The sequence below is a fragment of the Haemaphysalis longicornis genome, unplaced genomic scaffold, assembly GCF_048455015.1.
Source record: "Haemaphysalis longicornis isolate Haplotype H1 unplaced genomic scaffold, Haemaphysalis longicornis Haplotype H1 scaffold_14, whole genome shotgun sequence".
Taxonomy (NCBI): Eukaryota; Metazoa; Arthropoda; class Arachnida; order Ixodida; family Ixodidae; genus Haemaphysalis; species Haemaphysalis longicornis.
The window spans coordinates 29282613-29426791 of record NW_027526245.1 but is presented as its reverse complement, the minus strand read 5'-3'; the positions used below and the strand labels follow the sequence as shown (position 1 = coordinate 29426791).

Below are 144179 nucleotides of genomic sequence, written 5' to 3'. Positions count from 1 at the left end.
TGGCCAGAGGGGGGAAATGGGAATAGCAGGGAGGGAGGATTAACACTACTTGAATCTTCAAGGGCCGTAGAGGATCTAACTGTCCATTGAGGATCCAATTGTCCAGTTTGAGGGACCAAATAGGTTGTAGGCCCCGGCTCACACTACTCGAGCCAGACCGCTCTCAAGGGAAAAAGTGCCTAGCACGGCAAGGAATTGGGGGTCATGGTGTGGGGGATTAGCTGGTGAAGAACCATTTGGAAGTGCATTTTCGATAATATATCGATGGTCTGAGAATGCAGTGCAGTGCCAGATTAAATGGTTCAGGTCCGCGATAGAAGTCGCTGAACAGTGCGGACAACGTGGGGTAGTGACGTCCCAGGGTGAATCCATTTGTATATTATGTGAGGAGTGACAGCAGCGTTCGCAAGAGTCTTATTAATGAAAATATCGGCTGGGCGTGGTAGAGAAGGGACACCGTGTAGGTAGCCAAGCGGAGTGCTTGATGCTAGGCGGCATCGGCGCGCGTGGCGAGCGTGGTCCAGCTGCAGGCGAAAGGAGGTGGGCGAGACAGCAGCAGGGGATTGGTCATCCAGCGGAGGGGTTACGAGAAGGCTCTCCCTAGCCGCAGAGTGCGCGGTCTGGTTGCCGTGTCCCTGCATCATGTGTCCCGGTATCCATGCTATCCATGCCAGGCGAGTTTTAGTGCCATTCTGAGCGAGTATGTTGACCATAGCTTGAATCTGGTGGACAGTAGGATGGTCAGAGAAAGCCTTGTTGAACTCGTCAATAGCATTTTTGGAGTCAGCGAGAGTACGAATGCGGGCAGGTAGTGGAGCAGGACGACCGTTCGTCGCAAGGCAAAACCAGATTCTATTTTTGTCAGCACCAGTGCGACCCCCGTGTCCTCGTGCGCTCGCCCGGCCACGCAGCCTGTGTCCATTCCATCGGGCTGCTGCGCAAGGAACGGCGCTCGATCCAGCGATGTCGCTGGAGCTGCCGCTACAGGGCTCCCCCCCAAGAGAGGAGCGGAAGTGACGAGCGAAGAAGTCATGTAGGTTTCCAGTGGACACGCCGAGGTCGTCTTGTTAAAGGGGGCAGAGCAGGTTCCAACGAAGTGACTTCGGGTGGCTCAAAGTACGCGGGCTTCAGGCGTTCGGTTGCCACGGTGTCTGGAGAGTCGTTGATGTCCAGTACGAAAGTAGTCGAGTGACGTTGAACGAGTGGATAGGGGCCGAGGTAATGTGGGCGCAGTGGTCCTTGGACGGGTCCGTAGCGCACGAACACATGCGTGTCAGTTTTGAGGTCAGGGTGCGTGTAAGTCGTCGAGTTCTTTGCAAGGCGTGTGGGCTGAGGCCGAAGGTGTCGAAAAAAACAAACTTGTATTTTGTCTTCATGGCCCCTTCAAGGAGCCACTTCTCCGCGTGAGAAAGTGTAGTTCGTTTCACAAGCTGGGTGCTGAACTGCTGAGGCCAGCGTATTTAGTGACGCTAGTTGAGGCTACACGTTTCTCTGCTTCTCCGCGTCTATCTCACCGTGGCATTCTACATAGGCCAAGTGAAGAAGTGCGGTAAAGAATGACAAACATCCCCCTCGCGAGGGGCACGATCAAATGCAGAGCATTTCCGCGGGGGGCGCGCCGGCAAGTCGTATGGATTACGTATTGGTTGTTGTTATTGTTGTCTTCCAGCGTAGACATTGTCGATGAAGTCGATGGTGAAACGTGAAACGTGCCGTGAAGCCCCTGCCGCGGCTATGACGCAACGTGGAGCGGCTATGACGCAACACAATCCAACACAATCCACTTTTATCCAATCCAATCCAAATCCAAACCAAGCCAAGCCAAGCCAATGCAAGCCAATCCAATCGAATCCAATCTAATGCCCCTCGCAAGAGAGTGTTATGGCGCCGAAATTGCGCCACCACACGAACGCGTGATGTTGACGTCACGATCACGCCACACATGGAGGAAGTAAAAGTTAGGAGACGGCATGACGTCACGCAGCTAGCCTTCGCAAGCCCAGCTCCGTTGAAGCCGCTCCCTCCGCCGTTTCTCTTTCTCAAGCCGCCGAAGTCGGCCCAGCACGTGACCACCATGGTCGGGTGGGCCGGCGGCGGCGGCGGCGTCTCCGACTCCGGCGCTTCTGTCGTGTTTGGTTGGCGGTAGCTTTTCCCTGTCCTTCCTGCATTTGTCTGCTCGGTGATCTCATGCCCGCGTGCGGGCAGGAGTGCCGCGTATGTGTAAGAGACAAAAGCCGTAGGGAAAAAACCAACATATAGCAGGCTTCGCGACAACGGGCAAGCAGAGTAGTTTCGAGCAGACGAAATTGAAGAGCTCGCGGCGGCGGCGCGATGGGGTCACGTGGTGCAGTGACGCCTGGGCCGACTTCGATTTTACTTTTTATGTATAGGCTTCACGTTTATCCGGTAGCGCCGTCTCCTAACTTTTTCTTCCTCCATGACGCCACAGATGTTAGCGACCGGAGCGCCCACGAACGACATATGTGGTTTAAGCGCGAAGCGACCGCGGCGAGAGAGCGCGATGCGAGCGCCCCCACCGGTTCTTGCGCGCGAACCCGCTGTTGCTCAGCGCGAACCCAACGCGGCGAGAGAGGGTGTTGCGCACGTCCCCACCTATTGTGCGCCCGAACTGAACGCGGCGAGAGAGGATGTTTCGAGCGGAGAGAAGGCGAGGAGGACGCTGCGGAGAGGGCGCACCTGTGGCCGACGATTGAATGAGTCAAGGATATAAGGCGCGTTCATAACCTTCCATTCTGTGTCGGCTTTGTGGCGCAGTGGGTAGAGAACCATGTACCTTGCGTTCCGCACGCAGAGTCGTGGGATCGAAACCTGACGCCGGTAAGTATTATTTTTTATAGTGTAGGGGGAGCGATGCGGACTACGGACGTCAACGCGGGTGACATCGTGAGTTACTGAAATGCTCTGCATTTAGAAAATAGTGTATAAAATAACGAAAACGCGCAGGAAGGTGCCGGCGCCACTCACTACACCGCGGTACTTGCTCCGGAAGCGCTTAAATTGTCTGTCGTGCGCGAAGTCTTTCCTGGCTGCCGCTCGATGGCAGTACTCGTGTATACTTGGGGCGGCAGTACCGCCTTTCAAGAAAGCGTGCAATCTAAGCGCAAGCGGTTGGTTTGACCGACGTTCGCACGGCCTCAAGAGGAGAATATGTTTTTCTTTACTAAAGCATTAGTGCTGATCAAGGGTCCCATGAAAGAACATTTTGTTTAGTGTTCCGTAGCTGCAAAGGACGAGGGGGTTTGGGAAATAACGACGTATTTGACTGAAACTGACCAAGCCGCTCGGTACGTGGTAGCGTCTTATTGGGTTCTTTCTATACCGCTATATATGAGCGCTGCCGCGCTTGCTTCCGGTTTATCGGGACGCAGAGACTGCAGTCGCTGTTTGCATCACGTTGTATGAGCGCTTGAATAACAACTTCTCAGAAATTAGGGCGTTTTTAGGCACTGAATCAACGCTAAAACGGCTATTGGAAGGCGAGACTTTCTTTTGAAACCAAGTTTCTGGTTGCCTTCCGTGTGCCGTTAAGGCAGTCAAAACAAGCTGAGTATCTTCTTGCGTCATCTCGAAAGTAAAGGAGGATCTGGAAACATGAAGGTGGTCGAAGTAGACGACACCGGGTTAACTTGGCTTCAGGGGATAAATGAAAAACATACACATTTACACTGGGGAAACCACACGTGAAATGTTCATTTATCCGAAAATAAAACCATGAAAAGACTCCTCAAAGCATCAAAATACAGCTTCACTGGCTTAAGCGGTAAATGAAAGGTGTTGAACAGGCAAGAAAAACATCGGAAACATCGATTTATTTATTTATTTATTTATTTAACCAGGCCAATGTGCAGGCCAATGTGCTGGCCCAAGCAGGAGTGGATACATCGAAACATAATTGTAAAAAAACAGACAGCAACACAAAAGAAACAAAAATTAAGAAAGAAGGTGACGCTCAAAGTCACCAAGAAACCTATTAGAATGAAAGATGTCACACGGCAAACAATTCGAGTCCTCCACAGTTCTAGGGAAAAAAACTATATTTAAAAGCATTTGATCGGGCAAAAATTGGGGTTAGAGCATGTTCATGACCATGACGAGTACGGCGTGCTGATAGCAGTTTAACACAGACAGGGAGATCAATTTATACATTAACACACAAACGATTGTAAAGAAAGGAAAGACGACTGAATTTTCTCAGAGCTTCTAAAGTAGAAATGTCGTTTAATTGCATTAAGGTGGTCGGGGAATCAAACCTACGATATTTGCCAAAAATAAACCCTACAGCCGTTCTGTTAATACGTTCCAAATTGATATCTTTCTTGGTATGCGGATCCCAGATAATGGAAGCATACTCAAGCTTAGAACGAACACAGGCATTATAGGCTAGAATTTTAGTGCGCGAGGGTGCAGATGCTAGTTTTCTTTTTAGAAACCATAGCTTACGTAATGCGGAAGTGGTAATGTCAGATATGTGGGTTGACCAAGTTAATTTGGTTGTGAGAGTGACCCCCAAGTACCTATATTTGTCTACATTATTTATGTTAGTGCCTATTAGAGTATAGTGGAATTGACTAGGACTCAGCTTCCTGGTGATACGCAGTAGCAAATTTTTTGTGTGTTTAACTGCATGCCCCTGTTCTGACACCAGTTGTCAATAGCGATAAGTTGATCTTGTAAAGCCACATGATCACACGGTGAGGAAATTTGTTTAAAAATGACACAGTCATCCGCGAACAAACGCACAGACACATTTTCAGGAATAACAGGAGCTAAATCATACATAAATAAAAACAAAAGTGGCCCTAACACACTTCCTTGTGAAACTCGTGAAGATACACGAAGAACAGTCGATGAAAAATTATTAATCACTACATAGTGACGTCTATCTTGAAGAAAAGCCTGAATTCACTGAACAATTTTTGCAGGTAATCCTATACGCTGTAATTTGTGTAACCACTTCCCGTGTGGCACTTTATCAAAGGCTTTACAAAGATCTACAAACAGTACATCAGTTTGCCCAGAAACATCAAGCACACGGGAAAATTCATGGACAGTTGTAACTAACTGAGTAACAGTAGATAACCCCCTTCTGAAGCCATGCTGATGCTCTGATAGTACATTGTGTTCAATGAGAAATTCATACACGTAATTAGCAATAACGTGCTCAAGAAGTTTGCAAGAACTGCTTGTAATAAAAATGGGGCGGTAATCTCAAACAATAAAGGGTCACCTTTTTTATGAATTGGTTTCACACGTGCTCTAACGCAATCAGCCGCTAATTCCCCTGTAGCAATTGAAAGATTAAAAAGTGCAGTTAGGAATTCCGATAAGTATTCTGCGTAGCGGTTAAAAAAAGCATTAGGAATGCCGTCAGGCCCCGCAGGTTTTCTGGCATCAAGTTTTAATAGCATGTGCAATACGCCCTCTTGCGTCACTAGTAGGTCATTGTCTGAGTCAACGAATGAATTCTCGAGTTCATAATCATCGGTTTGAGAAAACACGCTCTGGAAGTATTAATTAAAATGTTCAGCAATAGTACGAGCATCCGTTGTTATTACACCATTAACCTTCATTTTGCTAATTCCTGCCTTAGACTCGCTTAAATACCGCCAAAATTTTTGAGGGCTATTCTGAAGAACGTTAGCCAGCGTATTACTATAAAATTGTTTCTTGCTTCTGTCAAGCTTGTTTGTAGTTTGCCTTTCAGTACGTTGAGCTGGGGTGTCATTAGTAAATGCTTCTTGCGAAGCCTTTTAATTTTACGCTTCATGTGGATTATTTCCCGGCTAATCCAAGGGTTTGCACCATGCTTGTAAGTTTTTCGATACGCCCCAAATTCTACATAGCTGCGCGGCATGCGGGGTGGATATCAGTACTCCTGGTCTGCTACAATGGAGGGGGCGCTAACGAATCAAAAACACCACCTCCTATCTAAATGGTCTGTAGAAAGTCTAGTGGTCTTGTCCCGACGCACTTGATAAAACTTACGTTTAAAAGATGGGTGAATAGGCAAGCGTTGAGCAATACCATGGTGAGTAGGAGCGTTTCTTTGACCCTACTGATCTTCGACGTCTTTACAATAGTGTAAAGTAGAAGACGTGAAAACGAAAACGAAGGCATTAGCGCGAGGCTTACCTTGGCTATTAACAAGACCGTGTACGAAAAAATGTGCAAGTAAAACATGGTTCCCTGAAAAATAAAAAAAAGGCATGTTGCGGGAAGCCACCAACGGTTAGCGCAGAGAAACCTTCGCAAGCAAACACAAAATACGAGACACAGAACCATCCGTCTACACAGCTCCGGAAGGGAATGCGTGGCTCGGCAATTTTAATCATACCCTTAAAATAGTACAAAGACTAGTAATCAGCTTTGGAGGCATCGATGTAATGTTGCGCCGAGAAAAGGCGAAAACATTTCGAAGTCCCCTTCGACAGTTAACGAGAGTGTAAAGTTGGGCTTGTTGGTGACGCCTGTCCTTGTCCCATCTCTTCTCTCGTCCTGTGCCTGCCTCGCGCTTTGCTTACAAACTCGACATTTCGTTATTCAATTTCAAATTTCAAGCTTTTGCTCGGTTTTATTTGTTATGTTTCACCCAGCGCTACCCAGCTCTACTTGTGTTCCTTGTCGCCGTCATTTTGAGCGTTGCTCTTCTCTTAGGGTCAGGTGTGAATTTAAGCCTTCGTGAAGCAGTCCGGAAATTCCATGTATGCATTCGTCATCACCCGTGAACAAGTGTGTCATTTTTTGTACAACTGACAAATAAAGTGAAGTGTGCGTACTGTCGTGTAGGCAGAAAAATGTGGAAGGCGACATGTTTTGCAATCGAGTAGCAAAAGAAGACTCTGCGGTCAAGCGGTGGTCAGTTCCATCGAATTACAAAAAATAATGGCGACCCGAAGCACTCTAAACAATAGGATCTCATATCAACTTGGGGTTTTAACTTCTTTGTACACGTATACAGACAACTAAGCCTATCAAATTGAAAAAGCCTTAATTTCTAACAGAGAAAATTTTGGAGATACATTTGTTCCTGATCGCTAATAGCAAGGATTGGTCTCGTTCGTCAGACTTTTTTTTCGTTTATAAAGGACTACAAAGGGGGGGGGGTCTATAAAAACAGTTCATGCTTTCCAAACTTGGCGAAACTTTGCAAACTTTGCTTTGCAAAAAACTTTACGCAGGAATGAACATAAATGTGAACTCACAGGACATGGATTTGGATCGAACGGTTTTGGGGGGTGTGCTATTTCGTATATGATTACTTGATTTGATTGCATTGTGTTGCATCTGTGTTGCATTATACAATTGTTTTAAACCATATATCCTTTTATGCCGTGTAACCCACCTGCTAAAATCACTATCAGGGATTCCAGTGTTTAAAAATATATAAAAACGAGTGATTTCGCGAGAAACATGGTTGATACCTTGAAGTGCTGCAGGAAAAGAGGACAGTGGTTGGATTTCACTTGCGAAGTTCCTGTGATCAGGCAAATTCAATTCTTTGGATTCGTCCTTCTCGTTCAGAGAAGACCACGTGTGCTGAAAGTTCACTTCCAGGTCAAAGAAACCCTTGCTGAGTTTTTCGCTGATGATTTTAAGACTGTGAAATCAAGCATCAGTGTCTTTTTTCTGCAATATTCAAGTCTTGGAAGCACGAGATAGCTTCCATCTTTGAATGTCAAGTTCAATGTTTCAAAAATGCAGCCTTTTCTAATAACCCCCGTGTTTCAATCTCACAAAACGACCTCAACAGATTGATGCGCGGGAAACAACCCCACAGATAAATAGAGTGGAAGCGTAACAGGCTCGCGGTGATGCCGCACGTCCATCGCGTTTCCAATCGCTTAAGAGAATTGAAAATAAATGAAACGTTGATGTCATCTTTGCGGCCAAAACAAGCTGCGAAACCTTTCTGCTAGCATTTAAAACAAGTCACGAGGGTCGGGTTTCTGCATGATTCGTGTGTACACTGTAAAACGCCACCAGCTTGTTCTGTGTAAAAGCAATGTGCGGTACTCAAATACCGTTGCCATGGGGTAAAGTGTATCTCAGGCAGACGGGGCGCTGCCCCAATGTCCATCTACAGGAGCATAAAAAGTGGTTAAAAGGAGTGCCTTGTGCACATTGGCCGGCCCATTGTGGACCCTGTGGCTGCAGTCCTGAATTCGGTCGCACGACCGTCGATTTTGTGCACAGTGATTCCCGCACAAGGGAAATTGCCGATGCCTTTGCAATCCATGAGCATCTTGACGTATGCGTAGGCACGCCGTCGCTTGCACTGTTTGATCAGTAGGTTAATTTTCGGGAGAGAAGGTAATTCCTGTTGGCCTTTTTCTTCTTTCTTCATGTTTATGATGCGAGCGTATCTCGGTGTATCCTTGTGTTGTTTTTCTGTCCGAATAAATAGTCATGTGTTATTCAGCACTCGTCCTGTGTTTTTTTGTGTTACTCGTCTTGTCCCCACCGCTGTTAAATCCCCATAATTACATTTAACATGCAAAAAAAATTGACCAAGCTTTGGCTAGATCTGTTTATGCGACGATTACGCTATTATATTTAGCAGAAAACGAAAACTGGCTGCTGCATCCAATATGCTTCTGCCTTTATGCAAACCACCTCGCCGTTACCTTTATAGCTGCCGCCTGCTTGACGCTGAGTATTAGCGCGCAGAAACTGACGTGCAGAATAGTCTTAAGAACACGACGTGCCTTACTGTTCTTAGGGTTGGTTGGACCAACAAACGCGGAGAGTCAAACGTGAACTTCGTAGTTGCTACACCAAAGCCTCTGTGCCACAAATTGGTCGACAGAGGCACAATGAAGACTTCTTTGAGGTAATGTTATCGAGAATTTAAGGAACCTAAAGACTCCTGACGTGTGTTAAGGTTTCATTTCTATATCTGTATTTGACGCTCTATGTACCTCGATATCAACCAGCCATGGACGTGCTCATCTTAGGTGGGCAAAAGACAGAGTAGGTATGTCAGAAGCGTTGGCGTGTATGCTGACGTCACAGCCAACGGAAATTGGTTAAGCGATGGTTAGCATCTTACACCAGGTGTAATCTCTTCATCCCACTGGTTAATACACCTGACTGAGTGGCGATGATTGTATTGCAATTATGCTGATTAAAATCAGACACAGCGTCACTCAATAAGCTAAAAGAAGACATGAAATATTGCATTCTACTCTTATGATAACAGTAATGTTTTATAGTTGTCAATGTTATCGTAAACAATATTTAAATGATAGTGAAACGATTACGACGGGGCAGTGGCTAGGCCAAGACTAAGTGTTTATTGCCATAGCGCGGGATGATGTAGCGTTGTGCGAGAGGGGTTAAGAAGTAGGAAAGGAGAAGAAGCAGTGGTGATAGCTGCGGCTTCGGCTGGCGTGACGTCACGAATACATAAGTTAGGCACCAGAGCGTTCCTAATACGCATCCATTATTTCGCTCTAGTTTGGCGGTATTAGGCGCATCGCTAAGAAGAATATTAAGATCTAATGCTCATATCCGTATCATCGGAAAGGAAATTATTTAGTACCGACGGCTTATTTTTGCACGGTTTTCAAACTTTTCTTGCACGGTTAAGGAAGTTGAAAGCTCTCTAGTGCCACAATCACACGCAGAAATCTTACTGCAGAACAAAGTAAATTTGCGCTGCGCGTAGGTGCATGACGTAACACTTCATTACGCTTTAAATGTGCAGCACGAGTAAAGGCAGAATACAGAGCGAAGCACTGGTTATACTTACACGAAGTTGACCTTCATCGACATCCTGAAATTCGTTTTTATCCAGTGGAAACTGAAAAAAGCATATAGAAGTGGTTTTTCAAATGTAGGCAATACCGACGTAGCTGCGAGGAGTGAGAGTGCAAGGAATATTTTTTCGAGCAATGTATCATCAATGTAGGAAGTTGTTTCGCACTCCGAAAGGCATTTGAAAGCAGGCGGGTAGGGGTGATTGAAGTCTTTGGCGGATTTCACCTTGAAAATTGTTCACATCAACATGTGGGCTGGTACAATGCCGTGCCACCCTATTTGTTCTTGCAGCGGCACTTTACGCTTGCAGCCGCTATTTGAGAATAGGTGCGCTTGCAGCGGCACAAATTCTCAAAAAGCATCTCAGTGCGCACAGAAACCTCCGAGATCCTCGCGTGGCAATTCCGAGACAACTGGACGCGGTGTGATACCAACGTATGTGCCATTTTATCTGCGCAATCTAGGTTTGGAAAGAGCGCAATCTCATCACGAAACTGCGTACTCTCCCTGGCGCCGGTTCCCTGTCATGCGCATGCACACTGCAGCTATACCTGGTGGCGTAGGTAGGACGGCGGAAGGAGGAGTCCTGATTTCAAGAACATGATACTAGTTTCTTTGTGTGTATCTATGTGTGTTTGTGCATGCGTGTGCGTGTGCATGCGTACGGAAGTGTCTATGTGTGTGTCTGTACGCGCATGCCTGTGTTTTGTATAAGCTATTGCTTTTATACCATGAGGGCAGCTCAATTGGTCATTGTCGAAGACACCGAGCCTACATAAAAAGCAGTCTGCGTTGCTGAAGGAGTGCATCTGGGACGAACAATACAGGAAAACAAAGCCCCAGCCATCGCAAAACAAGATGACAGCTTTCACATCACTGATTTGATTGCTTGCGTGTTATTGTGCTTAACGAAAAAATCAAGGGGCCACGCCGCATTCCGGTAGGAGGCAGGCGGCGATAGTTTTAAAACTGATTAGTAATCGCATCTACCTTTGAACACGTTCGGTCGCCTCACTTCAGACCCCTATAGTAACGCTTCGAGTATATGCGGTCGTCCGGCATGCGCACGGTTCACCACGTCGTTGAACGAACGTGTGGTTTAGTTGCCCCATATGACCCCTTCATGTCGCGGCACCATGTGACGTGTACGCATCCGTCACCACAGTGCCCAATGTACCGTCAATCGTGTCTCGTACCCGCAGAATAGAGAGGTATTTTCTCTCGTTTGCACTGGCACACCTTCAGTGTGTAGGGTAAGGTCGATGGCGTCACTTACGATACGCCAGTACAGCGGCTTTCCCAGATTAAATGGCCGACACAGCTTTGAAGAACTTCTTGCATATCACAATCTTTGTTCTGTCGTGCTTCTGTTGCTTCTGTGTTCGCTGCTTCTGCTTTAGCTAGTCCTTGCTGCTGCATGTTATGCGTCATCCCGGAAAATACGACGCCACATCTGAAAGCACTCGGACGAACTACACGCCGTGGACTCATTGCCAAACTCTCGTCGTCTGAATGTTTGAAATAATGGCCTAGTTTTTCAACTATACAGGTCCCCGGGCGCATGAATTGACAGTGACTAGTTGGGACAAGCTGGAAAGTTTCACAGACTCAATTGCAGCGATTAGAGATTTACGTCGCGTTGCGCGTTGTACCGGGCTGCATATATTCACGCGACTATAGACAACTGCCCACGCCCTGGCCATGTGTTGTGGATTCGCCAGGACATGCATCCTGCCCACCCAGCGGCAGATCGCAACTGCCATCGATGAGACTTTCCATGGCTATTACCACTTCTTCCAATATCTAACGTGGAATACTGCTGCTGGAGAACAAGACCTTTCCCCGTGTCAAGTGACCTCTACTTCCAGGGTCTGCAATTCACCTCCCCTCGCGGTTTCGATTCCCGGCCACGGCGGCCGCTTTTCTGATGGAGGCGAAAAGCAAAAGCGCCCGTGTGTACGAGATTTAGGCGCAGATTAAAGATGATGATAATGATGATGATGAAGTTGAGGCACGTTAAAGATCCCCAGGTTGTCAAAATTACTACGGAGCCCCACACTACCGCGCGCCTCATCGCCTGCGTTGAGTCGACGCGTTAAACCGTAAGATCAATGAATGAATGAATCAATCAATTAATCAATCAATCAATCAATCAATCAATCGAAATTCACCTCCCCAGTGGGCTTGCTTGTTGGGAGGAGGTCCTTCTGTGGAGGCTTCGAGTTTGGTAGGAGTTATCCCTAGGAGTTACTCAAGCTTGGTCTGCCCGATATCCCGCCCCCTTTGCGGACACCTGCCCCTTCTCTATGACGCCTGAGCCAGAAGCTGACCTTGAACACCTGTTGTGGACTTGTTCAGGTCTTAGAAACGCCAGAATCCAACACCTCAGAGGTACAGGGCTCCATCGTACGAGACCCCCAGATCTTAAGTGTTCCATAAGGGGACCCCAGCACCCGTCTGTTCTTCGATTTTGTGTGAAACTAGTGCAACATTGTACCTTTAAAACTTCCTGTTATACCGTAGGGCAATCTCGCAAAATAAAAAAAAACGTTTCTGCTAAATCACCTTGAAGTTGTTCTTCCAGCTTCTTCACCGTAACATGTCATTCATGGCTTCTCTCATTTCTGCAGTAGCTGAGCCCCTTTAATGTTTTCCGGTAATAAAACGAAGATTCGCAATCAACAGAATCGCCGTTTGGAAGCTCAGTGTCTTTGTGAAATGGCTGTAAGCCGCTTTCGTGGTCTAATTTAGTGCTATAAACAAGGTGAGTGGCCCACAAGGAGTACGGTGGGGCGACCCTACTAAGGAGACTTAACGATACTCGCAGTTGTTTAGGCATGAGAGTCATATCACTTTGTAGTAATGCTTTATTTGGTCGTCTCCCAAACCCCAGCACTACAGAAGAAACAGCCCTGGATATCGCCATGACCACGACGCCAACACCGAGCATCGTCCTATTGCCACGGTATTTTCGTCATCGCCAAACAGACCCAGCGGTCCACAGCCAATACGGGAAGTGAAGAATTTGAAGTGAACAGCTGAGGGAAGGCAAAGAGAAAGGCGAGGGAGCGGTTTTGTGGACGCCGTAGCTAGCGGGGACAGCGGACTTACGAGAACAAGTTCTCCCTGTAAATAGTCAGTGCTTTTCCCTTCGCTACAAACCCCAGCGCTTACTTTCACCTTTACACTATCAGACTCACAGCGGGCGCTACACAACTATGAGAAGGGCAACGTCTCAGCCGCAGCACTAAAAAATCTCCTAAGAAGACCTCCCGACCAGCCTGTGATGCTGCTGTGCACCCCGGATCACACTGGCGTGGGAACCAACGAGGTGGCTAATCAGCGGGCCCGAGCATTAATACCCCGGGCGAACACTTCTATTGGTCCTGTATACGCATGGAGCACTCGAGGTCACTGGGTGCGCCCTCTCCAGATTCTGAGACATCACGCAACACTACCGCCTCATCCTCATATCACTAACCCCCCCCATCCCCACCCTACCCTACGCCGAACTTGAGATGGAGGAAGGACAGATGCGGCGCACTCTACAAACCCACTCCTTCCTACTTCGCACGCAATTACAGCACTCCCACCCACACCCCTTTGACTTCGCAAAGTGTCGGAGATGTCGCAACCTCGACTCCTTGTGCGAGTGCCCCGCGGACCCACATACCCGTACCCCACCCCCACCCACCGGGAGCAGGCCTTGGGTAGCTCTTGCCTCGTGGATCGTCGGACTCTGCCGGAACATGCGCTGCCGGTCGCTTCCGTCATCTGGGCTGAGTCCTCTTCCAAAATAAAGTGTTTCTCTCTCTCTCTCTCTCTCTCTCTCTCTCTCTCTCTCTCTCTCTCTCTCTCTCTCTCTCTCTCTCTCTCTCTCTCTCTCTCAAAATGAGCAGTTTTATATACAGAAAATAACTACGAGCATACGTTTTCTGCTGATCTCATATCAAAACCAAACTTAGCTCTTCACATCGTTTTGTCTTAACCTGAAAATTTCACTTCGGGTTTAGACGATTAGGGGATATATGCTATTCTTGTCTACCAAATTTTCAGAAAGAAGTAAAGGCAACATTGTTATTAATAATTTCATTCAAGTGGAAAGAATGAGGCAGTATAGAACTTCAACCGAAAACAAACGCCCCTTGTTATATTTGGGTACTCGGGTGGTCGGTATGAAACAATCAGTTTCAGTGCATGCCTTCCTTGGATGCGTGTTTCGACGATCCTAGTGGAATATCGCTTAGAAGTTGCTTGATGCGTTGCACTCACAGGGAGCACTCCTGCACTACCTTCCACGCGGTAGACTCGCGTGAAAACGCCCCGCAGGTTGAACGCAGTAAGACAATATTAGGCAGCCCCCGGCTGCACGGCATGACTCAACACGCCCCCCCCCCCTTCCCCCACCCCCCGCTCATCTACTTGTCACTTTCTACCTATAGGCCTACCTGACAGTTTTGGCATTCCAGTTTCTATTTCATGATTACAATTTTATTGTGGCTATTTTTATTGCTGTTCGGTACGTCATTTCCATTTGCAGAATTTTTTTTCCTCCTCCCCCCCTCGTACTTGCCATCAGGCCCGCGCCGTGTCGGCTTCATCAACTTGGCCTTCCAACTCACAAGGTTGCGGACTAGCGTGCTAGAGTGTTTAAAAGCCCCGCACGCCTAAACATGGAAAAGTAACCCGTTAGTGACAACGAGAGCGAGCCAGCTTGTAAGATATTTGCTACCGACAAAGTCGCTTCAAACATCCAAAGTCACCACTTACGTTCGCGCTAAGGAACCGTGCGGCGAATAGCGAGGCGCCGTAACAGAAGATGGTAGTCCCGCTGTTCCAAACCAGGAATAGAATGAGCTTGTTTTTTGTTGCACTCAGCTTCTGCAAGTAGGCGGAACAAACGCGCTAAAAATTCACCGTTAGCACGCTGAAAACCTGTTTCATTGATACTTGTGCTGCTGAGCCCAAAGACACGGGTTCGACACTTGCAGCGGTGGCTGCTTCTCAGAAAGTAAAGAGAAATCTCCCAGGTGTAGAAATTTTGGGGAAGCTAGAGATTCGCAGGTGGTCAAAGTTAATCTGGGGCTGTCCATTAGAGCAGGTCAAAGAGCATGGACATGTTAAACCCCTAACCGAATCAATCATTATTCCAATAATGGGGATACCTGCGCAGTAAGTTGGTTTTGTGGTCACCTGTCTTTATGGGAGAACGTACGTGAGCAAAATAGCTTGTTCAGAAAGTGAAGCGTACTCGAACAGCAGGAAGATTTTCTTTTAAGCTTCCTCCTCGCTCCAGAATTTCTGCTTTTAGGCTGCCTCATCTCCTCACGGTTTCCTGGATCACTGCCATGTTGTACACAGAGGCATCGTTCGTTTTACCGTACCTGACAGCGTCATGCTCTTACGTTTCGCAATAAGTTACTTCCTTCTCATATTTTCGTTCAAACAAATAGCGGTTAGAATCCCTTATTTGTTGTTCCGGAAAGATAATGTTTTCTACGCACCGCGAGCGATAAAGAAAACTTTCGCAGAGAGAAGTTTTCCAAGTAGACTTTAGGCTCTTTTGGCACGCGATTGTGAAAGTGCGCTTTCGTGTGCTTGCAAATTTGTGCTAGCGCTCAGAAACACTGGTGCGGAATGCAACACAGACAAGGGTGTCTATGATCAAGCATAGCACACGAACGGCATAGTTCCTATCCTTCAGCTCAGCTTCACGGCATACCAGCGAGGTCCTCACTTATCTTTAACAGCGCTCAAACAGTCTTCTTGTTGCAGTTCATCGTCGTGTTCTTGGCGTCCCTTTATCGGCACCGTAATGTCCGAGGGAGCACACGCGGGCAATCTCCCCCAACATTAGACGCGCTTCGTCCTCGCCGTGCGGCAGCTGCAGCGTTGGTGACCGTTTTCGCGCATGCGCATCGGCTGTCGAGCCGGGGAGTAGCGGATAGAAACATTTGACCGCGTATATGCTCCTGTCCTTGCAAATGTCGGCGAAATGCGATAGTCCACTGGTTCCCTTGCCAAGTAAATGCCTGCCTTCGCTTTGGCGCTCACCTATCATTCTGTTCCTCTTCCGTCCCTCTCCTCCCAAGATAAACACGCTAGAGGTTTGCTCAAGCCAATCTGAATTTACCGCGTTGCACTGCTCCAGGCCGCGTGCCTCGATGCCAGCGCTGCCGTACGGCGGAGACGTGCGGGAAGCGAGGCACCCTACGACAACGTTTATAAAACCATGTTACCCTGCTCCACGTGCGTTCCAAGTGGAACGTGGAAACTAGCTTGTGGAACCTTTTGTTACTGCTACCGTTGATTTCCTAAAATTCCTCCTGTAGCTATAGTGGTTCGGGCAACAGCAGGTGGAAGAGTTAATTTTTTTCTGCACTGAATGCATCGCAAAAATCAAGCATCCATTAATTTCAAATAAAGGAACACTGCACATGTTAGTTATGTATTCGTTTTTATTTAATATCTGCGTAATGCTTTGTACTTGTTCAACAATGTTGACAAGAATGAGCATTGCCACCGGATTTAAACGTTTAGATTCGGCGGTTGGTATATAAACCTATAGTGCTCATCCTGTATCTCTTCGGCCGGGCGGCTGAATCGAGTGACAGACAGACAGAGAGCCCAAAATGTTTGTGTTTAAGTAGCCCAAGAAAGACTATCGTCTTTAAAAATGACAGGAGGGGTCCTTCCCCAGCACCGCTACCTCTAGGGGCACAAAAATAGAACAGAAACTTCGCACAGTCTTCGAAAACACATGTCACGTTTGCGCTGTGTACAGCGAAGCGTTTGGAGACACACATGCGGGTCCCCTGCCAGTCATGGGGAACTTTCAGCGGTAAGTTCGGAAACCCACGTGAGGGGCAAGAGCAGGGTCCCCAACGAAGGGAGCGGGGCCGCCAGCTCTGCTCTTCCTCCAGCCATGCATCACTAGTGCAGGCTGCTCCATTTTTTTTTCGGGGGGCGGGGGCGATAGTCGTACTGCCAAGTCTATTAAACAACGGTAGCTGAGGGTTTTCCTTCAGCCTGAATATGAAAATGCCGCCGGTTGAAGAAAGGGTGGCAATGTCCATGTTGAATGTACGCCTACATTCAACAAGGACACCGGCTCGCGAATTTTACAAGGCAAAAATGCACAACTTGTAGAGTGCAGCCTCACTATGATGTCACTACCGGATACTAAACCTATCGGTCGTGTATATTTTTGCATGACAGCATGGCAATCTGGACACCCGTGTTCGATGCAGTTATGCACTGAAATTGTGAATTCAGCGTTGGTACATTTTAAATGTTCATTTCGTAGCTATTGCTGAAACCAGATGCTTTTATCTGACACTAGCCACCCGTAGTAAGAGTTTGCACTCTACGTCTGGGATACGCGGATTCGAGCCCTTTGTGCCCTATCAGCCATAGTTGGCTGCTTCCCTTAACGTATGTACGTTTATGCAGCGGCGGTCAAGCCAGAGGTGAAACCTTTCATTCTCCGGCGGTGCTTTTGTATTGTCCTCGGTATGCAGTCGTACGGAACCTTTGGGATGTGTTTCTATTGTTATACACCAATCAAAATTATAACATTGGAAACACTCACCCCTTAACAACACAACTAAGAGTGCTTTCTTGGTTTCTGCGTAACGCATTAGTAGTGCGTGGCGGCTTCCGAAATGTATGCGATTGGTCTGCCTTCGTGCCGCTGTTCCAGTCCCACGCCGTATTCTCTGGCGTTTCTTGAAAATATAATCCGGTTAAACTGATAGAAGCACTGCAATACATCTGCTGCTGCGAGTTTCTCGAAGTGTAGCTCCATGCTTCACCACGAAGGGCATCAAAGATCAAGCAATGATTTGCCTCCCCTGATTTCTTCGTGGGCACAGAAATTCCTTGCAACAGAGTGGAACAACCCCCCCCCCCACACACACACACACCTCCTGTGGCTGCACAGCGATATTTATGAGTAAATCTCATTTCTGTCAGGAACACGCCCATGTACCGCTCATGGTAAATATTACTTTGTATTGGTTTGGAAATTCTCGGATTTCACAAGGTACGCCGGGCGCGCAATCGACCACACGGCGATCCTTGCGCTAAGAACCCCGGGCAAGGCTGGGTGATTTTTCGAGCATGTACATACATCGGCCTTTCTTACGTGTTTACATAAAAACATAACATATTGTTCATCTTCTGAAGCTTCGTTGAGGAAGTTCGTAAGGTACCATTTCCTGAATATTTCTACTATTTGTCTCGTGAACGAAAACTAATTGACACGGCGAGATACTCTTGATACAGCGGTACAGTCATTCAATTTTTTGTATTTTTTATGCACACAGAAAAAGTTTACCAGAAGGCTAAACCTTGCACAGAGGTTTTGGTGATAACAGTGTTCTTACTGAGTCGGAATACACCGTGAAGGCCTGGCCATATCAGTTCATGGGGTGAATGTTCTGCAGCGACAATGAGACTGAAAGTTAAGCTTGCTAGTGACAATTCAAGACTGTAACATTAGCGCACAAAAAGAACGAGGACTGAACGAACAAGACATGAAGACTAGCGAAGACTAACAACTTGATTTTCATTCATCACACAACTAGATATATACCCTCTATGACAACACCCGCACATGATGAAATGTGTAAATTTGTATCACGTAATACACACAAACAAAAGAAAAAGGCACTTTAAAACCCCTACAAGAGGTACAAGCGGTACAACCCCTGACGTCGAGATGTCCAGTGTCCCCCAGGTGATCTTGTATGTGTTTTTCACCAATTTGACGATGTGGATTAAGTGATAAACGGCTGCTGTAGTATTTTGGACTCTAAATAATTCAACGATATGTTTGCGAGCTTACCTGCGAGGTTACGCGAAGTAACTCCGGCTGATCACGAAGACGCACGCGGCCTGAAGTCTATTCCACGTGGTTCACGTAAGATTTTCTGCGCCCGAGGGCGGATTTTTTATTCTCGGGACTACTGTTTTAATTTCGCATAGGGTCGACACACTCGTAGAGGGAGTAATGCTGTGAACCGTCCTTTCTTTTTTGTATACCTTGGTGTTTTGTGGCCTGCACCAGGCCGCACCCTGCGGTATTAACTGTTCTCTAAGCGAAGCGAGTTCCCTTGCCGCGCGGGCCATGGTATTTTGTAAGTGAGTGGTTAGACCTGTGATCACTAGACTACACCCACTAGACAAGACTAGATCACTAGATCTTATGTGATCTCCAGTGTTCTCGGTGTAATTCGAAGTTTTCAGAAACAATCACGCCTAAGGATAAATGCTCGCAGGGCCGTCACCGCGACATTCAATTCGCCGCAGACATTCTGCGCACGTCACTTTTGTGACTGCTCCATCGCTGCCTTTGTATTCTTTGAGTTCTTAGTGTAACACAGCTCGCTCAATAAACATTGTTCATTTAAGAATGCTGTGCCGTCTTTGGCTAGGTGAAAACATGTCTTTGGTTCACCTCAGCTACCGTGCAATCCAAACTATTTGAGTACGTACGTTCTCGTGTAAAGTTGTTGCTTGGGAAAATTAGAACATTCAAACCGAGCTGCCGCAAAGCCTGAAAGCGCTCTACTTCACTGATGTTCAACTAAAACCTCTCTGACGGCGACAGAGTGCTTAGCGAAGGTACGGACATTACCTCAGTCGTGCACTTTCGACTACGGAGAAGCACCAGTTAGTCTGGGTAATCACAGGAATACCTGCTAACAGCAGTCGTCACTCACGCTCGCTCCCGGCTAAAATGTCTACACAGTGCAAGGCAGTAGTGAACCAATTTACGTGCAGTGTTAAATCTTAGGCTGCGCCCTAAATGGATGAGTGTTCTCACTGAGCAGAAAACTACGTCGTCCATCCACCTCTGGCGACCTAATTGTGTTGACGATGTCACCCTGTGCTGCAAGCAGCATTCATCCACCAGTAGCGAACCAATACTTAATGCCGTGAAGAGTTTGTAGGTTTTTATTCTGATTGTTGTGATTTTATTATTTTGCAGTTGTCGAATAAAATTGATTGGTTGATTGATTAATTGATTGATTGATTGGTAATTGATTGATTGATTCATTGATTGATTGATTGATTGATTGATTGATTGATTGATTGATTTATTGATTGATTGATTGATAATATTTACAGAATAAAGGCTGAAATGCAGACAGACGCCGCCGGTGTAGGCTTGAGTGCCGTCCACGTTCAAAAGCAAAGCGGGCAGGCAAAAGCTATTTAATTACCCTGGCATCAGTGCGCAGTCGAAGGAAGAGAAATAACTACTGAGCCTCCGAGAAGGAGTGTCTCGCTCTGATATGGGCTATCTACGTAAACGGCCGATCGTTCAAGGTTGATAAAAGATCACCCTACTCTGTTTTTGCTCGCCAATTTCCAGTACACCTCTCGGGCGATGGAGTTTGAACCTAAGACGACGAGAAATTCGACGGTACGATCGTCTAAAAACCCTGGAAATAAAATTTACGTAACCTCAGTGAGGTCTAGAACGAAGGATAATAGGGCTAATGTTCGCGGACGGGAAACGATCCTCCTGGATCGGGTGGCAAAGTCCAGTGGAAGATAGAATAGTTCATATTGAAAAAAGAAATGGTCCGGTTCTGGCCACTTGCACGGATGGAAAATAACAACCGGTGAACCACAGTGATAACAGAGCGGCTACAGAACTACAGGTCTTAAAAAAATGAAATAGAAGAAATAAGAACATTTGGCAGCAAGGAATCAACAAGGGCAGCGCAGAACAGCGGGTGGAGGTCAATGGTAGATGCCTACGTCTTGCAATTGACCTCATAGGCTGATAATGATGATGATGCTGATACCATGCTGCAGTGAAAGTGTCTTAAATCGCCTTCAGCAATGCATCCCCCCGTTACGCCATATCGTACCCCTCATTTGGAAAATTGTGAAGGTAATGGTACGCTTTTGTCGCGGCAGATATTTTCTCATGGCGAATGTTTTCATTAACAAAATACACATGTTCAAAATACTGAGAACTCTTCGAGGTAAGCTGAAGAAATCAACAAGCCAAAAGAGGGCCCTCACGCGCAGAAGCAAAAGCTTCACTTTGCAAAGCGAGGTTTTTAAGGCAGTGGATTGTTTATACCATCTAGGGCTCGTCCACGTCCTCCAAAATGTTCACACGCGAGCGGTTGTGCTCTTTGCATCGATAAGAACCCCCTGTTGGGCTACAAATCAGACCTTCCGTCAAGTTGTCCTCACACCACCACACTTCGCGGCCACCGAGACACCGTATATTGCAAAATATATCTCCATATTTTTATTGCGTTTTCTGGGGTTTATTTCCAAAGCTCAACACACGAAGCGTAACAATTTGGAGTGCACGCTTTCCCATACAGTAGACATTGTTCAGTTGTACTGGCCTGCAGAGCTCAGTCACCTTTGTTTTTCTATGCTCGATACCTCCCAAAGTGCGCGTCGAAACATCTAAGCGTCTCGATTTATGTAGCACTAAGCGCCACCTTTGCTGAGTGTTGAATGTTTTCAATACTCACGACATGTAAAGTTTTCCTACAGAGGCATTTAAGTGCGGTTACTAATTTTCCAAATGATTTGATATAAAATCTGTCGAAGGTCTAATCCCTGACTTCGTGCCCAAAACATTATTAGGTTAACAAAGCCTTCTTGCATTTAAAAAGGTTGGGACACTTCTGAGGATTCTCGGGTAGCATACTGAATTACCAATAACCACTATTTTAATTTATACAAAACTATCAGGTTTACTTTCCACATTACAAAAACACTTGCATGCCTACGCACCCATGTATTTAGCGCTTTGAATAAGACCACGTCACTGATGAGGTTGAGCAACGTTTCGATGCCGAAAATGACATCGAAGACAAGTCCGCCACCTGGGTAAAAGAAACGTTGGATTTTTCTGGAGCAATACCATAAACAAACACACCTGTGTTTTGTTTTACATCCGAAACTTCAGCGATATTTTATTGACTGCTGAGCCTTCGGATGGTAGCTGTTTTATTTGCAGACAACGTTTCATTGATGTCCTAGATTATTATAATAAAATATTGGATAAGAACTAATTTTATCTTTAGCAAGAAGGTATAGATATGCGTGCTCTTTTTTCATGCCTATCACGTGCGCCTCTTCTGTCTTAAGGTAGCAATACCTAATGGATCAGCGCGTCTCGTGTACAAGGGCTTTAAGATGCACAATAGCGCATAGTCACCAAAGAAGATGTGCGGCCTGGGCCTGTTGAGCATTCAGCAGTGTCCAGCAAAAAAATAAGGCGTTGCTTCCATGCCTGAAATACTGCCCACAAGAAATGGCGTTGGGCGATGGAATAGTTTACTTTCAGCGTCCCGAACTGAAGATGCAGTTGTATGCGTTAAGCGCGGAGACATATTTGCATTAAATAGTCATGCGGCTGTACAGAAGTAGCGCACTTACTTTGTATATTCCTGTACGAGCCAGCGATGTAACTGAGAATCCTGTAGGCGTTGCTCCCCTAAAATACAAAAATGAGCCGTCGGAGTACACACTCACACAAAAAACCTGTACGTTATATCGCAATATTTTTTTAATCAAAAGCAACAACAGAAAGCTTCAGGCCCTTAGCTTATCCCGTAAGGCGTCTGCCTTGAGAATAAATAAATAGTAAACGTTCCAAAAGTCACTGGCAACGCTACCGTAAATAAAACGTTACCATATTCTCTGGGTCCCACGCGTTTGCGGTGGTTCAGTTTATTTCGGGCAAATACAGCTAATAGTAGTCTGGAATTGTCGATGGCATTGAAACCCTCTCTGGTGGGAGACTTAAAGTCAGCATAGTTTATAGCCCTGGATACCACCAATGCTATTGCGATGCAGTCGGCTGCACGCAAGCTTTCCGTGCTCAACATATAGACCACATCAGTACGCGCTATTGTTGTGTTAATTTATTTGTTCAGTGCGACGGACAATAATTTCGCCCACCGTCAACACTTATTTCATCACAGGGATAATGCATTTTGGTGGGGGTATTCAGAGGACTTGTATTGTTCTTGTTCATTAACCTTGCGTGAATTAAAAACATTTCAAAACAAATGACGCCGTCAAAGGGTTTTTAACATTTTTTATAAATAAAAAAGGAAAATATTTTTCCGCATATAATAACGTTGGTCGGAGCGCGCTATCCCGAGAAACCGGCTGTGACTCCGCAAAAGGACCCCTCTTTAGCATTTAGCTGGTGCATGTCAAATAAGTACAACGACGATAATTCACAGAGCCTGTTTGTTTGAAAACTTGCGAAGATATACAAGGCTAAATCAACAAGTCAGCGCACGTGCACTACCCAAGAATGCATTATCGCCTGAAGAACACTACTTTAATTCTGTTCTCCATATATTCATGTTGAAATGGAACGCAAGTGTAGCCTGAAAATTGTAAGGCGAAACAATAACTTGCGTAGTGCAAAGAAAGAAATAACAAGTAATCCTTACAGGAACGAGAAAAAGCAAATGCCACGGTGCACACATGGTCATAGGGCGGCAAGCTCGCTCACGAGTGCGCTCACACACCACGCACTCACCACTCATGAGTGAGTGGTGATTGAGCATCGCCATCGTTTTGGACTGGCGAGTGTGAGTGCGAGTGAGTGAGTGAGAGTCCCACGCGCAGTGAGCCCCACTCACCACTCGCGAGTGCACAGGCGCTACTCGCGCCAATTTACGGGGCTTACCGCGGTGAGCGCCAGTATTGCGCTTGTACTCGCTGTGGGCTATTCGTCGCAGGAACCGCTCGCTGTGATGGTTGGTAACGGCGGGATTGCTTTTAGCTTTTGGAAAGATGTCGTCACTGAGCCCCTGCTATGGGGCACCATAGAATTATTTCTCCGGTGGCGTGTTGATTTAAGAATTTGATGTGGATGGCATTCTGACGCCGTGTAATGATATACCTAATACTGTTGGGTTTCATGGCTGATGGAGGGTCTGCTGAACACACGCGCGTCCGAGGGGGGACGACGAGTGGTGAGCGCAAGCGCGAGTGAGTGCGAATGGTTACAGCGAATGGTGCGCGTAATCAGTAGTGAGTGCGAGTCGTGAGCGTGAGTGCGAGTAGCAGAGGGTGCATAGTGAGCGTGAGTGAGACTGGTGAGGGCGACTGGTGAGCGTGAGTGTGAGAGAGTGAGTGAAGAAAAATATTTTTTTCTGTGTTTCTGTGTGATTGTCTGTAAGTGGCGCCCAGTTTTGCCGAGGTATGCACACGGTACTCTAGATGTGCAGTGAATGTGAACTTATCGCGCAGTACAGAGGGTTTCTGGTAGCATCGCAGGATGATGAACGTGGACGAAGGACATAGATAAGGAAAGTTTGGCTGGTGTGAAACACCAATCGCACCCTAGAAACGTGTCTCCGCCATAGTGTCACCAACACCTGAACCAAGGAGGCGCTATTAAGAATGTGAACGGAAATGTGAACTTTACCTCGCGCTATTATATTGACAGAAGCACCTGTAAACATGCTCACAAAATAACAGTTACCTAATTGTCCCAGCTAATGCTAAAATTTTTAGGGCTGAAGAAATTTGCACTGTGGTGAAGTGGCCACCAACTATGAAATTGAGACATGTTTTTGTGTTTTACAAGTTTTTTGCCATCAGCAGAGAAATCGTTTTTATCGAACGCCTGAATAAGAATGTAGGAACACTGGATACTTCGTTTTCTAGCGGTTTAATCAATTCCTTTGGCTCCAGTTTTATTATTCGGGAGATATCCGAAAAATATTTTAATTCCTCACTGTCACTTCTAACATGAATGAAAACTAAACCACAGCACTGACTGAAAATTAATGGTGTAACCACGACACCTTTGAAAATTTAATAAAATGTTGTGGAGTATGTAAGGCTATGCACATCCAGTACTGCCACCGCTCTTCAAAGTAAAGTTCAAGCTCCATAAAAGAGCATATCTTCTGCTATAGCTTAGACGATTACTTGTAACTGCGAACACATTTAAAAAAATCATTACGTTCGGGGATGCATGTTAGGTCAGGAGACAGTTCGCAAACTTTGCTTGCGAAAAGCTTATGCCATTTTGTTGGACAATTGGATACTCAGCTGCCGCGTACAAATCAGCGCCAAGGTAGACAAAGCCTAAGAGAGAACAGCACTTGTCCCAATTTCTGTCTTAGTCCTCGTGCTTGCGTGCTAGTTCAATGCTAATAACTGGAAAGGGAACTAAAAAAATTTTAGGATAGGATGGTTTAACCGTAAATCACCTGGAGAAGAAAGAAAAGCTACATTATACTAAAAAAGCTTTCAGAAGAGTGCAGAGAAAGCTTCAGGAGCTTCATGGTGTACAACACTGGAAAAAGTCTAACATGATTGTTATTCACAAGGAAGATGATGTCAAATAACGAAGAAATTCCAGATCCATTAGCCCACTGTCGATTGTTTACAAGCTGTTTGTGAAAATAATATTTAGGGACAGTGAGGCAGTGCTCACTGAGGGAGACAAAAGGTAAACTGCGTCTTCCTTAAAATTGGAACCCTTTATTTAAAGGTGTAAATCATTCAGTTTGGTTTTGTGACACAATACAGTTAAAAATTCAGATGGTTAACAAGAAACGTGCGTACGATGGCGCTGTCCCTTCTGCAGCACTGCACCAGGACGAACTAAAATTTAGTTATCAGCAGTGCCGCTCAAGTGCCGCAATGTGTCACATGCAAATATCACAGACGATTTAGTTATCAGCAGTGCCGCTAAAGTGCCGCAATGTGTCACATGCAAATATCACAGACGAGCCGTATGAGAGTGGACTGTGTGCGCTAACTAGCAGATGCATTAGAATCGAGAGAACAACGCTCTCTTTGATAAGGTCACCTCCTAGTAAACACGGCACTGGTAACATTATATCAAGCCTGAAAAAAGCAATACGGGAAGTCTGCGAGACCGGCCGCGTATGTAAGAAAACTGGGGTCACCTTTTGAGCACGAGTAACGCGTTGCTAGCTGGCGCGTAATAATATATTACAAGCAGATATTCTGGATGGGTTTTTAAATTTCTACATAACCATGTTATTATGACTAAATTCGAAAAGTCTGTTCCCAGTATGTAACAGCAGAACCGGACGTTTGTAGATACGTGTAAGGTTATGCCAACATTTCCTAAGCCGCCACTGCCAAGAAAACACGGTGAAGGGCACCACTTTTTGACCATAACGATATCAGTTATGGTTAGCCTTTTGGTGCAGCTATTGAAGACGCAGTTGCTACCCCACTTTCAAGAGTATTTTGCAGCGCTCTCCCCATGCAACTTCAGTAGTTTGGAAGGGCAAACTGAGACATATTGAGAGATGTACTTACAGCGCAAGAGTACACGACGTTTTTGATAAAGCGTACATTCGGCATACCGGCAGTAGATGGTCGTCGTTCTTCTCTTTCTTCGTTTCCCTCTTCGTTCAGTAAATGCCCACTCAGAAGAGCTGAAAAAAATTGATGGATTCACTCGTCTTCTTAGGGGCTTTGAAAACGAGAGCTTTAGGACGCTTATTAATAGCTTATTTGCTACAACACCGCATTCGTATTGCTTTCTTCGCTTTCTTTTCTTTCTTCCTAGGCGCGAATAACTCGATCCGCCTTCTTTTACCTTACAATGTGTATGCTTTTTTGTTGCAAACGTGAATGGAAACGAAGGCCTGTTGTGCATGCATCGATTTTATAGCTTTGGTTTCGTCGTCTTACGACCAGAATTTCGTCATCAAGCAGAGTAGCACACGGCACATTCAGAAGCACACGGCACAATCAGAACCTTACAATCACGGTTGTGCCCGACGGCTGTGCAGCGTTTTACTTATGTTCTTCACGTTCAGATGTTACTCTGCACGCATTATTCTAGAACGTTTGCGATTTAATGTCATAGTTCTATTATTTTGTAAAGCGCGCCCATTGCCCTAGAAGCTCCCTATTATTGTCCAATCCCGTAGGCGTGCATGTGCCAGTAAAATGAGAAAAAAACTCTAGGAGCTTTCGTTCTGCGCTGGTAACGTGCGGAGAAAGGCCAATCACCAGAGCAAGGCGCTGCTGCTGCTTTTTATACCTGGATTGATATCCAAGAGGATCGCACGTGCGTTATAACAGCAGAGCTCTTTGAGCTCTTCGTTGCGCCGTCAATGAACAGGAAAAATACAAAAAACGAATGCCTAGCGCACGCGTCAAGTGATGTTCCTCGTAACAAGGCACGCATCCACGTGGGGTATTCGGCAGTAATCGGCCGCAAGGAGGGCAATGCGTCAGCTACAACAAACCTGTACATTAGAAACTTAAGCATTTCAATGAAGAAGGAGCACATAATTACAAGCGATGATTAGTTGCACCGTCACTGAACTGAAACGAGCGTGCCGCCTGTCGTCTCCTCCTGACGTCATATGCCACACTTATAATGCCGAGACATCGCTAGTTGGTACCGCTGCCAAACAGATCTCTCTGATTAAAATGCGAGTGGGCCGGCCTCCTTAGCTGTGTAGGTTCTTTCTTCCTTCTGGCTCGCCGACGTGCAGCTTCTGTTTTAAACAAGCCAGTTCAACAAGGAAATGCCTCTTTCTTGTGTCATTTGGCGGTGGTAGACCTCTCCCCGACGCTGTTCCGCGCACATGCGGGATGGGGCCACCAAAGAAGATGCGGACGCCCGAAGGAGAGGCGGCCTATCAAGAAGCGCGCCGCGCTACCAGGCGAGAATGTAATCGTTGAGGAGGTTCCGAATACCCCGAGCGGTTGCGTGCAAATGTGCGTTTGAGCAAACAGCGTCAACGAAAAAACTACCCTGCCTACCCAGTCATAGAGAACTCAGCATCACGTCCATCGATCCCTGGCTGGCGCCAACGGCCGGTTTCAACGAAGGTTCCTGCTCATCAAGTACAGGCACAGCTCCCGCGTCTGTGACTGGCTTTGGTTCGACGTGAAATTGTCTACAAAAACCGCCCCGCGCAACGCGGAACAAAAGGAGGTTGCCTAGCAAGTTTTACGCGAAGCCTTCCCGTCCGTGGAGAATCACTATCGGGTAAAGGTGTGCCATGATCGAGTAAAGGTAACAGAGTGGATCCCTAGAGAAGGCAAGCGTTGCAGGGGGCGGCAGAAAGGTAGATGGGCAGATGAGATCAAGAAGTTCGCGGGGAGAAATTGGTCGCTGTTAGCCCATGACTGGGATAATTGGAGAATAATGGGAGAGGCTTTTGCCCTGCAGTGGGAGTAGATAGGCTGGTGATGATATATATGTATATATATATATATATATATATATATATATATATATATATATATATATACTTGAGAAAATGAAGACTGGTCCCGCAGTCGAAACGTCAGTAAACCACTGTTTTTGTTTTTAATAGTGCGTCTACCATTTTCTCAAGTATTTTTTCTGGCTCCTCGAGAAGTTTTCTTTTACTGCTTATATATATATATATATATATATATATATATATATATATATATATATATATATATATACAGAAAGATAGGTCGGCAGTCTACAACACCAAAGGAGGCGTTGGTTTGGTGTTGTAGACTGCCGACCTATCTTTCTGTATTTCCTCAACGAGCCCCTCATTTTCCTTAATATATTCTGCAAAAGCCTAGCGAGGGTCTCGGTTCTGGCAGCCTTGATGCCTAGGTAGCAGAAGAGGGCTTCCCGCCAGTTACCCGCTCATGACAGGCTGTAGACGTTCTAGTCACGCCCCGGGGGTTGAAAAGAAGGTCCCCTTCTCCCCGTGCAGTCAGAGTGGCGCTGGCTACCACCCTCAAGCGCGCTACTGTCGGAACCGCTGGTCCTCCAGGAATACCTTTTGGGACGACTCCCGCCGCAACGATGGATACCGCCCAACCTACTGTCGCTCGCAGCCCCGCCTTGAGACCCAATTACCAGCAGATGCTCCACCGGAGACTACAACCTCCAAACGGCGTCGCCCGTCTCGCTCTCCGGAACCACGTCGACTTTCGCCGCACTACTCTCGCCGTTCATCTCCGGGAAACTAGCTGATGCAGCTCCCGGAGGTGACGCTGCATCAACGACCGACCCCGCAAACCCTCTCTTGATGTTGCCGACTGAAGACAATTTGCTAGCAGTTGAAATTGACGGAGTCCCTGTTAATGCCCTAATCGACACTGGTGCCCACATCTCCGTCATGAGTGCACAGCTGCGCTCTCGCCTCCGCAAGGTACTCACCCCTGCCCTTTCGCACGTTCGCGTTGCTGACGGAGGAACTTCGGCTGTCGCGGGTATGTGCACCGCCTGAGTGAGCATAGCTGGACACCCCGTCACTGTTATGTTCTTTGTTCTGGACAAATGCCCTCATGACGTCATTCTCGGCCGTGATTTCCTCTCAGACCATTCTGCCCTAATCGACTGTTCGGCGGGTCTGCTTCGACTTGAGCTCCCACTTTCCTCCGACGACCACGCCCCACCTTTCCTCCACTTACGCTCTGATGAGCACGTTCGCCTGCCGCCTCAAGCCGCTACTTATGTCCCTCTCTCTTCAAGCATGCCCGTCCCCGATGGAGACTACGTCGTTGCGCCCGTCCTTGACGTTCTACTCACCCGAAACGTCGCCCTTCCCCATACTATTGCCTCCATACAGCAGAACCACGTCTCCTTACCTTTCCTGAACTTCGCATTCCACACCCAGGTTCTTCCGCAAGGAATGACTGTCGCTACTGTTTGTCGGGTCTCCGATTTCCATATTTCCACTTTTACCGTAAACCCCATATCCCATCCGCCCACTTCGTCCGCTACACCTCCGCCCACCACTCAATTCGACGCTATGATTAGCCCTGACCTTTCCCCAGATCAGATACACCTTCTGCGTCAGCTCTTGGCTTCGTATGGTGACATCTTGGACTTGGACAATCCAGTGCTGGGTCGAACTAGCCTCGTGACTCATCGAATCGACACTGGTGACGCCATCCCCATCCACAGGCGCCCGTATCGGGTATCTCGCGCTAAACGGGACGTCATCCAAGCCGAAGTTGACAAGATGCTCTCCAAGGATATTGTCGAGCCTCCGTGCAGCCCCTGGGCCTCACCAGTGGTGCTGGTAAAAAAGGAAGACGGCACCTGGCGATTCTGCGTTGATTACCGGCACCTTAATCATATTACATAAAAAGACGTCTACCCCCTACCCAGGATTGACGATGCTCTCGACTCTTTACACGGTGCTAAATATTTCTCTTCTATTGACCTTCGATCTGGTTACTGACAGCTGTTGATGAGTTGGACCTAGAGAAGACCGCTTTCGTCACACCAGACGGCCTTTACCAGTTCAAAGTAATGCCGTTTGGACTATGCAATGCTCCCGCAACGTTCGAGCGAATGATGGACTCTCTTCTTTGCGGTTTCAAATGGTCAACATGCTTATGCTACCTGGACGATGTGATAGTGTTTTCGCCCTCTTTTGAAACGCATCTTCAGCACCTTTCAGACATCCTCATAATATTTCGACATGCGGGCCTCCAGCTGAACTCAAAAAAATGTCGCTTTGGCCGCCGCCAGATACCCAACCTTGGCCATCTTGTTGGCAATAACGGGGTTCAACCCGACCCTGACAAAGTGCGCGCAGTCAAGCAATTCCCCGAGCCTCGCTCATCGAAGGACGTCCGCAGTTTTATTGGCCTATGCTCGTACTTCCGGCGTTTTATACGGGGGTTTGCTGACATTGGGCGCCCTCTGACAGACCTTCTTAAAAAGTACGCTGAGTTCCATTGGGGTGCATCTCAAGCAGAAGCGTTTTCTAAATTGATATCCGCTCTCACCACTTCACCTATCCTGGCCCACTTCGATCCCACTGCCGCCACCGAAGTACGGACTGACGCTAGCGGACATGGCATTGGCGCCATCCTTGCCCAGCGATAGAACGGTAGAGACCGTGTTATTGCATACGCCAGCCGCCTCCTGACGTCCGCTGAGAAAAACTACTCAATCACGGAGAGGGAGTGCTTGGCACTGGTGTGGGCTGTAGCAAAATTTCGCCCGTATCTGTATGGACGCCCCTTTTCGGTGATAACCGACCACCACGCGCTCTGTTGGCTTTCTTCTCTGAAAGATCCTACAGGACGCCTAGGTCGCTGGGCTCTGCGTCTGCAGGAGTATTCGTACACCATAGTTTATAAGTCCGGCCGCTTGCATCAAGACGCCGATTGCCTGTCCCGTTACCCGGTTGACAACCCCGACGTTGCTGTTTCGAGAAACCCAAGTAGTGTGCTCGCAATAACGGATTTGTTACGCCTTGGGGACGAGCAGCGCCGCGATCCATCCATCAGCGCAATTATGAACCGTCTCAACTCTGGCTCCCATGACCCTTCACTGCGCCTCTTTAAGTTACGCAATGGGGTCCTCTATCGCTACAACATCCGCCCCGAGGGTCCAGAGTTGCTTCCGGTCCTTCCTGAACGTCTGCGCTCGGACGTTCTCCAGCAACTCCATGAAGTACCCACTGCAGGCCACCTCGGAGTTTCCCGCACCTACGACTGTGTGCGTCGTCGCTACTTCTGGCCAGGCCTTTATCGCTCTGTACGGCGTTATGTGGCCTCTTTCGACCTCTGCCAACGCCGTAAAAAGCCTACCACATCCCCAGCAGGCCTTCTCCAACCGGTGGACATACCCACCGAACCATTTTTTCGTGTAGGCGTCGATGTCTTCGGTCCTTTCCCGGTATCCAGTTCGGGCACCAAATGGATCGGGGTCGCCACTGATTAAGCCACGCGTTATGCAATTACACGCGCCCCCCCCCCAACAGCTGTGCCTCTAACGTTGCTGATTTTCTTCTCCAAGACGTCATCCTTCATCATGGCGCTCCTCGTCAGCTCCTTACTGATCGGGGCCGCTATTTCTTGTCTCGCGTTGTCGCCGATATTCTTCGTGCTTCCTCAACGCAACTCAAGATCGCGACTTCTTACCACCCTCAGACGAATGGTCTCACTGAGAGACTCAATACAACACTTACCGACATGCTCTCAATGTATGTCTCCGACGACCATCGTGATTGGGACGTGGCGTTACCGTACGTTACATCTGCGTACAATTCGTCCCGTCACGACACCGCTGGATATTCTCCCTTTTACCTGCTCTACGGCCGCGAGCCTGTTTTGCCACTGGACACTCTCTTGCCGCCGTCAGTTCCAACTTCGGAATATGCTCGAGCCGCAGTTGACCATGCCGACCATGCTCGACAAGTTGCCCACTCTCGCCTCTGCTCATCCCAGTTTTCCCAAAAGAAGCTTTACGATTCCCGCCACCGCGACCTGCAGTTCTCACCTGGGTCTCTTGTTCTTCTGTGGTCGCAGTCCCGCCGCGTGGGGCTCTCTGAAAAACTGCTGTTCCCTTACACGGGACCCTACCATGTGGTCCGTCAAGTGACCCCAGTCACCTACGAAATCTCCCAAGCCGCCCCTTCGCCAACCTACCACCTTGGAAGCGGCAAAACAGACATCGTCCACGTTTCCCGCCTCAAGCCGTACCATCGCCCTCCCACAACATTGCCCTAGGAAGCACCGAGACGGCGCTTTTTGCCGCGGGGGTTATGTTACAGTGTGTTAGTAGTTAAAGAAGGAAATGCTAGAACATAGCCCCAAGCATTGCGGACATGTGCTAGGGCTCAGCTGTGAGGAAGAAGGGGTTCGGGCTAGGTCCAACGCGGTGCTCGCTTCTTTGTGTGTGTGAAATACACCTTCATTTTCACGTATTCCTCTACGTAACAATATATATATATATATATATATATATATATACGCACAAAGTAGAAGTACGCTCTTCGGAGACTTTATTTCCAACGTTTCGACCTGAGACAGGTCTTCCTCAGGAATCAATATATATATATATATATATATATATAAGCAGGAAAAGAAACTTCTCGAGGAACCAGAAGAAATAGTTGAAAAAATGGTAGACGGACGATTAAAAACAAAAACAGTGGTTTACTGACGTTTCGACTGGAGGACCAGTCTTCATCTTGAGTAACAAGATGAAGACTGGTCCTCTAGTCGAAACATCAGTAAAGTGGTTTTTGTTTTTAATCGTGCGTCTACCATTTTTTCAAATATATATATATATATATATATATATATATATATATATATATATATATATATATATATATACACGAGAGAGCAGAGACACGTATGAAAACTATGATTGAAATAACGTTTCGACCGGGGTCTGGTCTTCGTCAGAGTAAAGTTAGGTAGTTGAGCGCGCGAAATATATAGGCACGAAATGATAAAATGATAATAGTCTTGCCACTTTGCCGATACAAATCAACACACACACACACCAGAAAAGAAAGAAAAAGAAGAAAAAAAGGGAAGAGCACACGTGGTGTTTGTACACGTGTGAATTAACATGAAGTTTTCAAATACAGAACTTGTACCGAACATCGGATCGGGTGAAGGGGGGTCAACACTTGCCCTTTTGAAACAAATTGGTAACGTTCGAGGATTGCAGCTTAGCACTTTATATGCAAACACATCAGAAGCAGTATAGAGATATAAAAAAGCAAAGATGCCATTGTTACTGAAAACACTTCATATCGGTTTCGTAAGCGCAATCAAAGAAATCGGTAAAGCCGTAGTAAAATTGGTGGCTCTGCTTCTACGGTTTCCATATAGATACTGTAATGACGCAGGCATATCAGGGCAAGAGGCACGTTAACTTTCCTACACTTTCCCGGATCTTATTCTTCGCAATATATATATATATATATATATATATATATATATATATATATATATATATATATATATATAGAGAGAGAGAGAGAGAGAGAGAGAGAGAGAGAGAGAAACAAAATTTTCCTTGACGCCGGTAGAATATACACAAAAATTGTTTCGGCCACGGTAAAAAAAGAGAACAGATTTAATAACGTTTCGGCCGAGTGACGAAGGCCGGTCCCTCGGCCGAAACGTTATTAAATCTGTTCTCTTTTTTTACCGTGGTCGGAACAATGTTGTATATATATATATATATATATATATATAGACTGAAAAAATAAAAACTCACACAGAGCGCGAAAAAAAATAAGGTTAGTAGAGACAGAGACAAACGAGAAAGACTTAGAAAATAAAAATAAGTTTACTGACGTTTCAGGGAGAGGACTCCCTTTCTTCAGAGTACTCTGAAGAAAGGGAGTCCTCTCCCTGAAACGTCAGTAAACTTATTTTTATTTTCTAAGTCTTTCTCGGTTGTCTCTGTCTCTACTAACCTTATATATATATATATATATATATATCTACAAAAAGAAAGGCTGGGCAAAGGGGATTGGTTAGGCTTTTTTGTTACTACTGTTAGTGAAAGGAACATTTTAAATTTACGTATAAAGAAATGGAGAAAAACCTGCGTCCGTAGTGGGGACCGAACCCACGCCTTCCTAATGCCGTACCTATTCAGCCGAATTGGTAAAGCATCCCTGGCACTGCCACTATATCCGTGGCACCGGCACTATGTCACTATAAGGCTGGTGGTACTATAAAACACCAAATTATTCGAATATGCCTTGTGCAAAAATAAAAGCTCTTAAAAAAAGCAAAGCTTTCTACCTCTACCAGCCAACGGTTCTTTCGTGTAGTGCGGACAAGAAACTCCCAACGCGGCTGGGAAGGCAGAGGCAGCTTTTCACGCATGGAACACAGTGTAGAGGCGCGGCGATAGTGCTCTGTTACCCAGTGTTCCCTGTTATTACCGCGGCGGAGGCGTCGGCGGGACCCTTCCGTCGGCTTTATGGACTGCTTTAGCGACGGTGTTGGGTCTGTTTTGGCGCAGCTTCGGGTCGATTCCCGCTTACTTCGACAGCACCTTCTGGGTAACCCGGACCTGAGCGAAGTAAGTGGTCGTGCCGCAAACATCCGTGAAAAATTAGTTACAGGGCGGGAAAAAAAGTAGAGACCACTTACAGACATGTGGCCTCTAGAGAAACACTCCCTTTTGCTCAATTCTTGTCCCGAACGAGACTGCGTTTTCTCTATTTCTGAATGCCTATTCGGTTGTGTTGTAACAGGTATTACGAAAGATGAATGGGCAACTGGCTCTGATGAAGAGCGATTAGAAAAATTTCGTGAGCTTTCTTGCAATTATCAAACTTAAAAAAACGATGTAGTTTAAATATGTATAAATGGTAATGCCTAAGCTCACCTGCCGGATTGTTTCGCTGTCGGCGCTTGTCTCGCGCAGTGGTGATGCCGCGAGCTAGGACATCACCCTTCGGAACACGCTCCTCTCCATTTCTTTCTTCCGACGCACGACTGAACTACAGCGGCCGCTTCCGCCTCTCTATCGCGTCCGTGGCCGACGCTGCTGCGTTCCGGACGGAGCCGCCGGGAATCCCAGGTAACGGGTGGCTGAATCTCTTGTTTCCTACTTTCTAGAGCCTCGTGTGTGAATTCAGGTGACGTCGCATGTGGAATTGTTGTGGTGGTCATTCACAGCTTTTCTTTCCAACTACTTTCACCGGGTGGATTGGAGCCAATTCCTTTTTTTTCTTCGCGACCCGTTTAATTATACCCAACGCCCTCGAAATCCTTGTGTTTGCAAACAGAGCGCGCGAATTAGAAAATAAGCTGTCACTCTCCGTCACATCTCTTCGTCGTCATGGCAACACCCATAAGCAATATGCACCTAACTGCGTACCTTGGACTCCTTTCTCATTTATATTTGGCAACATGATTGACCTCGCAGAGAGCTTAACCACGAAAAGCACCCGCGTTCTGCTCGCTCTGATGCGGTTATTATTCCCGAAAAGGAGAAATACATTTCGCTTGCATCTCAAAGCACCGTCGACGCCGCTCCGACCTAAGGCAACCTCGGAGCGGCTTGACGCAAAAGCATTTGACAACTTTGGCCGTCAAGCTAGGCGTCGAAGGAAAGTGAAATAGCGACGCTCTCTCATCGTTTCTTGTGTAGACGGAAGGCCGTTCACATAACACTGTTGAGCGCTCATAAAAATATTGGCCGCGTATCTACTTCTGTCTTTGCAAATGCCGACAAAAGACTGTAGTCTTTGTCGACATTTTCCAAGTAAATGCCTCCCTTTGCTTTCCCGCTCACCTATAATGTTGTTCCTCTTGCGTGGCGGTCTTCCCAAGGTAAACACGCTTAAGGTTTGCTCAAATCAATATAGATTTATCGCGTTCCACTGCTCCAGGCCGGATGTCTCGATGCCGGCGCTTCCGTATCTGACACGCGCGTGAACGCGTCCTACTTCATCGTTAATAGAACCTAGTACTCTAGTCCACGTGTGTTGAAGCAGAACGTGGAACTTATCTAGTTTAAACTATCGTAACTGTTGTCGCTTGATTTCCTCAGACGCCGCCAGAAGCTACATTGGGGCGGGCGACAGCAGGCGACAGTGTAATTTTTTTCTGCAGTGGATGTAGTACTTCATTTTGCAAAAATCAGACATCTATGAATTTTTATATTAAAAAAACTCTAAATATCCCTTGTGTATTCACTTTCTGTCTGATGTTTGCGTATTGTCTTGTTCTTGTTCAACAATGTTGACAAGTATGTACTGTGAGCAGGTCCATGGCTGAGGGTTAGATAAAGCGTTTAATACTTGTTGAAGCAAGTTATACGTCTTCTCTCATCGGAGCCATTGTGAACCCCCGGCCACAGGAGCTGCTCAATTTAAAGGGTAGGGGGGGAGAAGGGGGAGGCCTTGGCGTACGTGACTTGAGGCTCGTTCGCATGGCGCGAAGCAGTTCGAGTATCCGTGAACATGAGACCGCAAATGCATTACGCGCACATGGAGTGGCAGGCACGAGTTCTCACATCACTACACGGACACATACACTTCACACCTGTCTGGCCTACGTGACTCGATGCACGTAGGGATGACCGCGAGTGTTCTGAGGCACAGAAATATGTGACTGCGTTGTATCACACACATGGAGTGGCAGTCACGAGTTCGCACATCACTGTACACGGAGATGCAGGCGCGACTTCTCACAGTACATATAAACCGGACTTACACGTTTAGGTTTGGCTGTGAGTCACAGCCAAACGAGTCACAGACAGACAGACATACAGACAGACCAATATATCTGGGTTTAAGTAGTCCAAGAAAGACCATCATCTTTAATAATCGGTCCACTGCACTGGTGTACGATAGGCCAGGCGAATCAACCCTGCTTATACCGCCGTACTCCCCTTCGATCAGTTTTCCCGCAAGCGACGCCAGACCCAAATTTTTTTTGGCTGGGGGGGGGGGGAAGGGCGAAGGGTGAAGCGAAAATTTATTTTGAGAAATTTTGAACCTACTGCAAAATATTGTAGCGTGTGGATAAAACTAGAAGACACTTTAATTACTGAGCACCCTGAGAGTCAAAGTGGCGACACAGCTGGAGCAAGAGCACCGTCAAGAGGCCTTCGTCCTTCTCTTCGTCCAGTCCACTCTAGCGCTAACGCTAGTGGGATTGACACCGTCACCACTGTATACTAGACACCTTTACACTCTACCCCCTCTTCGGCGAGCCATGTATGTTACCAGGCGAGGATGGCTTCGGATCCGGATGACGACGTTGCGGCGCCTGACCGTCCAAGAACATTGAGTCGTCAGCGAAGAGGTCAGCTTCCACACTTGCCTTGGCATGGGGTAGGGGTAGGGGTTGTGGCACACGGCACAGGCGCAAGTTCATCAACTGCGCAGAGGGTATTGTATACAAGGTCCCCCTCTGCTGTGGTATGTCTTACGTGTGACAATCAGGCGGCTGTCTCAACGACAGATTACGGGAACACCAAAGTGCTTGCGCACAACTGGCGGTAAATGGAAACTTGGCCGCGCATGTTAAGAGTTGCGATAAGAGTTGTTCGCCCGATTTTGAGGGGGCAACCATCTTGTTCAGATCCAAAGACAAGATTACCGGCGAGATCTACGAAGAATATGCAATGTTATCAGGAGTGAAGCGAGATTACGCTAGCGCCCGTTCAATCCGGCTTTCTATGCGTGAAATAGGTTACCTGAGTGAGGAATAGATATCATGTCACGTGTTGCGTTTTATTGTTAGTTTTTTGTGTATGCTTTTTATGGCCATCATATACAAGCACCCCCCTTCACTTGCTAATATACAGTTGATAGTTTGTGCCTCACCTCGTCTGTTTTGTGTAATTCACCCTGTTCTACGTTTTCCTGTCAAGCAGCGCATTTCTGCACTTCAAGATGCCTATGTGTACTTCGGTATCCGCATGTTCGTCAAATTGAGCAAGAACCGCAGATGTTTGTAGCCGGTTTCTCAGGTCGTTGAAAGCGACGTCTTGCGGTTTTTTCTACACAAATGGTTCATCGCCCTTTGTCAGCCGTGTCAAGGGTTCTTCTATGTCCGAATAAGTCTAAACAACGCGTCTGTAATAAGCAAAGTGTCCCAGCAAACGCCAAACAGCTTTTTTGTCACTTTTTTGTCACCTGGTTTTGGGAAGCCTGTGACAGCTGCCCTCTTCCCAGGGTCTGGGGACACTCCTTCTGCGCTCATAATGTGGCCAAGAAAACATAGCTGTTTGTACGCAAACTGGCACTTTTACGGATTCATAGTTAACCCAGGCGAAATAATAGCCCCCAGGACCAGCCGTAGTCTATGTCGGTGTTCTTCAAAGGATGCGGAGAAAACAACAATATCGTCGAGATATGACTGCCATTTTAACCGAACTAAGACAGTATCCACCTGATGCGTCGCCAGAAGACGACAACGATGATGTGCGCGCGAGAAAGGCACTGGGTTCTGTGGCAGGAGCGCGCCTCACGCATCGAACGCTGGCCACTGCTCTCGCCGACGCCCGGGCTACTGGCCATGTTCCTACCTCTTGAGTTTTAATAAATCGTCGGCAGCCATCCACGGCTATGCAGACGCAACAATTTGGCGACGAGAAAGACTGCGGGCTTACCGGCACTTCAGCGGCAGTTCACCGACGTCAAGAAACGGAACGACATGGCGAGGTGCGACATCGTTCGGCTACCCGAATTCAGCGGCAGCTCCTGCTCCTGGAGATCCTGGTATGGAAGGCTACAATTCTTAGAAGCCAACGACATCAAGGACGCTTCCAGGAAACGCGCTCACCTGATAACGCTGTGTGGGGAACAGACATACAACATCGTCTGCCCCACGTTCAACCCAAGCAGCCCAGCGAAGTCGACTACGATAACATCGTTGAGGTGCTCAAGGCTCACCTTGATCCGCAAAATTATGAAGTCTTCTGCCGGGCACGTTTCCAACGACGGGACCAATGGCACGACGAAACAGTCAGTGATTACGTGGCAGTGCTCAAGAAACTAGCAGCGGATTTTAATTTTGGCAACAGTATAGATACAGCTGCGAATCCCTCAATGGACGTCATGTGGCGTGATCGTTTTGTCTCTGGCCTTCTGAACGAGCAGGTCCAACAACGGCTATTTTCAGAATTTGAGGACTTTCAGAACTTGACGTTCAAGAAAGCTTTTCACTTTGCATTGAGAGCTCAAAATGCCGTTCAAGACCACAAAAACGTGAAGGTGCAACGGAGAGAGATCCACAAAGCCAGCACAAATACCTGAAATACGGGACGGATAGGTCCTTACAGTAGGTACGTCGAGAAGAAGAACGAACGTTGTTGGCGTTGTGACGCACAACATAGTCCGGACACTTGCAAGTTCAAGACGGCATCCTGCAACTACAGCAAGAAACGCGGCCACACCGTAAAAACGTGTATGAAAACGCGGAAAGCGGCAAGAACGAAGGGAAACAACAGTATCGAATATCCGCGTGAAGGAATTTCGACAACAGCCTCAGCCCAGGGCACGATGTCTCAGGAGTCACCAAACAAGGCGCTTTCTAAGCTCAACACCTTAGTGGACGCATCCAGCACCCAGGAGGTCATGATGCAGCTATGCGTACACGGCAAATCGTTGAATTTTGAAGTCGACTCAGGTGCAGCCTCCACTCTTATCAGCGAGGCAACGTTCAGAGCCACGTGGACGAATGACCCACCTCGGCTTCAGAAGGACAACATTATCCTACGCATATGGTCACCTGAGTCTCTTCGAGTGCTCGGCTGTGCAACAGTAGAAGTAACGCACAAGGACAAGACTTTGACATAACCACTTGTGATAATCGAGGGATCTCCTCGGACCAAACTGGTTTCCTCATTTGGGCATACAGCTAACCGGCATCAATGACGTAACAGACGACCAACTTGTTTCCAAGCTCCTGAACAAGTACTAGTCTGTCTTCAATGAGGAAATCTCAGGACACATCGGTCCTGCCGTGCAACTCGGACTTGTTGAAGGAGCGAAGCCGAAGTTTCTAAAGGCAGGGCCAGTTTCTTTCGCGCTGCGTTCGCCTGTAGGGGCTGAACTGGATCGACTTCAACCTCAAGGCATAATCGAGCCTACGCCACATTCAAACTGGGCAACGCCTCTCGTGCTCGTGCGGACGAAAGACGGCTCATTGCGAATATGCGGCGACTACCGCTGTACAGTGAATCTGGCATCGATGAAGGCAGATTACCCGCTTCCCACAACAGATGAGGTCCTCAGCCACTTGAGGGTAGGCAATGTTTCCAGCGGACTGGATTTAGCACAGGCTTACCAGCAACTTCACGCAACGCCAGAGACAGCCGAGCTGTTGACCCTGAACACGCCGAAAAGACTTTACAAAGTGGAACGGTTGCCTTTTGGAATCTCAGCAGCTCCAGCCATTTTTCAGCGCTTCAAGGATGCTATGGTGTCTGGGATCACAGGCGTTGGTGCGTACTTAGATGTTGTCATCATCAGTGGAAAATAACGCCGAGGAACATGTCGCCAGACTGGAAGTTGTCAAAAGGCTGCGCAAATACAACCTTCGCCTCGGCAAAATGAAGTGCTCTGTTGCTGTGAGGCAGGTTTCTATTCTGGGACACCGAACCGACACAAATGGCGTTCACACCAGCGAAGACAAAGTTTGAGCCATCACTGAGGCACCAGCGCGAGACTGCAAGTGCAAGCAAGCGCTTCAGTCATTTCTCCGGATTCTGGCGTTCTACGACAGATTCTTGAAGAACCGAGTTGAAGAGCCAGTTGTTTCTACCAGATCCTCCAAAAGGACGCTACGTGGAGATGGGAGACTCAGCACCAAGAAGCACTTGATCAACTTAAGAAATTGCTTCTCATGCACACCGTACTGGCACTACGATGAACAGAAAGAGCTTCTTGTCTCATGCGACGTTTCGCCATACGGCATAGGAGCTGTTATGTCTCAACGTGATGACCGGGATATAGAGGCACCAATCGTTATTGCATTTAGGACACTAGGGCCGGCAGTACAAAATTAGGCTCGGTTGGACAGAGAAGGTCTCGCTATAGTGTTTGCTGCTCACAAGTTCAACAAATATATTGCAGGAAGAAGGGTAACTTTCGTCATGGATCATCAACCGCTGCTTGGCATACTGGGACCAGGGAAACCAACGGCTCAAGTCCTTTCCCCACGCATGTCCAGATGGTGCATCAAATTAGCGGCACATGACAACGATATTGTGTACAGGCATGGCAAGAACCACCAGAACGCAGACGCGTTGAAGCGACTACCACTGCCGGAATGCATCGATGAACCATGGCCACCAGGCGATATGCTGTTGTTTGAAGCGTTGTCGCGACCTTCGTTTACTACTACAGAGATAGCCCGTGTGACGCAGCAAGAAAACAAGGCTGTACAAGTCACGGCTGTACAAGCAAGGCTGTACAAGTAAGTGCAGGATGGCACAGTGGAAAGACTCATTGGAGATCAGTTCGATCCTTACCGGCGAAGAGCGACCACACTGGCATCTCATCGCGAGTGTCTGACACTCGGATCATGGGTGATCATACCAAGGTCTGCACGATCTCACGTTCTGGCACTTCTGCAAGCTGGTCATCGAGCGGGATGGACCGCGTCGCTAGCGCGATTCACCGCGTCGCCACTGTAATATTAGACACATTTGCAATATTTAAGCCAATTGCACCCGAGTTTTGCTGAGTAGTAAAACACGAGTCATGTATTAAACATGCGATAAAATGTTACACTCTGGTACTTTTTTCGGACTGCTTTAATTTTCGAACTGCGTTAGCGGGTCCAGTACGTTTGTAGTTAAACGTGTATGAGTGACAGATTTTCTAGTACTAAAAGAGCAAGACGAAACAGGCCTGCCGAACTAATAATTGTAGAGAACAGTATATACCGCAGTGAGCACTGTGTGCCGGTCCGGTAGCAGGGCCTGTCGCCGTCGTGCCTTTTGAGCAAAAAGAATGTGCAGATTGGAACGAGGTGAAATGGCCTATTTATAACGTGCATACAAGTCAGCGAGACAATAAAGTTGCGAACACACTGGGCGAGGCGCAGCGCACCCTTTCTATGTAGCCGTCATTTCGTGGTTGCCTACGTCCACTCAAGTTAAAATAAGAAGTGACCCAGGGATCGGTCGTCTCATGCGGGAGAGATGATCAGATAAAGTTATGGCTGTCGAAGGCACATAGCGAACGTTGAGCTGCTCGAAGCAGTGGTGCAGTACGTACCACCTATTTACACAAAGTATTTACAACTCTCAACGTCACGATCGCAAAAACGAGAATGGGCAAGTGCTGCATCAAGCGGGAGACCCCTCTCTCCAAAAAACATCAAACTCCTCAGTTTTATTGCCAACCCCGCCCACAAAGGAAGGTCACAATTTGAGAGAGAGGATGGCCTGTCAATTTTCCCACAGAAGGTCACTGATTAGCCGCAGTGGCCAACCGACTTAGGTTAGTACAAAACAGTCATGTGACCACCTGTCGCACATGGGCACACGCGCACGCAGGCACACACCCGCACGCACACGGACGCATGCACGCACACACACGGACGCACACACACGCACGCACACACGCGCGTACGCACACGGACGCACGCATGCAGGCAAACACACACGCATACACACGCACACATTTACGCACTCACGCACGCACATGGACGCACTCACGCACGCACATGAACACACGTACGCTCACACACGCGTGCACACACACACGCACACACACACACACGCACGCACGCACGCAGACACGCCCACGCGCACACACGCGCACAGACGCTCGCACGCCCACACACGCACGCACGCAAACACACGCACACACACAGATGCACGCACGCACAAACACGTACACACGCAGCACGCGCACACACCCGTGCGCAAACACACACATATACAGACACATGCACGCACGCACTCACAAACATGCACGCACACACGCACGCACACACGCCCACACACACGCGCACAAGCGCACACGCGCACACGCACACACACGGACACACGCACGCACGCCCGCACTCACGCACAAACACGCACACGCGCGCACGCACACACACTCACGCACGCGCGCACATGGACGCACGCACGCACACATGCACGCACACACGCACGCACACACGCACGCACGCACGAGCGCGCGCTCTCACACACATACACGCATGCACACACGCACGCCCGCACTCACGCACAAACACGCACACGCGCGCACGCACACACACTCACGCACGCGCGCACATGGACGCACGCACGCACACACGCACGCACACACGCACGCACGCACGAGCACGCGCGCGCTAACACACATACACGCATGCACACACGCACGCACGTAACCGGACGCACGAACGCACGCACACGCACGCACTCACATGGACACACATACGCACGCACACACGCCCGGACGCCCGCAGGCACATACGCACGCACACACACACGCCAGGACGCACACCCAAACTCACTCACGCGCACAAACACGCCTACACACACAAACACTTACACACACACAAACATGAAAGCACGCCCTCACACACGCGCACATAAACACTAAAAACATTAACAAACATAACAAACAAAAAACATTTAAAAATAAACATAAAAAAACGGGCGCCCCGGGTGCGGTACCATACCACACCTTTCATCGTCAAAATGAACTTAAAAAGAACCGCTACCCAGTATTTTATACGCTGTCTACGTAGATGATATCCGAATCAGCTATCAATCCTGTAACCTCTGTACAGGTGAGCGGAAGGTCTAACTGGGTGTGAACGAGCGGGCCAAGTGAGCTCATGAGAATGGCTTTAAGGTGGAACCCGGAAGGAGCACCTGGGTTCTGTTCTCCAGGCTTCGTGTCATGAGGCAGAATCCTATTTTTCTGCGTGGTGTGACCTTTCGGGTAAAAAGCAGCATAACTTTATTCGTGTTGTCCTAGACGATAAGCTTACGTTCATTCCGTATATAAAACAACTGAAAAATAAATAAATCAAGGCAATAGACATACAGAAACTCCACACCCAACAGTTATACGTAGTACATAAAACGTGTTTTCTGCGTCTCTTCAACAGCTTGGTGAGTTCGCTCTGAAAGTATAGAAGTGTTGTATATAGATTCTCCACTGAACAGTCTTAAAATTATTAGATCCACTTGTGCAGTTTGGGCTGCGCCTTGCGTCCGCAGACTTTCGAACAAACCCCATCGAAAGGTTCAGTTGAGTGTGATCAGCGGTGCTTAGAGCACGAGCGCTCATATACAGCAATAATGTATGCCCTCAAGATAGCATCATTCAGTAATCATCCATCTTATTCTATCAAGACGGACGCGTCGTCCGGGAATCTCTTTAGGCATTCACCCTTGTGAATGAGCGCACAGGCACAGAAACTCGGTGTCTCAGAGAACGGCTAATATAGAACTGCCCCCCCCCCCCCCGACCTCCTTGCTCCTCGGGACCTGTTTTCAGTGTCTCGTGATGTATCTTCTAGATAAATCGACAAACGAAATACACTGGGAGAACTTCATTTACAGCACTTTCTAAACTTAAAACACACGTATTCCCACAGCCGTTTACAGAGACGCCTCAAAGACTTCTTTTGTTAGCTCACGCGCCGCACATGGTTTCAACGAAGGAATGTTTGACATCCACCTCAATGCAGCCGTACGGCTACAAAGGAAACCGCAACAGCTTTCTCAGAAGCTTCGCAGTTGAAGACAAATTCGTCCTGGTCCAGGATTCGAATCCCTGACCACCGCTTGTCGATTAACACCTGCCCATCACTTCGAGTTGTTGATCAATTCGCTCTCGCGGAACAAACTGCTAGACTCCTGGTTAGCTCACTCGGTAGACCGACTACTCCGGTTAATCTGTGGTCGCGGGTTCGAATCCTGGTCCAGCACGAACTTTTCTACGCCTGCAAAGTCTCTGGCAAAGCTGTACAGGTTTCCATAGTAGCGGTACGGCTTCATTGAGGTGGATTTCAAACCTTCATTCGTAGAAACTTACTCAATTTTGGGGATTTTCCCCAAATCTGGTTGATTAACACATGGTTTCAACTTCACTGGTACAAACACACCGAACGCAAAAACTAGAACGTCTGCAGGAGAAACGTACGTAATTTTAGTTCCAGCAGAGCACACCACAGGAAGGAAAATACGAGACTCTTAGTGTTGTGGTGGTATTACACTTGGGAAAACCAAGTAAACGCTGTCTTAAATGGACTCATCTGGAAGATAATGTCAGCCGATGCTTTAAATATGCCGCTAATAAATATGCCGGTAAATATGCCGCTGTGTGCCAGGGTAGAGCAGCATATGGGGAAACGAAGTCGCCGACCAGTATGCTGGGGCGCCTGCTATGTGCACTGGTGCGTATGAACCTCTAGTCTCACATCTGGACATAAAACGTACAATGGATGCTCTGCAAACTATTGCAGTAAGAATGAAACAAAGTATCATACTACAAAATACACTAATAAAAACATACATAGGTAAATAACTCACTGGAAAACAAGAAAGATTCCCACAGTACCCATTCACAGACTACGAATAGACCGCACTCACGGCACGAACGGGTATACTTTGAACGGCACACTTTCACCACTTTGCGACAAGTATCGGGAGAATGGTCTTCGTTTTCCACGTGTTATTTCATTGTACATTATTGAATAATGCCAGAAAAAGACACGTCCCTAAAATCTGTGCATACAACATTCGACTGCACCTTTCACTGTTCTGATGAGAAGCAATGTTAACAAACTAATGTCTTAACTAATAATTTATACTAATATTTCCGACATAACTAATATTCCAGAAATAAAATTCTTAAAAAGCATTTCGTAGTTGGCGTGAACTCCGACGCCCTGAGCCAGGGAGGTTTTTATGGCTGTTTTGTGCACACAGGGAGCACGGCGAGCGCCGCACGCTCTGAGGTTCCAGGCGTCGCCACATCTTAACCGTAGTCCCCTTCATCCGACAACACGAGAATCTTCATGTTCTAGACTACGGGGACTCCACACCCATATATACAGCATTTACCAAACTCATCCCATTAAAGTTTTAAGTACAAACCTAGCATATCCAAGGACCACCTAATATTGTCTTGTCCGTTTTTTGCTCATAGGTGCCCTTGTGTCAATCAATATTAACACACTACTATTATTACCCAGTTAATTGTTGTGGTGCAACGCAGAATGGTGGTGAGAATACCGGCCGTGTTTTTGTCGAAATTCGCTGATCTATAAGCCTGAGCGTGGTCGCCTGGTCCACCGCCACTTCCAATGAAGGTAAAACACTGAATAACAAAGACAGCCTAAGCACAGCAAGCGCTCAACAGCACTTTTATCGGAAAGACCATGCGGCTTAGCGGGAAAATGTCGGTGTAGTATGCAAACACGCAGGAACGAATTGTGCCTCACAGCTTGCAACAGCAAATGCGGACCAGAAACGAAAAAAAATAAATGTTGTTTGAATAAAATAAAGAAGCCAGCGCGACGTAGCGTTTGCCCTTGCGCCTTTTATGCATGGCTAACCCTGGAATAACCCAGCACAAGAGCACTTGTTTTTCTACTGTGGCGTGGGACACATGTGAGGCCAGTTTTCCCGCTAGGAGCCCCAATAACAGGCGGCTGGAGAGCCGTGTTCTCCGCTCTATTTCGGAAAACGTGAGTGCAGTGTCTTCTTGAGTGGAACGTGACTATCGTTAAAAGGTCTTTAATGCACGTGAAGGCCTTTGCATTCGGTATTTACATACCGGCCGGTAAATGCAAGGTTCGGAGGCAAACGTCAGAATGAAAGCACGAGTCAAGTAGGCTGCACTCATTTCTTGAAAAAGGTCTGATGTCTGTATGGCAGTTTCAAAAGGGCATAGCAGCTTATACCTATATTCCGTAAGGATGTAGGATTTTACAGGTGGCCAGTGGACTCGGGTCTCCTTTATGGCAGGCTGTATAGCATCGGAAGAAACTTACGGCATTTTCAGTAAGGCTGTTCTCGGCACGAACATTCAACAATTTTGGTGCGATGATGCGCACTAGCCTTTGCGCGTTGTTTTCTTTGCCGGATGTGTAGTTGCTCACCAGCACGGCTGTCACAAGGGCAGATAAGCTGGCAGAAAACGAGTGATAAAAGTGTTTTTCGTTTTTCGCACATGGGTGATTGTTTGATTGATTGTAGGGTTTAACGCGCCGACGCAACGCAGGCGATGAGGCGCGCCGTAGTAGAGGGCTCCGGATTAATTTTGACCACATAGGGATCTTTAACGTGCACCGAAATCTCGTACACACGGGCGTTTTTGCTTTTCGCCTTCATCAGAAAAGCGGCCGCCGTGGCCGGGAATCGAACCCGCGACCTTGGGCTCAGCAGCTCAATGCCTTACCCACTTAGCCACCGCGGCTGGTCGCACATGGCTGAACTCCGTTTTAAAATATTTCTACAGTTGGTTATTTCTTTCAAGGGCCAGTATTTTTAGTTGTTTGGAATTTGACACCGGGTATGCCTGGATCAAGCTCCACTCTTCCGTAACGCGCTTCGCAACTTGCGTACCAAGTTGCGAAGCAGGCTGGTGTGTAAGTACCAGTAACATTGAATGTTATTACCGGCAGTATGCACTGATTGTATATTTTCCTTTTGAGTGCCAGAGGTAGCTAAACTACAAGAATGCAAACGTAGGTGTGCTCAACGGGCATTGGAACGAATAATGTTAGGAATGGCACTCAGGGGCAAGAAACGAAGTATCTGGATCAGAGAAGAAACTAGAGTTGACGATGCCATATTTGAAATAAAGAAAAAAAATGGACTTGGCCTGGCCATGTAGTGAGACTGACCGACAGCAGGTGGACAATTATGGTGACAGAGTCGATACCAAGAAATGGGTCTAGAAGAAGGGGAAGGCCGACTGCACGATGGAGGGAATATTTCATCCCGGAATTTCGGGGGTCAGCTAGATCAGCTCAGGACCGGAGCGGCTGGAGGTCAATGGGAGAGGCCTTTGTCCTGCAGTGAACCTGAGCAGGCTGGTGATGATGATGAACATAGAATGTTGTTGGCGGTTGCAAATGAATCACTCGCCCTTATTCCTGTATTCAATAGGTCAGCTGGTTGTCAGGCGTCCCTTCGAATATGTCCTTTTTAGAAAAAAAAACGGAAGCGCGAGCAAAACAGCACCCAGGAATAGAAACACGCAGAACACGAACGGGTGCTGTTTGCCTTCTACGTGTATCTATTCCTCGATGGTGTTTTTTTCCGCGCTGTTCGGTTTTTTTTTCATGAACATAAACCAACAAACTCGCACCAGAGTCATGATAAGTATATTTTACAGTTTTTGGGTGAATAGTGTTCGTTAAGAAATACTATATCAGGAACATGTGACGTTTTTTTTTTCTCGTACGCATCGGTCCTTGATTACCTGCTGCATGTTACAATGTATCTACAATCTGCCTCTTATATCATGAACTGGATTAGAAGCGGTCTTGGAGGTTTATTGCGGGGGAGATCACGACTGCGGATATTTGAACATAAATTCGACGACGTATTAAGGGCACTTTTTAAAGGGACACTGAAGTGATTTCTAAACATTGCGGGGTTACTATACTCGGTTACAACTTAAGAACGGCAACGGAAGTTGCCGCTGTGCGTCGTCACCGCAGCCGGAGGTTACTCCGTCCGGCGCAAGTAGGTCGTTACTTGGAATATTTTAAACATGGCACGTACTGTTTTAGTGATTTTTTGGACTTTATATACTTATAAACTACTGCAGCGACGACAAACGAACTACATGAAAAAGGGCAGACGATATCACGCATTCATAGCGGTCTCCTATCAAAACGCGCGCGCCCGTTGACATCCGGGTGCATCGCTTAGGCGGAGTGATACCGTGCATGAGCTATTGCCATTCTTAAATTGTTGCCGAGTGTTCCGGAGTCCAAAGGCCATGTTTTGACCACTCTGATTGCGTTTACGCGAATTTATTTAGTATAAAAATCAACTCGGAAATCCTCTCCTCCTCTCTGCATCCTCGGCCAATTTCTGTGGTGTTTTCTTGTGACGTCAGGAGGAGATTACTTAGCTTGACTGCGCTCTTGCTCCGGTCGCCGATCTTCCCGCAGAGTCAGTCGGGCCAGCGTTTATTCTGCCGGCCGCCGACGGGTCGTCGCAGTTCGTTCGCTCAGTTGAAACTAAGCCACGACAAGTTTGTAAATTGAAGAATTCGCGTTTCTTTAGTTCATTAGTTTGTAGACTGTATCAAGCTCCAAATCCAGGTCGCTCCACACAAGCGCAGCGCAAGCTCACATGCAACGCTTTGCTGACTGGTACGCTAGTAGGAAAATCAAGTCCACTTGAGGGCGGGAGAAGTCAGGGAATTCAATATAGTTATTAAGGAAATAAAATTAACTGAAACGTTTATTGTATAGCGTAAAACTAGGGAGCAGGAAGCACATTTTTTGCGCTGGGTGAAATAGTACAGCGGTCAGCAGCACGACCACGCATCTGCGAACGCTTTTCATCTAAGAAATAAAATTGCTAGACCTGAGATATTAGATGCAGAGCATCTCATTCAGTCGCCTTGTCCCTCCGGCGCCGTCGTCGGCATTGTCCGCCCCTCCCCCATTCTCCTCGCCGCACCAGCTGCGCTGTCCGCCGCTCACCCCCTCTCCTCTCCGATAGCGAACACTCTCTCGCGAGGGGCATTGGATTGGATTGGATTGGCTTGGATTGGATTGGCCTGGCTTGGATTGGCTTGGCTTGAATTGTCTTGGATTGGATTTGGATTGGATTGGATTAAAGTGGATTGTGTTGGATTGTGTTGCGTCAGACGCGCTCATAGCCGCGTCTGACGCGCTGGAGCCGGCGCATGTGCAGTACTCTCTTCCGCGGTTTCCTCTCCTTCGGGCGGACTGCGCATATAACCGGTGTGCGGTTCTCCGGCGAAGCAACATCCACGCTTGGCTCAAACACCCTGAGTCCACGCCGCTTTACAAGTACGCCAACGTCGCCATCGACTGGGACCGGTTTACGCAGCCCCCTCAACGTTATGCGCGCTATAAAACGCGGTCCCTTCGCCGCTCCGCCTATGCGTCGCATCTACACAGGTGTTCCCGGGAGGGGAGGTGGGAGTTTTTGCGGAAATTTGGGGAACGCTTGCTACACGAGCTATATACAAGAAATAGTCACCTAATCTGCTTCAGATGCTAAATATAAATAAAAGTTTAAGCTGATTATACATTATATACCTCATATTCCCGTTGCAGGCAGCGCTGTGCCGTGGCCAAGTGGTCTAGAGCGCTAGGCATATTGTTTTGCAACTTGAAAGTTTAATCCCCGAGGATACATTCTTTTTTTTGTAAGTTGACTTCTTCGTTTTCGGCCGATGTTTTCTATACTGAGTCCACCATTTCTGGGCCGTAACGTTCACTGCTCCACGAACGAGTTCGCCGAACGCCCGCAGACTGACATTACGCGCAAGCGGGTTCCCGTTGGCGTTCTGTTGCCATGAGTACCGACTGTTTGCTGGCAGTGGGCACGGCCCAGAATCAGGAGACCCTTGGCCTGGTGCGAACACGCTTTTTACGATACAGGCACGAGTGAGGCAATCTCCAAATATAGGGAGAAAGCGCATGGCGTTTGAGCGTCTGCGGTGACGCGGAGGGCGTTCATCCACTGCGTAGGCCTCGGCTGGTGATTGCTACGATTCCAAGCCGTCCTGGGAGGCTTATCTTAGACATTTTACAGCCGACAAGGTGGCGGAAGCGTGGTATGACGATTATTCAGATATCGAGAATACCCATCCAACGGTAAAGTCAGATGTCGAGCATGTTGTTTTACAAAACCGGAACCGAAACTTGTTTGAATGCTAATCTTGGACATCGTCCAATCACGGTGCATCTCCTCCCGACGTCGCAGCGTTTAGTTGGTGCGGCCGCCTCATATCGCGCATGGTAGTTTTTCTTCTTTCGGGCTTTATAAAATAATTACCGACCTATGAACCACACAAAAGATGAAAAGTGTGTTAAGAGCTGTAACTAGTTGTTGTGATAAATGGAAAATGTCATTGAATATAAAGAAGTGCTACCATATAAAATATACAAATGAGATAAATAATTTAGTAACTTCATACCGCATAAATGAAACCGCCTTGCAAATGTGCGATGAAGTTAGATATCTGGGGGTCCCATTTTCTTCGACTATGAATCGGTCTGCGCACGTTGACACAGTTGCGGCGAAAGCGTCCCGGTTGTTGTATGTTTTTTCAGAGGAACTTTAAGCACGCCCCTACAGGTTCGAAGGAAACGTTGTACGTCACTAACGTTAGGCCTTTGCTAGAATACGCTTGCCAATGATGGGATCCATTTACTAATAAGAATATTGATAAGTTAGAGCGCGTCCAAAAACGAGCAGCACGATTTGTCAAAGCCAATTACGATTTCGCTGTCAGAAGCTTGAGTAATGTTGATGAACTTAGTTGGAAAACTTTAGCAGCACGTAGGAAATTATTGAGGTTAAAATTTTTTATTTAACATTCTAAGCGATAGGACAGAAATTAACAAAACATTTATATAAAAGAACCTCATTACATTATTACTAGACGAGATAACCCAAGAAAAATTAGACCGTATCAGCGCCGCATTGATATCTTTAAATACTCATTTTTTCCTAAAACGATTGAAGATTGGAATGCTCTACTCAGTGAAGTCGTTACCGCATCTGCTTTTCACACTGCCATCGATGATTTTGCGATGTAATATGTAACAGTTGTGTATTATGCTCCGCCATTGTATTTCTAAGTGATGTTGCCCTTTTGTGTATTGCCCTTTCCTGTGATTGCTGTATGCATCAAGATTGTAACCCCCCTACAATAATGCCATATCGGCACTTTAGGTATATGTAATAAATAAATAAATAAATAAATAAATAAATAAATAAATAAATAAATAAATAAATAAATAAATAAATAAATAAATAAATAAATAAATAAATAAATAAATAAATAAATAAATAAATAAATAAATAAATAATAAATTGAGCCAGTCTACGCAGTGCAAGCGAACACGGGAGCTTGACAAAGTCACTTCACTGTTCCTTTAAAAGTCAACAAAGTAATAAACGATGCGAGGATCGGTTTACTGACATTCTTCCTTTTCGCTCCACAACTCCTATAATTTCCTGCTTCTATTAAAGATTCTATTTTTCTTTTGTGGCTAAAATTACAACTAGACATTACCCGAAAAAGGGAACATTCCCTGCAACGAACATTACTAAGTCACGGCAGTATCACTGGAATGGGGAGAAATATTCAATTCACGCTCGTCATGTAGGTGAGAAAACGTTATGGCAAATGCATCCGATCCAATAAGGTGAGCGTGATCGTGCTGTCGTCCCCACACCTGCGGTGTTCCTTATTGTGTGATATGGCTGCGCAGGCCAAAATACTCTTGTGACGTGGAGGTGAGGTAGAGACAAACCCGGGCCACGATTTCACGTCTCTTTCGAAGAAGTTTGAGCCAATTGGTTTTGACGCGAAAGAGATAAGGCACTACGAACAACTTATAAAGTGAGCTTAAAGGACATCACACCTTGCTAGGCTACAAGGAAATGAAACGGCACGGACTGCTGCCCTCAAATTCACTACCCAGAGACTCCTAGAAAGCAGAAAAGAATCACCAGATTCCTTCACCGACCTGTAAGTCCAAAGCCATTAAAGCCATTCTACAGATGCCTACAAACCCACAGATGCTACAACATAACACTTCATATTACGCAACAGGAGACCCTTCGAATGTCCAGCCTGTAAAGAAAGGAAGAAGATCGTTCACGGAAGAAAGGGAGCTTAACCATCCAATCAGCTCCATCCAATCAACAAGTGATTTTAAATAAATGCGTCAAACCTACATAATGAACACCTTAAAAGGCATTTTTAACTGGAAGTATTTGTATGAATTTATTAGACACTTAAACTGAAGTGACCAGGCAGTATATTTGAAGGTGTGTGACATTCGCAACTTCCAATACCTTACAAGTAGTGTTTGGTATTCGGATTGCAGTGCTGTTGCAAATATTTGAATTTCACAAATAGCAGAGCAACAAATGTTTGCTCTCCCGCAAGACTTGTAAACTTTCAAGCTTCGCTGCATGGTAAGACCTTACAGGATGGTTTTTTCGCATGAAACCAAGAGCGTGCCAAAAGATTTATTAGCAGACGCCTTGCCCCAAATAAGTGTTTGCTAACTGTGGTGTATGTAGGTCAAGTGTAACGCTGCGAGAGTAAAATTTATTACCTAAAAATAGGTGTCCTGTAAATTTTATGGAACCAGTGAGAAATCAGGCGCCATTATTGGTTTGTTGGTAACGTGTTACCAGCAACTAGTATGCCCAGCCTCCTTTCAATGATGGGGTGACTGGTGCCCGTCATATTAAACGTACCTTAACATACTTTCTGTGTACACAGTATTCTGAGGACACCCATTTCTCTATGACAACATATGGAAAATTCTTGTTTAACTTCTTTGACATGTCTTTTTTTATGTTATGTGCTACATTAAATATTTTGCATATCAAGCACTAGCACCTGAACAGAGCTCTTTCTACTACAGACTGCCTAAGCTGTCTTTTTTATGCAGTTATGTTTTATGCTCTTTATAAACACGAAAACAAAGACAGTCTGATTTGAAAACATTTCATTCGCAGCCAGTTTTCATTATTCGGTTTCAAAAATATTTTATTCAATTCACAGCAAAGTTTAATTTTCACAGACACAAAGTTGATAATCGAACACTTCTAAATCTATATATACAAAAGGTAAGTAGCCCTCGTACCGACATAAAACACTCAGCTGCCAATGTCATCACTGCTGGGGAGACAACACTGAAAGGCGAAACCTCATCCCTGACTAATTTGAGTTTTATGTTGTAGTGGTACACTTGAGCTGTTTGTCAAGCAATAACTTATTTGCTGTAAGATTGCTGCAAACAAGTCCTCAATCACGCTAAGCACAGAAAAAAATGGAATTGAAAGCATTGCACATCTTCTGATTTGTTGCTAAAAGGGCCTGATGGAGTACAATATTGTTCTGTGGCGTGTGACAGAACACGTCAAGGACATATTGGGTGAACTGTTCAGCATCTGTTAAGTGCATGCCATTATACCAGCTTGAACGTGCCCCCAGAAGGGATAATAATTTTAAAAGCGGTAACTTATTTTTAACTTTTATTCTTACTTTTTCGGTTGTCTTTATGACTGTGTGTTTTCTTTTGTCGCGATGCTGCTGTTGAGCAAAAAGGGGGCTGCGGCCTCGTCAAGCTGTCTGTGACAGCTTTTGTCCGCGGTTCCGTTTTCTGTATCTGTGTTCATGTATCTGTATCTGTGATTATGCAACAGAAATTAAGTTTCATTCTTAAAAAAAACTTGAGAGGACACATATACAAACAGATGCTTGGCACCAGGCCTAAACGCTAATATTTAGCATTTTTTATTCACTACTTCAGGCCCGAATTCGAATGGTTAGAGCTTGGTTCTTACCGCTGGTAACAACAACAAAAAACCTTTGCCCTGTATGCAGCCTTCCCTCCCACCGGGCTGCGTGTCCTATTATCGGCTTGCTTAAGGTTACGGGCCAACGAAGTGATTAGCAGAGAGATTATTCAAACATGGTAGTTACTAAATTGATTGGTTGATTGTAGGGTTTAACGCGCCGACGCAACGCGGCCGATCAGGCGCGCCGCAGTGGAAGGCTCCGGGGGAGGCGTTGTTTCGACCGCCCCGCCGCCGGAGCTGGTGTCCAGCCTTGACCTCGCAGGTTGGAAAGCACATCGTCTAGGTACGCAGGCAGTCAGCCGAAAATCTTTCCAAATGGCGCCGAGTATAATCGTTGGTAGACGAGCTTGATCGACATTTCAACCATCGCGAAGACGATTCGTGGTGTTGATTGGCTACACCATGGCGGCAGAGCTGGCGTGTTTGTTTAGGGGGCATATGAGGAGCTTTTATTTCATGTTTGCGGCAAACGCTGATGCCAGAACATTTCGATTGGGCCTCAAAAAGGGAAACCCTGTTTATTGTGGTTGAATCACGAATGGAATGCTAGCAGGCCGATACCTACATCTTGCTAGAAATACAACCCGATTGATTACTTCAGCTGCACCAACACCCCAAGCTGCCCCTTGTTTCAGTTGCTCAACGGCGGTCTTCTTTATTGCTGATTAGTCTTTTACGTCTAGTAAGGCAGTAACCTCTGATAGCTTAGACGTTGCACGGTGGTTTCGCCGCTTCGCCACGTAGTGCGAATGTGCATGACTTGTTCTACAAAGTTCATCCGAATCATCACCATCCTTGCTTCGTTATAAACCCATAGCGTAGAACATACTGTGAGGAATAACTATAAGAACGTTTTAATAACCAGAAGATCAGCCAGCGGTGAGAGAAGTTGACGCTGTTACGCGACCTTGCTCTCTCTCCGTCAACGGAGGGGCACTGCATAGGGGGCGTGCGTCGTTGTATTAATATAGTTCCTTTCTTAGCAGGAATATGTGCCGTTACGCAACATACTTTGTCTATGAGGCAGGGACCATTTAACCTGCCCAATATTATGCTGCGAGTCACTCGCCTATTAAAGCGTGGCTGGCGGCGCTGACCTTATTTTCCTTGTGTCTGCCAGAATGGACGCACAGAAAGTGCTACTTTCGTGCAGAATTCTGCCTCTGTTGTTCACACCGTTAATTTACGATCAGCTTCTTAGCGTTTGTGCAATTAAGGAAGTGCATGAAGCACAGCACCTTAAGTCCGGTGGTTTAAGAAAGTAATAACCATATGCACCCCCACAGCGCCACCTTGGCGTTCTCAATTTAAACTCACTCACACGTTGTTGTCGCCGTCCACATCAGTTCAACGTTTGCGGCGTTTCCATTGCCAACTTGTTCTATAATATTTTATGGTGTTCTAATCTGCTTCTATGACAGCTTTTTTGAGTACCTATTTATTTTTGAAAGGTATTTTGAACACTCTACGAGTGGAAGCGGGCCTAGAAGTGTGTTACGAAACACGCATTTTAATTTGCTTTTTTTATCACTTCAGGTGAACTACCCAGCTCCCGAGTTTTTGTTCCTGCGGCCACATTCGAAGCAAACCCAGGATGGTGTTTCCAGACCGAATAGATGGACGCTGGGATATTGCGATCGCGGCGAGCCTGGCCGCCTTCTTTGGAAACGCCACCAGCCGCTGCTCGGGCTGGTTCTACGTGGCCTTCATGGAATACTTTGGCGTAGACCGACAGGCCGCTTCCTGGCCCAACAGCGTGCTCACCATCATGTTTCGCTCATCAGGTAAGCCACTATCACTAACAAAATACGATTAAGAATATGCATTTGTACGCAATGGTCGGAGCCATCTGTTATTAATTTGAGGGACAGCTTGTCTATCAGGAAAGCTGCGAACTCGAACATGCTACGAACTCTAATTGGCGGGAAAATCTCTTGCCTCCAACCGTTGTTACTTGTTCTCTCGACCCTTGTTTCAGGCTCCGCGTGATCTTTTTGTCTTCGCGTTGTTCTCTTGCAACGTAATACACACGGAAAGGCACGAAAAGGTAAAAACGACTGCCTAATAAGAAAGGCTCCCCGTTTCGTTTAGAATGCAAGTATACGCCTAGAAGAAAGCAGCACGCCTATCACTATGACAGCCTGAAGTTTGCACAGGGAGTGCGCAAGATTTGCTTATCCCTATTGTAAACGGCTCGGCGTGGCTTGCCCTTGCGTCGCGAAAACAAAAGCCTAAGAAAATTTCCGTCTAATTATACAGCTGTTTACATATGTGGAGATTTTAACGTAAGGAATGATGATATTTTAAAAGTAGAACATGGTGTTTTAATTCGTTTTAAACAGATGCATTTTCCATACGGATGAATTAGCCGAAGGCATAAAATTTAGGCGTTGACGTCAGCACTCTAAGAAAAAAAGGGGTGGTAGTTTCTCCCTTAAGGGTGGAACAGGAATGTATCATATATTTCTCCCTAAGAGGTAGAAAGATTCTCCCTTTAAGAGGGAGGAGCGCGTTTCTACCCCTAGGAGTGGAGGAAGATTTCCCCCTTTCGTGAGCTAATGGAGAAGTGTTCCTCCCCTGGCAGCGTCACCCAAGCAAGGCTTGTCATGCGAGAAAGGCCTAGCGAGCTGATCGGTTTGAGGATCGAGGAAGTACAAATACGTAGGTTACCGTGGTTGCGTGCGCTTAAAATGCGCTAAAATAACAAAGAAATTACCTACCGAGCACCAGAACTGCGGTTAGCAAGCGATGTCACCAATCGTATTGGCCGCGAGGACCACCACTGGAGAGGCCGGCGCTGCGATCGTTTTGACGTCACTTGTAGGATCACCGTTCCTATCTTGCTGCGAAGTTGGCTCGCAGCGCGTGACTCTTCGCTTAGGAAGCGCGTTCTAAAAGTATTTTCGTGTTAATTTCCTTCGTTTGAAGTTAATTCTCAGTGCGTCAAGCGCAGTTCGACCTCATGGGGACTTTATAACCGTATCAACTGTGGTAGATTATCCGCGAACACCATGAGCGTGGTGGTGTATTACGTATACGACCGAAGCGTAAGCAGTGGCTTGTTCCCCCGAACACCAATGCGGACTACGACGATCGCCGAGTGAAGTTTATAGCTTTCCCTTGTTTGCAAGAAATGTATAAAGCAGGAAATCGTGAAGCGTGAACTGCTCGCAGAAGCACACGCACCCGCCGTGCCTGCCCGCACAGCCGACGGTGCGGCTCGAGCCGACGCAGGTCGCGGCAGCAACAACTTGTCGCCGCTTTTTAAAATCACACAAGTCGTGGAAAAGAAGTCCAGATTGGTAAAAGTGGATGTTAGTGTGATGAAAAATTCTGATAGGTAGTGTCATCAGATGTGGTTTTGAAAGCGATGCTCAAATATCTGCCGCGATTTACGCCGACCGGCCGCGGAGGTCGGTCCCGGCAGCGCCGGCCCGTTCACGCACGCTGCGGCGAGCGGCCGAAGGATGGCTATGCTTGCGCGCAAGAATCAGCCGAGGCCGTGCAGGTATCTTGATCGTCGATAGCTTAAACGGAAATCACCGCGCTTACAGAGTTCCCAGCACGGTGAAACGTTCTGTTACTGTCATTCGCAACTCTAACGGCGATGAAATCTGCTGCGACGCCAAGCCTGAAGTTCCCAACATACGATTACGTGCATCCGAAGCCGGCTGCGAGCTGTTGGAGAAGGCCCTCCCGTCGCGCACGCGCGTGTTGCGTTTGGGTTCCTCTTAACTTCTTGGGGGCCCCCAACGCTCGGTTCTCCTATTCTAAATCTCCCCATTACCCGAAATCATTAACGACGTGTTTCGCCTCGTACGCAGCCTCGCCTTCTGTGAGCAGTCGTGAGTTTCGAAATTGATGCTTGAGAAAGGCCGGCTCACTGTAAACATACAAAACACGCTGCAATTATAAATAACCACGCCAAGCACCTAATGAAAACTAAATATAGCCTTGTCCAAACCCGCTCGAAGGCGTTAAAAACTCGCGTTCATACCGTTCATACATTGCGGACAAGTTGTCGCGAAAAGTAAACATCAGCCGTGCAGAGTAGAGGTTACGGCAGTGATCGTTAATCAAATCCGGGCATGCCTATAAAAACATCGTAGGGGAAATAGGCACTGATTACGCCAAACTGCAGACCATAAAATACTTTCAAACATGTGCGGCGAAGCAATCTGATCACCGTTCTCGCGTAGTCATTCATTTACCAGGCAATACGAGCAGTTCCCGCACTGAGATCATAAGTGAGCGACGCGTTTCCGTCGCTGTTACAAGTGTTTCCTTGCACACACATGTACCGTCACAAGTATTTCAGAATTAATTTACAGCGTACATTTCTCGGCATCAGTTGCATCGTCCTTGGCGTTAGATGGCTGCGTACGTAAGAGCTGTGGGTCGCAATGGTAGCAACTACCTAAACGCGGCGGTGTCGCCGGCAACAAGCGATTCGCTGATTGCTTGCCCGAATTATTTGGTTTACAGACAACTTTTTTTGGTAAGTTGCATCAAATCCACAAGAAGGAGGGCGAGACGGTGGGCACAACAAAAAACACGGTTCCGCATACGCACGGGAAATGTGTTGTAGCAGACGACAACACGATCGGCGTCCTACGAGTGACGTCACTTGTAGGGGGCGCCACGGTATGTCCTCGAGGCCAATATGCGCGACTTCTTGCATTCGTCTCGCTGCGCTGCCCGCCTACGCGTTCAGAGCGAACGCGCCTTCGTAAACATAGCAGACGTCATACCGATTGCTTTCAAACTGCCGCCTTTATTTCCGAAATGCTCGTAACCCCGCCGTTCACCGCACACGAGATCACAAGCATCCAATGCGGCCGTTTGAGAACAACCAGTTGTTGTTAGTCGCCTTTCCTTGCTACAACCCATGCATCAAAACGCGGATCGTCTGCAATCTCAGCGCAAAGGCAATGCAGGCAACACGAAAAACGTATTCGTCGCTGTCGCACCCATCGCAACCGTCTGAGCGAGGAGATGACAATGCTCGCCCCCTGGCGTGCTCGAAGAGAAGCAATCGTAAACGTTTTAAAATGACCGATAGATGATGCAAAAAAAAAGTAGCTGTGGGGAGAGGGCCAGCTACTAGATGTAAGTGGGCACTTACATCAAGGCGTTTCCGTGGTTTCCTTTATGGATAACGTATATTATTATAGCCAACATCACAGAGGCCGCATGTGGGCGGGCACATATTTGGAAGAAACGTAGCACAACACAGCGACATACACTTCATTAAAGGGACACTGAAGTGAATTTTTCAAGCTCCCGTTTTTGCTTGCACTGCGTAGACTGGCTCAAATTAGCACACTTTTCATCGTTTATCCGGTTGACAAATCGGTAATTATTTTACAAAGCGCGAAAGAAGAAAAACTACCATGCGCGGTTTGCGGCGGCCGCCCCAACTAAGGCTGTGACGTTGGGAGGAGGGGCGCCGTGATTGGACGATGCCCAAGGTTAGCAATCAAACAAGTTTCGGTTTCGGTTCTGTAAAACATAACCAATGGCGTTGTTGGATGGGCATTCTCAATATCTCAGTAATCATCGTACCGCGCTTCTGCCATGTTGTCGGCTGTAAAATGCACAAGATAAGCCTCCCAGGACGGCTTGTAGTCGTAGCATTCACTAGCCGAGACCTACGCAGTGCATGAACGCCCTCCGCGTACCCGCAGACGCCCAAATGTCATGGGCTTTTCCCCCATATTTGGAGCTTGCCTCCCTCATGCCTGTATCGTAAAAAGCATGTTCGCACCAGGCCAAGGGTCTGTTCATTCTGGCCTGTGCCCACTGCCTGCAAGCAGTCTGTGCTTATGGCAACAGCACGCCAACGAGAACTCGCTAGCGCGCCAGTGCCAGCCTGCGCGCGTTTTGTGAACTAGTTCGTGTAGCCATGAACGTTGCGGCCCAAAAAAAGGTGACCTCAATATAGAAAACATCGGCGGAAAACAAAAAAGTTAAGTTACAAAAAAAAAGCACGTACCCGCGGGGATTCGAACTCGTGACTTGCAAAACACTTGCGGTGACATACCTAGCACCCCAGACCACTGAGCCACGATTCTTGTTTTTTTTTTTCTTTATTACACGGGAAAATACACTCAGACGTTGCAGTACGAGGAATACAAGCAAACAAAAGAATACCCTGAAGTCATGACAAGCAAATATACATCAAAATTCAGGCAAACACACACAAGCGTTCAAAAGAGGGAACCAGTCAGGTGGTTGGTCAAGCGAACTATACACACTATGTACAAATGCCACCGTTTCTCTGAAATAAGACTTAGTTGATCTTGGTGGCTCAGCATGTCTATCACATAAGCGGCATCGCCACAGACTGTACAAACCAATCAACACGAACATGTCATAAGGTGGCTCACCAGGATAGTCGAATGGCAAAAATCGGATAGAGAAAGGCGTAATATCCATGTCTTTTTTGAGCGTTCGCTGTAGAATGTCCCAGAAAAAGACAGCATATCTGCAGTCTACAAAGCAGTGATCAATTGTCTCTGGTCGAGTACAGAGCCGACAGTCTGTCGACCAAGCTATAAACAGACCCCGATCTTTCATCCAAATTTCAACAGGGAGCGTGCCAGTGTGTAATTTAAAGAAAAATGTTTTAACACCTGGCGGAACACACATTTTACACACTCTATTGAGGACATCCTGGTACAGACACTGGAGGTACGGAATACGATATAAAGGTATGGGAAAAAGCCCAGAAACCAGGGCATCAGAAATAGAATCGCGCGTAGCAGTAAATATGTACTCAAGGCTAAACCGAGCCTGTAAGAAGCGAATTGTGTCAACCACTTCTTTGAGGAAACCTCGCGGGCTTCGGGCTGAGTCCACAGACAGCGAAGACACCACAATATCAGGGAGAAAATGTGCAAGACGTATTTGATGCGAAAGCCTTGCTAATATACGATATATATTGTACAACCGGTTTACACTTTTATTTAGTTTTGGCATTTCAGGCAGCTTAGGTGACTATTTGTTGTAGTGCGCTCGTGCAGTAAGCGTCGCCCGAAATTCCACAGTGGCTCACGTCTAGCAATTGCATTTCGTAGACGGAAAAGCGTTCGCAGATGCGTAGTCGTTCTCCTGACCGCTGTGCTTGCTCGCCCAGCGCAAAAAAGTGCTTCCCGTGCCCTAGTTTTACGCTGTACGGTAAAAATATCAGTTGATTTTATTTCCTTAGTACCTATATTGACTTCGCTGACTCTTCTCCTGCCTTCAAGAGGCCTTATATTTTCCTACTGGCGTACCAGTCAGCGAAGCGTCGCATGTGCGCTTGTGTGAAGCGGCCTTGACTTGGAGCCAGATACAGTGTACAAACAAACCAAGTAAAGAAAGGCACGTTCTTCCATTCACAAACGTGTCCTGGCTTCGTTTCAACTAAGCGAACGAATTGCGACCAAGCAATTTTTTTAACCTCTTTGATTGCGACGACCCGCCGGCGGCCGGCGGACGAAACGCTGGGCCGACTGACTCTGTCTGAAGGCCGGGGAGCCGTGCAGTAGCGCGCAGCCAATGGACATCTCCCTGTATGTAAACACCGTGACGTCATGAAGCGGACGTGCGCGACGGGTGGCGCGTGCTGGCGGCTGCGAAGTGCGGTGGCGGTTGGCAGAATGCGCCTGCGCTGCCTGCGCCGACGGCCCGCCTTGGCCGCGCGGCGCCCGAAAGGAACAATGTGCCGTTGCTTCGGGCCGTTACTGGCCGTCTACATGGCATGCAGGCGGGGTCTAGCTATCCTAGCTCTGGCCGTCGCACCTCCATGTAGCTTTCCGCATCTACAACCTCCGCAACACTTTCGTTTACCGTACGGTCAACTGAAGGGCGACGCTTTCGGATAATCAGTGCGCGACAGAACAGCCTAAACGAGTCATTCTGAAGGTTGGTGCTGTTACGACGCATTCCAAGAATGTTTTTTAAGATTCTTTGTGTTCGGAGACAAGCTAATTCATTGTTGCTTTCGAGGTCCGCTTAAGCTAAGCGCAGTGCCGCAGGCAGCGTAAACGCTTCCTGCTCGCTTCCGGAGACACTGGCGTACACACGATTTCATGTCGAGGGGAAAAAGGAAAGGTAAAGCATGAAAGGATTAAAAAGTAAAATAAGCAGCAACCAAACAAAAATATGAAGAGCAAAAGCCAAAAATTAATCCAATAAAGATATCGCGATGATGTTCTGTACGTTATTTACCGATTGTTTTGTTACCTTTTCCCCCAGTGAAATCGCGAAAAGTTTCATCGTCTATGTGAGAGTAACATAGCAGCCACATATGGTTAGTGCGTATAGCTTGCGGCAGTGCACTGATATAATTTTCGGTAGTGATTATTTCATGATAGTTGAAGTAATTAGTGTCCTTGTACGCCCGCTGCATACACCAGCGTCGGGAGGCCGCAACAAAAGAATACATTCACTGACTTTGTTCGCTTAGGGCAAACCCAATTTTCGAGTCGCGTGAGCGGCCCGGCCCATCTCGCGACGAAAGCACGATGCCGCGCCTTGCCGCGCTCACACATGTGAGCACGGCAAGCATCTCTGTTTTGCTGCATCCCCAAGGCAGAATATAATTGATCAAGGTAAAAAATGTATTGCACTTACAAGCAATGAATTTCGTTTGTCTTGAACAGATCCCCCCATAAGACCAAACTTGTCGTTGTCGATCTGGCGGCAGGCGGCTATCGCGGATCCCTCGTCGAAACATTTATTTCGCGTCGCCTAAGCAGGTTAGGCATTCATTGTGTTTTTAATACGGTACTCTACCTCCTCAAAACATGACAATATTTCGCAGCAAGAAAATTTCCGTCTGCCCCCTACCCCCGGCACTATTTCACTTGACCAAATTTCTGGTGGTGCTGCATGATAGCAGATGGTTGATAAATAGCATCATTTCATGGCACGTATCAGCGCGGACTGCCAATGTTGACGGTATGACTGCGCTTTGGAGAACAGCAGAAGTTCGAGAATGGGAAATGTTGCTATGGGTAAGAGCAGACCATGTCGCTGCTTTGGCTGCCATCCTCTTCGGCACATTGCGCGCATCCACAATACACGCCGAATTTACCTCTTTGGGGACGCCGAAAAGTCTGATGCCGCTGATTTTGCACGCAAGATTTGCGCAGCCGAGAGCACAGCAGCCCACCGGCATCAGAAAAGCCAACACATAAACAAAAACTCCACTTTTGCGCGCGTCTAATGCAGCCTCACTGCATACGCCCCGCGCGCCGGACCGAATGTTTTGCCAACCAACCTCCCGGCCACACCCAGCACGTGCGCTTTCCGTGACGTCACGGCCGCCGCGTGACGTACCCCGGGAGAGGTCCATTGCCAGCTCATCCCCTCCTGACGTCACACGAAAACGCCACAGAAATTGGGCGAGCGTAAAGAGAGGGGGACAGCATTTTCGAATTAGTTTTTCTACTAAATAAAATGGCGTAAACGCGCCTAGAGTGGTCGAAACATGGCCTGGGGACTCTGGACTACAATTTGCGCTAGTAATCCCGCAATGTTTACATATCACTTCAGTGTCCCTTTAAAGGCACTGACAACGCACAATACACGCAACACACAACATCGCAAGCATAATACACCACAACATATAAAAGGGGGGGGGGGTAAAGAGAATTTATTATAACCCACATGTCAAGGCACACCACAACATATAGTACACAACATATAGTACACATGTCCGCATGATCACAAGCCACAACTAAACGTTGAAACGGCGACAAAGTATTTATAACCCTGACCGCCGAGAACGCAGGTAGGAACAGTGAGATCGTTGCTTGTTTCAATACCCCACGGCAGTGCGTAAGCCTTAGGTGGGCTTTGTTATTTCATCAAATGTAACCGGTGCAATTGCAAACTTTTATTAATTTGAGGTTTTGTAAGAAGCAGTAGAATAGCTCAAAGAAGAAAAAACGTTTCACGAAACGGTGCGGCAGGTATGTTTGGGTAATGATACTTATTGCCTCGCCTTCGCTATTTTACCGTAGAGCGCACCGCTGGTCTGGCAACCATTCAGGCAAGATGTTGCTGAATTGGGGCCTCTGGTTGTTGGTAACTGATGCTTCAATGTGCTGCGGTCCGTGCTCGTTGACGAAAAAAGGGGCAGTTTGTTATCATCGCTGACCTCTCTTACCCTTGGGCGTCAGTATAAAACGTCCGCAAATGCAGTGGTAACGTTGAACAGGGCGCTGGCGACTCGCACACAGCAAGCATGCAGCGGTGCCCACAGAATGTCATTCAAACACACGGCTTCCGAGTCGTGCGTTAGCGTGGCGGGCACATGGTAATAATAAAAAAGAAAGACAGCGAGAAAACAAGCAAACATCACAGGGGAGGTGTTGCTCATAGTCGTCGTATGCGCCCGATCGGCGAAAGCCACAGTGCAACGATGAACGGTTTCGTTTTCGACATCGGCGCCATTGCAGACGACAGGGGAGAATATTTCCTCCCCCGTTTCGGTGTTTCGTAGAGGCCGTACAGAGGGCGCTACGTGTAATTAGCTAAAGGGAGAATCTCGCTGGTCCGGGGGAGTAAACCCTCGATTTCCTTCTTTTTTCTACCGTTTTTTCTTAGAGTGATAATGACCAATTTCCTTAAATCAGATGTGCCGAGCGCCCTCTCTCAAAAGTTTTGCTTTCTTTAAGGTGGCAAGGACAGGGGCGCCTCCGTTGAATGGGGGCAAACATATCGCAAAACATAGCTGTATTACTGTGGAAATCGTTTGGTAGCTGTGATTTGCGAGAAGACTCCAAGTATGAACCTTCTCTCATAAAATATTTAACTACGTTGAGGGCACGCACGCAGCTTTTATTGTTTTTGAATATGAAAGCCTTGTTAGCCGATTGAGCGCTGCAGATTCCTTAATCGAGTGATGTTGATGCCAGAGCCAATAAGATTCGGAAACTCGGCTGTCAGCCTCACAATGTTGTTGTTGTTAAATCTTTTATTCAAAAAGGGAAGGCCGGAGGCCTTGGGGGGGAGTTGGGAGGGGAGGATTTATGGTTGAAGGGGGCTCGTATGAGTTCGTGGTCTTCGGGAGGCGGCATCAGTTTTTCACAGGACAATTGTTGAGCATTGAATGGTCCATTCACTGGTGTAGGCCATCGCTATATAACTCGCGCTAGACCGCTCTTAGTGGCGAACCGTATTATAAGGTTAAGGGTGTGTTCATCTAATGTGAGGGGATCGATACGGGTCGAGGGATCTGGGTTTGGGGAAGTGAAATTCCGGTGTCGAGAGAATTTGGGGCATATCCAGACTAGGTGGTGCAAATCAGCCGTGACGGCTTGCTGACAGTATGGACATTTTGGGTTGATGTGGGGGTAGTACCATTTGCGAATTGTTTCCGGTGAAAATGATGCATCTGTATAGAATTTGTTAATAAATATTTCTTGGGTTCTTGTACGGGAAGGCTTGTTGGAAACGTGACCCTCGGCGTAAGTTGCTTGAGTCGGAGTTTCTTTTCCTGTTTGTAACGGTGTATGCGAATGGCGGGGGGTACGCTGATATTTTCGGTCGTGTCCAAGCATTCAGGAAGGTCTGAAGGCTGGGCGACGGCGAGGTCAGCGGAGGATAGGAAAGAGCAAGCCTCCTGCGCAGCTTCGTGGGCTGCCTGATTCCCCGGTGCCGCCAAATCATGGCCAGGAGTCCAGTCTATGCGGACTTGAATGCCATGCAGTTGTAGGGTCATTGTTTGCCGGATAATTTGGTTTACGGAAGGGTGCGTTGAAAATGGTCGTCGAAGTTCTTGAAATGCTTCGTAGCAATCGGTTAATATTCTGATCTTTTTTGGTGTAGGTTGATGGTGGTCGTACATCAAGTAGTCAAGAGCATGGGTAATGGCGAGTAGTTCCGCTTCCGTGGGTGTTAAAAAAATTTTGGAGCGTCGGGTTTCTATAATGGTTCGGTCATCTGGGGACACCCAGGCAGTTCCAACATTTGGTGGTGTCAGGCTGGCATCAGTATAAATGTCGATTTCGTCTGGTTGTTTCGTGCTGAATAGCCTCTGACAACGTTTTTGTCTAGGAATGGCCGTTGTGCGGGTGATGGGGTGAGTTGTTGTTGGTTCGGTCAGGAGAGGTCGTTGCCACGGAGGAATAGGTATCGGGAAGTCAGGTAAGGGGAGGTGATCTTGCTTATCCCAGGCCGTGAGTATGGCACCTTGATGGCTAAGTTTACGCTTGAAGTTGTATTGGTCGGTTTGCTCTTGAATAATTTTTTCAATTGGTGGAAGGGCAGCCGCAGATTGGAGGTTAGAGATTTTTGTATGGCGTGGTAAGCCAGTGATTGTACGAAGAGTCGCATTGTGAAGGACATTAAGAGCGCGTCGTTGGGTACAATTCAATGTGTAAGATTGGGCTCCATATGTAAGAATAAGGACTGCAACGGCGCGGGCAAGTGTCTGCACTGCTTTTTGCTTACATGCATGGCTCTCATCGTTACATGCAGGCCAATCGCACTCATTCGACATGTGTTATGGTTGGTTAGTTTCCAAACATCGCAGCTGCGTAAGAATTGGTGAGTTAGGTGCTGGCTTCTGATGTTAGCTGACGTCGTCATTGAGCAATTTTTTAAAGTTTGTGTGATACATGTGGTTAATATATCGACGTCAGAGCAAGTAGAAATCGGAAACCTAGCCGCCACCTGAAGCCATCAGCTCTAGTAAGTAAGTAAGTAAGTATTGTTGAATGAGGTGGACCTAGCGTTGCATAGCTGCCGAAAATTGCTCCACCTAATCGTCCCCAATACGATATCAGAGACAAGCAAAGTCACCGCGGCTCACCGAATCCTAAAATAACAGACACACAATGTCACCACACCTCCCTTATTCCTGTGGACTGCAAGAATCCGAGTAGGAGATGAGGCACCGCTCTTCGTACAATCCAGTGGTCCCTTGGAAAAATATAGTCCTCCGATGTAGCATGGGGCACTCCTAACTTCTGGAGATCACGAAAAAAGATGGTCGGCTCAGGGTTCGCTTTTGAGCGGTTCGTAATGAAGTCATCAAAATCACCAGTCACACTGCACGAGGGGCACAAAGGGGATGAAACAAGGTTGATGTTATGTAGCCAAGCTGGTGTACGGGCTGAGTCTGTTTAAGTTTGGGTTTGGGCCAGTTGGTTCATATTTAAACTGGGAAAACAGCGCTTTAAACGAGGACAGCGAAGAAGGAGACACAGACACTAGCGCTGTGTCTGTGTCTGTGTCTCCTTCTTCGCTGTCCTCGTTTAAAGCGCTGTTTTCCCTGAGTCTGTTATTACTCGGTGGAGCAGACAGGCATTTGCTCTTTTCAGGCCTTTCGTCACGACTGGTTGATATACTGGTCACCACGGCTGCCTAAAGTGCTCGCGAACGGTCTGTTTCTAATCATGTTGGCCCGTCTGCCTGAGCGTTTGTAGCGAGTCCTGTAATCAAAGTAAACGTTTACTGTAATGGCGAACCAAGGAATGTGAAACTCAATGTGCATCCAGCCGCGCGTGCCGGTTGTGGACTTTTTCGAAACGAGTGTTCATAACACATTCAGTACTGCGATTTTTCGGAAACGGAAGACATAGAGCCAAACTTCGAAGTGTATTTCCACCATAATTTCTTTCCCTAACATCTTCAAACGCAGCGCGGAGGAAACCAAACACAAGCAGGAGGAACGACGGCACAGCGCTGAGATGGGAACTGATTCTTTATCAGAAAGCAACCCATACAAATACCGCATATATAATTAGTAGCATAAAAATAATATTATTCTTATATCTTAACGTACATATCGCGGAAAACCATGATTGTTTGTCAGGTAAACAAGCGGTAGCTCCCTATGGCCGACAGCAGCCGCGAAGTCTAGCAACCTTTTCTCCCTCTACCTCACGCACCCCCAGCTCAACTCGTGGTTCAATCCATAAGCCCGCGTTATCTTACGGACCGTAAGTATATAGGTATGGTAAAAATATATTGTTAATATAACTACTGCTACTACCTTGACATAAAATTGCGCGATTAACACCATAACTAGGCACGCAACCACCAGTGATGATGAATTTATCATGTCATCATTATCATCGTCATCAACAGGCGATTAGATCACTCCAGGACGATGGCCTCTCCCAACGAGTGCACAATTTACCCCCTAATTTCGTTATTTCATCCCTCCATGGAATTCATGGCCTTCCCCTTCTCCTATACCCTTCTCTTTGAATACACTCTGGTACCTTAAAAGCCCAGCGGTTGTCGGTTTGTCTCACTGCGGGCCCTGCCCAAGTCCATTTCTTTTCTGAAATTGAACTATGATATCTTCTACTCTTGTTTGTTCTTTGATCCGGGTAGCTCGCTTCTTGACCAGGACTCTTATTCCTATCATTATTCGTTCAATGACCCGTTCAGACGGTCCAAGTTTTAAGGTTTTTTAGTAAGACGCCAAGTTTCCTCGCCATATGTCATCACCGGCAGTGTGCATTGGTTGTATATTCTTCTTTTCAGTGATAGAGGAAGGCTGTTCTTCATTATTCAAGAGTTATTTAAGCCAGATGTCCTTCTCGCGGTCGGGATCAGGACAGATGGCCTGCCGGAGGTAGTTAAATACTCGTAGTTGTTTTATCGTTTCCTTACATATGCCAGCCAGGGCAATTTCGGCATGTTTATTCGTCATTACTGTAAACTTATTTATATTTATTTTTAGTCCCACGAGCTTGCTTTCTGGTTTTATTTCCTTAAGCACTGGTTGATGTGTTCTGCAGACTCGCTACGCAAGGCTGTGTCGTCTGCCCTCCTCAAATGGCACCAGTATTCGCGTTTATCCTCAATCCTGTGTTTTCCCAGTCAAGCTTCAAGCTATCTAAATACCCCCACCAGACATGCTGCGAATTGTATTGGAGAAATGGTACCTCCCTGTCTCACTTCCTTTCAGATCGGGAATTCATTGCTTTTCTTTTGGAGGGTTATCCTGCCAGAGCTTCCTTATATATGTCTTATAGTAGCCTTATGTACGTCTCCTCCATTCCCAGGTATTTTAGTTCTTCTAGCATGGCTACGGTGAGTACGAAATCAAACGATTTCTCATAGTCTATATAGGTCATGTAAAGGGGTTTAGTATACTTTGCGGATTTTTCTATCACTTGAGTGACGATATGGATGTGATCCAGGGTTGAGTATTCTTTTCTAAACCAAGCCCGTTCTCCGGGCTTATTCTAATATCGACTTACTTATTCGGTTAACTCTTACCTTGGTGAATAGCTTGCCCATAGCTGAGAGCCGGAGGAGGGGTCTGTAGTTCTTAGGGTCTCTGGTGTGCCTCTTATTGTGAATCATAATCATGTTGGCGTTGTTTTCAGTCTAAGGGTCCTGTTAAAGTCCTGAAGCATTCCGATAATAGTGCAGCACACTTTTCCAATAGAATATATCCTCCCTACTTTAGAAGATCCGCGGTTATGCCGTCGTGATCGGCAGCGATTGCTCTTTTCATGCGGTTTAGAGGTTTTCCTACTTCCTCTAGAGTTTCTAGTTGGACATACTAAACTGACCTTTTACCCTTAATTGTTTCCCCTGGGTAAACGTCGCTCGCATATAGCTGGGTGTAAAATCGTTCTGCCACTTTACTTATCTCCTCGATGTTGTGTGCAGTGTTACCCTGCTAGTTATTGAGTGGGTACATACTGTAGGCGCCCATAGCTAGCTTTTTCCTTAGTTACTACTACGAGTCTTCCTATTTCCAGGGCTTCTTCGATCGCTGCAATGTTTTACGCACAAATGTCGTTTGTTATGAAGGGCTACTTGAAAATCCTGCATACTGACCTTGCCTCCGTGCATGTTTTTTTTTTACTTTTCATTGCCTCCGTTCATTCTCTTTTTAAGTTTCAGACTTAGTTTGCTTCTAATCATCTTGAAATCGCTTCACCTATTTTTGCTCAGCGCCTCCACGTTCTGCATAATGCTTGGGTGGCCACTTTAAATGAAGTCATTTTTTTATGTTAAAACCTTTTCATCTCCATTTCCTGTTGTTTTCTTCGAGAAAAATGTGATCATTATTGTCAGGTTGTTTTTCCCCGCAAATCCGCCCTTCGAATCTCATCGACTGTTGCGACAGCCTATTCCAAAGTTTACCCAGTGACCTTTCTCCCATTTGTGTTTTACTGCTTTTGCGTTAAAGCACCCCATCACTATCGTGAACTGTGTTGTTCCCCTCTTCATTGCTGATTCGAGGTACTCGTAGAGACTGTGTACGTCGTCATCATTGCAACTAGCTGTTGGCGCGTGAGCTTGAACTATCCATAGCCTGAATCGCTTGGGTAACAGGATCACTACTACTGAGACTCGGCTCTTTCATTGATGCTTAATGATTCCTCTATGTTCCCTGCTATTTTCCTGTGGATTAAGAATCCCACCCCGTGTTCTCCTTTTCCTGATGCCCTCGGTAGCACAGAATATGTCTGCTAGTCAGTTCAACGGCGCCTTCACTTGTTCTTCTGACTTTTCTTAAGCATAGAATATCCAACGTAATATCCGAGCACTCCTCTAACAGTATAGTTAGGCTTCCTTCGCTGTACATTCCGTGCGTTGAATGTCGCTAGGTGAGGTTACAATGGCGGCCTGTCTGGACCGAGAGATTGTTCTGCCCGCACTGCTCTATTCTTTTCTTGATCGACCGCCACCATTGCGAGGTGCTCCGAACTACTGGGGACTGAGGGCCGAGATTTGTATTGGTCTGTCATGGAATGGAGGACGGGGTAAGATTCTGCTAACTGAAATTCAAAAACAGCGCAAAAAGACGGGACAAGAAACGACAACACACGATCGTCTCCGCCAGCATACAAACACACTAAAAAACAGGTAGTGGCAGCAACCTTGCCACACATTGTCACGACCACGGGTGCTCGCCCAGATTCCACGATACTCGTGTTGCACGAACGTATAAGAGTCAGCGCGAGCGTGAAATCTTTGAAGCTTACCTCATTCACAAGGCAGGCGGCGATTGTGTTAGTAAGCCGTCTGTTGAATTACTAGGTAAGTAAATCCGCTACCTGGATTCATATAAAAAACCAAGCTGCATTGTCCAGAATTACCTTTTCTTGCCTGGTGCCTTTGGCCACGTCTCATATCGCTGCACTGTATCAGCATTGCTAACTTTTTGGTCAATGAACGTGTATATATCTTGTGTTTTGTGTGTATTGTTGGATGCACATCATTTTTATCATGATTCCTTCTCGCCTTCCTTCCTTGGGTGCGTTTCGCAAGCCGCGGAATAAACCAACCAATTCCTAGTCTGTGCCGTGTGTCGTCGTTTCTTGCCCCGTCTTTTAGATGCGGAGCATCTGATGCTCGAGGCAGTGTCCCTCCCTCCTTTGTCTGCCGTCCGCAATATACTGCGCATGCTCGGCTCATCTCGTGCCGGCCCAGGAAGACACCGGCAACACTGTCGCTCCAAGAGCCCGGTCCGCGCTCCACTGCACATGCTCGGTTCGTCTCGTGCCGGCCCAGGAAGACACCAGCAACACTGTCGCTCCAGAAGCCCTTAAAGGGGAAGTGTGCTCGTCTCGTGCCGGCCCAGGAAGACACCGGCAACACTGTCGCTCCAGAAGCCCTTAAAGGGGAAGCGTGCTCGCCTCGTGCCGGCCCAGGAAGACACCGGCAACACTGCCGCTCCAGTAGCCATCTCATGGTCGGGACTATGTTCTTCCCTTGTTGTTGCGCCGTCCACACCCCCACTGCGCATGCGGGTCTCTCCTCCATTCTCCTCTCCTCCAGCTGTGTAAAAGCAGGTGCGCGCGCTGCGCGGCGTTCAGTCTGCTCCCAGACACCGCTTGCGCCGGTTCTACTCAAGTGTGGAAACTACACGGAACCCCCATGATGCTTCACATCCTCCTCGTGGTTCCCCACGGGAAGATGGGGTAATTTTTTTGCGCTGTTTTTGAATTTCAGTTTGTATGCACCAACTAGCCCAGACCACTCTTCTAACACAGATTCTTCTCTGGTGAGGGAGTGTTGTTTGTGTCGCTAAGAGCCTTCCTAGCGTGGTCGCACATATCTAGTTCAGCATCTTAGGTAATTGGGACGTTTTTTACTTCTGAAGTAGGAAGCACTTCATATCTGCATGGATTTCGCTTGAGGAACATTGAGCCCTGATGTCCCGTGCGCGGTCCTGCAGACTTGTAGGCGCCTCCTCGTCTTTCGGAGGCCTTGCAAGGCCTGCCTTTGGTAGTATGTGCGTGCAGGGAAGAAATATAACCCGCATTGCCATTGAGCTTTCTGCGCGGCTGCGTCGATGGGAACGGAAAACTGTACTCTATCTGACGTGCATAATAGGCAAATAAATAAATGCACCAAGCACGGGCACACCTGAGGTAATCAGACGCCCCGATGTCCGTTGCGCAGAAATGCGGACTTGTGGGCTCCTTTTAGTCTTCCGGAGACTTTGCCTGCCCTGTTAATAGTAAGACTCTCCGTGCAGTTAAAATAATTATAATACAAAACAGATTCTAAAAAAGGGCCATCCGTGGCACGCCTTGTATATCCAGAAATGCATAATTTACGGTGTTACCACATTTGCACGATATAATAGAGTGTGAGCACGGATAATTGGCTGAACGAAAGCGCCTAAAACAAAAATAAAAGTTCGAACAAAACCCAGAAACCAAAACGTTATCTCTTCCACACCACCTTCACGTAATGAACTGGAAAATAGCGCTAGCCGGGAGAGAGAGAGAAAACGTTTATTGAAACTGCAGGAACGGGGTAGCGGAGAAAAATGGTTGGGAGCTATTGGCGGCCCTCCTATTCCGGTAGGCCGCGTGCCGCGGCTGCCATCCTCGCCCGAGAGGTCAGAACCTCCTGGTCTTTGAGCTGGCAGCTCTGCAACGCGCACTTCCACTGCTCAAGGGTAGGGGATCTGAATGGTGGAGGGTTGGTGGAGGGTTGGTGGGGCACGTCCAGACGAGGTGAGCTGTGGTGTTAGGCTCATCGCATTGGGGGCATTTAAGTGGGCAGTTAGTAGGGGATATGTGGTGGAGACTGAGGGTATTACAATAAGTGCTGGTTTGAAGTCGGCGCCAAATGCGGGCGTCAACAGCCAGAGTGTGCTAGAACGCAAACAAGAAATCGTATGAGCTTCGTACCTGAACATGGGGGTGCAGCAGTGTCTGTAAAAGGCCCACATATTGTGAACTTTTATCCGATTTCAGCAAAATCACAAGCAATTATGAAATACTAACGCTGCTGTTTCGGGTGCACCATCCAGATCACGGTTCTAGTTACCGGTAAAGGTTAAGCTTCAGGTTTATTACGCTACATTTTACTGACAACTTAAGTACTGTTGCTTAGTGTACAGCAATAAACAAAGTCTTAAACAACAAAACTTTTCCGGCTCCAGAAAAGAATTCTTCGGTAAATATGCAATATCTAACGACTCCATACAACAAAGGAAGCATTTAAAAAACATTGTATAATTACAATAGAGTACATTTATGAATTTCGCATAATAGAGACTTACTATTTTTCTTCACCCATTATCAGAAATTTCTAACCTCATCGGCAGACTTGCAATACCGCAGTTCAAATATAAACACACGAGGTCATGACGTCTGGAAAACACCTTACTTCCGTAACAATTACAAACGACAAATGCTGGCCCATAACCTTCCATCGGCTTCCAACAATTATCAAAGCATAGCCAAATTCTCACACACAAGTTCAACAATATTTTTGAGATTTGTAGTATGATTACTTTTGATTACTTCTGTTCACCTAATGTGAGATTTTTTGTATACATATTTTGGCAATTATGCTTTGAATGACCTCCATGAAATGGTATTCCCATCTTGTTTTCGGCGTGTTCTGTGCTTTTGTGAAGTACACAATTTTCATGCAATAAACTACTTTTTCTACATCATTTGTCCCGTCAACGTCAACATACTGGAACCACCTTCCGCGGGACATTGCTGCAATCGTTCATTCCTTGTTATATACTGCTGCTGTTCATAATACTGTTGTCTAACGGTATTTTTAACAAAGCGGCGTGCTTTGGATAAACACCTTTTATGTTGTTATCGTATGTACGTGCAATTTGAGCCTCTGTATTATGTATATGGCTACACATTTTGTATTACCGTGCTACGTTTTGTTGATTTTGTATTTCCTAACGCCCTCCCCTCTGCAATGTATTCACACTGATGGTATTTACAAATAAACAATAAAAAGGAGGACGAAGGCTTGGAGCTTCTTGGAGTATTCACAGTAACACGAGGGCAAAGGCAGTAGAAGGTTGAGCAGTTCGAAGGTGAAACGGAATACTAGTACTGAATTACTGTGCTCAACGTTATTTTATCCGGGTCCGTAGTGAACGGGTGTTACCTTTAATTTGCATTTCATAAAAAAACGTTTCGTGGGATATACCAGTTTCGCCATAAATGGACATTTTTCTTTAAATTATTTTTCTCGCGTGTTGCTCAAATGCGCGGGTCACATATTTGAAGCAATAACCGAGGCTCTCTGCGGTGCAGGTTTCTTTATTGCAGCTCTTCAGCGGTGCACATCGCTGTTCTGGATAGGCATCCTGGGGAGTGTTCTCGTGTGGGGAGGACTCATAGCATCGGTATTTGCGAAGGACATCGCCTGGCTCACCGTTACTATGGGGTTATTGCACGGTAAGCTGCATTTACTGTTTGTAAGTTTGTGTTCCTTCGACGTGAAAATCGGCCTGTTATGTTTTACATTTTTCGTTATGTTTTACAATCATGGTTTTGTTTCCTATGGTAGAGGTGAAAGTTTGCCGTGGTGACAGACCGTTTCCTAAATGATATCCCCCGTTTAAACGCCCAAAAGAAAGCACAGCACGAAAAGAATGCGCATAATCTAGCCAAGAGAACAGAAAGAACCACGGGTCCTTGAAAAACGTTTTGCAGTGCCGGTGCTCGAACGCATGTCTTTCTGTGGCAACACATGATTCTCATAATAATAATAATAATAATAATAATAATAATAATAATAATAATAATAATAATAATAATAATAATCACCACCAACCTATCTACGCCCATTGCAGGGTAAACGCCTCTACCGTTTATCTCCAATTATCCCGGTCCAGTGCTACCTGCGACCAATTTATCCCCACAAACTTCTTGATCTCATCCGCCCATCTGACCTTCTACCGCTCCCTGCCACGCTTGCCTTCTCTAGGGATCCACTCTGTTACGCTTAATGACCAACGGTTATCTTGCCTTCGCATTACATGCCCTGCCTACGTCCATTTCTTCCTATTGATTTCGATTATTATGTCCTTGACACGCATTTGTTCCCGGACCCACCCCGCTCTCTTCTTGTCCCTTAATGTTACAGCTATGATCTTCCGTTCCATTGCTCGCTGAGTAGTCCTCAATTTAAGTTGAACTCTCTTAGTGAGCGTCCAAGTTTCTGCCCCGTATGTGAGTGCCAGTAAGATGCAGCTCTCAAACACTTTCTTCTTCAGGGACAATGGTGGGCTGCCATTCATAATCTGAGAATACCTGTTCAATGAACTCCACCCCATTCTTATCCTTCTAATTATCTCTGCCTCATGGTTGGCATCCGGGGTCACAACTTGGCCTAAGTAGATGTATTCGCTTACCAGTTCCACTGCCTCGCAACGTATCTCAAACCGCTGTGCCACCACGAGGCTATTCATCATTACTTTAGTTTTCTGCTTATAACTTATACAGGTTCACGGTTCCACTCTGTCTGTCCAGTGCGGTAAGCATGCTGTGCAATTCCTTCCCCGAGCTTCTTATCAAGGCAACATGATAAGCAAATCTGAGGTTATTGAGGTATTCTCCTATACTCTCCTTGTGAACCTATACTCCTACCTGTTCCCAATCCAATGTTCTGAATACTTCTTGTAAACGTACTGTGAATAAATTTGGAGCGATGGTGTCTCCTTGTCTGACGCGCTTCCTTTTAGGTATTTTGCCCTCTTATGGAAGGCGATGGTAGCTGTGGACCCATTGTAAATATCCTGTAGTATTTTTACATAATGCTCGTCTACAGCCTGGTTCCGTAATGCCTGCATGGCTGCTGAGATTTCGACCAAGTCAAATGTTTTCTCATATTCTATGAAAGCCATGTGTAGGGGTTTAGTATGGTCCGCGCACTTCTATATCACCTGATTGATGGTGTGAATATGGTCCATTGTTGAATAGCCTTTACGGAACCTTGCTTGTTCTTAAGGTTGACTCAAATCTAATGCGCCAGAAATTGTGTTAGCGATTACCTTGGTAAGTGCCTTGTAGACGACTGACTGTAAGCTGATCGGCCTGTATTTTTTCAAATCCTTCATATTACGATTCTCTTGGATTAGGATGATATTCGCGTTCTTCCAAGATTACGGTACACTCGCGTTCATTAGCCATCGCGTTTACAGGTTTGCCTTTTAAATGCAGAGCATTTCAGTAACTCACGATGTCACCCGCGTTGACGTCCGTAGTCCGCACCGTCCCCTCCCTACTATATAAAAAAAATACTATCCGGCGCCCGGTTTCGATCCCTCGACCTTGCGGCCGGAACGCAATGTACATGGTGCTCTACCCACTGCGCCACAAAGCCGACACAGAAAGGGACGCAACGAACGCGCCTTATATCATTGACTCATTCAAATTACTGCTGACGAGCGCTCTCTCGTCAGCAGTTGCCACAAGTGCAACAACATTAACGTAACGCTAACTACTTAACGTCGTGCGCCCCCGGAAATGCTCTGCATTTGATCGTGCCCCTCGCGAGGGGGATGTTTCACTGCGTGTTCTCTCGGTCGCGGGACCCGTGGCGCCATCTGGTGGAGGCACGGCACAACTCGTAGCACTTTGAAAAGATGCTGCGCCAGCCAGCTGTGTGTGTGCGTGCCGCACTTGTACAAATGGCGAGTGCATTGGCTGTCCACAGAGCAAAGCATTCCTGCAAGTAAGCCGTTGCAGTCAGTCAGTCATTTCGCGATCAGATTGATTAGAAGAGTGGCGACAAGTTTCATCGCGCGTAGTTTCGGTGATAGTGGACGGATTTTTTTTTCTTTTTTTTTTCTGGACCAGACTTTGTGTGCGTGTGTGAGTGTGTGTTAACTTGTAAATATGCCCCCTCTCCCCTGTGTTCTGTAAATATGTCACCTCTATCATGTCTCTCCTCTCTCTGAATATGTCATCCTCTGCCCCAACTCCCACACCAGCAGGCGTTCCGGTGTCCACCCCTAGGTGTGACAATTTACGCCTGCTGGTGGTCTTTCCTTTCCTTTTTCTTGACAATAAATTCATTCATTCAACCTCAGCTCACGCTACGTATATCCTGTCATAGCCAAGCTAGGCCACTGCTAATTTTTAAGAGTACGATTTGCCCACCATCCTTGATAAGGTCTGCGGCTACCTGATCTTTGCCCCTTTTTATTTATTTCAAAGTCTTCCTTACTTCGGTCGTTACTTGTGGAATGTCTATCGCCTCTGAACTACTTTCTGGTTATGTATTATCCAGGATATCCGGCTACTGTACAGATCAATAAGAACTCCTCGGCTACTATGGCTATTTTATCTCTCTTTCGGATGACATTGCCTTGCTTGTCTTTAAGTGCATACATCTTATTTGTCCCCATGCCTAGACGTCTCTTCACGGCTTTCAGGCTGCCTCCGTTCTTTACAGCATATTCGATCCCCACCATATTATACTTCCGTATGTCGGCTGTCTTACGCCTATTTATTAACTTTGAAAGCTCCGCTATTTCTATTGTCTCACCTGGGGTGGAGATTGTCATGGTTTGCTGTTTCCTAATCAAATCTTTCGTGTCCTGGGAAAGTTTACCAGTATCCTGTCATGCCGTCGTGCCCCCGAAGATTGTTGCTGGCTTCCTGTGTCGTAAACTCTGCTTTCTCGGTATGAGCTGAATATTGGTTCTGCAGCGCGTTCCTGAATCATTTGCTTTACGTCTGACTGAGCTCATTAATCGGCTTCTTTCGCACTAGCTTATTCCGGTCCCTCCTCAAATATAGGCGAATTCGAGATCTTACCATACGGTGGTCACTACACCTTACCCTTCCGAGCACTTCAACATCCTGCACGACGCCAGGGTTATCGCATAATATTAATCTATTTCATTTTTAAGCTCCCCCTTCGGACTCGTCCACGTCCACTCCCGGCTCTCCCGTTTGCGGAAGAAGGTATTCGTGATGCGCAGATTTTTCTGTTCTGCGAACTCGATTAGTAGGTACCCCTGCTATTTCTACAGCCCACACCATAGTTCCCAACTGCCTTGTCTCCAGCCTGATTCTTGCATACTTTAGCATTGAAGTCTTCCATAACTACGCTATACTTTGTCTTTACTTTAGCCATGCCGATTCTACGTCTTCAAAGAAGCGTTCAACTAGCTGGTCGTCGTGGCTGGATGGGGTCGCGTTCCCCTGTACCACCATGAGTTTGTACCTCGTATTAAGCCTAATTACAAGACCTGCTACCCTTTCGTTAAGGCTGTAGTATTCGTCTTTGTTACAAGCTATGCTTTTATTGACTAGAAATCCCACTTCCAGTTCTCTTCTGTTCACTGGACCACGGTTACAAAGAACGTGTCCATTTTGGAGCTCCGTAAGGGCTTCACCTGTCCTCCTATACCTCACTAATCTCTATTACATCATATCTATTGCCTTCTAACTCATCTAAGAACCCCTCTAAACTCGCCTCGCTAGATAAAGCCTCATTCTGAAATTCCATCTACACGCGTTTTTTTTAATCCGGTGCGAATTGCCCGGCACCGGGAATCGAGCCACGGTTCTTAGGCATGCGAGATGGATGCTCTGCCTGTATGTTACCGCTGCACCTACATGATTCTACCTCTACGTTACTGAGACCAAACAGCGGAGCTGCCTTAGCAACTGTTCAAAAGAATTAGTTTTCCAAGCAAACCCAAAGATTGCGCTGGGTGCGTGCGGACTTGGACTGAGCTGGGCACGGAATGCCGGTTTCATGCAAAGTTACCCTACCGTATTCCATGCACCTTTTTTGCACTTTCGGGAAGTGTTTTCTTTCCGAAAGGCCAATACGTAAATGCATATTGATTTAAGCCACTGTTACTACAGTTTCTGTGTATTTCATGTTACTAACAGCCCACTTGACTGCGTGTGCCGTTCGGTTGATTTGATATTCTAGCCTGCATCAATATGCTTAGTGCAGGTTTGCTTATATTAAGAAATTAATTTTGTGGGACACTTGCATGCACACATTTTTCGCACGCGTTCATTTCTTCGACATCGCTGGTTAAATTTCGAAGTCGTAAGATTTCAGCATGGTAAATACATCTGTATTACAGACTTGTGTTGCGTTATTCCTAATTGCTTGACGAACATGACAATCGCCGGGTCCTTTTGTCTCAGCAGCAACAGTAATAAATAACTCAGCACCCCCTGTCTTAATGCATATGCAAAGGAAAAAGCGCATCTTCAGTGGCAGTCGAATCCTTTTGAAAGCTGCGCAATACATCTATTTTTAGGTCTTCGGCACAGGTAAATGTACGTCGCAATGTTTGGCGAATAAACCTCTCCAGCTGATGCCTAGCGCCAGTCCCGTCTCAGTGTTCTCCCTCGTGTTCTGATTCTTTCACACTTTCTACCATGCCGAAGACGTACAAGCCAACTCGCCAAAACGTCTGCGTTGAACGCAAATTTAAACGCACGAGAATCTTGATGCGGTAGCAAGTGATGGCTTCGCAAATTCAGACAAAGTACTCATTAGTTCAGTCATGCGGTGATACCATACTTCGTCCTCTCGGTCAATCGCTGTCCGTTTTTGAGAATCCGATTAGCTTTATCCAGCAACGTACCGACCACATACTCCTAGTCAAATAGTTCGAGTTGTGTCACCACGACCTGCTACGTTTCACACCCTAATGTCTAGGTTTCCGCCTTAGTGTGGCTTTTCGCCTATTTGATTGGGCGGTTGCAAAGGCTTTCACTTCTGGAGCAAAGGTTCTTGTTTTCATAACCCGCCTTCCCCCATTGCTTCCCGGTGGGTGGGAAATGAACAAATACTTGAGAATGTAGGTTGTGACTGTTCGCAGTAATGGGTGATATGCTAGTATAGGCATGGTGTAGAATAGTATTCTTGAGGTTCGGTGACGCTCGGGGAGTATCGAGGGACAGCCTATATTTTGGCAGGTTCTTGCTTCAGTTTAACCGCTTTTGTAAGCTAGCGGAGGTAATCCGATAATAAACTCCACCTGAACACCCTTCACTGTGCTCAGAGGCTCCGGCGGATGTACTAATACGCAACCGACCGGTACGGGCCACACCCCCTACCACTTCAATGCACTTCGATTGAATTTGTTTGTTTCAGCCGCAGACCAATCTGCAAAAATCACATCTAAATAGTTTGATTGTCTATTAGTGCGTACATTTTCAGAAAGATGCCCATAAAACCCAGATAATAACCAGTGCAGCACAGGAGAATAGTTGCCGCTTACTATATAGACATGCTCCATAAACTAAAGACTGGTGTATAGTTATTGTGTACAAATGCGTTTCCTTTTGCAAACCTCTGCTGCAGCAATCCGCGCAAGTGAGGCCAGCGAAATGCATAGCCTTGTATTAAGTTTTTTGCCAAACCCCCCGGTTGTAAATTATTTCGGACGTGTACTGTATAGCTCGCGTTCGATGCCGAAAGTATTGTATATTTATTTTGAGCCTCCTTGTTCTGCGTGTTTTTTTTTCGGGTTAGCATCTTTAATTGTGCTTTTACTTACCACTGCCCTCCGTAGTTTTTCGGTCCTGGGAGTACATCAGCATAAATAAATAAACAAATAAAAACCAGTGCACGCGAACGATAGTGTAAGTGATGGATATTTGGATAGAATTCGTTGTATATTGAATGCCTTCGAAAAAAATCTCCCAAGGCTTTTCACCTTTTGAAAGTGCGAGCTGTTGGAAAACGATTGGCCCGTTGTGTTGGCTGTTGGCATAAATTCACCACAAAAGACAGGATTGGAAGTAAAGTTTATACGGCTAATTATTTCGTTATCCATCTAGAGTAGATAATTTCTATTGGGGGCTATTTTCAAGGTCAAGAGAAGAATTAGACTTGAAGCTTTGGCGCCTTCCCACTTGCATCCGCGTGTTAAGCAGGTCAGTTATTCAAAGGAACCTTTTTTCACGATGAGTAGACGGAATATAAAGGCGTCGCGTGTGTGTACGTGTTCCTTCTGAGGAATGGCCACCACCCTCAACATTCCAGAGAAATAATATTTGCTTACACCTTCAGCGTAAATTCTGTGTCACCTACGTTATCAGCCAAATACATTTGCTGATCATCCACTTTTACGCATTGCTAGTTTTTACGATGCCTATAGCGCAATTTTTTTTATATTGTCGTCGTTATAACGCTGAATTCCCTATCGATTTCAGGACTGGGAAGTGGGCTGGTTCTGTTGAGCAATTTGGTGCTACTTATGCACTACTTTAAGAAGTACCGTGGCCTGGCTACGGGAATCAAGTTCTGCAGCGACCCCGTCAGCGCCATTATCTTCCCGCCAGTGCTCGTTTACCTGGAGACTACCTACGGCCTCAGTGGAGCACTGCTGGTGTTCGGTGCCCTAACCATGCATGTCACTGCCTTCTGCATTCCTCTGAAAGAAGCGCCGTGGCATAAACGCAGCACGGTGGAAGCGGAAGTTGCGACCGTCGCTCTTGGCCTGTCGCAGGCTCCACCAGCAGAAGCCAAACGCAGCTCTCACCTTAACAGAAGACAATTTCGAATCCCGGGATCGTTGCCCACCTTGCCGCCGGAACTACGTTTGCCCTCTTTTTACGTGGCCACGGTGGGTGCCGCGTTGATCGACTACATCAATGCCGTTCACCTCTCTACGATAGTCGACTACGCATTGGACATGGAGGTTCCCCGTTTGCACGCTGAGTTGACCGTTACATATGGCGCTGCACCCGAGATGGCAGGCCGCGTGCTACTGCCTCTTGCCGCCGATCTTGGCATTGTCCGTCGGCCTGTGCTCAGCGCCGTTATCCTCCTGGTCCTTGGTGCACTGTTCACCGCGACACCCCATACGACATCCGGAGCGCACGTTGCGATCAGAGTGGCCTCATCGGTGGCCATGGGAACGTGCGCGACGATGAAGCAAGTGCACATAGCCGACTGCTTCGGACCAGAGGCAGTCAACCTGGTTGCCGGCTCATCAGCGCTTATCCTCCTTCCAATGCTTCTCTGCAATCCCATGATTATGGGCAAGTCAGTTTTGATTTCATTTACCGGACAAAACAAGTTACATCATAGTTCTAATGTTGGGGAATAAACGCTGTAATACTAACGCAAATTATACTAATTATACAAATTATATAAATTATACAAATTATACGCTGTAATACTAAGCAAGCGAAAGCAAACACACACATTCTGCCGCTCTCCGGGCAATCAAGCGTGTCCTTGCAGAGAAATATCACCCCTACTCTACATATTGCTTCTTTTAAAATGGGAGAACGTTGCCAGGCTTGAGTGCAGAGCATTGTAAATTGACCTTGAGAGTTAAAAAGTAGCTTTAACGTGCCGTTGGCGGCTGTGCCCCAAGCAGGATTGTCATACATCGTCCTCGCTTTCGCATATCGTCTCATTGCGGTTCCACAAAAAAATACTGTAGGTTCCCCTACTCATCCAAATGCATCTACTGTTTTTGTCATTCGCCAAAACACCTACAAATTTATTTCAGCAAAGAGAGAATGTAAATAAAATACAACTTGGAAGTAAATGTTTCCGACAGTTCAACAAAATACATCGGCTTGAGTTGAAATGATTTACGAATAAAAATAACTTCCGAAATGTCACTCAAGAAATAACAGCAGCGCTGGTGCAATGAAGGAAGATCAGCGTACATCACGTGAAATTTTAGTCTCTCTGTGTTTACTATAGTTCGGGAGCAACCAATGGCCAACAAATAATCCGAAAAAGCAGTGTTACTACAGCGCTTGCAATGTACTGAAAAAAGTGTATGCAAAGCAAATCCTTCAGCATATGGTTGCAACAAAAATGTGAGGTTTCGCGTAAGATTTTGTTACGTGTATATTAAAAAATCCATCGTATTTTATTTGTAATTTTAAAGGTGGTGTTTGTACGGGTGCAGCGGGAAAATGTGAATTTATAAGGACATACTATTGAATTGAAATCTCAATTTGCTCGGAAACGCCGAGGTCGCATCGCTATAAAAACCCAATCTCGTACGATGTTCAGGCCTCACAAAATAGTCAGAACTGTTTGCATCCTTTCAACTAAAATTTGACCAATGGCAATTCAAATAACGGCAGTGCATGTGCGTGCCCATGGTTCCCCAAGGCGGCCCTATCACCAGCGATGTTCTTAGGCTACTGGCTCATCACTTCATGGTGGCCATGGCTCTTTGGACATCATAGGAGCAGGAAGTGTGAGAACGTCAACTCTTTTCCCGGTCGCTATGCAGCAGTTCACAGCTGCAAACACGTCATGTCATGTATGAATGAAAAATTGCTTAGGAATTGCCGACCCCTGTGTTTGTCCTCGCCACTTCGCAGCCGTCACGACAATTGCCCTAGTCAGGTCCAGTTGCGGACTTCTCCGTGGCATACCGTGGTTGTTTGTCGCCGCAACTGGGTAATTGTGATACCGCCTAGAGAAGACCCAAAGACGAAAAGCAGACGTGTAACGAGTGTTTGTGCGTCCCCTTCTGTGTGTCTCCACGACCACGACGGAAGCATAGCAGTGCATATTTTTTACCGCTTCCCGCGAAAAGCAGACAACGCGCCTCGCAAAGCATTGTGGACACCACCCGTGCAAAGTGGAAAAAATTGACGCCCACCATGCACGTTTGCCCAAACCACTGCGCGGAAGACGACAACTACCTTCCAGGTCAGAAGCCGCTTGATTTTTCATTATAATGAAGCCGCATTGTATGCTCGCTAAGTACTTTCTGTCGGTGCGCTCACCCCGTGTGGTCTGCTCGAACTTGTAACTGCCCTCTTCGGACCAATATTATGCGCAAAAAAGTATCTTTTATGCGGTACTTAGGTCAAGGTACACGTTTTAATGAAGCCTTGATATAGAGTTTTTTACTCCATTATTTTACATCATTTTTTAATCCGTACTTGAAGCAGACCTCAAATGCGCATCTCAGCGGTCGGCCCACGCGCAGCGCAACCTACTTGACGCTCAAGTCGGTGAATGACAGGACACCCGCAGGTTTGACTGCTTCAAGCAGCGAGCGCGCGATGTTATTGTATTGCGCATGCTAAGTCGCCTTTTATTTTAGTTTTATCGCACGTGAGCTTCCAGTTTAGTCGCTTCCCGCAACTAAGCTGTGCGTGTTCGAAACGCCCGTAGTGATCCGCGCGATGGCTAACCAAGTAGTACCAAGTTGTACTTATTAATTAGCAAACGTCGCGGGCGCCTGCAAATCAAAACAGTCAAAGGTGGGTCTCATAGCAGACAAATACGAAATTGCGACAAAAAGCATGTACCGCAAATTAGCGTGCGCCCGGAATGTAGAGCAATAATTTAAAACAAAGCCCGATTGCATAAAACCTGACTGTACCCACGGCTACCGAGCGCCACAGTCATTACGCCACGGCATAATATGTTCGCCTAATAAGTTTATCTGGCACCTGTAAGCTGCGTGCTGTTATTGTTGACATAACAAGTCAGATATTTTGTGCAAAAACATTGGCAGCAATTCGATATAAACGAAGTCGTGTTTAACAGACCTTTTTTTGAGTGCTGAGCTGATATGTACAGTGGTTTGCATGTAAAATTGCGTGTTGCGGCTAATGATATCCTGAACTGGGTCTTCAGGCTACTAATAGAGGAGGAAGCTGCCAAAGAAAAGAGCTGTTCCAAGTCAGGACCTGCCAAAATCATCAACCTATGACGCAGGGAAAGCTTCCCGACATGAACAGCTGAGCGCCGAAAGGCAGCTGAGGATGCACCGGTCCACCATCGACCACTTTAAGTATAAGTTAAAAACCCTGCTCTAAAAATGTGCAGAGTGCCCATTCTTTTCTACCTTACTTGTAATCAGGGCAGGTGGACGTCTGTATCCGCATGAGGCTGCCCAGATGTTCTTGACACGCCAATGATCACCACTGCTAACACTTGTGTGGTGCAGGTGACACAACATTGCTCATTTTTATGCCAATTTAACCAACATCATTATTCGTGCCAACCTGGGACACCATCATTTTCAAGGAGGAAGGAGTGTAGGAGCGCCAATTTCTGACAGCTTGTGTCCAAGTCAGCCACCACACCCAACAGCAACCGTTGGTAGTCATGGCACCAAAAGAGAGGGCGCTTCTTGCACACTAGGTATTCGACATCTTTGAGCCTACTTTTGCTTATTCCTGCCGAAAATTCCGTAAAACAAATTTAGGCAGTAATGCCATTGTGATTTGGCCAACAGTAACACCTGTTGACATACTGCTGTGGGATGATGATGTTTCTCCGGGGGCAAAATCCTATTCAGTAGACCATAATGTTGAGGCTTTAAAATGAGTAGAAGAATCCCGGCTACGGAAATGTGCTACTTCGAAATATGTGGGTATTGCTCCAGCCGCATGACTGCTCGGACGTCGTAGTAAGATACTGCCATTCTTTTGTTCACTGTTGGGAGCATACACCACTGACACACACAACGTACACAATGAAGTTACCCTGGCTCGATTACGGATAGGCCAACACACGTGCAGCGCACTCCCACCTGCTCGCGGGACTTCCATGACCTATGTGCAGCAGGTGTGGAGAGGCCCCATCCATGATCCAAGTGCTACTTCAATGTGAGGCACTTGACACCACACGACGCAAACCCTTCCAACAACTACACAGACAATACATCCTGTTTTACCCATCATATTTTTAGGAGACGAGCCCATGTTTTTTTATCAAGCGTGTTTTTAAGTTTCTCACTAATGTCAATATTTTACACCTCATCTCTTATCATGCATCATGAAAACCTGGTCCTTTACATCAGTCATCTTTATTAGCTTGTGTTTTACTTCGTTTATTTTTACTGAAATGCTTCACTTTTACTTTCATGTCACCCAAATGAAGTAATCATTCTTTGGCGCTGTTTGCCCTCAGTCGACCTTGCGCCATAAAAATTCAAACATCATCATCATCCCCATTCTTTTTTTATGTGAGAGTTTGCCTTATGGCATGACAGTATATACACAACATCGCAATGCTTTCACGCAGAAACGCCAGCCGAGACCGGTAATGAGGGCCCCATATCCACCGATGTAGACCAGGGGGTCTCCCAGGCTGTAGCCCTGTGCCCTGGAGGTGTTGCAGACGAGAGATTTGAAGGGCAGGGCAGGTCCATAGAAGGTGGCTCGTGTCGGCTTCGGACGCAGAGACCGTACGGATGCAGGGACCGCAGGTGCGTGATAGCAGACAGGCCAAGCGTGGTCACTGTTGGGGATAAGGCCATCCCAACTCGAAGCCTCCGCAGCAGGACCTCCTCCCAGGGAGCGAGCCCACTGGGGAGGTCAGTTCCACGCGGTGGAAGTAAAGCACGCGTGGCGCGGCGGAGGTGTCCACCCTAGAAGAACTGCTGGTGGAAAGTCCACCAGCAGTTCTTCTAGGGTGGACACCGGAACAAGTGGTAGCGGCCGTGGAAGGTCTATACGGCGACAGGCGCGATCCGCCTCTATGTGGGCAGGAAGAATGTCCCGGCTAACCTAGAACACACGCACAGGGCATGGGTAGGTGTCTAGGATTGCGTGAATACGTGCCGACATGCTAGTGCTACGCGCAACGCGACGTAGATCACGTATCGCTGTCGTTGAGTCCGTGTATATTTCCAGTTTCACGCCAGTTGTTGCTGTTGATGCAAGCGCTTGGAGCCCATCCCGAATTGCAGTAAGTTCTGCCAACAGGCTTTGTAGAGGGCGGAGGGTCTTGCAGGCGTAGCACTGGTTTAAGGTTGGGTGAGAGGGACAAGCCAAGGCTGTGGTTACGAGACAGTCGTGTGCCCCGGCGTCCACGAAAGCCTGCATGACTCGTGTCCGCGTCGCAGGAGCCCAGTGACGGACATGAAGGAAGGCTGCATCCGGAGGTTGATGAAGGCCAGAGGTTCGGACAAGTAGCCTTGCAGAGGCTTGTTGTCCATCACCTGATGGTAGAGCCAGGGTGGTGTAGCCACAGAAAAGGCTGGCATCGTATCAGGAACGTGGCCCATATATGCAGCGAGAGCCGCTGCTTCCGGTACAACCCATTCTCTTGTTGTCTGTGTGGAAATACCGCGTGTGTGTCAGCATGGGGTTAAAGCAGCAACAGCATGTATTTCTTGGTTTCATTTGCTGTTTTGTATGCTATTTCCATTTATAGTGAAATATACCAGACACAGTGAACGTTTATTCAGGCACGTATGCGCTGAAACCAGCCAGACATACACAGGCAATTCAAAGCTTTAAAAGCTTGCGCGTGGGCGGCCACATTTCCTGCTGAGGAGCACAGGGATCTGGATTCAAAACGCAAAATTTTCTAAAAGCCAAAATTACTTTCTTATTTTAATTTTAATCTTCTGGGCCAAGTGTAACCTTGTGATACCCAAAGAGAAGCCGAGAAAAAGGCCCTCTTGTAATAAGCCACCGACGGTTGTCCCTAAAATGACTAAACTAGCACTTATGCACAGTTTGAAGAAACCAGCCGTTTGATAACATTGCTTTTATGTACTGCAAGATGATCCTTTGCAGAAAATAGGTTGCTAGTGAACTATTGTCGGGTCATTTTAAGTGCGGGAGAACATTATGGACCCGGCTTGCTTCACTGCTCGTATGTGATCACGGAGTAGCGCAGCGAAAGAAACTCCGAAAAATAAAACCGATTCCACTGGTTGGGACCAAAACTGGATAACTTGTTTTACGAAGCTAATGTGTGTTTCATTGCGCTACAGAAACCTGAAACAAATTTAGCAAATTTCACTGCTGTTTTCTGGAAAGCGTACTGGAAAGCCTCAAATAATCCAAACTCATCATCGATCGAACAAAGCGCATCACTACACAATTGCCCAGCAAAGCATAAAAAGATCTGCAGAGTTTTTTTAGGCCTGATCAGTGGCTCCAATCTGCCGGTTTTTTCATTACGGTATGTTGAGTCCCTGTTCTGAGTGCCAATATTTGGTTGCGCCCTCAAATAAGTCACACAGCCCTTCCCATTTCATAGGTGAAGTATGCAGATCGTTTGAAAACCACTCCATTGAACAATTACACTTTCATGATAGCTGCGAAGTTCCCATCCACCAAAATTGCGGCAAGATGTGGACTTCGGAGCATTTCCAATAAACCAAGCTGTATGTCATCTTCGCGGTCACATAAAGCGCAAAGCTTGCTCGTGCTAGTTACTTGAAAGAAGCACATTATTCATCACCTGGCACCAGAACTGCCTGTTTACTTTTTTTTCTTTCCTTTTTTTGCAGGATGTGCATGGGAACCCATTTTCACTCCCGAAAAGCAAGGCAATGCTACTGCCGTTGCAGAACTGGCGGCTCCAGCTCATGTAACAATTGAGAAGGGCTCTTCAAATTACATCTGGAGCACTTGGAGAAAAAGATGTCTACACCATAAATGGTCCAATTGTTCATTCCTTTATCGTATTAGCCTCACTAGAGTTGCTGCATCTGTTTACAGCCCTCATCGGTGCAGTCCATTCCTGAAGAACAAAACAAACGTTGATTATTAAATACTAAATTGTACTTAGGTGTGCGTTACTTTTAGAGAAAATGCCGACATATTTTTCAATAGCTCTCCCCTTATCACGCAAAATCAACCCCTGCACACTTGCTAGACTGCAAGCTCTGGTCGACTAAACGAAGTTAACTCAAAAGTCGCTTAAAATAGCCCCCTTTGCTTTTTTGAAATTCAATCATGCATAACTCTCTCAGGAGGGGCACCAATTTGTAAACGCTGCTACAGCATCAGACTATGACCAAATATCAAGAATAAGAAGTAAATTGATCGGCTTACCGCCAAACGCTGCAAGCTAAGCGGTTTCCATTCTTGCTCTATCGTAACGCCTTCCAGACGATTACTCTTAGTTCTGCTGTACAACGTGCATCGGTCAGAGCATGATTGGCCTTCTCGTTAGCGGTAAGGTGTGGTTAAGCAAAAACAGCTTTTTGTATTGCAGATTGTGAATGCGCGCCGCGACCCTTGCTTATTGCTGATCTATGCAACATCAGGACGTTATGAAAGCGAGAATTAGGCTGACTACTTTTACATACTAGTGCAACACAACTACAAACTGACATTATTGTTTCAAGTTATTTAAACTGACTATAATGCGACATAAATTACAATGGTGGTATCAAACAAACCGAAGGCAGGCATCATAACAGTAAGCACAAAATAAAAATCAGGCGGCATTGTGGAACTACACACAGTGCCACAACATATACAAAACTTACTAAAGACAGTACTAATGCAATGTGGCATAAAAGGCTGTTTAAATTCTACGCCGATTGTTGCCTACAGAAATTGGCCAGCTGAACATCCATACCTCTAGCATACGGTGTTTCCGTTTTTCGCCACCATCTAAAATGCAGAGTCCACCAGGGCGACCGAGCCCACTGCGTAACAAACCCAGTTCGACAGCACACAATACAGCGCACAATCTAAAAATCTGCCGATATTTAAAAGAACAGGAGTAGCGCATTTTTCTGTAGTTTGCACGCTCACCAGATTCATAAGGTTACGTTGATGCCATATCACAGCCTGAACAGTAGTAGTTAATACTCCACGGCGTACCGGTAGCATTTAGTGACGGAGGCAGCAAGGTGCTTGCACTCTTTTTACAGCCCTGGTGCTCACGAGCAGTGCCCTTCAACGATCTTTTGCTAGCTAGGGCCCAATTCTCCAAAACGACGGGCCGTCGCTTTGAAACGACGGGGTAGCGCCATTGAAATGTATGTGTTCTGGGGTTGGGGCCGTCGCTTTGACGCGTTCAACGTGAAGCAGGAGCTGCAAGAAAAGCACTGTGGCAAGGACGCGAAGCGACACCCAATGCCCTCCGTCATTTCACTTGTCGCTTCGCGTCCTTGTCACAGTGCTTTTCTTGCAGCTCCTGCTTCACGCTGAACGCCTCAAAGCGACGGCCCCAACCCCAGTACACATACATTTCAATGGCGCTACCCCGTCGTTTCAAAGCGACGGCCCGTCGTTTTGGAGAATTCGGCCCCTAGAGAGGCAGCTCATCTTGAGTGAAATGCGATGCGCTTCTCGGTCGCTCCCGACGTTTGCAGGCCCATAGATTCAATCTGGGCTGTTTTCATCGCTCCGATCTTTGACCTCGATCAAGATAAGCTCGACAGTTGAAATCTTGCGCTCTTGCTCGCCAAAGACAACGCTAATTGACGCTGCAGCCTAAAGATCTCAGTACGATTGTGAGAGAATCTTCGACGGATTAACTACTTTGCGACGGCATTTTGGTTGTTGGGATTAATGTTGCCAGAATGCGTCGCGCACCCTGGAGTTGCGAATGTTTTCACGCAGCAAAAGGAAATGCTCCAGTCTTGAAAGCAAACCAAGTTTATTGGAGCGAACTTGTGCACCCCTACCAACTCAAAGAATGCGAAGAATACACAGGCGGCGAAGCAGCAGTCAAAAGATGACGTGCGCAGACGAGAGTCGGCGAATCGAATACCGCGGTGGCTGCGGGGGGAGTATTTATTTTTCGGCGAGATCGTTTACCGAAACGTCGAATAAGAACGAGAACACAGGAGATCAAAGATTATTCTACGCTAGAGACATCAGGGCCAAACACTTTCCTTATCAAAACGAGATTGCGCGAGCGGCATTCGAAAAAAAGGAAAAGATACATGCACGTTGCTTGAAACACTGATAACCCATCATAGGAAATATAGCTCTGAACTTTACACAATAACCACAGCGAAACAGAAAACGGACACACGACGCGGATTATCCGCATCATCCGTTTCTTGTGTCCTTTTTTCTTTTTGCTGTGGTCATCGTGTAAAGTACAGCGCAATTTGTTCTATGATGTCTAGATACCAAGTAGCCCAGCACCAAGCTTTATTGAATGATAACACAGCCCGTCACCCCCGAATGGTAAAAGAAAAACAGAAGTATAGAAGCAGAATGCATGGCTTGCAGTAATATTCATAATTATTCTGTTATTTTCGGTCAGCGGGAAGAAAGTGTGGCTGAGAATAATGCAGATGCCCCCGCAAAACACCTGTAAGTTCAACAAATGAACGACTTGACCCGTTCAGTTCACCACCGTTTTCTGTTCACTTGAAATGATTTTGTTAAAAGTTGCAACCCTGCGCACGCGAACACGTGCGGCTTTGCGTACGCAGACATTACTGCCGTTCATTTTATGTGTAGGTTTTTCCCACCCTGTGCGGGGTGATGTGGCTACGAACTTGGAACGGAAAATATTTGCAGGCACTCACCTTCACTTGCACGTGCCTCCAGTTTCTAAAAAGTTAACCACTCCGTATAAGGCCATCTAGTCCCCTTCCTGTCGGGAGGAGTTTTACCAACACGCGATTGTTCTAAAGGTGCCACGGCTTTTTGGTGGGTCCAGGAAAGTAACGCCGCCTTCATTTGTCTTACCTAACACCATGACGCCTCTCGTGTCAATTATTCTGCAAACAGTGAAGGAGAGGGACCAGCAGGCATTGGTCCCAAGAGCTGTATCTACTGTATTTATCAGCGTAGCACAAACAAACTTCATCGATTGCTTTTAGAGAAACATTCCGGGAAACCGCTTGTATTGTTCGTAGGGCTGGCTAATTTACTATTTTCCGAATCTGACTCCTTAAGGGACACTTCGTTGCTTTTGAAGACTTCTCTACTCATTGTCAATACAAAAATGTATTTTTACCAAAATACCTGTCGATGCAAATTTAAATTATCAGTGCGGCATTTAGCATAAAATCCTTTGCACAGTGCAGATCCACGTTCACTAGCATGTATTGTACATCGAGCATTTAAGGGCTCGAGCACAATCTCGTGGCAGCAAAATCGTGGTTTTTCCATAACTTGTATGGGAATATTTCCCTTATAGTTAGTTGGGGTCGGCCTGCTTTCGGTCCTATCAGGGCATTTAGTTAAGGAGACGAGATTCCGGGATGTAGCCCCAAAACCATGGCGCAGGGTGGCGCTGGCGTTTTTTCTTCTGGGGAGAGGATATGCACGCACGCTCGCTCTTTCCATACTGGAAAGAGCGGCTGCGGTGAGCAGTGAACAAGTTATGACAGGATTTTCCCGTTCTGTTCGAGGTGATGTGGCTGCGAACGTGGAGCGGGAAATGTTTGTAGGCACTCACCTCCCCTTGCGTCCGGTTTCTATGGTTTACAGTGTACATTCATTAGTGTATTGAGAAGCATGTATTGTACCTCGACCGTTTAAGGACTCGAGTAAAATCACGTTGCCACAAACTCGTGGCCATCAAGTGACTTGTATGGCGATATTCCCTTAAAATGACGATTGTGCAACAAAGGAATTTCTTGGACTTTGCTGCACCATCCGTTGTTTTCCCGCTGCGTGGTAGTGAGCTAGACGATGACGGCCGATTGCCCGTGGGGTGGGTGTACAGTACTGTGCTGCTTTTCTAACGTGGTTGTCCACGCAATCAGAGGTGAGCGCGCGGCGATAGGCGACCCTGCCCGGTGGCGTGGCTCGCTGGAATCCGTAGTGACCAATCTCTTCGCACTCAGTGCTGTACGGTAGCAGTAAGAGCATGAGCAACACCGCTATTCTATTCGCATGCTAGTACTCTCATTGCAGTGTAGCAGGTTAAAAGGTTGATGTAAACGTGTTGGCAACTACGAAACTGCGCCGTGTTCGTTGGTGATTCTGTAGCCCAAAATATTGATGTTTCCGCGAACCCCGGATTCTGAAATTCAGTACATATGCAGAAGCTTGAGTAGGCTCGATACCACGTTTCTTCTTAGTGTTCGATTTTTTGTAATACCCAATCCCCACTCTCCCACGCTTTAAGAGTTCTGGATGTTGCTGTTATGTATTTTTTGCAGGAAAAGTATCCTATGCTTTGTGTGTAAGCGCTTTGGGTTTTTGTTTAGTCATCTTTCCCTAGTAAAGGGTTGCACATGAGGCAGCCCAGCGCACCACGAAGACAGACTATAAGCATCTGCTTGAGAGCTGTGTAGGGGTAGTCCTGTTGTATTCATAAAATTGTTATTAAAATACGTTGTGTTGCTACATTTAATTTTTGCATTTCGTACATTCTTTCTTGCATTCCCTGAATTGCGGGGTTGCGTAGGCGACCGAGGTGGGAGGAAGCTGTAGACTCGGTATGCAAGGGCTTTCCATAGTTATTCTGAGTGGATAGTCCCGGTCAGCATTTGTGGATAGTCCCGGTCAGCACCGCCGATGACAGCGCCCGCCCCCGCAGCGCAGTCGTGTTCCATCTCTGATGTCGCTTGGAAATGTGCTCCATGCCACGCACAGCAGATAATGATTGTAGGATGCCATTGGGGTGATGATAGTGGTGCTGTAACCCGATTAAAATGCCTGCGGGTGTACCGGAACCTTGGAAGGACGCGACCATAATTCCAATCCACAAGAAAAGTTACATCAGGGACTTGAAAAAGTACATTCCGATCAGCTTACTCTCAGTCCTCTACAAGGTAATTACCAAGGCAATCGCTAACGTAATTTCTGCCACCTTACATTTCATTCAACCGAATGGTTGATTGTTGGCTTGTTTGTAGGGTTTAACGCGCCAACTCAACACAGGCGATGATGCCTGCCGTAGTGGAGGGCTCCGGATTAATTTTGACCACCTGGGAATCTTGAACTTACGCCGCGATTTCATACACACGGCCGTTTTTACTTTTCGCCCACATCAGATAAGCGGCCACCGCGGCCGCGAATCGAACCCGAGTCCTCATGCTCAGCAGCACAACGCCTTAGCCACTCAGCCGCCGCGGCTGGTGGACAAACTAATGAACAAGCAGGGTTTAGTGAACGCTAATCAACAACGTACAATATTCGAACAATTATTCAGGTGATAGAGAAATGCACAAAGTATACTCAAGCCCTGTACATAGCCTTCATAGATTATGAGAAAGCATTTGACTCGCTTGAAACCTCAGCAGTCATTCAGGCATTGCGGTATCAGGGTGGAGACGAGCATACCGTAAGAATACTTGAGGATATCTACAATGAGTTCGCCCCTACCATCGTCCTCCATAAGTAGAACAGTAAAATATCTATAAAGGGCGTCAGACAAAGACGAATCTTTCCAATGTTATTCACAGCATGTGTGCAAAAGGTATTTAAAACATTGCATTGGAAACAGGGGGACGTGAAGGTTAAGGCGAATACCTCAGTAACTAATTGCAAAGCATGCTTACCCCACTGGACAACCACAGTAGGACCGACGGCCTGAAAATTAATACGCATAAATCTAAAGAAATGCTCAATAACCTAGGGGGAGCACAGCGGTTTGAGATGGGTGGCGAGGCAGTGGAAGTGGTAAGCGAATATATCTACTTAGGCAACCTACTTAAGCAATCCCGTATCCCAACCGTTAGGCAGAAATAATTAGACGGAATGGGATTGAGTGCATGTAACAGGCATTCTCAGAAAATGAATAACAGCCTATCATCGTCCCTGCAGAAAAAAAGTATAGGACAGCTGCATCTTACCGGTGCTCACCTACGGGGCAGAAACTTGGAGGCTCACTAAAAAGGTTCAATTTGAATTGAGGACGACTCAGCAAGCAATGAAACGGAAGATGATAGGCGCAACATTAAGGGACAAGAAGAGAGCGGAGTGGGTCAGGGAACAAACGCGTGTTAAGGACATACTAGTCAAAGTTAAGAAAACGAAATGTGTGTGGGCAGGGCATGTAATGAAAAGATAAGATAACCGTTGTCTTTAAGGGGAACCGAGTGGATCTCTAGGGAAGGAGAGCGTGGCACGGGGCGGCAGAAGGTTAGAAGGGCAGACGAGATCAAGAAGTTTGCGTGGATAAAGTGGTCGCAGTTAGGACAGGACCGGGATAATTGGATATATGTGGGAGAGACCTTATCCCTGCAGTCGGCGTACATAAGGTGATGATGATGGTGACGCGAGGCGCTGACAGCGAATGATGCTGCCGCCTTTACACGTTGACAGCATGTAACGACAATCCTGACTGCAAGTTTACAGGCACAAAATAAGGCAGTGCCGGTGCGACATTGAACGTCTATCCCCAATGCGACGCCGTAAGATCCGTCGCGTTGGGCGGCTGTGACACCTATATCGGCACGCTGTTGCAGTAGTTTGGCACTGGTATTTGCCACCCATCAGCATCACTATGAAACTTGCACCTCATAGACGCAAGTTGGACGCTATCTTTACACGCCATACATTTGACCATCCAGGACGGAAGAACGACGCTTTCATATCTTTAGTGACTACAAATTCCAAATGTACAGGATAACCTCTTATGGTCCCCCCGAAATCAGGCCGCTCGCCTTCATTGAGAATCCATCCGCATCGTTCGTCACGTCAGCGCAAATTCATTGCAGTTAAAGCTGTTTCTCGCGCCGTAATCCATGCTACAGAACAAGGCCGAAGTGTCGTCGACTTCGCCACCATGAGCGCCGCTCGAAGTTCCGACAACTATAATTCTAGCTGCACCGCGCGCGCAATACCATCCTGGTGTTTGAAAGTGTTGGCTCAGTGATTGGGACTTGCCCTCCCGGTCCTACGTCGACCGGCCGTCCTCGTCGCCATGTGCCTTGCCGGAATAACGGGACCGTCTTTGACGTCCTTCATTCTTGGTCTAGTTGTACGTGTGCTGCGCCAATCTGCTTTTTCTGCGCCATCCCGCTCGAAAAACCAATAGTACACCAAAACTGCTCACAAGCAGTGCCGGAATATTTGAGCCATTTGTGAAATGACGTTAAATGCCAGTCCCATTGCTTAGGGAGCAGCAGGGATTCATTCTTTCATCCGCAATTCCGGACGTTGCGCGCTCCGGCGGTTTAGCCGGACATTGGAGTAAAGTTGGGGGGCCGGTCAACGCGCAAACTTTGCCCGGACATGCATCTTCACCGCACAACACGTCGCGACATGAGCCATGCGGAGTGACCAGCAGTCGTGGTAAACTTCCCTCTTAGTGTCAAACACAAAGAATAAAATAACTGTGCGCTTCAGTCAGAGCTCTCAAATTTATCTTCTCAACTTTATCAAAAATTATCAACATATAGTTTCCTCGCTGTAGCCGCACTCGTCTCAGCTGTGAGCAATCTAAGGTGCCCCGCCATACTGCGTCTTCGCTTCACACACGCCGACCCCGTTTTCCCGCTTCAGCCACCACTGTTGATATTGTCACTCCCCTTCGTCCTTGCGAGGACCATTGCTACCTCTTAACCTGAAATGGAGCCTTATTTACTTTACCTGAAGCGATGCCCTCCGCACGGCTATTGTTCGAGTTCTCATCTCACTCTTGGTCAGCCGCTATGTCCCCTTCACAATTACTAGTGACCGTGGTCGTCGGTTCAATGCCACGTTTTCCGCTAACTTATCTCCACTCCGTGGCGTCAATCGCATAAGCACGACCACATCTTTCCACCAAATATCAAACGATGTCATCGAACGTTTCCATCACGGTCTCAATGCTTCTCTCATGCATTTTGATTTTTCTCCACGATGGATATAGCGCCTTATTCTTGACATCCGCGAAGCGTTCACTGTGTTTCTTCAGGCCGTGGTGTAGAGCACGGGTTTTCAACACTCTCCGAGTCTTTGTCGAATTATTCGAGCGCTCGCGAAGTACCCATCCGGACGTTCCCGTCAACGCCTCCCATATGACGAGTGCTAGGCGTGATGTTGCCCCCCGCCAACGACAGTCTTCTCGTCGTTCCTACATCCACGCACGACGTTGAGAGCTGCCCGCACGTCTTTGCCGCGACGCTGTGCGCACTCATCTACTACCCGAGTACGACAATTAGTTTCCGGTGCTCAAACGTACACCGAAATTGTGCCTGTCCTGCCGCTCATTAACGGCGGCCTCCGTTGTTCACCTGAAGCGTCCGCACTTTGGCTACGACTCTATCGGCACCAGAGCTATTGCATGTCCTCACCATCTCCTATACAGCCCTTCGTCTCTTGGTTCTCTCTTGGGCACACGCATTTGTCTTGATGTGACGTGTGCCGGAAGTGACGTGTTTGGGACGTCCTTCGCTTAATTTGTGCTTCGCTTCACGGTCGCCTGCGATACAGCGAGCACGAACTAGCTCGTTCCAATGTCTTCTTAAGCCTTAAGTAGGGATAGTCTGAGTCCTATGCCTGTGTCGGTAATACAGCTTCTGCCTCAGTTTTGTTTAATTTCCCCCAAGCAAAGTGATGTTGCAGACGGGTTTTTAGAACGTTTAAAGTTTACAAGGTCCGGGAAGCGCTCGCGGTAGCGGGGCTAGCGGAACCGTTGGCGGCAGGGTGAAAAGAGACAATATAAAACTCCTTGGGAGGTGTACTTGGAGGTGCGTCAATGTACGGCTGATGGAGCACCGTGCTTCACTCAAGAATAATCATTTTGCGTATATCACTCGGCACTGTAAGGCCCACGAGGAAAACAGACAAGAAACATGCAACCCATTGTATTAGGACACGTGTATTCTTTTGCGCCACAATGATGAGTTGTCAAGAGAGTTGGGGCAAGCGTTTTATATAAGAAAAAGTGAAGGGAAGTGCATTAGCCATGCTTCTGTGACACTGTACTATATGTAATTTGCCTTGCTGTCAAAGACGATGCCTTAGGTTGTGTTTTTTTGGGGGGGAGTGGGCTACGATAAGATTGTTGGCGCACTGCTGTAGAGTGATGACGTTTAGTGACACGTGTGGTGTATGATTCTATATATGTGTGTTTTCTTTCGATTAAAGATTTAGTTGAGAGTCAGCGCCGTATTGTGACCCCTCTTCTTTGTCGTTGTGTTGTTAAGCGCTGTTTAGGATGGATGAAAGTCCTGCGCTGGTCGAAATGAAAGGAAGCAGTACATGACCGGGTTTTGCAAACGGTGAGGACACGTAGGTACAGATACCCGGATGTCAGCAATATGTAAACTCCTTCTTGAGGAGTTAAATAAACCTGATAACGGCGTATTGCTCCTCCCACATCCGGGACATCTGTTTTTCCAAAACCGTCGCAGTAACAGGTGCAGCCGAATTAATTTATTTTGTTGGATATTATTCCTTTATTGCTACATGGCTGAGTAATACTGCGTTTCCCCCAACACAAAAAGTTGGCTGCAGTTCATTGCCGTACCCTTCGTGCAATAAAGCGCGCGCGCGCGCGCGCGCGCGCACGCACGCACACACACACACACACACACACACACACACACACACACACACACACACACACACACACACACACACACACACACACACACACACACACACACACACACACACACACACACACACACACACACACACACACACACACACACACACACACACACACACACACACACACACACACACACACACACACACACACACACACACACACACACACACACACACACACACACACACACACACACACACACACACACACACACACACACACACACACACACACACACACACACACACACACACACACACACACACACACACACACACACACACACACACACACACACACACACACACACACACACACACACACACACACACACACACACACACACACACACACACACACACACACACACACACACACACACACACACACACACACACACACACACACACACACACACACACACACACACACACACACACACACACACACACACACACACACACACACACACACACACACACACACACACACACACACACACACACACACACACACACACACACACACACACACACACACACACACACACACACACACACACACACACACACACACACACACACACACACACACACACACACACACACACACACACACACACACACACACACACACACACACACACACACACACACACACACACACACACACACACACACACACACACACACACACACACACACACACACACACACACACACACACACACACACACACACACACACACACACACACACACACACACACACACACACACACACGCACGCACGCACGCACGCACGCACGCACGCACGCACGCACGCACGCACGCACGCACGCACGCACGCACGCACGCACGCACGCACGCACGCACGCACGCACGCACGCACGCACGCACGCACGCACGCACGCACGCACGCACGCACGCACGCACGCACGCACGCACGCACGCACGCACGCACGCACGCACGCACGCACGCACGCACGCACGCACGCACGCACGCACGCACGCACGCACGCACGCACGCACGCACGCACGCACGCACGCACGCACGCACGCACGCACGCACGCACGCACGCACGCACGCACGCACGCACGCACGCACGCACGCACGCACGCACGCACGCACGCACGCACGCACGCACGCACGCACGCACGCACGCACGCACGCACGCACGCACGCACGCACGCACGCACGCACGCACGCACGCACGCACGCACGCACGCACGCACGCACGCACGCACGCACGCACGCACGCACGCACGCACGCACGCACGCACGCACGCACGCACGCACGCACGCACGCACGCACGCACGCACGCACGCACGCACGCACACGCACACGCACACACCAGAACAAGAAAGCGGCAAGGCAAAAAGAGAAAAAGGTCAGCTGAAAGTTTGTGTGGATATCGAACGTAAGGTCACCCTCTAGGAGAAATGAAACCTCGAGAATTATTTGCACTGCTTCCCAGGATGAATTAACCGAAATAGCCTCCCTTCAGCAAGCAGGTAATGGCGTGGGAATTACTAGCTGAGAATCTGAGATTCCTTTTCAACAGGAAGGCCTAGATCACAACGCGCTGGTTAATATTACATCAATATTTTTAACATAGAACTGGAGAAGGGTGGCTCGTTTTTAGGAGGCACTTTAATATAATAAATCTAAGAAAGAAGGCACGCAAATTCGATATGTTATTTTATTGAATTATATGTGAGTTCGACCCCTCTTCTCTTACTGAAGCTTGGTTGTCTAAGAGTGATTCAATGCCACTGTTCCACGGGCACCTGAGGAAAGAACGGAAAAGAAGAGAGGGTGCTAGTGTATATATAAACGACACGCTAGACGTAACGCGTACTGACAAATTTTTAGAAATTACTAATAATTGTGAATATCTGGATTTCCCTATGCAAAAATGACGATGTGTTTAACTAATACTGGGAACAAAAGGACGACGAACACATTATGAGAGCGACTGTTGACAAATCTTGTTTGTGCAATGAATCATACCTAATTAATGGTGATTTGCACGTGGATATTAAAAACGATGCACAGTCACGTGGGGAATATACAGATTTTTTAACGATTACTGATATCTCGTTTTCACAAGGAATCATGCATCATTAGTGGTGATTTCAACAAATATGTAAATTTAGACGACGCACTCACTTCAGCTAAAACATAATTGCAATCCTGTCGTGATTTTCGAATGCGTGACTCTACCAACTAAAATTGGCACGAATAGCGCCGCACTTTTCAATGACTGTAGAACAAATTTTTGCGACTAGGCAATATAGGCAGGCGTCCTCACCGCGGATATCTGTGGTCGTTTTCGTGTTATATGTATCGCCGATTGTGATACAGTTGAACTTTTTCCCCCTCATCCGCGCTTTTCTACAAGTTGCACAATCACACTATCGAACATTTCCGACTAGTTCATCCGTTTTTTTCGGCGTCATTTATCGAGTAAGTAATTTAAATACCGTGCTTAACGCTTTTATCGAGTTCATAGGACAATGCCTGGTGGATTTACATTTGTATGAATGCGTAAAAAAGGAAAACTATCTATGTTCCACAATTTGAACAAAATAAATCACCCTGAAATACCTAAGGCGTAGATAATGATCAGAAACAAGCCAAGTACCGATAAAAAAAAGAATCAAGAAGAGAATACTATACACACCCATTTTTTACAAACATAGCCAGCCTGAGAAGACATGGGATACTGCTAACAAAATACCAAGGATACAATAAGCAGTACAGCGCCAATTCATGCATTTACATAGACAGCGTCATTCTCCAAGAGCAACTTTGCGGTTATATTTAGATGGTCATGGCTGCGACGCAAACTGGAGGACAAGTGCTTTGTTCGGTAAAGATTCTATACTTCGGTCCAACCAAATTTACAGCCTGAAGGTTCTGCACACTATGTATGAACACAAGACCAACAATCAAGTTAACTCTAATTATTCTAACTACCAACTGAGGCATACGACACCTTCCCAGCTTTAGAACGATTTACCGTAAGCAATATTTCTCGCACAAGTAAATTGCATTATTAAATATAATTTGAAAAAATGTGCACTTTCATGCCAGTGAATCTATGTTTAAAACTAGGTAAAAGAAAAGTTATTGAAAAAACCGCGGGCATTACATATGTTCACGAAGGCAAAGACGATGCAGTTGTCTTCAAGGGAAAGAAGTTTATTGGAGCGAACTTGTGCTCCCCTAGCAACTCGAAGAATACACAGGAAGGGAAGCAGCAGTCAACAAAGTGACGTGCGCTAACGAGCGTCGGTGAGAGTAATACCGCGGCGTCTCCTCTGCAGGCTTTTTATCTTTCAGCTGGCGTTGTTCTCGAACCGTTGATTCACATCCACAACATAGTAGATCAAGGAAGATTATTCTACTCTAGTGGCGTTAGGGCGAAACAGTCTCCTTATCTGAATGAGACGGCCCGTGCGGCGTATAAATAAAGAATGGAAAACGTGCTTCGCTTGGGACACAGATAACAGAGCCGGGCGCGGCCGGGCAGTAAAACTAAGCAATAAATCAACAATCCCGTACATGGTTCGCCGCAATATGAATAATTAAGTTTTGAAGTATGTTTAGATATATTCTTCGCAATAAACAAGTTCAAAATATTAAGAAAGTAATACGTTATCACATAGTTACGGTGCACTAATTTCATCGCTTTGGTTAATTACTGTGTTGTTATGTGCACTTTGACTCTTTTGTGGATTCGTAATCCTATGCTTAGTATGACACGTGCGAAATGTGTCACGACAGTGCTGTTTTAAGTATGTTCAAATTTATGAACATACTTTGTTGCTGACACTGCTGACACCTTCGTTAGACCATGTGCGCCTCGAGACTGAGCCGGCCCTTGGTCCACCAAGAAAATGTAAACTTCAGAGTGCCTGCATATCTGCGGCGAAAAGTATTACGAGTAAACCTTTGTGCCACTGCTTAACGATTAGCGATAAGTATATAGACAGACTTTGATTCAATAGCAAATGCCGTGCAAAAATAACCATGGATTTATTTCAAGACATTTGGCGGAAAGCTAGAGCGTAAGTCTACAATGTCGTTTTGTTTAAGTAAACGTAGGACTCCCCATAAAAAGGCCCGTTGGTAGGCAACCCTACGATGGTCTGTCTATAGAAAGCAATGTAGTCGCAAGCGTTGGAGATCCGTTCTCTTCTACCGTCCCTAACCCAGCGCTGCCGCCTTTGCTCGAGCGCTACCAATAGCGTTCACATTAGACAAAAGACCTAAAATGGCCGGTCTGTAAAGCAGATGCGTCAGGTCAGTGTCGGGTTTTAACATACCCGTGGACTAGTTAGGTGATGTATGTCGACATTAAACCGCCAAAAGATGATGTGGCCATCGAGGCGACGCCATGATTTGTTGCGCTGCATTTGTTTTTTGCGAAAAGTGCTACAAAGTGACACGATTAGTTTTCGTGGCTGTGCAGGACGGGAAGAAAGTGTTCGTGTAGTTCTCTTTAGAACATTTTCCTGTTTGGCTCATGGAAGCCTCGTTTGGGATATGAAAGGCCTTGTAATTGGTAGCTGCTTCTTAATTTACTTCACGCGCGCCGAGATTAGGTTTGGTCGCACTTGCTTGTGCTCACAGAAGAAAACTTAGTGCTCATGAGGTAGACAGCATTTGTTACTCTGAGGGTTCGTGGCGTTTATTACAAACAAACGTTAATTTGAATGTCCTGCGGCAATCAGCAGCTACGAAACTCTACGCACGACAAATATATTGAAAATCGTGTAGACATTTTACATTTACGCTTGACCGCATCCGCACACATGTACCTCTGATTGGTCTAGCATAGCATATTGAGTAAAGTGTAAGCCTAAGCATTTGACTTTCGTTTGCATTCCTCTCAGCTTCGGACCTGCGCACGTACGAGTTTATATATTTTTCACTTTCACTTACTATGTTTACGTTGTTTCGATCTGCAGGGCAGTTCCGCGACGTCATGGGGTCCTACGACAACCTCTACAGGATTATGGCTGGCCTGGTTTTCGCCTTGGCTGTCACATTTATATTCCTCATTCACCGTCAGAAAAAATGCGATATAGTTGCGTCACACGAAGCCGAAGAGGCATAATTGCGACAGATATATTTTCTTCTACTAATGAAGATATGCTCGACAGTTGGAAAAGCACGGTATTTTTTATGTTTGCTTCCCTGCAACTGCGAAAGCCCGAAAATCAGACGTAAGCTAACACATTTAACGCGTTATTTAACGCTAGAGGCATAGTTAGAACTCGTTCAACTACGTCGATCCTCACGGAGTCGCATAATGAAGAAATCATTGCACAATAGGGGCTTATCCACTAAATTGCAATTACTGTAAGCATTCACCAGTAGCACAGAAGTTATAACAGCCAAACCGCAAGACGGTTCATGTGCACCGCCTACTGGCGTGGCTGAAGTTTCCGTGTGTCCCTCATCATAAACAAATTACATTGGCACAAGTGTTTCTTGTGGAAAGACTTAATTGTGCGCTCTTTTTTCTCCCTAACACAATTTCTTTTTGCAAATAAAATTTTCCGGACACATTTCGTTTGTAATACAAAGGTGTATTCCATAAATTACAAATGTGCATGTTTTAACACTCTAATCTGACAAACGTCGCGTAGCATATATTGAATTGACGGCGCTACTATCTGCAGTGTATGTAAATCATTGCGGGAATAAAGTTCTGTTTGCTGCGTATCTGTTAATCGCAAATACCAAGTATCTCACCTACTCGCGGCTGGAAAACTATAGGCAACGCTGGATGCACATTTTAGTAAAAGACAAGGTAGTAACCATGCGAGCAGCAGAAGCTAGGTTAGCGTTAAAATCAGCCCCAGGACTGTGGGCTGCTGTGATGCGGCCGTGGTTTGTCTGCCTCTGTTTGTGAGCCCATTACTGCAGCACGCGGGGCGTCCTTTGGAAGTAACGGGAGTTTTAGAGGCATGACGTCGGAGAATAAAAAGACTACTCAATGCATTCACGTCTGGTCTGGTAGCATCATGGTCCGACCAGGAAGGAATAGCAAAAACTAATCTTCGATAAAGCGGCCATTAGGGCGAAGCCTGAGTATTGTTTAGCTCTTTGGAACCACCACCATTTATCTCTTTCTTACATAATGTAATCGTTCTAGAACCACTGAGCTGGTTTTTTGCCTCTAACTATTCGTGCACAGCAAGCGTAACAACTATTATATGTAACCTTGGTTTCATAACTTATACATCACAAGAAAATCTCTCTTATCTGTCGGTTTCGCAAATTTTTCTTCACCAATTCTGACATCAAACACGAACTTCTCTCACCACCGGGTTACGTTTCAGCCGCATTTACCAAAGAGTTTAGGTTAACGTGCACTTTGTCGTAGGCACGTGCATTTCACTTCGTTTTTACGCAGGAAAGCCACAAACTTCCACCACCTTCCCTCCTCCATCGCTAGTAACCTCGACTCATCACCGTTGAATATGGTCATAATTATATTATATAACTTTGCGTACTCTTCCTTATAACGGCCTTGGAGAAATTGAGAGTATTGTGATAAAAAACTGATTAAAATAACTATATACAAATAACAAAAAACAAACTAAATAAATATATGGTGTTGAAATGGGGCTGTTTGCCGATGATTGCCTTCTGGTTTATTCAGTCAGATTCACAGATGACCAAGTATTATTGGACCAAAGTATTGATGCAGTTATTACCTCGTGTGAGTGCTGGGACATGCACATTAACCCAGAGAAAACTATCTATGCGCATACTAACAAAAAACCACCGCTACTATACTCGTACAGTATTAAAGGAACTCCCATTGCACTTACACAAAGATATAAATATCTTGGTGGTCACAATCACCAACAATTAACCTTGGTCCTGCCACATTGAAAATATTTGCTCATCTGCCCGTTGAAAATTAGGGCTACTGAGGCACGCCCTCAAAAGCTCTCCCCCTAGAACTAAACTCCTGGCATTTAGCACACTAGTCCGGCCTTGTTTACAGTACGCGTCTGAAGTCTGGGATCCGCGCACTAAAAAAGATATTAAAAATCTTGAGAGAGTCCAAAGATTAGCTGTTCGGTTTATTTGCAATCGCTTCCACCAGTCTGACTCCCCGACAGAACTAATAATTAATATCAAAATTCCAACATTGTAATACCGAAGGAAACTCGCGAGACAAATTTCATTTTTTACCTATCAAGGAAAAACAGTACAATAGACCTTTCGCATGTCCTCACTCCATTATCTTCGCATCCCACTAATTCACACCTACCTTTGCACGCACTAGCACCTTTAAGTACTCCTTTTTCCATCGCGCAATAACAGACTGGAACGAACCGCCGCACCATATTTTTAAGTCTGGAAATGTACTAAAATCTCTGGAAAATTACTTTGAAGTGTGATTTGTTACTTGTGAATATTTTGTATACCTGTCTGTTTTTTTTTCTTTCCCTACACGTGTACGACTATGGAATTGGTCATATCATTATCGTTGTACCACCTCCCACTCCTGCTTGGGCCATTTTTTTATGGCCTGCGGAATTTAATAAATAAAGAAACAAACAAATAAATAAATAAATAAATAAACGGCTCGACATAGCCAATCGCTGTTGCTTTCGTAGAACGGAATTACGGTAACACGTTTTAAACCAGGTTCGCGGCAATTATGCGCTTGATGCAGTTTTTTACTGACGCAAACGCTCGTTTTTTTTTTCAGAAACTCTTTGCGTGGCCACCGCCATAACTACCGTGGGTGTAGGGGTGTCAAAGAGGTGCTTGGAAGGTAGGCGTTTCGGCAACCTTTGAGCTTTATTGTGCCTTGCGAGGGGTCGCTCTAGGCTTCTCTCGTTACAACTCAAAGGTAGCCATGTTTCTTCTTGTGCTTCGTTACAGCAAGCGCGCGATTACTTCTGGGCGATTTATTACGAAGGTGTCATTCAAAGCGCACCAGTAATTCTACCACTCAAATGACGTTATTTCGCAGCATAGATCACTAAGATCGAAATGCGGTGGCAGTTAGGCGTGATGTGTTGGCAGATTGTACCAAAGAGGTCCCCTTTAGGCCATGAACGAGGATTCAGTCCGTGCACCGAGCTAATTTTCGCTTGAGGAGTGCGCACCATTTCGAAAGCAGGGGCTTCCAGCAGTTATAGTGAGCGATGAAAGCAGCTTATTAATTATCCTGACTGGTTGCATCATTTATCCATTGGACGCAATAAAAATGGCGTACCTTTCTCTACACCGAAATGATCATCATGCAGCTTTTAATAAAATTGAAAATTTTCTAAAAATCGCGGCCATTGATTTTCAAGACGTAGGCGGTAAATTCTCGGTAACCGTACCTTTTTGTCGCCAGGACCTGTACGATAAACCCAAAGAAAAAAAAGTCGAGGCTATTTGGGGTTGAATGTTCGCCGAACCTCGGCAATTCCTATCTATTAGAAAAAAAATGTTACCAAAAAAAAGTACTACCCAACTAATAAATTTTGCCCGAACTAAAACTCTCTCAATTGTTTACAAGGAATATACAATACTGGTTGTCGGCCATTTCGACACACTAAACGCGCGGTCACACTAGGCCAATGACGGCGACGACGACGCTACGGCGAGGCGACGCCGACGAGTGGCCGAACCATGGAGGAAAGAATACTCAGGAGAGACCCCTAGCACCCCAATGCATTGCGAAAAGTGTGGAGGAAGTCACATGATTTTTCTTGAGCCCACGGACAATGTTGCTTACTTGTTTACAACTGCGGTGGCCAAATTTGGGCGAATAGAACGGACAAAGTTTTAAGGCGCTTGGTATGTGGCTGCTTTGCTACGCTTGCAAACAGCGCAGTCGCTACGACAAACGTTTTTAGATTAGGCCAGTTTGAAAACTCTGCCGTCGGAGGCGTCTGCGTTCGCCATCGCGTGAGCCTGTTGCTATGACGACGACAAACGCTACTTTCCCAGGCTTAAGAGCTGAAAAATCGTCCTTCTATCTCAAAAACGAAGGCTGTTTTTCGATTGAAACTTTGGGTGAGGGTTAGAATGGGCAAATTGAAGGCGAAATCAACAGCTTAGAAATGACATCGCACCGAGGAATTAGCGACGAAGCAGTTTTCGCTTCGAAGCGGAAGCGCAGGGCGACGCCATGTTAGCCAAATCAAACCGGAGACAGCAAAGGATGATGGGATAGAGTGCTGGGCTCCGTGGGCTCAAGTCATGGTGGGACTCGGCTTCACAAATGTGACGTCAGGGCCACTCCTAACCTTTTCTTTCCTCCATGGGCCGAACCATCAGCCAACTGCCGAGTTGCCAGACCGCGTTGTCATACTACGCCGACGGCGACACAAGCACGTCGGTCGATAGAAAGTCCGCGTAGTGTGACTGGCTGGCCGACCGAAGACGCCAACGAAACTGGTCGCCCGACCCGTCGCCCGACGCGTCGTCGGGAATCGATCGAGAAGCGAAACTTGCGACCCGACAACATTCGTGCCGCAATGAATGCGGCTCTATGTTGACGGATTCTAGAGTGTAATAAACTCAGTCAGGTGAATGAAGCCCATACAACACAACACTAGCCCTACTGTGATCCATATTTTGGCTTTCGACACTTCGGCCGCGCTCTTCGGTGACGCCGCTACCCCGGAGCTGCAAACTGCACATGCGTGTGCGATGGGCTCGTCTGTAGAAAATATACGGTCAGTTACGTGCAGAAGAAGAGTTACGTAGTAAGGGATCAATAGAGAGTTTTAGAATAACGTACGCAGACGTACGCAAACAGTTAGCGAACGCTATTTTCTGCGTCATTCGTATTGCGCATGCGCCGTACATTAAACCGCTTCTGCGTTTAGTGTACGGGAGAATAGCGGGCGGTATATCAGCGAAATAGCGTGCGTACGTGAGGCCCCTGGCGCATCCAACATGGCGGCAAGTAGCACGACAACCATCTGCGGTTCCGCTCTTCTGTGGACAGTAATTTGCTTCCGATGGGCCACGTTCTTCCCTCCTGTGTTTTTCAATACGTCGAGTGGTCAGCACGTCGCCCTCGCGCAGCTCTGTATCTTCGTAACACCGCTGACTGTCCGAATGAAGCCTGCCGCCAAGCCAGCAACCGAAGCTGTGTGTGTGTGTGTGTGTTGTAAGAGCCATCGCTTCGCCATAAAATGCGACGTTTTGCTTCTGCGGGTGGATAGTGCTTCCGATGCTCTGAATTATCTTTCTGGAGCGATGTACGACTCAACCTTGCATCGGGTATGTGCAGTGCGCGTGGCTAAAAGCCTTCTCGGCTTGCGCGCCAGAGTTAAGGGACTTGCTGTTCGTCCCCGCAAACCGTGCGCGAGGTGAGTGCCGAATTTACGACGGTCAGGAGGAGGCAACCGATCGCCTGACAATCGCGGTTCAGACTTGCAACACGCATGTTGTGACGTTGTGCTCGTTGGAAACGCATCTCTGGATTGTTTTGAAGTTGAATCAACTGTATGCGTCAAACCCGGGCATTTCGTTCAGGGCGTTGTCTGCGATTGGACGAAAGAGGTGCCACGGGGCTTCAACTGTTTCTTTATAGAACGTACTCAGGTAAGAGAATATTCATGTCGTGTTATGGCCGTGTTGCATTCAATACAACAAAAAACGTTTGTGTACAATTCTTTGGATTGCCGTAAAATGTCCAACCACTCCGAAACTCCGCTGGCAGTTGAGCCGGCGATTCATTTCGCGAAACATTTGACAGGTGGCACGGTAAGCGTTAGCATGCCGCTACGCAAAACTGATGAGACGCTCTACTAAAACTCCTCTCTAGGTGTTTATCGCCAAGCTCCCTATTATCGGCCAAGGTTTTCAACGTAACACGTAAAACCAAAGTACGGCAAACACTATCCGGGCAGTGCGAAATCACAGTCGCAGCCGGGCACACATATTTTTGCGAGCGCTTTCGCGAAACAGCGGAGTTGATGTCTATATGCTATTGTGGGAGCTTCAGGGAACCTTGCTGTGCAAGCGCTATTTAAGAAAGTTCAGTTTACCACCCAGGAATTCTGTAACCCAGCTAGTACAGACCGACGTATGACACGAAAGATGGGCCTCCATCTAGTACACAGGCTATTTTGTAGGGTGGTAGCATTTGTGCGGTAGCGCAATAGTCTTGCGCGTCGCGCCTGACCCCCCAACGTTGCGGGTTCAATTTCCGGCGGCGTGAGTTGGTTTTTTTAGAGTTCTTTTAAGGGGCCTGGTTAGCGTATCCAATTTGCGAATCATTTTCTGTGTGATTTTGAGAAGCAGCTACCTTTGTTATGGAACATTTCCTTCGAAACAGCAAGTGGCGTGTGGAGCCACAACAACCAATTTTACTTTTCATAACGCACGTTTCTCGAAAATGCGGTACCATGGCGCACTGTGGCCTTCTCTATTAGAGGAGGTAAAATTTCCGTGATGTAGGCACTCATTTATATGCATATTCTACGTACTACGGAGGTCTTTTCGCCGGGGGTTCATTCATACATCCGCATTGTTACTGCCGCGGCAGCAGCGACGCAGCTCTTTTTTCTTCGTTGTCCGTGATCCAACAAGAGGTTCAGGAGTACATGCAGCACAAGCAGCGCACACGCCAGTACACACGAACGGCATCAGTCGCGGCAGCGGCGACACGATACTCCAAGTTTGACAACAGAAAGAAAGCGATCCCCGGCGGAGAGGCAATGCAGCGGAGTGGGTCGTCGCGCGGCGGTCGTCGGCGTGGTGTGACAAGCGCGTCGGCCGACATCGTGCAGACACCACGCCCCGCCGATTTCTCGCCGACGCAGACGGTTGGCCAACGGTCGGCGTCGGCGCGGTATGACATGGCCGCCGACAGCTCGCCGACACGGTGTTGGCCGACGAAATCGGGCGATCATCGGGCGAGTGTTACCCCGCCTTAACTGGCGCGGTCCTGGGAAAAGCAGCGCGGAAATGGAAAGAACATGTCGCGCGAGCGAGCAGGTCGCGCCTGCTCGCACCGGATGTCCTAAGGGCCACAACATGGACGGACCCCGATGAAGAGCACTCGCTTTTTCTCCTTCCCCGGCGGTCAGCGGCAAGAGGAGGGGAAGATGAAGACAGACTCACAAGGTCTGGGCGCCGGAGCTCTCGGGCCGTCGTCTTAGGGCTCTAAATAAACTACAGTATCGGAGGCTGAGTTTCTCGGTTGGAAACCCTTGGGGTCAGATCTTCCGCACTGCTGTGGCTTGGAGGAGAAGCTCCGGGGGAAAGAACCTCGCGAAGATAACCGGCGCAGTCGGCAAGATCTCCAACAGCGACTACTCAGCCAGCCGGCGCGCGAGACGGGCCCCTCGACGGACGGAGCGCGCGGAGAAATCGCGGTCTGCTCAACGAGATCGGCGGGAGCAGTCCGCTCGCCAGCCAGGTGGGGAAGCGGCTCGACCGGCTCTCAACGGACTTTTGAATAGAGACCGGGCAATTTCTGAGGCCTGCTGAGCGGCAGAAATGCAGATTGACCAGCGGTCAGCGGATGCATCAGCAGCTTGGTGAACGTGAACGGCTGGAAAAGTGAGCGAGCTGGCCACGCCAGAAGGCGGTGACCTCTACTGCTGTGGGCGTACACCTCGGCGGAAGGGGCCGCGCATAAATGGATACCTCATCTGCACCGGTGCGGCATCTCTCCAGGCACCGAGCTATGCAGGTCAGTGTCTCGCTTGATGCTGGGTCCGCGTTTCACCATGACATTTAGCGGGTACCTAGGTGTAGCCGCGAGATAAGGGGGAACATTATAAAGCGTTGGATATGAACAGTGCAGAAACAGCCAGTATTGTAATGTCGTTCGCTGAGCAGATGGCGTGTTTGAAGGCGAAATTGAGAATCGCTGAGACAAAGTTAGCGGCGGAACGTTCGAGGAGCTAACCCTTAAGAGAGCTAACAGTATTTCTGCCTCTCCGATTGCTCAACGAGTAATGTTCAGCACTGAGGAAGATACTGGACTGGGACGCGCCAGTACGCCGAAAGATGTGCGGGGAAGACCTATTCACTGGGCGTTCGCAAGCCTCCTGTTTCGCGGGATCCGGCTCGATCAAAGTCACCCGGGAAACGCGAAGAGAGGATAGTGGCGCACGTTTCTGCGTTGGCGTTCAGAATTCCGGCACCCGTGGAGCAGGATAGTGAATTATCCCGCGTAGAAAACTTCCCCGAAATGAAGATGGAGGTGAACGAAGGTGTTACGAGCGAGGTTGCATTGGGAAATGACAAGCAGTCAAAGGTGAATGAGAGTGTGCGCATGCCCGTGAAAAAGCTGATAGCCAGAGAAACAGCCTCAGCTGCGTCGCATGTTCGCATTCATGTTACCGATGAGCCTCTCGCTACTCCTTGCGCCTCACAACGGTGTGTGGCAGAGAATGGCGCTTTGTGCGCGCACGGTGGTTCAGTAGCGGCCCAACACGAGGGTTCGCACAGAAACAAGTGGAAGAACTATGAAGTTCTTAAATCAGCCGTTCTGATGGGGCTGGGTCTTGCTTCAGTTGAGCGTGAGCCTGTTGTCGCATCGTGCGAAGACGGATAACATTCTGGGAGCATGGGTGAGCGGCCAGTTGCCTTGCACGATGCAGCAGGACGGGAATCACGCGAGAAATCGGATGCAGTTGGTGTCGCGCACCCTGCATCTTGTGTTTCTGGAGATTCCGAAATGTCATGTCGCTAAAATGTGATTGCCATGGGAAGCTTCAGAGAATTGAGAGTAAAGTGCAAATCAGGGTACGGCGTGTCATGTAATGCAGCCCAAGGCAGCTCAAGGAATGCGCTGTCGTCATCGGAATGTTGTGGTGGTGGGTCGACGGGGGCGCGAGACAGCAGTCGGCGTCAGAGTATTTCCTCCCGGATTTATAGACTACCAGGCGCAAGCTCCACCTACCAAGACGGCCAGAGGGGTCCTTCAAGTTGGTGAGCCAACACAGCTTATGGTGGTCTGTCACAACCTTAAAGGGTCTTCCATACACGTACGGGCAGAATTTCGAAATGGCCCATATAATCGCGAGGCATTCTTCCTCAGAGGCTGAGTAATTTTTTCTTCCTTGGAAAGACCACGGCTGGCATAGGCGATTACTTTTTCGTACCCGCTTTCCTTTTGGACGAGGACGGCACCCAAGCCTATATCACTGGCGTCCGTGTGCATTTCCGTTTCGGCGTTTTCGTCGAAATGGGCCAGCAAGGGCGGGTTTTGCCGGCATTGCTGCAGCTCGAAGAATGCTTTTTCTTGGGCGTTTTCTAAGCTGAAAGGGGTGCTATCTTTCGTCAAGCGCGTGAGTGGCTCTGCAATGCTTGCGAAGTTTGCGACGAAGCGCCGGTAGTATGCGCACAGTCTGTGAAATCTTCGCACGCCCTTCTTATCTTTCGGTCTTGGGAAGTTCGCTATGGCTGAAGTTTTCGCCGTGTCAGGCAGGACTCCCGCGGCGTTGACGACATGGCCCAGAATCTTGAGTTCCTCGTACGCGAAGCGGCACTTTTCAGGCTTCAGAGTTAACCCCGACGTACGGATGGCCTCGATTACAGACTGCAACCTTGCAAGGTGTTCGTCGAAAGTCTGGGAGAATACCACAACGTCTTCGAGGTATACGAGGCAGGTGTGCCACTTCAGGCCAGCTAGCACGGTGTCCATGATTCTCTGAAACATTACTGGCGCCGTGGATAGCCCACACGGCATCACCTTGAACTCGTATAGGCCGTCCGTGGTTATGAATGTAGTCTTCTCTCGATCTCTCTCGTCGACTTCAATTTGCCAGTATCCTGTCTTCAGATCCATCGATGAGAAGTACTTCACGTGGGAGAGGTGGTCGAGGGCGTCATCGATTCGTGGCAGGGGGTACACGTTCTTTTTCGTGATCTTGTTCAATCGCTGGTAGTCAACGCAAAACCTCAGTGTGCCGTTTTTTTTTTCTTCACGAGTACGACCGGAGCAGCCCAGGAGTTTTCGATGGCTGTATAATGTCGTCGCTGAGCATGTCTTCGACTTGTGTCCGGATGGCTTCCCGCTCGTGTGAAGACACGCGGTACGGTGACTGTCGGGTAGGACGGGCTCCATCTTCGGTTATAATTCGCTGCTTCGCTAGGGGTGTCTTACGCAAATTTGAGTTATACGAAAAACAGTCGCTGCAGCAACGCAGAAAATCCAATAATTTGTCCCGGTGTTCCTGCGGCAGCGTTGGGTTCACGTCGAAAGGATGCGGAAACTTGATGGTATCTTCGGGTGCGCGTTCAAAGTCGGCGACTCCGATCACTTCACTTGCTTGTTGCGTTTCTTCGAGGAACGGAAATTCAGCGCCCTTGCTGGTACTCCTTGCTGGTACTCCTCGGTGAAACTGATGACCAAAACGTGGGAATTGTATTGCTTAAAGCGCGCAATGCCTCTTGCGACAAGGACTCCGCAGTCGAGAAGCAACCTTTCGTCACTCTCCACGATAGCGTCGACGTGGGGAGCAGCACCTTCACAGTACACGGTGATCATCAAACATGCACGGGTTGGCAGGGTGACATGATCATCGGCGATTCTTACAGCTGCACGTTGCTCGGGGTTCTGTTACGGCGCCGTGGAGTGATCGGAGGAAAAAGTTATCGACTTGGTCTGCGAGCGAGCGAAGCAACTTTATTGAAAATGCCTGCAGAACGATTAGCCCACCTATGTAAGGAAGGCGTCACCGTGCAGATCAATTATTGCGCCGTTGTCCTTCAAAAAGTCCATTCCGAGAATTACGTCGCGGGAGCAGTTAGGGAAGATAACGAAAGCGGCAGGGTACGTTGTGCAGTCTATGGTGACGCGGGATGTGCACGTTCCACTTGGCGTCACGATGTGGCCTCCTGCTGTGCGTATGTGCGGACCGTCCCATCTGGTCATAACTTTTTTCAGCTTAGACGCAAATGGTCCGCTCATTACTGAGTAGTCGGCTCTCGTGTCTACGAGGGCGACTACATCAAGGCCGTCGATGGACAACTGGACGTCGGACGCCGCTTTCCTCGAGTTCCGGGTGCGTTAGGGCGTCGTATCTCAGCTTCTGCGTGTTGACGGTCGGGCACTATGCGTCGTCATTGTCGTCGTCTTCTCAGCGGCAGGCTCTGTCATTTCGGGTATGCGTCGGTTCGTATCGTCGTCGTGTTCGGGAGTCACGTTTGGGTTAGATAGGGTCGTCGGGCTGAAGGCATGTCGTGAATGATTGTCTTCGGCGAGTCGTAGTGTCGTTGGAGGGTTTTCATTTTTCCGCCGTCGTGCAACTTTACCTCCAGAAGTTGCTGCTTTTAGTTTCCCCTACGTGGGCTTGGAGAACTCCCACGCGTGAAGTATGCATAACTTCGACGGATTGGCGATCGGTATGGGTAGGGTGACGGCGAACGGTTGAAGCGCGCTGGACCTCGGTTGGTGTTGGACAGGTAATCTTCGATTTCAGTAGGGCGCCGGCCGGGTCGGGGGCGTGGTGCGTCGACGGAGAACCCTCGCAAACCGAGCCTCTTGTAGGGGCAGCGACGGTAGATGTGGTCGGCCTCTCGGACAGCGGACGATTATCTGGCGTTTGCCACACGTCGGTCTTCGTTGGGGCGGGGGGTTGCACCGCAGGTTGTCGGGCCGGCGACAGGGGACGACGGTTTGGAGCCTCGGGACGATTGGGGGCAGGCGGGCGGGGTGGACGGACAGCAGCCGCGCAGGTCATGGCTTGCGGCTCGCCGGTTGCTTCTGGCGTCGTTGAAGTTCCCGGCGCTTGCTGCGCTTCTTCCCTAATGACGTCGGTAAGGGAAGCGACTAGGGGCTGCGGCGGCGTTGGGAGAAGTTTCCGCAGCTCCTCTCTCACTATTGCGCGGGTAGTCTCGCGTAGGCCGTCGGCCGGGATCCGCGTACTGTCGAAATCGTTCGCATTGCCCGCGCCAACAAACTTGCGGTCATACTTCTTAGCACGCATTTCGAGAGCCTTCTCAATTATGCGGGCTTCGGTCACAAATTCTGCGACGGTTTTGGGTACGTTGCGGACAAGTCCAGCAAACAGTTCCTCCTTCACACCGTGGATCAAGAAGCGTAATCTCTTTTCTCCCACCATGCAAGGGTCAGCACGCCTGAAAAGCCTCTTCAGCTCCCCGACGGACACAACAATTCTTTCTTTAGGTTGTTGTGTCCGCGTCTGCAGCAACACGTCCGCCCGCTCTTTCTGCACAACCGTGGTGAACGTCGTTAAAAATTGTGTTCTGAAATCGTCCCAAGACTCAAGGGAGCCGTCATTGTTTTCGAACCAGATCCGTGCTGAGTCCTCAAGGTAGAAGAACACTTTCCTCAGTGTCTCGGCGTCGTCCCATCGGTTAAACAGCCTGACCCGTTCCATCTGCTCCAATCAGTCTTCGGGGTCCTCCGCAGGCGACCCATGCAATGATGGGGGCTCCCTGGGTTGCTGAAGAACGAAGGCAGGGTTGAAACCGCTGGTCATGGTGCCTTCGTTAAACATGGTGCTGGTTGCGACGTCTCCTTCTTCGCTTTCTCCGGTAGTAGACCAAGCAGGGGTGGTCAACCTTGCAGGCGGAGGCTGGCTTTTCTTGGACTCGCTTGGCGGCTTCCAGAGGTTGTAGGGAGCATGAAGTGTGCGTACCCCCCGTACCTCCACCAGAAGTCACGGAGCCAAAGATGAGGCAGTGGTCTTGAAGGAAAGAACGTTTATTGGAGCGAACTTGTGTTCCCCTAACAACTCAAAGAATACACAAGTGGCGCAGCGGCAGTCAGCAAAGTGACTTGCGTAGGCGAGCGTCGTGAAATCGAATACCCCGGCGTCTGCTCTGCAGGCTTTTTATCTTTCGGTGCGCGTGGTTCTTAACAGTCCATTCACATCTAGAACATTGTAGATCCAATAAAATTATTCCGGGATGTTCACGTTAGATCGGAATGCACTCCCTATCAGAACAGAACATGCGGCACGGAAAGAAAGAATGGAGCACGCGCTTCCCTTGGAACAGATATGACACAGACCGGCGCAGCCGGGCGGTGAAAGCAAAACACAAATAAACAGACCCAATGCATGGCTCGCGGCAATATATCGTGAATTTCCTTGTGCTCTGTTGTTGTTGTTCTCTATTTTCCTTTCTCTTGAATAACTGTTAATGAGCGCATGTTTCCGCACATTTCTTGTGTAGTATTCTGCAAACTTTGTGTAGTTTACTTTGTAGCCGGCCGGCTACAGGACCGCCAAGAACAACCACTAGCGTATCTTCTTGTGTACTTCTGTGCCTGTACTACCAGCATATGTAGTCTACGGTACTTTCTTGCCACCTTGTGAGTTGTTACTTATATCAGAGTCCTTCAATGCTTTACTGGTCACGAAACTCCGGCGCTGGCTTCATATAGGGACCGCGCGCGCCACTACAGGCGCCACCGCCGCACGAAGGTCATCCAGCCGCCGCGCGTGCGGCGTATTGGCCAGCTGTTGGCGTGCAAACGCTCGCTACTTTTGGTGTCTGCGCGCTGATTAAGTGTGTTTTTTTTTCGTAGTAGTTAGCGATGAATAGTCCAGTTATTGTGTTTATTACCTGCCTTCAATGGGGTTTTATTTTTCGAAGAAAGTTACCGTAGACTTCGGCCGCGAACGGCAACGGCTTCTGTGTGCTCTGGCACAAGCGCTGTGCCGTCGTGTTTACGGATTTTTAAATGTATATTGCTTCTTTTCTTAAAGCAAAAGTTGTAAATACCACACATACGGTAGCTGTGCAGTCACGGACTGCTGCGGGCCTATCAATAATACAATAAAAAAACTGAAAGAAACCAAGCAGGCGTCGTTCAGACTACGCTTAATGAATCCGTTGATTGCTCTGGAATGCACAGAACGCTAAAAGAGATAGCCCAATAGTGCTGTCGTTTCGATGAGTGGGTACATACTTGAGAATATCTAAAAACGCTGCAGAAACGCGAAGGATCAAAACACGAAGAGATATACGTTGCACCATGTGTCTTTCTGCTTCCACGCTTTGCAATCCTTGCAAAAACACGAAGCGAAAAAAGAACAATGAAACTGATTTTATCACACGCAACAAAAAAATTTAATGTTACGAAGGGAGACAAAAGAGCGTGGTCCAGCGCACAAAAATTTATTTTTTTCGCGCTGCGATGTGCAGCACACGGAGGAAACAGAATATTGCCACGTAGCCAGAACGACGCAAAGCTTTTCTGAACGCAGTGACCTAGGGATCTCTTGCACTACAAAAGACTAGAGTGAAATACAAATGGCGAAGAAGCAGTCCGCAGTGTGACTTGAACAGATGAACGTCGATAAAGTGAGTTGCGCGGCGTTTGCTATGCATGCATTACTCTTGGAAAGTTATTAATTTCAGATCCATGGAAACAGGATCGAGAACACTGTTGAAGAAACAAAAAATCAAGTTAGCGACAAGGTGGCACCCCTTCCATATCAAACAATATTGCCCGACGGGACGTACGACAAAAAGAGCAAACGGGCGCTCCGGTTGAAACGCCAGATAAGAAACCGGAATCGGCCACGCGCGGTTACAAAACAAACAAAACGAACCCTAAGGGATAATTCGCGGAAATATGAAAAGTAAAAGCACAAGGACGTCCCAAAGCTTTTTTACACGCGAGCCTGAGCGCAAGGTAATACAAGTTGGCAAACAGGTAATGAAGCACCGCTACAAACTGATTGATATGGCAAAAATCTGGCTTTAAGATAGCCTTGTACAATTCTAGGTCGACGATGCTCTCAAAAGGGTACATTGCTTTTTCCATTCTCACACACAGTGCTTTCCACACACTGCGGCACACTTATAATCGAAGCTGAAATCTCCCGTTGCTTGCCTTGGAATGGCGCCCCTCCATTTATCACACAGCTGCCCGTCGCTCGGTCAACAGAACAAAGAAACATTTTCTGTGGTATCGTTGTACAAGGAACGACATCCCGGGACGCAACACGTGTTCGGAATCGTCGTTGCACTACTTAAGTCGCATGACAAGAGCGCGATATGCACGATACATTTTTTCCCGCACAAAACAAACACAACTCGCCGCGGCTCCGCCGTTCGAGCCAGCGCAACGCCGCCCGAGGAGTGACCTCAGTGGGAGGGTGGCGCCACGGCGCGGCGGCCAAACGCAGCATATGAAGCTCTCCCATTGAGTTACGGAGCAGTTTCGTGACCAGTAAAGCATTGAAGGACTCTGCTTATATTTATACTCTCTCTTTAGTGCTTGTGCAGTTAAGGGTACTTGAAATAAATAAATAAATAAATAAATAAATAAATAAATAAATAAATAAATAAATAAATAAATAAATAAATAAGTAAATAAATAAATAAATAAATAAACATAATTGCGCTCTATCATACCCTCCCTCGAGGGCGCATTAGTCTCGACACGCAATCGGGGCGAAACGGACGACGACATGGCCCAGAGCATAGATGGTCGCTAGTCGTAGCGCCACTATCTAGAGGAACTTCGGCGGCGCCTACACCTAATATGCGATATACGCCGAGAGCGCACACAACAGTCACTGTCATATTTACAAGCATTCCTAAACACTGACTCGCGCCCAGTTCTTCACAACACTGTAACCTAAAGCTGCACTTCTACCAAGCGAAAAGTAAAGAATGCTCACTTTTGTCGCCAATTCAGGCGAAGGATGAGGGTGGAGTTCTTTTAGGTAGTGGGTGCAGTTCTTGAAGAAATGGTACGCGGCCCGGCCAATCTTCGATGCCGAGAATACAGCTGGAGGTAAAGTCATTGGAATCGCAAGACTGTAGGGCAGTGTGCTACGACTTTAAAATTTGGCCGTTATAGCATTATGCCGCGGGAAGTAAAACGGGAACGCGCCCAAAGCACAAGAATCGCGCAGAACTATGGTGTCCTTACGACGCTTGCTCTGCCATCAAATTGATTTCTGTCTACTCCCCAGCACTGTTGAAAACTGCTTTCCTGCGAGTCCGATGAAGCTTTTTTTTGCCAGCAGGTTTTAAGATATGCCAACAGCGAGACTAATCGCTTCAAGACTACTTTAATGAAGTTAGTTGGAACAAATACAGGAACGAACGGGAAAGGGGGGGGGGGAGTAAAATTGGTTTCGATGTTATGTGCAATTAATCTAAAGTGCACGCAGAAAATACATGCGGTTGTGGATGACACTAAACAAAGTCTAAAGAAGGATTTGCAAGCCCAAGAAAACAATGCCTAAGTGACGCAAGAAACACCAACAATATAGAATCACGAGAGCACACTTTACTGCTCAGCATTATTTGCCGTGTACTCGCACATCCTGGACCACGTAAGGCTCTGCATTTCCACAAAACTGCATAACTGCCGAAAGTAAGATTTATAATTGCTATAACGCGTCAATTAAATATTCGGTCCAACAGAAGCTCGAACAACCGGAAACTAAAAAGAAATTAAATTAGAAAATTGCAAAAAGAAACAGACGATATCAAGTATAAGCTTCTTATACTTCACATACAAAGAACGAATGTAAAAGAAAAACGACCAGAGAAGAATGTGAAAATACGAAAAAAATAGCGAGGATGGGCGAACCATGTAACGCACTGCATTTACATAAAAGTCCAGAATTGGCGGAAGTAAAACATTTAATCGTTATAATTTTGTGAACAGAGATATCTGGTCAAACAGAATGTTGAAGAACATTACCAGAAAGATAGGAAAAATAAAAATTTCAACAAATGTACTGAAAAAATCAAGTATATGCATGTTATAGATCACCGAATGAAAAAAATTTAGAAGAACTATAATGAGCTCTCGAAATAAAAAAAATGTCCCGTATGCATCTCCTCTAAAACAACGACATTAAACTAAAAAAAGCCCGGGAAAAAACGTGTGAAAGACGAATAAAAAATAGGGAAAATGGGCAAGCCATTATTTCCCGCAAACATGCAGTACAGGCGGAAGTAACCCATTGAAGCGTAAAATTATGTTAACGGAGGTAATTGGTCGAATGGAATTTTGAAAAACAACAAAGAGAAATAACTCGAAAAAAATAAACATTTTACAAAAATGTACTGAAGAAATCAAAAACATACATGTTATTATAGATCTCTTGCAAAAAACGAAAATTCAAATAAAAACGCCAAGAAACGGGCGTCGCAAATAAGAACAAAACATAGCGAATACATAACTGGTGGATGTAACAAATTTATTAGTTTTAATAGCGGAAATAGAGATGACTGGCCGAACAGAATTGCAAAATGCCGAAATATAAATTGGAAGAAACAAAAGCTTCGCCAAAATCACGACCAGTTCTTGACGTGGGCAGTAATGAGTGGGAATGGTGATGGCTATGGCGTCCCACGCCGTATAAACGTTCCATGAATGCTCCTGGTAACAACCGGCTTGCCGGATTTCGAAGGTCGACTTTCAAATCTCCGAAGAAGCAAAGAGGGTTGTCTATAGTCGTAACCCCAAAACGCAACCCCTCCTGCGAACTCAGCTAAGAGCAGGCCGAAAAAGTCTTTATTGGTGTTGGCGTCGCCGCCGCATATATATGAAGGTTGCCGAACTGACACCCTCATCCCCACACCTGACTCGCGCAACGCACACGTTGCCTACACTGTCAGCGATAATGATCTTGGACTTTTTCTGGCTGGCAGCGACTACTTAACCGGAATCAATGCGCGAAATGCGGAAGCCTGATCGATGAGCTGCTGTGGCGGCGAAAGAAAACAATATTCGGAGGCTAGCGTCATCTGGGGCTGTTAAAAAACATGCGGCGCGTGCGATCGAGATCACAGCAGCAGCAGCAGCTGGAAGGTTCGTGGAAGAGGCCAAGGCAGCTTGCTTCGCTTTAAAAATCTTGCAGATGTGATGCAGTGACGTCAAGTCAGTGACACCAACAACTTCTTGTTTGAGCTTGCCTGGTTTGCAGGTCCAAGTGATCGAACATTTTCTGGTGACTCCTTAGGATTGCCTCAGTGCAATCTTTATCTGCTGACATGCTCTAATTGCCACTCCGAGGCTTCCGCTGCGCGCGATGAGAGCCGAAATGCGTCCGAATACATTGGTAAATCTCCAAAAGGACATGCGCAGCACTTTCTGCCAATTTAAAATTCACGCGCAAGAAAACGCCGCTGTCATTCACATATAGCATAAACAACCATCTGGTCTCGGCAGTTAAAAGCTATAAATACTTGGGTATCATGATAACGTCGGATCTCAAATCGAATCAACACATTACTTACATTCAGAAAAAGGCAATGCAGAAGCTAGGTTATTTAAGAAGAACTATAGGAAAATCCACTTATGATATAAAACTTCTAGCTTTTAAAACTTACATCAGGCCTCTACTTCAGTACGCCTCGGTCATATGGGACCCGCACAGTGTAACCAACATTTCAAAACTGGAGAAAGTTCAAAGAAAGGCTGCAAGATTTATTTTTAATTCCTACAGTAGACTCGCGTCTCCTACAGCGCTTTTGCATACCGCGAATTTAGAAAGTCTCGCAGTTAGACGCTACCGTGAAAGATTAAAAACATTTTATTTGCTTTATCACCACAAATTTTGAATCGGCACCAGCGCATACATCACCCCGTTTATTCGGCGGCAGACACGCTCGCGCCACCCGAAAAAAGTCAGCGATTTCGCATGCAAAGCTAAATCTTACCAAAATTCATTTTTCCCCCGAACAGCACGTGAATGAAACCTGTTGCCTGCACATGTTGTACAATGCCCGGATGTTTTATCATTTATGCGTGAGCTGCCAAACCCACCGAAATGTTGATTTGTGCCTGAATGATGTGCTATTTTTTTCTTTCTTTGTTGTGCTGTTTCCTTTCGTTGTACTGCCCACTCCTGCTTAAAGCCTTGCCTCAAGGCTAGCAGTAACCCAATAAATAAATAAAATAAATAAAATAGAATGGAAAGAGAAAGGCGTGTCGCTAGTGCGGGGTTTGTGGGTCAGTGATATCAAAGTCGTAATAGTAGCTACAACGGTTCCAGAATGGCAGCTCGGCGTCAGGTCTGCTCTACGTGAAAATTTTAGACGATGAAACTCCCGCTCAGTAGGCGGCAGTGATCGCCATCACCATCATCATCATCATCTTCTTCATCATGGTTTAGAGATTCCTGTGCGAATAAATCCCTTATCCCCGTTTCGGCAGCCGTGGTCAAGGTGTTGTTCTGAGTCTTTCTTCTTTTACAACATCCCTAAGCATGCTGTTCTTCGAGACCACAGTAGAAGATCCTATGGCAGGCGTCGTAGGCCACCGAAGTACCCACAACGCGCCTCGCCACAGAACCTCACGCTGCAAACAGCAATACCAATACGTACCACAAATGACAATATGCAGGCTCCCTTTGCATCAAACGAACTCCTTAGGGTGTTGCGCTTGTGCAGGGCAAGCACATCAGGAACTTCGGCCTGTAATAGCTAATCGCCGAAAAAGCAAGGATCTGGTTCCTGCGCACCAGTATGGTATATTTTTGGGCCATGGAATTCTGGGCACTGTTTACCTGGTACATTAACCGCAGGGAAAAGGGGCGAAAAAAGCTACATTACTTGCGTTAGAAGGCAGGGAAAATGAACGCGAACATTTTAGGGGTCGCATTGTCGTGGCTGCTGCCATAACCAGGTTGGTGAGTAGAACAATGCTCAGTGCATAACACCTTGCAAAGTGATCACTGCCCGTGTCGCGAAAGGCGTGTCGCTAGTGCGGGGTTTGTGGGTCAGTGATATCAAAGTCGTAATAGTAGCTACAACGGTTCCAGACTGGCAGCTCGGCGTCAGGTCTGCTCTACGTGAAAAGTTTAGACGTTGAAACTCCCGCTCAGATTTTATGTAGTTCAAGTTGCACTCGGTGTGCAATTTTTCCCGTGCGACAGGTACAAAAAACTAGTGAACCCTAATTGACATGCACATATCTCTCTTCGCTCTCAAACGGAAATCGGTTTAGTTCATCGGTTTAGATTATTGATGGTCATTCTTGGTACCTAGAATTTTGCTGTTAAGCTGTATGTCTGAAGTAAGTATACACTATAACCAATTGCTCATCACTATATTGGATGTATTGTGGCATTGTACAGTTAACGTGACAGTCTAGGCACAACTCGAAAATACCCTCAACCAAAAATACTCCCAAGACGAACGCAGAAGACCGCACCGACGTAGTTTCAACAAATATTGCAATTACTATGCACCAGCGCTTCAAACGCCAGCTTATCACTTCGGAATAACCTGGCCAGGAGATCATTAGCGGTAAAAACGTTATTATCATCCTCCGCAGTTCTGCAATACACAGCACGACACCTATATTTTAAAAGCGTTCTAGTTTCCAGGTGCCTCTCGTTAATTTCCACAGCGGTTGTGGACGACAACGGCGACTGCAAAGGCTTTCCTTGCGCAAAAGTAGCGCATCATGTTCTTACCATCTTTTGGTTCTACCTTGCAAGCGCTGGCAAACGGGGCGCCCAATGAAAAAGCCAGTGCGCATGTGGCACGCACTTGCACCATTTTAGTCTCTGCGCAGCCGCCCAAAAATATTCGCCCAGGAGAGGGAAGCTCTTTGAATATCTTCCTAGGAGGCCCACTGGCCGCACCTGCTCTTTTACAAAGTCTGTGTTCCTTATTTGTGACACGGTAATACACCGAAAGAAGGCGGGCACGCGCGGAAGTTATCTTTCTAGTGAGAAATTGACTTTTTCTCTGTAAGTACAAAATTAGAAGCTCAGCTTAAACAGGCGGCCAGCTCGCGACAATGTCCAAATACAGGCGAAACATTCATCACGGTGGCGCTATCTACCCGCTCCTCAGCTCTTGCGCATGTTTGCTTTGGGTGAGCTCGGCCTGCAAGTAGATTTACCCTTTCGACCTTGATGCTTTCATTTAAGTAAAAACAATGTTTTCTGTGTTTTCTTGAATTCCAGGGTCCCATAAGCCCCCAAACCAATAATAGAGCTTTAAGTGCAAATATAAATGTATTAATGAGGCAATTAATTAATACATCTCGCAATTAAAACTTCTATGTGGAGGAGAAACATCTCCTTTGCATATTTTCATAAACTGTATGACTGCATGAACCTACAAACAAAACAAGTACGCCCACCTCCCCTCGCCGGAACCCTGGTGTGATGCAACGCATCTCATGGGGGGGTTCCATTGGCGTTTTCCATTGTATTGATTACGCTTATAGCAGGGATTCTCACGCGAAGGGGAGGTTGGCGTAATGTTCCATTTTCACCATTCAGGAATCTTGAAGCGCTAGGACACAGGGACAAGCGAGTGGGACAACACAAGGCGCTACTTCCAACAGTTTTATTTGCAGACCAAAACACATATATATACACATGACCACTGGCCCACGTCATAATACAATCTTACACGTCACACTCCATTCAGAAAATCACCCTGTTTCTTCGATAAGGCGACAGACGCAGTACTAACACAATCGCGGCCCGCTTTCGCTATCGTGTCAGCTTCTATTATTTCTCGCGTAAGCTGGTTCTTATGCTTGGCGACAACTGCGCACTTGTCGAACAGGGGCTTGCAACCATGCTGCTTACAGTGTGACGCAAGCCATCCCCCCGTTTTGTTTTTTACATTATTGCCGTGTTCACGGCAACGATCATTTAGGCACCGCCCTGTTTGGCCGATATACCTTTTCCCACAGTCCAACGGAAGGCTGTAAACAACGCATTCTGCGCAAGCCACAAAGCGGTTTAAGTGCTTTTTGTTGCACCTCGGTTTCGTGGGAAGGCTGGGGTCAGTCAGTCTGCATAGCTTGCCCAATTTGTTGGGAGCCGAAAAAACGACCCTTACCTTTGACCGCTCGGCTATCTTTTTCAAATTGTGAGGAAGTTTGTGCACGTAGGGTATAACCGCCGTTTTTTGCTTTTCAATGGGCGTTGCCTCAATCTCACCGTTGCCTCTTTTTTTCTTTTCCTTGAGCAATGATTCCGCTACCGAAACTAACACACGTTTGGGGTACCCAGCCTGAGACAAGCGCGCATCTTGATTGCCAAGGCTCTGACTCATTAAATGAGGACAAGATTTATTTAGGGCATTTCCGAAGCATAATTTTACGATTCCCCTTTTCACAAGCTTGGAATTCGGAGAGTTGTAGGGGAGGAGCGGCTTATTTGCTCGTGGTGCGTAGCACCAGCAGACATGTTTATCTTTAAATGAAATACATCAATCTAAAAACCGGATTGAACCATTGTCGGGAAGTTCATGTGTTAGTTCTAGCTGTGCGAGGTACTTCCCAACTTTTGTTAATACAATGAAAGCATCCGACTAAAACATGTCACGCTTGCAATTAAGAACAATTAAATAATCATCAACAAAACTAAAGATCCTAACAACCGACGTCCCTTCAAGAGAAGAGGAGACGACCTTGTCGAGTCTTGAAAGATAAGGAATACTAAGAATGGGGGCAATACAGGATCCAATGGAAATGCCCGAATTCTGAAGGTGCGCTTGATCGTTCCACCTGATAAAGGTAGTCTTAAAATAAAAAGCTAAAAGTTCAAAAAAATTACTGCAAGCTACTCCGGTAGTGTTTTGGACGGAAATAACACCATAGTCATCAATAGCACTTTCTACACACGTTAACAGGTCTGCGTGAGGTATTGAATAATACATATCCTTTATGTCGATGGAGAAGGCATTCATTCCCTTGTTGAAGTGCGACGTGAAAAAGTCAATAACCTGATCTGAATTTTTAACCATGTAAGGGTCATCTACCGGCAACATGCTCAGTTTTTCTTGCAAAAACAAAGCAATGGGTTTAATCCACGTTCAATTTTCAGAAACAATTACCCTTAACGGAAGGTCAACCTTGTTGGTCTTGGCACTGAAAAATACCTCAAGGTAGTCGCGCTTACTATTGTCTATGGCTTGGGCTAGATGGCTGAGGTTGAGGGCATTGCAAAGCTTTTTCCCTTCACGTTTTACAGCGGATATGCTTACTTCCCTGTGGGGTTTAAAAACTGCGGACACAGCCTCGCAGGCTTTAGAGTTAAACATTCCGTCTTACACGTCACACTCCATTCAGAAAATCACGCACTTTCTTCGATAAGGCGACAGACGCAGTACTAACACAATCGCGGCTCGCTTTCGCTTTCATGTCAGCTTCTATTATCTCTCGCGTAAGCTGATGTAAGCTGACTGATATCTCTCGCGTTAGTACTGCGGCTGTCGCCTTATCGAAGAAAGAGCATGATTTTCTGAGTGGAGTGTGACGTGTAAGATTGCATTATGACGTGGGCCAGTGGTCATGTGTATATATATGTGTTTTCGTCTGGTAATAAAACTGTTGGAAGTAGCGCCTTGTGTTGTCCCACTCGCGTGTCCCGGTGTCCTAGCGCTTCAAGATTCCGTCATGTCATACCAACAGGCCCAAAGCAGCACCCTCGTGAACTATATTTCTACTACAACGGGCCCATTTCTAGGTTTTATTCACAACCCTTCCACTGTTGTCTCGCTCATCGTCGCTGCAGAATGCAGAGCGCGGACGTACTTGTACTGCCTACGAACACGCATCCTTCCCTGGGACGTACGCTTGCTCAACCCATCGGTGGGACACGGCGCCAGGATATGCAGAATCTTGAAATCCGAGTGGCATCGGCAGGCCAGGATTTTCCGACAGTTTCTCTGGCAGCAGCTCCTACACGCCGAAGGAACGTCAAGAACGCACCGGCTCTTCTGGGAGTACTTGGGCCTGGCTGAACACACAACGGAGTTCTTCTGGCAGCTTCAACTTAGAGAACTTCACCTTACCCCAGCAAAGCGTCCTGCAGCACAGTGTTCGGTGCGTCTTCCGGAGGGACTGCAACTGCCTGATTATGTTCAGCAGGTTCTTTCTCTGGGTCCTAAGTTCGCCGAGGCACCCAAGCGCGCCGCTCCGAAGCTCCACACACTTGTGCTACAGATTGCTCGCAAAACCACAGAAGATGATGAAGCCACTCGTTGCATCTCGGAAGGCGTTGACATCCTAAACAAATGTAAGCCCATCAGCTCTACGTTACCTGTAAAACGCACCATTGGTCACTTGAAAGAGCAAGATCTGCGTCTTCTCCCAGTTGATAAATTAGGCGGCTTCGCAGTTGTATCATCCGGAATGTTTAACTCTAAAGCCAGCGAGGCTGTAACCCCACAAGGAAGTAAGCATATCCGCTGTAAAAGGTGAAGGGAAAAAGCTTTGCAATGCCCTCAACCTCAGCCATCTAGCCCAAGCGATAGACAATAGTAAGCGCGACTACCTCGAGGTATTTTTTAGTGCCAAGTCCCACAAGGTTGACCTTCCGTTAAGGGTAATTGTTTCTGAAATTGGAACGTGGATTAAACCCATTGCCTTGTTCTTGCAAGAAAAACTGAGCATGTTGCCGGTAGATGACCCTTACATGGTTAAAAATTCAGGTCAGGTTATTGACTTTTTCACGTCGCACTTGAACAAGGGAATGGAGGCCTTCTCCATCGACATAAAGGATATGTATTATTCAATACCTCATGCAGACCTGTTAACGTGTGTAGAAAGTGCTATTGATGACTATGGTGTTATTACCTTCCAAAACACTACCGGAGTAGCTTGCAGTCCTTTTTTAGAACTTTCAGCTTTTTATCTTAAGTCTACCTTTATCAGGTGGAACAATCAAGCGCACCTTCAGAAGTCGGGCATTTGCATTGGATCCTGTATTGCCCCCATTCTTAGTAATCTTTATCTTTCAAGACTCGACAAGGTCGTCTCCTCTTCTCTTGAAGGGACATCGGTTGTTAGGATCTTTAGGTTTGTGATGATTATTTAATTGTTCTTAATTGCAAGCGTGACATGTTTTAGTCGGAGGCTTTCATTGTATTAACAAAAGTTGGGAAGTACCTCGCACAGCTAGAACTAACACATGAACTTCCCGACAATGGGTCAATCCGGTTTTTAGATTGATGTATTTCATTTAAAGATAAACATGTCTGCTGGTGCTACGCAACACGAGCAAATAAGCCGCTCCTCCCCTACAACTCTCCGAATTCCAAGCTTGTGAAAAGGGGAATCGTAAAATTATGCTTCGGAAATGCCCTAAATAAATCTTGTCCTCATTTAATGAGTCAGAGCCTTGGCAATCAAGATGCGCGCTTGTCTCAGGCTGGGTACCCCAAACGTGTGTTAGTTTCGGTAGCGGAATCATTGCTCAAGGAAAAGAAAAAAAGAGGCAACGGTGAGATTGAGGCAACGCCCATCGAAAAGCGAAAAACGGCGGTTATACCCTACGTGCACAAACTTCCTCGCAATTTGAAAAAGATAGCCGAGCGGTCAAAATTAAGGGTCGTTTTTTTCGGCTCCCAACAAATTGGGCAAGCTATGCAGACTGACTGACCCCAGCCTTCCCACGAAACCGAGGTGCAACCAAAAGCACTTAAACCGCTTTGTGGATTGCGCAGAAGGCGTTGTTTGCAGCCTTCGGTTGGACTGTGGGAAAAGGTATATCGGCCAAACAGGGCGGTGCCTAAATGATCGTCTCCGTGAACACGGCAATAATGTAAAAAACACGGGGGGATGGCTTGCGCCACACTGTAAGCAGGATGGTTGCAAGCCCCTGTTCGAGAAGTGCGCAGTTGTCGCCAAGCATAAGAACCAGCTTACGCGAAAGATAATAGAAGCTGACACGATAGCGAAAGCGGGCCGCGATTGTGTTAGTACTGCGTCTTTCGCATTATCGAAGAAAGAGCGTGATTTTCTGAATGGAGTGTGACGTGTAAGATTGTATTATGACGTGGGCCAGTGGTCATGTGTATATATATGTGTTTTCGTCTGCTAATAAAACTGTTGGAAGTAGCGCCTTGTGTTGTTCCACTCGCTTGTCCCTGTGTCCTAGCGCTTCAAGATTTCGTCATGTCATACCAACAGGCCCAAAGCAGCACCGTCGTTCACCATGCAATGCACATGCAGTACACGTATGCTCAGGTACGGTCTTTATTGCAGACGAGAATGCGTGCCTTGTGGTCCGTAAAGTGCACAGTTAGGGATCGACGACTGCATCAAGCAGTACTCGAGTGCTGCTAGAGAGTGCAAACGTAACGCGGATGACCGTCGACTGAGACCGTCGGAGCGCGGCATGGGGCTTTATATTTACAGCGCCCGAAGGAGAGGAGAGCGCGGAGAGAGAGAGTACTGCACATGCGCAGCGGGCGCAGCGCCGAGCGCAGCGCCGCCCCCCGGCGCCTAGCAACGGAGTAAGAGCACGCTGCGCCAACCCGCAGCTCTTTGGGAGAGACTGTTCGCTATCGGAAAGAGGCGAGGAGGAGAAGCGCAGCTGTGCGGACAACGCCGGACAGACGCAGGAAGGACAGAGGGGCGAGCATGAGATGCGTTGCATCTAAAATCACCGTCATAATGCACGTGTATATAAATATACAAGCTTGGGAAATAGACTCGGACCGCCATTTTTCTCGCCTCAATGTAGTGATTTCGTCTTCACCTGAGCTTCTTCTTCCTTGTACCGTGGAGATCCACCAAAATGAAGCAGCCGTGATATCTTAAGCAACCGGCATCAATGAAGAACAACGCCCCCACAAAATAGGACTTTTGGTTTCATTCTCTATGGGCTGGAGAAACGTTTGCGTTATGGTGTCAATTGACATCACCAGGGCCGAAACGGTTAAGAGCAGTGTCCAGATGGACATCTCTGTCCTCGTTGAATAACGTGACCTTGAAACATCTCTATGTCACATCGTTGTTAGACATCGGTTAGCGACTCATGGCACTGTTTAAGTACGCTGAACTCGTTTGAGAGACCTTATAACGAACGGTCATCCCTGAAACGTTGCACATCCCAAAGTCGCTCCCGTAATTTTAGGAAATTAATACCTACCCATCCGTACCACGTATCCGCGGCGGTATGTTAAGCCACGCTATAGCATCTGCTGCACGAATCAGCATGCACAAAACAATAGATGCGATAAACAAATCATTTGGCTCCAAAATTACTAGTGTCGACAAAGAAATGTGTTCCCTTATTCCGCACCTTGATACCTCACTGTGAAGCCTCAAAAATTTTACATACTAATGCACACTAAGTACCCGCTTTGGTGTGATAAACAACGCTTTAAAAGCAGGACTGTATGCGCTTTCGCAGGATTTGCGGCATACCGTACCCAGCTTGGAACATGCCTAGGACGTCGTGCATGCTTCCACCGGCATCTACGGTCTCCATTGGAACACTCGTTCTGTGCTATTATGGCCCATCTAAAACAACCCCGCTCATCGGAGTCAGTGGCCTATGGGTAGAAAAACGAGTTTTAGGGCTAACGGCCTTGTCTCGAGATGTTATGTTGAATAGCTTTTTTAGGAGCCTACAATTTCTAATGCGAACTAGCTCAATTCTGCAAATAACGTTCATAAATAAGTGTGGTTTGGTACCTTTAGTTTGATGCAATGCGGTGTGCGGCTTATTGATACGTCCAACAAATGTCCCGTATTGTAGATGAAGTGACGGGGTTTTACCTACATTGGAACGGAATATCATGTCACATATTTCGTGGTTATCGCAGTCAAACCATACGTCATTTTCTTTTTTTTTATTGCGAAAGTTTGCTCTGCAGCATAAAACGTTGGAGGCGAGGCGTACATTTAAACACACTGGTCATTTTCTTTGATCTGTCTTTTCCTTTCTCTCTCCTGCTTGCTTCATGTCAGTCCATTTCGACCTCAAAGGTGCCCGTTAGAACGTCCGTGTCACCCGTTTCCTTAAATTAGGGTGCACTGCCAGAAGATATGGGGAGTCGACTCATGAGAGCCAACAAATCCCACCGAATCCACAGGGCACAGGTGACAAAGGGGGTGGCCGTCTGATGTGCGGCTTTCGCCGACCAGAGCGGCAAGAATGAGCAAGAGCCTTGAACGAAAAAAACAGCACAAAGACTTATATTTAGACAGGCAAGTTACAACCACAAGCACGAGGTAACAAATCGATAACGACAGACAACTTAGATGGAATTCAAATACAAGAAACAGTCCAAAATTAGACAAATTGACACAAACAGGAGCGTTAACAAATGAATCTTACGAATCGGAGCAGTTAACCAAAAAAGAAACGAACAGTTCGATGCTTATGAGAGACAGAGTCCCAGCATATTCACCGACCGGGCCGGACGATGCACCGCTGTCGGAGGCGATTCGGCTACCTGGGAAGCGTGGCTTCGTTGTAGGCCAGGCCGCCCGAGACGATCACGGTGATTAGAGGCCCGGGAGTACGTTGGAGTCCTCCAGGGCGCGGGTTCGCGACGGTGTGATGCACAAACTGACAGGTGCCGTTGTCACATCACGACTGCCAAACGTAGCTGGTTTGCTTAGGCGCGGCTTCTCTTTTTATAACCGTGCCGGCGCGGAGAGAGAGGGCACAGAACACAACGCACCCGCCGCCGTCAGCGAATAACTTCACTCTTCTCCCTTCTATAATCATCGACGCTCTTTAGCACTGGCAAGGCCGCCCGTGCCTCCTCGAGAGTGCTCGAAGCTTCGGTGTAAGTTGAGCGGCGGAGCTTTTTATTTTGGTATTTTCTTGCCGGCCAGCCGGCGAGTGGTCGTGTTACTGCCCCTTCGTTCGCGAAAGTTCCAGCCTTGTCTCGGGCAAATAGAACCGAACTGAATGAATCGGACAACTGAAGAAGAGTTAGGCGCAGTACAAAAAAATGAAAAATCTATACGATACTTTTAGACCTCGTACGCTCCAGTTTGTGACAGTCCCTGTGAGAATCAAACCATCTCCCTACAAGCGCAACACTTCCAGAGGAATCATCACAACAGAGCCCGGAAAAAGCAACCAAGAAACACTCCGGTGGCTCCGCTGTGAGCGGGCCAATATCCTATCTTGTACCCGTCTCTGCCGCACGAACCGTGCCTTCCTCCGATTTGACAAACCTACGCTACCAAAAGTAGTCAAATGTTATATGGCCATTGTGAAACCCAACCCAAGAGGCAAGTTCTCTACAACTGCCACAACGTCGACACACGGCTCGCTCCTGCCCGGCAGAGGCAGTTTGTAACTCCTGTGGCAAAATGCACTCGGAAGATTATGGCTGGGGCCCTGAGATTTACTGTGCTTCTTGTAAGGAATTTGAACACATTGCCCTAAACCCCACGTGCCACAGTAGAATCCATACTCCACCAGCCAAGAACCCTCAACGCGATGCATTGCGGGGTGAATCTTGGGCTGACCGCATTCGAACTAATTCAGCATCGACGGATCAATCCAATGCCGTCGCATCTTCTTCCAGTAAGCCCCAGAATGCAACTTTGGCGTCCATACTTTCGGAGCTGGCTGCATTGAGTTCCGACATCCAACAGCTGCGAACTGAAAATCGCCAGCTGCGCACACAGAACCAAGAGCTCAGAAGCCGCCTCCTTGACAGAAAAAAGCCTCCCGCGAAGTCTCACTCAAAGCTTCGTCTGACCTCCCAAAACCGACCCAGCCGTAGCCCCAGCACCAAGCGCACACCAACCTCCAAGTCGTCCCACGATTCCCCTCTTCAACTTGCCCTCCAGGCTGTGCGCACGGACATTCATTATGAGCGTCTCGCGCGCCAGGCAGATCGAAAATAAGACCAGGAAAATTTTGACAACCAACTCAGTCAGATGAGAACCCTAATTGAATCTGTTCGTGAGAAACTGCCCAAGCAAGAGCACCCGAAATAGACCCCTCGCTAAGTCACATCGCAACCCACCAAACAGCCACACTAGGCACACCCCCAAATTTGGAACTGCAGAAGCTTCTGTTGAAAAGAAACTATCCTCAAACAAAAAATAAAACAAATTAAACCACTGCATGTTCTCTTCCACGAAGCGCGCTGTACCCCTGACGTAGCTGGGTATGTTACCCTCTATACCTTATCACATCCGCCGTGGTTCTTTTACCACTTCTGATCTCACCGGTTACGCTGCAGTTCGGGTGCGTTCCCCTGTAGCAATTTTTTCTAGCGAATTCAACTACAACAACCATGAAGTCGTCGCGGTGCATACCCGCTTACTAGAGCTAAGGTTGTTATCGTGGCCACTGCCTATTACAAACTTGTCCATTCAACAAAACCTAACGTCTCTTTCGCCTGGCTTCCTGCTCTCATGGCCCAATTTCCCTGTGCCCCAATCCTCCTAGGTGGTGACTTCAATGCGCAGAGCACCACGTGGGGCTATGCCCACACTCATTCTCGTGGAATAGCGCTACAGGACGCCTCCGAGTCCTCACATCTCATTTTAGTCAATGAACCAGGCATGACCACTCGAGTTGGCTTTCATTCTTCGCAGCAAGATACGACCCTTGGCTACTCCTGGCCTTACACGCAAATGGTTACTCTTTACTACAACTTGGGGCAGTGATCACGTCCCAATACTTATTCATCTGGGCGGGAAAAAGATCCACGGCCAAGAAGCGAATTGATTGGTATACCTTTCTGGAGGCTATAATGAGTGCACCTCTCCTAACCTCATTAAGGTACTTCTGTTCCTTAACCACGAAAACATCTGCCCGGGCACAGGAGGACAACGAATGCGCTACGGAAACACCCCACATGGGCAACCGCATGGCTAACCTTCGTAAAAAGGCCCATAAGCTCACTCGCATCTACAGATATATTGGAAAATTCCAGAAAGATCTCCAAAATATCCTGAAAGAGTACCAACTTATTACAGCTGATCAAAAAGAGCTAAACCTATATCACTTGATAACTCTCTGTGACACCCTCAGTCACGCGAAAGGCTTACCGGCACTTTGGCGTCTGCACCGCAGCCTCACTCAAAAGACTGCCAAATGAAACGCTCTTTTCGCTACCTTAACCCTCAACACAGACCCGTCAACAGTAGAGCGACAACTTATAAGTACCTTCTTTCCCCATGATTCGACCTCACCCCACTCCAATTCCAAATATTGATATTCCTCAGCCTGACACTGACTTGGAGCTACCTTTTACAATGGCCGAGTTACGCATCGCGATCTGCCAAGGACGGCCTCATTCTCGCCCGCTCATGACGGTGTCACGTGGCAGCACCTCCAAAACCTCCAGTCTGAGGCCTTGGAACATCTTTTGTGCTAGATCAGTGACTTCTGGGAGCATGGGCAAGTGCCAGAACACCTTAAACTAACACTTTTTTTCCTATCCCCAAACCCAACAACCCATCCAGTGAAATCAAGAACTTTAGGCCGATCTCTTTCACGTCTGTTATTTGCATATTGATTGAGCCACTTATCAACAATCGGCTCACACATTATTTAGAATATGTTCAATCGTATTTTCACCCAGCCCAGACAGCCTTCCGGCCAAATGGTGGTACGCATGATAGCCTCTGGCTTCTGCGCAGGTTAATTAACTGCCCCCACTACCATCCCGGCACTGTTGACCTCATTATGGCGGTTGATCGACGAAAGGCGTTCGACAATGTTAGCCACCCGGTCATTCTAGAGGAACTGGCTCGTGCCTACCCCAGTGCCCGCACGCAAAATTGGATTAGAGCGTTGCTCTAAAGCCGGCTTGTACGCCTCCACGGTTCGCACCTTGGATGGGAACCCACGACTTACTACCTCGACCGCGGTGTTCGCCAAGGGTCGATTTTAGGCCCTCTACTTTTCAACCTGGCTATCACCAGAGTAGTTGGACAACTTGAAATTGACACAGGCGCCCGCTTCACTATATACGCCGATGATATTCTTTGTTGTGTGGTTTGTAAAAACTGTGAGATGACGAAAACTTCTAGTACCAGCGATAATCGCGATGCACGGGCCGAAATGGGCGAAATAGTCAAATGCATGACTCACATAAACAACGTTTTTGAGGACTTTAGAAAACAGTTGGCTACTGTTGTCAAAGAAAACAAGGAGATAAACAAGGAAACCGAGCGCCTGCGGCAGCAATGCCACGAAAATGAGGAGAGGAGAGGAGATAGCCTTTATTACATTAGGAAGACGCTAGGTCAAGTTGGGGAAGTGGGAATGAAAAACGCCTCAAAGAGCTAGAAAAAATGGTGTTGCATAATGAGCAGTATTCTCGCCGTTGCAATCTGGAACTGAAAGGGGTCGTCGAGACTGATTCGGAGAACTTCACGGAGTTGGTTGCGAAGGTTGGCACCGCCATCAAGGAGACAGTGTTGCCTGAGGACATTGAAGCATGCCACCGCGTGTCTACGGGTAAGGCGGAGCATCGTCACATCATCGTCCGGTTTAAGAGCCGCCAGAAACGAGACTAGGTTCTGGAAAAGGCTAGAAACAAGCGCACCACTAACGGCTCCTTGGAGCCATGTGGTGAACCAGGCGTGAATGCGGATGGCTCTTCCCCCTTAGATAACAGTGCTCCAGTCTTTGTAAATGAACACCTATGCCAAAGCCAGAAACGTCTACTATCCTTGGCCATTTCAAAGAAGCGAGATACCTACTGGCGGTACGTATGGACCCGGAATGGCAAAACATCGGCACGGAAATCTGGTGGGGCAGATTGCATTCACATCGACTCAGTAGGTGACCAATCTAAAATTTTGTAGGCCATAGTACGTATCCCTCATATGCATAGCTTGTCTCGTCGGCGTGATGTCGGCGTCTCATGACGTCCTCTATCGGGAATTCGTGCAACCACGATGTATTAAGTTGTGTGCTCGTGAGAAAAAGACCACCTCTGTTCTTCATCTCAACACCCGTTCATTAGTAAAAAAATACAACCAATTTTTTTTTATTCCTTGAGCAGTTTTCATTTAAATTTAAAGTCATTATGCTCACGCAGACTTGGTTTAATTCCTTTAACAGAGCACCTACATAACCAGGTGACAACTGTTTCTCTGGCAACCGCACCAATTCGCGCGGTGGTGGCATCACCATCTATATTTCTTTTTTGTGAGTTGTATCGGCATCCTTCAGGTAACACTGAACAGTTCGAAAGCTTTGTAGATGGCCTACTGGAGTATGCGTCCTACAAAAAGCTCCGGTTGTTCCTTGGCGGAGATTTCAACATCAATCTTCTTGGCGACGGGTCATGTTTAAACGACACGATTCACCGCGTTGTTGCTTGAGGGTTTAAAAACGTTATCCAAACACCGACTCGTGTAGCTGTTACAAGTTCCTCTATTCTCGACCTTCTTATTACTAATTATGACACGCCTGTTACAGCAGCGGGCACGATTAACTCTGATTTAAGCGACCATTTCCCGGTGTTCCTGGCCTTCTCGGAATGCGCATCACGACGTAAACCGATAGCTATTAATATTAGCTACCAAAGCATCGCTAATTGCGGCCTGGAAAAGTTCCGAAATGGTATATTCTTCAGCAACTGGACACCAGTTATGAACAGCACCAATGCAGACGATACCTACAATTCTTTCATGACCATATCCACTAAGCACCACATTACATGCTTTACAATGAAAACATTCAAGCCCCCAAGGCATGTAAGAAAACCCTGGATTAGTGTTGAACTGATAAAAATGATTGAAGAAGAAAACAAACTGTATGGCTCATTCTTAAAAACACGGGACATTTCTACCCTCGTTTCCTTTAAGAAAATTCGCAACCGGGTGACCGCTGAGCTGCGCAAGGCGAAAACTATTTATTACCAGAAGCTATTTTATGAGGCTCAAAGTTCGCGTCCAGAGCGTGTATGGAAAATTATCAATGATGCCCTGAATGCCACACAGTGCCAAATGATAAATCTGAAATTATTGTTAACGGCCAGGCGCTGAATAATACTGCTCTGTCCGAACACTTCAATGCTCATTACATCAACGCCATTCCTACTACCGTACCTCCCAGTGTTTCATCGTACCGTGTTCAGTGCGACATTCCTGTTACCGTGTTCTTGCAGCCAACAGAATTTTAGGAAGGGCAACGCACTTTTGAGTCTCTGAAAAACAGCAAAAGTGTCGATGTTGACACTATACAAATACTCCCTGCCCCCCGTACAACATGTCCTCGACGTCATCTGCTATTACCTAGGTCATATTTATAACCTTGACCTGCAAACCGGGTGCTTCCCAGGTAACATAAAACGAGCGAAAGTGTCGGTTATATTCAAAGGAGGAGACAAGAATGATGCCGCCAGCTACCGGCCTACATCAGTCCTTCCAATTTTTTCAAAGTGTCTAGAAAAATTATTTTGTCCAGCATGAATGCTTTTTTTCTACAACACCAAATTTTGTCTGACTGCCAGCATGGCGTCCGGAAAGGCTGTTCGACCTAGTCCACCCTCTTAGTACAAAAGGAATTAGTACTAAAAAAACATTGAAGCTAGTAGACTAACTCTGGGAATATTTGTTGAGTAGAGCAGAGCATATGATGCACTAAATCACAATATATTACTTCAGAAAATAAATCAGTACAGAATTCGTGGGGTGCCGCATTCACTTATGCAATCTTATATCAACAAGCGGGAACAGTGCGTGGCGATAAATGGGTATCAGTCGCCATTTCAACAACTACGTAGCAGTGTACCCCATGGAAGTGTTTTAGGGGCTTTTTTATTTAATGTATACGTCAATGACCGCATTCTTATCGATAACCGTTCACAATTTGTCTTATATGCTGACGACACGAGCCTGTTTCTGTCCTCAATTAATGTTACCGACTTGTTCTCTGCTGCAAATGCTGTTCTAGATCAACTGCGCGAGTGGTCCGAAGCAAACTGCTTAAACATTAACACAAAAAAGTCAAAAGCTATCTTGTTCACTCCAAAAAAAAACGTGTATGCGTTACGAAAGAGCTTTATCTAGGTAATTCTAAGATCGATTTAGTAGAGCAACACAAAGTTTTGGAGGTGGTGCGTTCACGTCACATGAGCTGGGATGCAAACATTCGAATGTTGGCCAAACAATTATCTTCTGCTGTGGTTGTACTGTATTGGTGCCGAGACTACTTACCACTCAATATCAAACTTCAAATTTACCACAGTATTTTGAGATCACGTTTAAACTATTGCACGTTCGTTTCGGTCACTACAACAAAAAATAATATTACCACCCTAATGTTAGAGAAGAAGGTCGTTCGCTGCATTAATAACGTACGCTACTTTCATCCCACTCAAGCATTTTTTGCACAGCATAAATTAGTAAGGATCGATAATCTATACGATTACTGCCTGCTTTTTCAAGTCCTCTTTTATGATGCTCTCAATCAGGAGTTCCTGAAACGCTTATCTTGCCTAACAATCCGGAATAGAATTACTCAACTCGCAAACCTGATATTTGTCTAGTACCATTTCCCCGAACTAATTACTTTTTCCAAGCATTGGCACATAACATTGCGGCCATATTAAACAGAAACAGCCTCGAATTTTCAGGGCGGAGGTTTACACGACATGCCCTTCGTGATGCTTATGTCAATACGTAAATGTTGTGTACAGAGTTTTATTGGCATATTTTATCGGTCTGTTGTGTTGAATGCTTTTAGTAAGTGTAAAGTGCGGGAAACGTTTTGTTTGCGATTGCCTGCTCCTATTCTGTTGCAAATTCAATGCTCCTTTTACACAGATGTGTTTTTTTAAATAGACTTGATATGTCACGTGATTGTATAAATTTTGTTGATTTATATATCACTGTATGCATGCATGTCATCGAAGTTTATATTGGGCCCCCTGGCCCCGTCAAGCTATGTCTAGAAGCTTTTATGCCAGGGTGACGTTCAACATTCTATTGTTGAAAATAAAATTTGATTTCATTTGATTTGATATCATGGTCTGGACGGAAGCGGCCGACTTCGATTATTTAGAGGTCCAGGTTGTTGAGCTACAGTCCGCGGCTAATAGTCTTGAGCTCACTCTGGCTCAGCTAGGTCTAAAACTCGCACCTTAAAAAACCGAAATTCTGGCAGTATACGGTTGTAAGCCACCTGGCAGTCCGCAAGCAATTTCAGTCAACATAATCAACTGCAAAATATCTGCTTCAACTGAGCTCATTGCACACTTAGGTCTTCCAAACGGAACAAAAAACAGTGCTGGCATTTGGCTCAAAAGATTGAAACATATATGGATTGCCATACTGCACTCCATCAGTCGATTTTGTAATAAATATTGTGGAGAGTCGCAGAAAGTCATCTTAATATGACCAGGGCGGTCACTGTGAGCACCCGCACGTCCGGTGCAACGTCTCACAGCCTCAACAAGCCAACATCAAAACCATTCAGGTGCTACTTCGGGTGACCCTCAGGACAGTCACTGGCTCACCAAAGCATACAGCCATATGTAAGCTGAAGCAAGCTGTACCTCTTCCTCCTATTGAAGCCATCATTGAGGACGCCAAAGCCCAGGCGGACTTCAAAAGACTCCTTCACACCAGGGACACGCCTTAGCAGCGTGGACGCCAGAACACCACCAGTACTTCCCGATTACCCAGTCCCCATAGCACCCTGGCGGCGACCAGCACTTGATACTTCTACGCACAGCAAACATATAGAGAGTAGTTATACGCGATTACGACAGCGGCGAATCCGACGCCTCCAAATGGGCCCTCTCCAGAACGAACTGGACATTTTTACGGATGTAAGCGTAAATCATCATGACGCGGGCCTTGTTTGGCATGCCTTGAGGCCCTGGTTCTCTCAGGATACACCACCATACTTGGCAGAGAACTTTCCATCCTCGATGCGGAGCTGTACCCTATTACCACGCAGTGTCAGCTATCGCCTTTGACTGTGACCCACTTCTACCGCCCCACATACGCATACTCACAGATTCTTACGAGGCCCTCACCGCTTCGCGATCGTATTATTTCACCCACCCTGTTTTCCACGAAGTTCCGTTTTAAATTCAACTCCTCCAACTGAACAACACCCACATCCGCATCGCTGGCTACCTGACCACGAAGCATTTCCTTCGGGCAACCAGGCAGCCCATGTGGCCGCTCAGGAGATACCCCCTCTTATCATCCAATGGTGCGTGGGGTAAGGCCGTCGCGGCACCCCTCGCCCTCCCCAGCGATGCGCGTTCACCAGCAAAAGGACCGACGCACCCGTCTAAAAGCCAAAACTCCAGCTGCCTACATCAACGGCCTACCTCGTATTCCCAGCTCAGGCGAAATCTTTATTAACAAATATATTGGTCATTCAGCCTATACAACGAAAACACTTCGCAAGTAGTATACGCTCCAGCTGCCTCCTTGATGTCCTTACTGCTGTACTACCACTACATCAGACCTCCCACACCTGGTTTGTTGGTGGCCAGCTTTCGCCCGGCACCGTACATTCAAATCGCCCCAACCCCATCCCGATCCACAACAAACAGACGAAGCTATATTATATAAAATAGCAGCTCATTCAATTAAAAGCTGTCTAGCATAGTGTGTTTTAGCGAGTCCTCCCGCGCAAAAACTGTCGAGCGGGCACAAACCCTATTGCAATCACCACGAACAGGCCCATGAATGGCAGGTTCCAAGAACTGGTCCAGTTAATGACTCTACTGAACGACCAGAATTTGTTTATTTTCTCTCACCCACCCTCCCCATTCCTATCGCCCATTGTGTCCAGTGGTCATCTTTTTCTGTTAAAGGTTGTGTGTCTCTCTCTCTCTCACTTCTGATTCCGCCTTTTATGGAGTTCTTTGTTGCTACGGCTTTGCCGCTGCATTCGGTCGTGCGTGGCATTACTTGTGGCTGTGCTGCAGGTTCGATTGACGCGAATCGGCGCAGTTCTGTGGCAGAAGTCTTGACTTCTGGTACAAACGAGTTCACGTGTACTGTGCGCTCACGCTATGCCAATGATCATCAAACTTCGACGCCAGTGAACATACGTTTAAAAACAGGTCAAAGAAATGTTACTTATGCAAACGCTCGCAATAGTGATATATAATTAAGGGTTCGAAGTATATTTATTTATTTATTTACAAGTAATCTCAGGGCCGAAGCATGATAGAGGGGAGGGATAAGTACAAGGAATAATAATAATAATAAAAACGGTGAACAGTGAAAAATACATGTACATTTTAAGTACCGTAAAATCCTGAGAGATAGGCCACCTAAGATCGAGAGCAAATCGAGTGAAAATATGACGTGGGCTAACTTTCGGTGTGCAGTAAAGAAAGATGAGAAATGTATCGCAGCCAAAGAGAGAACACGCGTTTATTAGCACTGTATTGATTCGTCGTCAAAACCGTCGAACGAACAGTCGCTATCACTGTCAAACAAAAGGTCGACCACCTCCTCACGCACGGAGTTGGACGCGGTTGGCAGGCAGCAGAAGGAGGGACCGCCGAAACGAGCCGCTCATGAAGCTCTGAGTCTTCTTATCCATCGAGGGCTGTTGATATACCGCACCTTTTCAGGTTCCTGTAACCTGTGACCTGTTATCTCACCCTACCCACGCTAGCTAACCTCGTTTTCCCGGGCGTCATCCCCGGCTGGAATATGCTTTTGTCAGGGGTGGGTTATCTTTCGGTGTTTTGGAAAAAATTGAAAAATTGTGCCAAAAACAGGGGTGGGTGCCCCTGAGAGATGCCCCACCCCGAAGGATACTTCGGGGTGGGGCATCTCTCGGGATTTTACGGTAGGCTCAAAAACAATAACATTCAACATCGAAGAGGATTTACACAGTGCTCGTCCAAAAAATACAACAGGGGTAAATCGCAAAAAAACGTAATAGAGCTCTTGGGGTTTCAATTTCACTGGTGATAGCAGACCTGAATTTATCAACGTTATCTATAGCAGCTGTGGTGGCGGAAAGGCAGTTCCAGTCAGTTGAAGTCCGTGGAAGAAATGAAGCAGCGTAGAAACGAGAGTGACACGAGGGGACAGCAACATTGTACGCATGGTCAAGTCGTTCAGGCACGTAGGCGGGGAATGAATGAATTCTGTTTTCAAGAGAGGGTGATGGTAAATTTTGTGGAAGAGACACAGACGAGAAAATTTTATACGAAGTTCTAAGGTTTGTAAATTAAGTGTTGATTCCATAGAACCCATGCTGCAGCTCTAGTGTAGTTGCAAAAAATGAGACGGGTAGAATTGTTTTGAACCATTTCCAGTTTATGAATCAAAAAAGTGGGGTCAGGATCCCAAATTGAGGTGGCACATTCAAGTTTTGACCTTATAAGCGTTTTGTACACAAGAAGTTTTATGGATGATGGGACTTGGGAAAAATTACGTCTTATAAAGCCCAAAGTACGATTAGCATTAGCGGTATAGTGATCGATGTGCATATAACACTTCAAATTATTAGTGATATGGACTCCTAGATATTTATATGACGTGACGAGTTCTAATGGTATCCCTTTGATGATGGTTGGATGTTTATGGCGCAATGCCAACTAGGGCAAAGAGCGCCAAAACAATGGTTAAATATGACGGGTGAATATGTAAATACTAAAATTGCTCAACAAAAGCAAAAATAAAGCAGTAAAATTAGTAAAAGACAATGAGGATGGCTGGTGTAAAAAGCCAGGGTGTGATATTGAATAGAATGAACTTAGGTGCAAAAACTACGCGTGATATGAGATTTGTTGTAAAAATTTAATGTCACTAAGAAACTTGAAAGTGTGTTGTAGAGAAATCATAGGATTATCCGCTAAAAACAGTGCTGGGTGTAGTGGAATGTGTTGTCTGTAGAGTTGAGGGAAGTGCTTGCGTCTAGTTGTGTGGAGTGCTTTGCATGTAATGAGGACGTGAGGTACAGACAGGCCCTCCCCACACCCGCTACACAGGGGTCTTGGAGATCCAGTGAGCTGATGGCAGTGTGTCGCGTGCGTGTGGCCTATCCATAATCTAGCTAGGGCAACTTCGATGAATCTGTTGCGCGAGTCACTAGTGTATCGTCCTAGGTGTGGGTTTACTATGTGTAACTTGTCTGTCTGTGTACTCCAGTCGGCTTGACATGTTTTGCGAAGGTGTTGTCTTATGTGTGGCGTGAGGTCAGTGTAAGGTATTGTTGTTATGTCCACTGTATTTGCAAGTGCAGCAGCGGCAGCCATTCGATCCGCGGTCTCATTACCCGCGATTCCAGCATGGCCTGGAATCCAGCACAGGATTAGTTCAAACGTTTTAGCATATATGGACAATATGGCATTGAAGACAAGATTGAGAATGCGGTTTTCGTGGGTCTGTGTGACGACAATGCACGCACAACTCTCAAAGAGACTGTAAAGATGACGGATTTAGGAATTTGTTTTTCCAGAATGTGCTGAACGGTGACTTAAATGCCATAGGCTTCTGCTGAGAAGACTGTGGTAAGTACGCTCATGGTTATGCAAGAATTAAAGTTAGGATCATGAGCGGCGCAAGACACCATAGTTGAGGTTTTCGAAGCATCAGTGTAAAATTCGGCACAGTTATATTTCTCCTGCAGGGACAAGGCGTGCTGCAGAATCGGAGCACCCGGAACCCTGTTTTCATCCGTTT

The 144179-nt window shown here is 47.1% G+C and overlaps 1 protein-coding gene across 2 annotated transcripts; it reads left to right on the top strand.

Moving 5' to 3' along the window:
* The first annotated feature begins 46594 nt into the window (after positions 1-46594).
* On the top strand, positions 46595-105497 carry LOC144165219 (monocarboxylate transporter 12-like). 2 transcript variants are annotated; one of them, XR_013321413.1, is made up of 5 exons: positions 46595-46692; positions 56093-56340; positions 75061-75204; positions 81952-86948; positions 88989-89232. XR_013321413.1 is itself a non-coding variant. In XM_077695335.1 (4 exons), the coding sequence occupies exons 2-4, from the start codon at positions 56151-56153 to the stop codon at positions 104025-104027; spliced, it is 483 nt and encodes a 160-aa protein (XP_077551461.1). In that variant the 5' UTR covers positions 46595-46692; positions 56093-56150; the 3' UTR covers positions 104028-105497. The 2 variants fall into 2 exon arrangements, 1 of the variants encoding a protein (XP_077551461.1); XM_077695335.1 differs by lacking the exons at positions 81952-86948; positions 88989-89232 and adding an exon at positions 103879-105497.
* Positions 105498-144179: the final 38682 nt, after the last annotated feature.

Coding starts and splice junctions, on each gene's coding strand:
- LOC144165219 (XM_077695335.1), top strand. CDS start 56,151: ATGGTGTTTCCAGACCGAATAGATGGACGCTGGGATATTGCGATCGCG. Junction 56,341..75,060: donor CATCATGTTTCGCTCATCAG/GTAAGCCACTAT, acceptor TCTGCGGTGCAG/GTTTCTTTATTGCAGCTCTT. Junction 75,205..103,878: donor TACTATGGGGTTATTGCACG/GTAAGCTGCATT, acceptor TTCGATCTGCAG/GGCAGTTCCGCGACGTCATG.